Below are 144,179 nucleotides of genomic sequence, written 5' to 3'. Positions count from 1 at the left end.
AACGAGATGCAGAGGTGGGGTAGATCATGCTGCTGGAGTGGTGTCAGATCAAGGACCTATGCACCCTTCTGCACAGTTTCGACATGGCGACAAATATGTTTAGCGCTGACAATGCCATTATCAGCATGAGAATTCCAGTCACTTACATACTGGAGCACACTCTAAACACTATTCGGAGTCAGGTGGTGGCACAAGAGGAAGGGGAGGAAGTACAGGAGGATTCATATGCGAAACGGATACCAAGATCTACAAGGTCCAGACGTTCAGCATCACCAAGGAGGCAGACATGGGGCGGTGGGGGAGAGGGATTAGCAAGGGTGCATGGTAGCAGCCAAACTGTTGAGGAAGGTGCAGGAGCCTAGGAAGAAATGGAGGATGAACTGTCGATGGGAATGGAAGACTCAGCAGATGAGGGATACCTTGGTCAAATTTCGGTTGTTCGAGGTTGGGGGAGATGTCAGAGGAAGGAAGCACAGTTTTCACCTAGCTGCCATAAACACAGCAAGGACTTAGTCTGCATGGATGCGCAAGACACATGAGCGCCTTCTTGCTGCACTACCTCCAACATGACCCTCGTATTGTCCGAATTAGAAGTAATGCTGACTACTGGGTTGCCAAACTCTTAGATCCCCGGTACAAGTCCAAATTTGGCGAAATAATTCCAGCCATAGAAAGGGACGCACACTTGCAGGAGTATCAGCAGAAGCTGTTATGCAATTTTAGCTCGGCTTTTCCACCAAACACCAGTGGTGCACAGAGTGAATCTCCCACTTGTAACTTGCCAAGCATGGGACTGTTGAGTCATCATCAGTCAAATTGTACCAGCAACACCGTATCTGGTGGTAACAGCAATTTTATGGAATTGTTTCATAATTTTTTTTAGACCATCCAATACAAGGCCACAGGAGACAAGAAGTCTGACACATAGTCAACGGCTGGAGAGGATGATACAGGAGTATCTCCAAATGAACATCGATGCCATGACTGTGCAACAGGAGCTTGGCTCATTTTGGGCTTCCAATCTTGAAAAATGGCCTGAGCTTGCCACTTACGCCTTGGAGATCTTGTCGTGTCCCGCAGCCAGCGTTGTCTCGGAACGTGTCTTCAGTGCTGCTGGGTGTGTGCTGACATATAAGTGTACGCGTCTGTTCAGTGACAATGTGGACAGACTAAAGTTCATCAAGATGAACAAGTCATGGATCTGCAAGGACTTTGCTACCCCTTTGTCATCCTGGGGAAAGTTAAGGCTGGGGTATTTTTAAATGTGCTTGATGCAAATCAACATGTGAAGTTTGCAACTGGGGCACAAGTGATGCCACTGAAGTGGTATGTGTGGCCCAATTTTTGGAAAAAAGGTAGACTCTGCTTGGAGTCCCCTTGTTGTGTTATTAAAAATGATCCAAGATGAACAAGTCATGGTTCAGCAAGGCCTTTGCTACCCTGTTGTCATCCTGGGGACAGTTAAGGCTGGCGTATTTTTGTATGTGCTTGATGCAAATCAACATGTGAAGTTTGCAACTGGGGCACATGGGATGCCACTGAAGTGGTGTGTGTGGCCCAATATTTGGAAAAAAGGGAGACTCTGCTTGGAGTCCCCTTGCTGTGTTTTTAAAAATGATCCAAGATTAACAAGTCATGGTCCAGCAAGGACTTTGCTACCCCGGTGTCATCCTGGGGACGGTTAAGGCTGGCATATTTTTGAATGTGCTTGATGCAAATCAACATGTGAAGTTTGCAACTGGGGCACAAGTGATGCCACTTAAGTGCTCAATTTTTGGAAAAAAGGGAGACTCTGCTTGGTGTCCTCTTGCTGTGTCTTACATGATTTTAGAAGGGCATGACCTATTACTGCGTCTCCTCCTCTTTTTAGTCGTCCAGATCTTTTGTTTTCGCATGAATATATGTCCTTGTCACTTTTCCATGTGTTTGTGGTGTCTTGTGTAGAGTTGAGCGCGGTTCGCGGTTCGAGGTTCTCCAGTTCGAGGCTCGAGTGATTTTGGCGGCTGTTCTAGATCGAACTAGAACTCGAGCGATAGTTCTAGATACGTTCGAGAATGGTTCTAGCAGCAAAAAGCAGGGCTTTTTACAGCTACAGTGTGCAGGAGCCATTGCTGGCAGCCTGCCACAAGCTAGTAACCAAGATAAACATCGGGTATCCAACCAAAGCGCTTTGGTTAGTAACCCGATGTTTATCCTAGTTACGTGCAGGAAGCACACACTTCCCCGCTCAGCTCGCTCCGCCCCCTCCTGCCCGCGGCATGTACACACGTGCACACACACACACACACACACACACACAAACACACACACACACGGTCCCGCTCGGCTTACCTGCGGTGATGAAGTCCCGCCATCCCAACCTCAGCGCTGTCACTGTCCTTCATGGCCGCCGCTTGTCACATCACCTCTCGCTTCCGACCCGAGACTGACTAGCGGTGACGTCACGGGCCTCTCGCGAAGGCGGCGGTCATTGAACTCAGTGACAGGTGCTGTCAGTGTGCTGGAGATCAGCGCAGGTAATGTACCTCGCTGACAGCAGCACTTGTCATCCCCTGCAGTGACCTGGGCTGACCCATTGATGTTAGCTCAGGTCACTGCATTGCTCTCCCAGCCAATGGGGAACATTCTGCTCTTCATTGACTGGGACAGTGTGGATCGTCATGGCAACCCCTTGGATTACACCAGACCTGGATTTGTTTTTCTTTCTAATAAATTGGTTAAAGAGGGAATGTTTTGGGGAGTGTTTTTTCAAAAAAAAATGTGTTTGTCGTCTATTTTTTTTTATTACTGACTGGGTTGGTGATGTCGGGTATCTGATAGACGCCTGACCTCACCAACCCCAGGGCTTGATGCCAGGTGACATTACACATCTGGTATTAACCCCACATATTACCCCGTTTGCCACCGCACCAGATGCGCCACTTCTGGGGCGGCTGCGGCCTGCTATTTTTAGGCTGGGGAGAGTCCAATAACCATGGACCTCCCTAGTCTGAGAATATCAGACCCCAGCTGTCTGCTTTACCTTGGCTGGTGATCCAATTTTGGGGGGACCCCTACGTGGTTTTTTTTTTAATTATTTATTTAATTTAAAATAACAGCGTGGGGTGCCCTCAGTTTTGGATTACCAGCCAAGGTGAGGTTGCCAGCTGTGGTCTGCAGGCTGCAGCCGTCTGCTTTACCCTAGCTGGCTACAAAACTAGGGGGAACCCTACGTCATTTTTTTTTTTTCATTTTTTTGGCTAAATACAAAGCTAAGCACCCCTTAGTGCCACATGAAAGGCACCAAAGGGTGCAAAATTACAAAATGCAGGAGAGTGGGACATTATGTGTCTTTCTGCCATTATAATGACAGAAAAGACTGATATGAAGTGCACAAGCACAAGAAAATCACCAGAGCGCTCTACGCTGTGAAAAGCAATAGAAAATGGCACTGGAGTGAACATGTGACCGCCTCATGTAGGATGAAGCTATGGATCCTGGGTAAATTTATGCATTTACCCTCCTTCAGTTTTTTTGCAGTACACAAAAAAAACGGAAGGCACACGGATGACAAATAGATGACATACGGACCGTCTACGGAACGGAAACGGATGCCACACGGATGCACCCGTGAAAAAAAACTGACTGTTTTTTGCAGACCGCAAAAATGGATCGGTCGTGTTAATGTAGCCTTATTCTGATCTGCCGTTTATAAACAGCATGAGTGAAAACAGCAGGCAGAAATAAGTGAATAACGCCCACCGGCGTCAGAAAATCTCCGGGGTTTCAGGGCTAGCTGAGACCCTGGAGATCATGATTCAGGATGGTTTTTCCGGTCCCCGCTCACGTGATCACAGGTATACACCGTACACCGATGATCACGTTACAGTAAATGACAGCGCCGGTAAAAAATTATTTATCTCCCATCTGGCATGAAAAAACGCTTCTTCTCCACTTCTTCTCCACTTCTCCACTTCTTCTCCACTTTTTCTCCACTTTTTCTTCTCTTTTTCTCCACTTCTCCACTTTTTCTACATTTTTTCTCCACTTTTTCTACATTTTTTCTCCACTTTTTCTCCACTTTTTCTCCACTTTTTCTCCACTTTTTCTCCACTTTTTCTCCACTTCTTCTCCACTTTTTCTCCACTTTTTCTCCATTTTTTTCTCCACTTTTTCTACACTTTTTCTCCATTCTTTTTCTATGGTCGGTCTACCCATTAGCTCTGCCATGCATAGTGTAGCTCTACACCTACTGCACATGTTACTTTATGATTGACATCTCTTTCGTACCAGAGCTGTCTAAGCCTACTCTGACCCCATATTTGTCATTACTATATTGTCCTTGTACTGTATTATGACATTTGTATCATGTGTTTCATTTCTTGCTGTGTTGCAATTTTTTTTGCTGCATCCCAATTGTACCTCTACATTGTTCAATTTTATGTTATTGTTCTCTCACTCTTATGTGGTACTGATTATTGTCATTTTTCAGGATTACATGCAGATAAGTCCAATCTGACGAAGGCTCAGGCCGAAACGTCATTTGTAACTTGTTTTGGACAAAAACATATATGCTTATGAAAAAAATTGTTTTCTTAATACGGACCAATAAAGAGTGATTTTGCATTACTATCCATTGTGACTTACTGACTTAGTCTGGGAGATTTAGAGTGCCAAGGTTACTCACTAATTTTATCTATTATTACCTCTGAGCACCTATATACCAGTGAGCAGAGCTTCCTCTACAGTAGTTCTCCTGATTAGGCATGCCCTTACCTCATGAGCAGGGCATTGCAGCTTTGGTAGCAACCCGGGGAGAGTGAGTGCAGATTCATTGCACCCACACTCTTCACATGAAGGGTCCGCACTCCTAGAAAATGGGGGATACGTTCCCTGAGTGTCCCCCCCCATATTCTAGACGGTCCAGAGTCGTCGTGGGACCCCTTTATTTTTTTTCTTACAATAAATTGGTGAAAGAGGAAATGTTTTGGGGACTGTTTTTTCAAATAAATTTCTTTGTCGATTTTTTTTTTTGTTAATACTGACAGTTTATGATGTTGGGTATCTAATAGACGCCATGACATCACAAACTGCTGGGCTTGATCTCAGGTGACTTTACAGCTAATATCAACCCGATTTATTACCCCGTTTGCCACTGCACCAGGGCACGGGATGAGCTGGGGTGAAGCGCCAGGATTGGCGCATCTAGTGGATGCGCCTTGTCTGGGGTGCCTGCGGCCTGCTATTTTTAGCCTGTGAAGGCCCAATAACTATGGACCTTCCCACCCTGAGAATACCAGACCACAGCTGTCCGCTTTACCTTGGCTGGTGATCCAATTTGGGGGGGACCCTACTTTTTTGTGTAATTATTAATATTTAAAAAATAATTATAAAAAAAGAGCCGGGGGGGACCTCCACATTGGATCCCCAACCACGGTAAAGCTGCCAGCTGTGGTTTTCAGGCTACAGCTGTCTGCTTTACCCTAGCTGGCTATCAAAAATGGGGGAACCCAACGTCATTTTTTTTTTAACTATTTTTTAAATAGAAAAAGTTAATGGGCTTGGGGGCAGCCGTACCTGCCTGCTGTACCTGGCTAGCATACAAAAATATGGTGAAGCCCACATAATTTTTTCAGGGGGCAAAAAACGTCTGCATACTGTCCTGGATGGAGTATGCTGAGCATTGTAGTTCTGCAGCTGCTGTCTGTCTGTATGGAGAAGAGCAGACAGCAGCTGCAGAACTACAAGGCTCAGCATACTCCATCCAGGACTGCATGCAGAAGTTTTTTGCCCACCAAAAAAATGACGTGGGCTTCGCCATATTTTTGTATGCTAGCCAGGTAGAGCAGGCAGCCATGGGCTGCCTCCAACCCCCAGTTGCCTATTTGTACCCGGCTGTGAACCAAAAATATAGGGAAGCCCGTTTTTTTTAATTATTTCACTTATTTCATGAAATAATTAAAAAACAAATGACGTGGGCTTCGCCCCATTTTTGTGTCCAGCCAGGTACAACTAGGCAGCTGGGGATTGGAATCCGCAGCACAGGTTAGCCCGAGGTTTCTGAGCGCTTCTGCTGCGAATTTCAGTCCGCAGCCGTCCCAGAAAATGGCGCTCTCATAGAAGCGCCATCATCTGGCGCTGTATCCAACTCTTCCAACAGCCCTGGAGCCGGGTGGCTTGTTGGGTAATCATGAGTTAATACTGGCTTTGTTTTACTAGCCAGTATTAAGCCAGAGATTCTTAATGTCAGGCACGTTTGACCCGGCCATTAAGAATCTCCAATAAAGGGTTAAAAAAAGACACCACACAGAGAAAAAATACTTTAATAGAAATAAATAAACAGACACATTAGAGACTCCATCTTTATTACCCCCTGTCAGCCCAATAAATCCCCAATAAACCAGCGCTGATAAGAGGTTTTTAATAGAGGCTTAAATTATAAGCAGCAATTTCAGCGTTCCAAGTGCCTTTAAATGAATTTGAAGAAACTGCACTTCAGGATTGTAGTGAGGATTGTAGTGAGGATGAGGTGCCCCAGCCCATCACTTGATGAGCTGGGGCACCTCATCCTCACTACAATCCTCACTAGTGTAGTAGTAGTGACGATTGTAGTGAGGATGAGGTGCCCCAGCCCATCACTTGATGAGCTGGGGCACCTCATCCTCACTACAATCCTCACTAGTGTAGTAGTAGTGACGATTGTAGTGAGGATGAGGTGCCCCAGCACATCACTTGATGAGCTGGGGCACCTCATCCTCACTACAATCCTCACTAGTGTGGTAGTAGTGACGATTGTAGTGAGGATGAGGTGCCCCAGCCCATCACTTGATGTGCTGGGGCACCTCATCCTCACTACAATCCTCACTACAATCGGGAAGCAGCGTGCAGCCTTCACTCCGTGAGTGATCAGTGCTGCTAGCGGTAACAGCGGTAACGCTGACAGACGCGTTACCATAGCAACGGTTCTCCTGGAGCCGCGGTTAGCGGTTAAAAAATACTTTAATAGAAATAAATACACAGACACATTAAAGACTCCATCTTTATTACCCCCTGTCAGCCCTCCACGATCCATGGTCTTCTGTCTTTCTCGTTCAACAAATGCAGCTCTGATCCATCACTGCTGCATGGGGAAAGACGCTGCTTTCCGTGCAGAAAACACTCCGTGAAGGCTGAACGGAAAGCAGCGTGCAGCCTTCATGGAGGGAGAGATCAGTGCTGCTGGCTGCTGGCGGTGACAGACGCGTTACCATAGCAACAGGGCTCCGATCATGTGATTCCCGGAGCCGCGGTTAGCGGTGACCTCACCGCTAACTGCGTTGCTATGGCAACGGTGATCTCCGTTAATGACCGGCTGTGTCAGCCGGTCCCTAACGGAATGGGGAGTCGACCGTGTGCTAGAGCATATCGCCGGTACACGGCGATACACAAATGTGCACTGTGTACCGGAGAGATGCACTCGCAGGTCCTACATGACGCGTCATAGTCATGTGATTAGTCTGTAGACAATGAGATAATAGCCACGTGACTGGTCACATGGCTATTTTGACGTCACGATAGGTCCTGCTTCTCTGCTGGCAGTGCCGGTCACCGGGAGGATTCAGCGATCATCGGATGGAATAGCGGCAGGAGACAGAGTGCAGGAGGGATCGCGGGGACCGGTAAGTGTTATGGCAATGTTTATTTACTGTATGTGTACATTTATAATGCATTTTTATGTGTTTGTGATTGTCTCCCATTATAGCCTATTGGTTCGAGTTCGGTTCGTCGAACGTTCGACGAACCGAACTCGAACGGGAGCTCCGTTCGGCGAACCGCCCTCGAGCCGAACCGCGACCGGTTCGCTCATCTCTAGTCTTGTGAGTTGTTTGTCACCTTTTGGACACATTAGAAGGTGTTTTCTATGTTTGTATGTGTTTGTGTTTGCCTGCGATTGTTTTCAATGGGGTTCGAATTGGTTCGTCGAACGTTCGTCAAACGTTCGACGAACTTGCCCGCCGTTTGACGAACCGAACTCAAACGCTAGGAGGGTGGCTCATCTCTAATTAATATCTAAAAAGAAACAATACCCTTCAGAAATCCTAACATTTTTGCAACAAATTTTATGCTCGATTAATCAAAATATTCTGTACAAATCCACCTTAAATTGTAATATAGATCAAAAAATACCTTTAAAACCAATGAAGGTTTAAAAAAAGGAATTGCTGTCTTTTCTTTAAAATTATCAATTTTTATTTACAAATCTTAGTTAAAAATTCATAAAGATTAGTATAAAAGGACAGGATCAAATACCCATGTTATAGCAGCAGCAGTAAAACCAAAAAGTACAACTCAACAGTGTTCAGACCAAATCGTATAAACTACCATAAATAAATAGCTTGTGAAATAGAACACCACAGGGCGGTACAATTATATCAATAAAAGGCAAGGAAATTAATATTAAACATCGTATGAGCAAAAAGCAGAGAAATAAAATGAGTTCTCTACGATTTTGTACATTCACACAACTATAAAAAACCCTCTTTTTTATGCAGATGTCTTTTGGGGCTCGTATATAATGCCATTTCATCTAAATGGTCAACGATTACAATGTATTTTAGCCCTATTTTGGGGTGTCTGTAATTTTTGTGGCAGTTACTGATATGAATATTCGAATATATTTTGCATTTTCGTGTTTGCTAAGAAAAAAGAAAATATATTTCTGTTATAAAAAAAAATCCACTTTGACAGGTTTACACTTAATGTGGAAAAGCTTTCAGAGGTGAAAGCCTTTGAAATGTAAGAAGATGCTACAAAATATTCAGGACAGGAATGAAGCGAAAAGATGTTGGGATGTTACAGTACAGCAGACGCTGCTAGCATTTGCTGCTGACAAACAGAGTTTAATGAATATCTTTTGTTTGTCAGAGACCTGCACAGTAAGGTGATGGATTTTGCTGCAGGAAATCCATAAGTAATGACCCAAAAGGTTCTATCCACCAGTGACTAGATACAGATATACTGTAGATTATGACAGCAGTCACAGCAGTCAGGAAAGAAAGTGTATGTTCTGTTCTGATTCATAAGGCAAAGCGAGTTCAAGGTCTTTAGCATCCCGGTATAGTCACTAATAACATTTTCTAGTTCTAAAACAATCATTTCTTAAACCCAAAAGTAAAATTTTATTTTTTTTTACACTACTTATCAAGATATTACAATATACTTTTGAATAAGAATTTAGACAAGTTTGATGTACATTAACTGCTCCAAAAAATAAGAAAGGGTTACATTGTAAGTTAAGAACTTCTACATCTTTATATTAGATATATAGTCATATGTTTTGGTGCCATGTTACCAGCATACTTTCATATTGAACATCAACTCATAGATCTGAAAAAGGGGAAGGCAATCTTGACATTCTACAACTTCTGTTTTAACAGAAATCTGTTATGTTGTACATGCAGTTAAATCTGCAATAGTATGGTATAGAGAAGGAGAAGGTGAGTAGGATGCTTTATAGGATTATTAGAAAAGGCTCAGTATTTTATTCTTTGAAATCTCTAATGTTTGTTTGGATATGAGTAGGTGGCTGTACTCTGTGATTGACAGCTATCTCTAAATGCACAAAATTACAGGAAAGAATGTTAGTCACTGAATTGGACTGCCCACTGGATTCCTATGCGTGCAAACACCAAGGTTTACATAAATAAAATACTAATTTTTGTGAAACTTTTCCCCAAGAAATCCTGGTCTATAATACCCATCCTGCAGATCAGATACCATTTATGGGTCATCTCACTGCTATTGTTAAGTGCTTTTACACTGAGTCCTCATCTTTCCCTGTGCATGACAGTTGACAGCAAACACATGTCTCTATCAGCCATGGATGAATTGGAGATCCACTTGCGACTGTAAAACAGTTAAATCCCATCATCAATGTCTGGCAGTAGGACTTAACAAGCAGTTTTTTGGACGCTGCAACAATAAAAATACACCAATGGCCAAAATTAAGGCAACACCTGCAGATTTTCAGCATCACCAATATATAATGAAAGTTTTCACTGACATACTTACTCGAACACACGCCCTCTTCTGCGATATGTATTCTATGTTTGTTTATAGTGAGTTGGGTGTTATTTAAGACCGATATTGTTTTTATATTTGAAAGCCAGTTTGTCATCTAAAGGTAATAAATTACATGTTTTTATTCTGTTATACTGTCTCTGAATTTTATGATATAAAATTGACACCCATTTGATTAACTTTTATTTTACGTGCAGCATTAATGACTGCATCTTTGTACGGCAACCAGCTAATAAAGATTAAGCTTTGATTTAATTTAACAATTAATTAATAACATTTTTGATTTAACAGTGTGATATAATGACATATTAAGGGATTTTCATTTTTTTTATTTAAATTTGAGATTTTTGAAATGGCCAGCAGTATTAGACACTAGTGTTCATCTAAGAAGAGAGCCAAAGCTGTTACTTTAAGAGATGAAGGGTACAGTTACCAGGAAATTGCAGCACGAATTTGAAAAGGGATCTCCCCTGCCAGCGTTTTCAAAGTGTGTAAGCGGTTTCAAGAGACTGGTTCAATAAAGAATAAACCAGGTAGCGCAAGAAAGAAGGGTATAACTCCACAGACTGGTAGAAGAATTGTAAGAATTGCCCTAAATAACAGGAAATCAACTGCTGTTGATATCAACAAGGAGCTTGTCAACACTGGAGTGACAATGTCCGATCGAACGGTTCAACGACGATTGGTAAATGCGGGGTTAAAGCCTGTTTCACACGTCAGTGATTCTGGTACGTTTGTGCTTTTTTTTAAACGTACCAGAATCACTGACATATGCAGACCCATTATAATGAATGGGTCTGCTCACACATCAGTGATTTTTCACTGCACGTGTCTCCGTGCGGCGTACCCGCGTGTCCGTGATTGCCGCACGGAGACATGTCCATTTTTTTCTGGCATCACTGATGTTCCACGGACCACGCAGTGGTGTGGTCCGTGAAACACGTGCCATAAAAAAAAAACGTGCTTTTAAAATAAAAATCATTTTTACTCACCCAGCTCCAGCGATGTCCTCTGCAGCCCGTGCAGCTTGCTGCTTCTGAGCCGGCTCATTACTGTCGCGCATATTCATGATGCACGACACAGCCAACCCAGAAGCAGCTGCTGCGGGGGTCAGCGCCGGCCAGATGCTGCACCGCGGGAGCGATCAGCACCATGGAGAGCGGGAGCGCGCACAGGTGAGTTAATCTCTAAGTGCAATCACGGGCCACGGAGAACGGAGCCCGGATTGCACTTAGACAACCTACGTGTGGCGTGATTCACGGCACACGGAGGGACATGTGCGTGTTTTACACGCCAGTGAAAAACGTCAGTGTTTTTCACTGACGTGTGAAACGGGCCTAAAGGCTGCTTTACACCAGACAATCTATCGTGCGATAGATCGTCGGGGTCACGGTTTTTGTGATGCACATCCGGCATCGCTGGCGATGCCGGCCTGTGTGACACCTCCTAGCGACGCAGTATCGCTCACAAATCGTGAGTCGGGTACTGCTCGCTAGGTTCCATAATTTCGTTTAATTTAGTTGACCATCGTTTCCGTGGTAGCACACGCCGCTCCGTGTGACACCACGGGAACGATGAGCAGCTCACCTGCCTCCCGCGGCCGCCGCCGGCTCTATGTGGAAGGAAGGAGGTGGGCGGGATGTTTACGTCCCGCTCATCTCCGCCCCTCCGCTTCTATTGGCCGGCGGCCGTGTGACGTCGCTGTGACGCCGAACGTCCCTCCCACTCCAGGAAGTGGACGTTCGCCGCCCACAGCGAGGTCGCACGAGAGGTAAGTATGTGTGACGGGGGTTACTAACTTTGTGCGACACGGGCAGCGATTTGCCCGTGACGCAAAAAGGACGGGGGCGGGTACGATCGATTGTGAAATCGCACAATCGGTCGTACCGTGTAAAGCAGCCTTAAGAACCAGAATACCACGTAAAAAGCCATTTTTGAATGCCTCACAGCATCAAAACATCTGTATTGGGCCAAAAAACATTCTAAATAGACCATTGAACAATGAAGAAATGTTTTATGGAGCGGTGAGACACGCATATCCATTTTTGGCAGTGTTGGTCTCTGCTTCGTTCCATGATGACCTGGAGAGGATTACTGGCCAGAGTGTACAGTTCCAACCATGAAGCATCCTTTGAGTGTTATGGTATGGGGCTGCATGTCAATTGCTATCCAACTAAGTATTAATATTTTACTGTTAGATATGAAAATAGGACAAATAAATGGCTTTTCTCCCACAGTCATCTGAGTGAAAAGTGTCCAAATTATTGACAACTGAACAAATTTCCTGCCAATATTGTGTTTCTATGTGAGATTTTGTTATTTCTACTTAAAATCTTTACTGTGAAATAAAAAACATTCATGAAATTTGGATTTGTATTGGCAAAATGCTAAAAAATTCATACATTTTGAGGGTGTTGCCTCAATTTTGGCCATTAGTGTATAATAACATTTGATCAAAACATACACCAAAATATTATCAGTAAAAACATCAGCTCGGGGCAAAGAAAACAAGCCTTCACATAGCTATATGTCAAAAAATGTAAAATGTTATGGCTCTTGGAATGGAAGGACACTACCAAATTTGTTTTTCAAATTTTTGAATTTTTTTTACCTTTTAGGTAAAATAATAATTATGCATTTTGGTATCAACATATTTATACAGCCCTAGAGAATCATTCTGCCAGGTGAGTTTTGCACAATTTCACTTTTTTTCTATTTTGCCACACTAGGATTTTTTTCTCATTCACGATTACATCATATGGTGTGATTTAAAACTACAACTTGTCCTGCAGAAAAGTCCCCACATGGCTGTAAGAATGGAAAAATAAAAAAGTTATGGCTCTTGGAATAAGGGGAGGAAAAAACTAAAGCGCAAAAGCAAAAAAATTATCTCGCCCTTAAGGAGTTAAAGGTCTCTATTTTTCCAAAAGGCAACATATAACTGGTCAATCAATAAGTAAAACAATGAAGCTATATAAATGAGACTATGCTTTTTGTCTTATTTTACATAATGTGAAACATGCTTATAATGCGCAAAAGTTTTAGGCATATGTGGAAAAAATACTAAAAATTAAGTTTCGTATCTTTTAAAAATTAAAATGTTTAGATTTTGTTTTTAGCAGGTAACAAAATATGAAGTGAGCCAACAAAAGAGAAATCATTATTAATTGAAATCTCACCAAAAAAAAATTATATTTAGATTTATCTAGATTTATCTTGTTAATTGATATAACAACTAATTTAGACTTTTGAAAACTTTGTTACTTGGCAGCATTTTCTTCCACAGTTGCCTAAAAGTTTTTTACTCTGATGTAGATCAAGTATTTTTAAAAAGCTTGAACCCCTTATGGATTCAAACAGTTTTGGCCTTGGCATGCTGGAATTATGTTTAGATTTCATTTTTTCATTCCTATCTTCCAAAACCCTAACTTTTTTTTAAAGCTAATGGCCTACATTTATTTAGCATTTAATCCAGTTGTTTTGCATAAACTAAGCTCCAAATGATAGTAATTTGCACAAAGGCTTGCAAAAAGTCCAATTCATGCACATTTTAACATTTTGAATTTTGCTTTTAATAAATGTGCATGCTGCTCCAAGAGAAAATATGGTAAACAACTTTTAATCTGCATTCACATGTTGCAGCCAAACTGCATTGTTGTGTTGCATTACAGCATTTCTTAAAGCAACACTTTAGGGTTTTTTCTTTATTTCAGCTCTGGTGTGGTATCACTAATGCATATTTTCTGCCCCTTGTAATATACTTACTAGCTATTGTCTTCTTCTGTTCTCGGCACAACTACTATTTTCTTCTGCTGGTTGTGACCTGCTAGATCACTCCATGTTTGCTTAATGATCTTTTGTGCCTTACCCTCCTTGTGGAGTGTGTCAGTGACTGCCTTCTAGACATCTGTCAAGTCAGCAGTCTCCCACATGATTGTGTATTCTACTGAACCAGACTAAAGGTCCAGTCACACTAAGCAACTTACCAGCGATCCCAACAACGATAGGGATCGCTGGTAAGTTGCTAGGAGGTTGCTGGTGAGATGTCACACTGCGACGCTCCAGCGATCCCACCAGCAACCTGACCTGGCAGGGATCGCTGGAGCATCGCTACACGAGTTGCTGGTGAGCTCACCAGCAACCAGTGACCAGCCCCCAGCGCCGCGTGGAAGATGCTGCGCTTGGTAACTAAGGTAAGTATCGGGTAACCAACCCGATACTTACCTTGGTTACCAGTGCACGGAGCTACACGTGCAGAGAACAGGGAGCAGCGCACACTGAGCGCTGGCTCCCTGCTCTCCTAGTTACAGCACACATCGGGTTAATTACCCGATGTGTGCTGCAGCTAAATGTGCACAGAGCAGGCAGCAGCGCACAATGCTTAGCGCTGGTTCCCTGCTCTCCTAGTTACAGCACACATCGGGTTAATTACCCGATGTGTGCTGCAGCTAAATGTGCACAGAGCAGGGAGCAGTGCACAATGCTTAGCGCTGGCTCCCTGCACTCCTAGCTACAGCACACATCGGGTTAATTACCCGATGTGTGCTGCAGCTAAATGTGCACAGAGCAGGGAGCAGCGCACAATGCTTAGCGCTGGCTCCCTGCTCTCCTAGCTACAGCACACATCAGGTTAATTAACCCGATGTGTCCTGCAGCTACATGTGCACAGAGCAGGAGCCGGCACTGACAGTGAGAGCGGCGGAGGCTGGTAACAAAGGTAAATATCGGGTAACCAAGGACAGGGCTTCTTGGTTACCCGATGTTTACATTGGTTACCAGCCTCCGCAGAAGCCGGCTCCTGCTGCCTGCACATTTAGTTGTTGCTGTCTCGCTGTCACACACAGCGATCTGTGCTTCACAGCAGGACAGCAACAACTAAAAAATGGCCCAGGACATTCAGCAACAACCAACGACCTCACAGCAGGGGCCAGGTTGTTGCTGGATGTCACACACAGCAACATCGCTAGCAACGTCACAAAAGTTGTTCGTTAGCAACGATGTTGCTAGCGATGTTGCTTAGTGTGACGGGGCCTTAAGGAACCCTTTTAAATGCTTTGGAAGCCTTTGCAGGTGTTTTGTTGTAATTATGCTAATTTCCTGAGATAAGGACTTTTGGGTGTTCATTGGCTGTAAGTCATAATCATCAACATTAACATAAATAAACACTTGAAATAGATCACTCTGTTTGTAATGACCCTACAGTATATAATATATGTGCTTTACTTTTTGTATTGAATTAGGCCCCTTTCACACTGCGTTTTGCCTTACGTTCAGTGGTCCCATCAGGGAATCCCTCCGAACCGCCCCTCTTCCACCCTGCAAAACGTGTTTCGGACGCATGCGCTGACAGGGCCATTGACTGTAATGGAGCACACTACATTAGCGTGTGCTCTGTTTTGTACCATTTTCGTAAATTTACGCTTTCTGCAGGCGGACACCCGAATGTAGTCAATTACAATTACATTCGGGTGTCCACCTGCAGAAAACGTATATGTGCAAAAATGGTACAAAACAGAGCACACACTAACGTAGTGTGGTCCATTACAGTCAATGGCCTTGTCGGCGCATACGTCGAAACACATTTTGCAGGGTGGTGGAGGAGCAGTTCAGACAGATGCCCCGACGGGACCACTGAACATAAGGCAAAAAGCAGTATGAAAGTAGCCTTACCAAAATAAATTAACTTTTTGATGATATTCTAATTTACTGAGATGCAACTCTACCTGGTGGCAAGTAACCTGCATTAGTGATATTACTCCAACAGTGAAATAAAACAAAATACTAGAGTGGTGGCTAAAAGGGGTTTTCCCAAGAAAAAAGTTCATTGTAAAGTTGATTTTAATCAATAGATCTTGGAATCATATTAAGTTCCTCAAATGGATGTTTTAAAAAAACTGTTCCTGTGCTGAGATAATCTTATATATGTGTCCCTGCTATGTACTGTGTAATGGTTGTTTCCGACTGTACTGGGACATGGTCTGATCATACCACAGCGCCTGGGCAGTGGAGAATAGAGTTGAGCGCGGTTCGCGGTTCGAGGTTCTCCAGTTCTAGGCTCGAGTGATTTTGGGGCCTGTTCTAGATCGAACTAGAACTCGAGCTTTTTGCAAAAGCTCGATAGTTCTAGAAACGTTCGAGAATGGATCTAGCAGCCAAAAAACAGCTAATTCCTAGCTGGCTTTCCGCTGTAATAGTGTAAGTCCCTCTGTGACTCACACTATTATGACATTTCAGTGTATAGTGTGCGTGAACAGTGCCTTCAGATCACTCCTGTTTGTATAATGGCGATCGCCATTTTTTTTTTTTTTCCTTGTATTCCTTCCCTAAGCGCGCGCGTCTTGTCGGGCGGGCCAGCATGTCAGCCAATCCCAGACACACACACAGCTAAGTGGACTTTTAGCCAGAGAAGCAACGGCATGTGTGATAGGATGTCCATGTCACATGTCCCTGCATTATAAAACCGGACATTTTCCTCCAGGACGCCATTATCTCTTCTGCGTCCTTGGTGTCAGACATCACTGGCGCAGCTCCGTCCTTTGTCCTATCGCTGATACAGCTGTATGCGCTCTATACACAGCGCTAGACAGCTTAGGGAGAGCACTTTCTATCAGTCCTTTTAAGGGCTCAAACCGGCAGGGTCAGAGCCATAGGTGACAGGTCCTGAAAACAGAGACAGCGTCTGAGTAGCCAAGGTCAGGGATTTCGTCGCTGCATTTCACCATTAGGAGGGAATAGAAAGGCAGGCTTCCATTCCTCTACCCAGAGCCCCACAATCCTGGCACTGTACCCTCCTGTCCTCTGCACACTCCCAACTCTTTTTAACTAAGCCATTATACTAGCAAACAGTCAGTGTACCTAGTGGCATCCTAAACGTGGCTATTGGACTTTTGTGTAGTCACAGTAGTGCAAAGATATTTGCAGCACGTCTGCCTGCATTGCACACTCAAACTTTTTTTAACTAAGCCATTATACTAGCAAACAGTCAGTGTACCTAGTGGCATCCTAAACGTGGCTATTGTACTTTTGTCTAGTCACACTATTGCAAAGATATTTGCAGCACGTCTGCCTGCATTGCACACTCAAACTTTTTTTAACTAAGCCATTATACTAGCAAACAGTCAGTGTACCTAGTGGCATCCTAAACGTGGCTATTGTACTTTTGTGTAGTCAAACTAGTGGAAAGATATTTGCAGCATGTCTGCCTGCATTGCACACTCCAACTCTTTTTAACTAAGCCATTATACTAGCAAACAGTCAGTGTACCTAGTGGCATCCTAAACGTGGCTATTGGACTTTTGTGTAGTCACAGTAGTGCAAAGATATTTGCAGCATGTCTGCCTGCATTGCACACTCAAACTTTTTTTAACTAAGCCATTATACTAGCAAACACTCAGTGTACCTAGTGGCATCCTAAACGTGGCTATTGGACTTCTGTATAGTCCCACTAGTGCAAAGATATTTGCAGCACGTCTGCCTGCATTGCACACTCAAACTCTTTTTAACTAAGCGATTATACTAGCAAACAGTCAGTGTACCTAGTGGCATCCTAAACGTGGCTATTGGACTTTTGTCTAGTCACACTATTGCAAAGATATTTGCAGCACGTCTGCCTGCATTGCACACTCAAACTCTTTTTAACTAAGCCATTATACTAGCAAACAGTCAGTGTACCTAGTGGCATCCTAAACGTGGCTATTGTACTTTTGTGTAGTCAAACTAGTGGAAAGATATTTGCAGCATGTCTGCCTGCATTGCACACTCCAACTCTTTTTAACTAAGCCATTATACTAGCAAACAGTCAGTGTACCCAGTGGCATCCTAAACGTGGCTATTGGACTTTTGTCTAGTCACACTATTGCAAAGATATTTGCAGCACGTCCGCCTGCATTGCACACTCAAACTCTTTTTAACTAAGACATTATACTAGCAAACAGTCAGTGTACCTAGTGGCATCCTAAACGTGGCTATTGGACTTTTGTCTAGTCACACTATTGCAAAGATATTTGCAGCACGTCTGCCTGCATTGCACACTCAAACTCTTTTTAACTAAGCCATTATACTAGCAAACAGTCAGTGTACCTAGTGGCATCCTAAACGTGGCTATTGGACTTTTGTGTAGTCACAGTAGTGCAAAGATATTTGCAGCACGTCTGCCTGCATTGCACACTCAAACTTTTTTTAACTAAGCCATTATACTAGCAAACAGTCATTGTACCTAGTGGCATCCTAAACGTGGCTATTGTACTTTTGTCTAGTCACACTATTGCAAAGATATTTGCAGCAGGTCTGCCTGCATTGCACATTCAAACTTTTTTTAACTAAGCCATTATACTAGTAAACAGTCAGTGTACCTAGTGGCATCCTAAACGTGGCTATTGTACTTTTGTGTAGTCAAACTAGTGGAAAGATATTTGCAGCATGTCTGCCTGCATTGCACACTCCAACTCTTTTTAACTAAGCCATTATACTAGCAAACAGTCAGTGTACCTAGTGGCATCCTAAACGTGGCTATTCGACTTTTGTGTAGTCAAACTAGTGGAAAGATATTTGCAGCATGTCTGCCTGCATTGCACACTCCAACTCTTTTTAACTAAGCCATTATACTAGCAAACAGTCAGTGTACCTAGTGGCATCCTAAACGTGGCTATTGGACTTTTGTCTAGTCACACTATTGCAAAGATATTTGCAGCACGTCTGCCTGCATTGCACACTCAAACTCTTTTTAACTAAGCCATTATACTAGCAAACAGTCAGTGTACCTAGTGGCATCCTAAACGTGGCTATTGGAGTTTTGTGTAGTCAAACTAGTGGAAAGATATTTGCAGCACCGCTGCCTGCATTGCACACTCAAACTCATTGTTACTAAGCCATTATACTAGCAAACACTGAGTGAACTTAGTGTCATCCTAAACGTGGCTATTGGACTTCTGTATAGTCCCACTAGTGCAAAGATATTTGCAGCACCTCTGCCTGCATTGCACACTCAAACTTTTTTTAACTAAGCCATTATACTAGCAAACAGTCAGTGTACCTAGTGGCATCCTAAACGTGGCTATTGGACTTCTGTATAGTCCCACTAGTGCAAAGATATTTGCAGCACGTCTGCCTGCATTGCACACTCAAACTCTTTTTAACTAAGCCATTATACTAGCAAACAGTCAGTGTACCTAGTGGCATCCTAAACGTGACTATTGGACTTTTGTGTAGTCACAGTAGTGCAAAGATATTTGCAGCACGTCTGCCTGCATTGCACACTCAATTTTTTTTTAACTAAGCCATTATACTAGCAAACAGTCATTGTACCTAGTGGCATCCTAAACGTGGCTATTGTACTTTTGTCTAGTCACACTATTGCAAAGATATTTGTAGCAGGTCTGCCTGCATTGCACATTCAAACTTTTTTTAACTAAGCCATTATACTAGCAAACAGTCAGTGTACCTAGTGGCATCCTAAACGTGGCTATTGTACTTTTGTGTAGTCAAACTAGTGGAAAGATATTTGCAGCATGTCTGCCTGCATTGCACACTCCAACTCTTTTTAACTAAGCCATTATACTAGCAAACAGTCAGTGTACCTAGTGGCATCCTAAACGTGGCTATTGTACTTTTGTGTAGTCAAACTAGTGGAAAGATATTTGCAGCATGTCTGCCTGCATTGCACACTCCAACTCTTTTTAACTAAGCCATTATACTAGCAAACAGTCAGTGTACCTAGTGGCATCCTAAACGTGGCTATTCGACTTTTGTGTAGTCAAACTAGTGGAAAGATATTTGCAGCATGTCTGCCTGCATTGCACACTCCAACTCTTTTTAACTAAGCCATTATACTAGCAAACAGTCAGTGTACCTAGTGGCATCCTAAACGTGGCTATTCGACTTTTGTCTAGTTACACTAGTGCAAATCTATGTGCAGCACCTGTGCATGACACCCTCCTGCTCTGTTTTTAATAAGCTATAATGATAGCAAAAAATACTGCCATTTAGTGGCATCATAGAACTGGCTGTTGTATTCCATTAGTGCCCCACTGGTGCCACGCTATTTCTAGCACTTCTGCATGACACCCTCCTGCTCTGTTTTTAATAAGCTATAATGATAGCAAAAAATACTGCCATTTAGTGGCATCATAGAACTGGCTGTTGTATTCCATTAGTGCCCCACTGGTGCCACGCTATTTCTAGCACTTCTGCATGACACCCTCCTGCTCTGTTTTTAATAAGCTATAATGATAGCAAAAAATACTGCCATTTAGTGGCATCATAGAACTGGCTGTTGTATTCCATTAGTGCCCCACTGGTGCCAAGCTATTTCTAGCACCTCTACATGACACCCTCATGCACATTTTGCTACGCTAATGTTATAGCAAACTCAGGGAATTCATTGCTGCATTTGATAATTCGGAGGGATAGAAAGTGAGGCTTCCTTTAGCTTTTCCTTCTGTTCATAGACAGCATCTCCAAGTTCATACCCGAAGAGCAATTTCTCCTCCACGTCTAAGTGTGGAGAGGCAGCTAGTGTGCATGCGTGTGCCGATTTACCCCAGCTGCAGCCTAACTACAGTGTTTCGCCTAGTGAGTATGCTCAGCCTGACTGTGGCATTCCTGATGCTAAGTCTTCATTTCGGGATACAGCGCATGCTCCCACACTAAGTGTCAAAAGCCTCTTTGCACAGGTACTTGCATTCCATGCCGGGTCTAAGTCCTGTTTTGTGCCTAGACACCATGCTAAAGCTAATAGTCTTTTTTCAGAGACTGTATTTCATGCTACTGAGCATGCTCAGGCACTTACTGCATCAGAGACTAGGTCCGGTAATGTACTCTTTGGCCCTGCCCCTGATGTGGGGGTCCCATATAGACCACAGGGCATCAGGTGTCCTCCCAAATGGCTTGCAGAGGCCCACCCCTATGACTTGTCACTGCATTATTGATGGTCAGACGATGACTGGTGAGGTGTTTGGGTCATGGCAGCCATGAGGTCATCATTGAAGTTGCGGTTCCAAATAGGACGCTAGTTATGCCACTCATGACGTGTCACTCTACTTTTGTCTCCAGGAGGTTCATTGTGGTTCACCCTGGTATGGGGCGGACCCAGGTTATAAAAGGGGCTGGAGCCAACAAGGAGGTGCGCATTCTTCTATTATGCTCCGAAAGAGCACACCTCCATGTGTTGAACCCATTGCGGCTTTAGGCCAGAGGTAGGCAGGGATAGGGTGTCGATGCAGGCCACCACCACAGTTGGTAACGCAGAATGGTTAAGAACAGCTCCTGTCCTACCAGTCTTGCTTGTGCAGCCCAGTGGCATTAACAGGCCTGCTGCTGCTGATGCGCCTGCTGTCCACAGGTGTGGCCCCTACGCACACGGTCAGCGTACTCAATGGCTCCTGTGTTGTTAACAGGGAGTTCCTGTGCTGGGTGGGCATGTGGACCCTGTGACGCTAACAGGGCTCCCAGTCTCCAGATCCGAATGGCGAATAACTCGATTCAGGCTACTATTAGTTTCATAGCCACACAGCTCTGTATCCTCCACCAAACCTTCCAGTTGCCAACCTCTCCTTTTCCAACTGGGAGCACGGTGGACACTGACTGCTGATGGGGATATATACCTTTCTCTTTCTTTTCTTATTAATTTTCGTTATATAGCGGTAACATAGTATATACCACCTTATCCAAATCTGCCAGTCCCACTGTAACAGATGGTGTTTCTTCATCAAATGTTACTTTTGCTTAACAACCAAATCAACGGACCAAAATTTTTCCCCTTTCCAACACACCTGTTCCCCTTTCCACCAGCATCTGTCCTTTTTCAACTCATTTTGGTATATGACCAAAAGTGCAACTCTGCAGGGACACCGTACTCAACGCCATCTCAGCACAGCAGCCATCCCTCGGTCCCTCCGATGTGGACAAGGAAAAGACCATTTCCTCCTATCCATGACAAAGCGTTGACATTCACTCTGTGCAGCTCTGGTGTTTAGTGGAAAAGCAGATCTAAGATTGCGTACCACATTCTGCAGATACTTCTGTAAACGTGCGTCCATTTCTATGGCAGGAATTATTTCGCTAAATTTTGTCTTGTACCGGGGATCTAACAGTGTGGCAACCCAGTATTCAGGATTACTTCGAATTCGTACAATCCGAGGGTCATGTAGGTAGTGCAGCAAGAAGGCGCTCATGTGTCTTGTGCATCCAGGAGGACCAAGTCCTTGGTGTGTTGGTGGCAGAGAGGTGAGAATCGTGCCTCCTTCCTCTGCCCTCTCCCCACAACCTCGCACAACCGAAATGTGAGCAAGCTCTCACTCATCTGCTGAGTCTTCCATGCCCATCGCCAGTTCGTCCTCCATTTCTTCATGGGCTCCTGCACTTTCCTCAACACTTTTTGCTGATACTATGCGCCCTTGTTAATCCCTCTCCCTCACCATGACTGCCGCATAGGTGCCGCTGACCATCTGGACCTCGTAGATCTTGTTATCCCTTCCGCATATGACTCCTCCTGTACTTCCTCCCCTTCCTCTTGTCCCAACACCTGACTCCGAATAATAATTACAGTGTGCTCCATCATGTAGATGACCAGAATTGTCACGCTGAGAATGACATTGCCAGTGCTAAACATCTTCGTCGACATTTGTAAACTGTGTAGCAGGGTGCATAGGTCCTTGATCTGACACCACTCCAGCAGCGTGATCTGCACCACCTCTGGATCAAGTTATCCCAGGCTATATGTCATACCGTATTTCAGCAGGGCTCTGCGGTGCTGCCACACACGCTGCAACATGTGCAGATTCCAATTCCTGCGTGTCGGAACATCGCATTTCCGGCATTTAACTGCCAGACCCTAAGACTTCCGGAGTGATGAAAGTTGTTGAGCTGCTGTGTGCGCACGATGGAAGTGAGCACATAGCGAGCGTGCCCGCTGCACAAGGCCATGTAGGCCGGGATGGTGTTTTAAAAATTGCTGGAGAATTAGGTTCAACACGTGAGCCATACAAGGCACGTGTGTCACATTGCCCTGACGATGGCCCGCAGCCAGGTTTGCTTCATTGCCGCACACGGCTGTTAAGTCACCAACGGAGTACGCTCCGTCAATTTGTACTCCGGTCGCCGGGTGACAACGTGTTCCTTTCATGCATAGTGCTGATGATGGGAGAGGAGTCGATGCCAGCGGCGCAGGTGGACGCAGGTTATGCTCACCCACTGGGCTGCATTACCTTGACAGATGCAGAATCTCTGGCTGAATGTAGCTGGTGGGTATCTCACAGATGAAATACCATCATTCAGCTACAACCAATGGGAAGACACCACACCCTTTTTATGCCCATCCTGTCTGCAGACCACTGCCAGACATAGCTATGAACCTCTGGTTAATTTTACCCCCAGTTCAGTTTTATGATTTTGTGTGCTTGTTACCTGACTACTTTTCCTGCTTGCTGTTTATGTACCTTGTTGGCCGATCCGCATTTCACCTCTGCTTGTTTTCTGATTAAGTCCTGGCCGTCCCATTCTGTTCCTGTTCCTCAATTAATGTTTTGACCCTGCCTGACTACTATTCTCTGGAACTGCAGCCTTCCACAGGTATTAATCACCTTGGGCCCTGTGTAATTCCTAATCCCTGTATAGGAGTTAAAGGGTTTCAGGGTTCTAGGGGTCCTGCTTGGTGAGTGGCTTCCCTCTAGCCTATCATTTACAGCCCATCTGAGTGTGTGGATCAAGGAAGGCGTTACACCGTGCTCTCTGCAGAAGGCCATGTGGGCCAGGATAGTGCTTTAAAAATTGCTGGACAACCAGGTTCAACACGTGAACCACACAAGGCACGTGTCACATTGTCACAGCGAAGGGCCGCACCCATGTTTGCATCATTGTCGCACCCGGCCTTCCCTGGCTGCTGGTTGAGTGGAGACAACCATTGATGAAACTCGGTCTCCAGAGCTAACCGTCCACAACTTCTCAGCGGTGTGACTCACATTTCCCATACATTTCAAAGTAAACCTTTGACCGCCTGATGGCATTGAGCTCTGCTGCCAGCATAATAAGGAGGTGTGTGGTAGTCCTTGTGCGCAGTTACAAGGAAGGGTGGCCTGACCACACAGGGTTTGCGCCAAGGTGGAGGACCCACACGAGGTTGAAGAGGCAGAAGCAGTGTATTAACTTCTACATACAGAAGAAGGATTGACACAACTCGTGGGGACGGCAAGACTTGTACAGCAGACCCTTCTCCATCTCTCCCCACAGTAACCCACTGCCCAGTCAGCGACATGTAACGCCTCTGTCCATGCTTACTGGGCCAATTATCTGTGGTGAAATGCACCCTGTCACACAGAGTTTCTCAAGGAATCAGTGATGTTTAGTGCGACATGCTGGTGTAGCGCGTGCACGCCTTTGTTGGAGAAGGAGTGGCGCCTGGGCATCGACTCTTGGGGCACTGCGATGGGCATAAGGTCTCGAAAATCCTCGGTTAAAAAGGTTGGAAAGGCAGCATTTTGGTAGCCAACAGTTTACAGATGCTGAAAGTCAACCTCTAAGCCATGTCATGCCCTTCTAAAAGCATATAAAACACAGTAAGGGGACTCCAACCACAGTCTCCCTCGTTGCCACTAACTGTGCCACACACACCCCACTTGACTGGAATCAGTTGACCCCCCTTTTGAAAAAGAAAAAGATGCTTTGCATGAAGCACTCTCAAAAATACGCGTGCCTTTCCCGTCCCCTGGCTGACCCAGGGGAAGAAAAGTCCTCTGAGAGCCATGACTTGTTCATCTTGGTTCTTTTAGAAACACAGCGAGGGGACTCCAAACACAGTCTCCCTCGTTTCCACTAACTGGGCCACACACACCCCACTTGACTGGCATCAGTTGACCTTCCCTTTTGAAAAAGAAAAAGATGCTTGGCATGAAGCACTCTCAAAAATACGCGTGCCTTTCCCGTCCCCTGGCTGACCCAGGGGAAGAAAAGTCCTCTGAGAGCCATGACTTGTTCATCTTGGTTCTTTTAGAAACACAGCGAGGGACTCCAACCACAGTCTCCCTCGTTGCCACTAATTGTGCCACACACACCCCACTTGACTGGCATCAGTTGACCCCCCTTTTGAAAAAGAAAAAGATGCTTTTCATGAAGCACTCTCAAAAATACGCGTGCCTTTCCCGTCCCCTGGCTGACCCAGGGGAAGAAAAGTCCTCTGAGAGCCATGACTTGTTCATCTTGGTTCTTTTAGAAACACAGCGAGGGGACTCCAACCACAGTCTCCCTCGTTGCCACTAATTGTGCCACACACACCCCACTTGACTGGCATCAGTTGACCTTCCCTTTTGAAAAAGAAAAAGATGCTTGGCATGAAGCACTCTCAAAAATACGCGTGCCTTTCCCGTCCCCTGGATGACCCAGGGGAAGAAAAGTCCTCTGAGAGCCATGACTTGTTCATCTTGGTTCTTTTAGAAACACAGCGAGGGGACTCCAACCACAGTCTCCCTCGTTGCCACTAATTGGGCCACACACACCCCACTTGACTGGCATCAGTTGACCCCCCCTTTTGAAAAAGAAAAAGATGCTTGGCAAGAAGCACTCTTAAAAATACGCGTGCCTTTCCCGTCCCCTGGCTGACCCAGGGGAAGAAAAGTCCTCTGAGAGCCATGACTTGTTCATCTTGGTTCTTTTAGAAACACAGCGAGGGGACTCCAAACAAACTCTCCCTCGTTTCCACTAACTGGGCCACACACACCCCACTTGACTGGCATCAGTTGACCTTCCCTTTTGAAAAAGAAAAAGATGCTTGGCATGAAGCACTCTCAAAAATACGCGTGCCTTTCCCGTCCCCTGGCTGACCCAGGAGAAGAAAAGTCCTCTGAGAGCCATGACTTGTTCATCTTGGTTCTTTTAGAAACACAGCGAGGGGACTCCAAACACAGTCTCCCTCATTTCCACTAACTGGGCCACACACACCCCACTTGACTGGCATCAGTTGACCTTCCCTTTTGAAAAAGAAAAAGATGCTTGGCATGAAGCACTCTCAAAAATACGCATGCCTTTCCCGTCCCCTGGCTGACCCAGGGGAAGAAAAGTCCTCTGAGAGCCATGTCCACATTGTCAGTGGACAGACACATGTGCTTATCTGCCAGCAGACCCCCAGCAGCACTGAAGACAGGTTCTGAGAGAACGCTGGCTGCAGGACACGACAAGATCCCCAAGGCGTACGTGGCGAGCTCAGGCAATTTATCAAGATTGGAAGCCTAAAATGAGCAGGGCTCAAGTTGCACAATAATGGAATCGATGTTTCCTTGCATATACTCATATATCTGTGTGTCCTCCTCTTTTTCCTTGTCCAGCTGTTTTGTTTTCGCATGAGTATATGTCCTTGTCACTTTCCCATGTGTTTGTGTTGTGTTGTGAGTTGTTTGTCACCTTTTGGACACCTTTGAGGGTGTTTTCTAGGTGTTTTTATGTGTTTGTGATTGCCTGCCATTGTTTCCTATGCAGTTCGAGTTCGGTTCGTCGAACGTTCGACGAGCCGAACTCGAACGGGACCTCCGTTCGGCGAACCGACCTCGAGCCGAACCGGGACGTGTTCGCTCATCTCTAGTGGAGAATGCAAAAGAGAGTATACAGACATTACAGCATGGGATCACAGATGATTCTTTTTTGTGAAGTACAACATTTACCTGCCTGTTTTTAAAAAAGTCTTTTACCACAATGAAAGAATCATTTGCAACCCCATGCTGTGATAAGTATACCTTTTAACTTCCTCCCCTGCCCAGGAGATGTAATATGATCAGATCATGTCCCTGTATGGTCAGACACGGCCATTACACAGTACAAAGCAGAGGCACGTTTATAAGATTATCTCAACACAGAAACATTTTTTTAACAAAAAAAAAAAATATAATTATTATTCCACGTTTTATTGATTAAAATTAACATTCTTAATGAGACAACCCCGTTAATTCTTTTTCCGTAATTTTCCAAAATAATGTGCCAAAAAAATACAAAATGACCAGAAAGTGTGAACACAGCCTTGCACAGGTTTATTAAACATTCCTCCATAAAAAGTTTGATCAATGGTTCTTGATTTTTGAATAATATAAAACTGCATGAGCTTTTATAATTTTGGTAGAATTTACTTCAATGTTCTTCTGGAGTATAAAAATGCTAGTCTTAATGTTTTTATTTTATTTATAAATTAGTTACATATATACATTATAAGAAGTAATATAAAAAAAAACATGTTTTAGTCTAAAAGGCAATGCTTTTGTGATGATTTTTACATTTACAATATTTTTTGGATTATAAGACGCACTTTTCCTCCCAAAATTTGTGTCTTATAATCTGAATATTGCTTACCGGGGATGGTGGAGAGGGGTTGTAGGAGCAATGCCACGGGTACTCTGCTGGAGCTGCGCTGTGCTGTGACTGTGGGCAGATGGCGCTATGCTATGCTGGGGCAGTCGGCGCTGTGCTGGAGATGCAGGCTGTAGGTGCTGTGCTGCGCTGCAGGTGCCATCCTGACAATGTTGGCAGTGCGGACTTCAAAATACTGGTGCCCGGAGTCGGCGTGTGCAGATGGAGCTCTCAGCTCAAGATCACATCTGCGCATGCGCCACCCCAGGTGCCATTTTCTTTAAGTCAGCTTCTGGGAAATCAATGGGCCAGAGACGGTGTGTGCATAGAAAAGATCTTGAGCCAAGAGCTCCATCTGCACACAAGCTGATTCTGAGCACCATTATTTGAAGTTCACACCACCGACACAGCAACCTCGGCCTGCAGTCCCAGCACAGCGCATCTCCAGCATAGCACTAACAGCCCCAGCACAGTCCCTGCAGCATCGCCCTATTCCACTACTGCCCCTGCCTCCTGTAACTCCGCTCCACCACCGTTATCGCACGCTCCTGGTAAGACACAACTGGATTGTAAGACAGACCCTGTGACGGGGTCCTTCTCCCATATCATACAATCAACAGAGCGAGAGATGGCTGTACAATCCAAAGAGCATTTATTCCAAGCAAATCAAAATGGTCCATAACATAATCCACAAAACAGAGGGTAAAATTGTCCAGTAGTGGCATAAATGTCCCCGCCTTTCTGAGAAGTCCCAGCTTCTCTCAGAGGATCAAACCTTCTCTCCTGAAGTTCTCAAACAGATTGACACTTCCCCCCAGGTAAGCAGAGAGTTTACAGTAGGTGGATTCCATGCCAACCTCCCCCCACACCTAAGGATAGAAGCGCTTCAAGAAGCTATAACCTTGCACTATAGGGGGTGATTAACTTCAGGCAATACAATGTACACAGAAGCAGAAAATAAGGAGCTGCAAATTTGGTGCTGAATTTCAAGACCAAATTTGCACCTCCTGCCATAAAACTGCACTAAAATGGTATCAAAACCTTTTTTGTGCATTTTTTTTGCCAAGAGATGCAGATTTGATGCTGAAATTTTTTACAACATTCCTGCATCCAATCTACACCTCTTGGCAAAAAAAAAATGCATGGAAACCACATCATAACGCATGTAATAGTGATACCATTTTTTTCCAGGAGGTATAGATTGGGTGCAGGAATATGGTGTAAAAAGGTCTGCCCCAAATCTGCATCTCTTAGTAAAAAAAATGCAGTTTTCTGCCAGGAAATGTAGGTATGTGAGTTCAATGAGGTCACCTGAGGTCAGGCTACCTGCTATCACAGGTGAAGGTTCTGTGGGAACCTTCAGCTGTGGCCGAGACTAACCTGAGTGACATCAGCACTGATCGATGAGGTTCAGTCTCTGCCTGAAATTACAGTGGGTTGTAGTGAATGTCATCCGAGGGGGTGATTGTTTGGAGCTTCCTCTGGTGGTCAGGACTGGGGGTGAAGCTGACTGTGACTCAACAGGTGTGGGAGTTATTTGGGAGTTTGGGAAGTTCAATTGCAGATCAGCCTGGGCTATATAGAAGTATGGGGAGATAAGGTATGCACACCAGTGACTATGTAAGGGGAATACATGGAATAGCAGAAACTGCTGTGTGAATACTGACTTGAAAAATCCAATAGCTATATGTAAGAGTGAAAATGTGAAAAATGGAATCTGCATTACTGCCATGAACATATGAATCAAGAGAAATTTAGCTACTGATTTGATCAATGCAATAGAGCCCCAACACTACGCCAAAGTATTTCTCTACGTTGGGGTCCCTAGCTTGTGTGTGTCCTCTCATGCAGTTAAAAAACTTACCGTGTATGGGAAGCTGAGACCCAGGCTATTTATGCGTATGATATGGATTGGCAATAGGTGTGGTTGGGGAGGGTTCACAAACGAAAAACAACTAACAAATAAGGAATAACGTTTGGAACACCATTCTAAGTCTGAACTGGGTGCAAAAACCTAAAAAAACATCACTATGGGGAGATAAGGTATGCACACCAGTGACTATGTAAGGGGAATACATGGAATAGCAGAAAATGCTGTGTGAATACTGACTTGAAAAATCCAATAGCTATATGTAAGAGTGAAAATGTGAAAAATGGAATCTGCATTACTGCCATGAACATATGAATCAAGAAAAATTTAGCTACTGACTTGATCAATGCAATAGAGCCCCAACACTACGCCAAAGTATTTCTCTACGTTGGGGTCCCTAGCTTGTGTGTGTCCTCTCATGCAGTTAAAAAACTTACCGTGTATGGGAAGCTGAGACCCAGGCTATTTATGCGTATGATATGGATTGGCAATAGGTGTGGTTGGGGAGGGTTCACAAACGAAAAACAACTAACAAATAAGGAATAACGTTTGGAACACCATTCTAAGTCTGAACTGGGTGCAAAAACCTAAAAAAACATCACTATGGGGAGATAAGGTATGCACACCAGTGACTATGTAAGGGGAATACATGGAATAGCAGAAACTGCTGTGTGAATACTGACTTGAAAAATCCAATAGCTATATGTAAGAGTGAAAATGTGAAAAATGGAATCTGCATTACTGCCATGAACATATGAATCAAGAGAAATTTAGCTACTGAATTGATCAATGCAATAGAGCCCCAACACTACGCCAAAGTATTTCTCTACGTTGGGGTCCCTAGCTTGTGTGTCCTCTCATGCAGTTAAAAAACTTACCGTGTATGGGAAGCTGAGACCCAGGCTATTTATGCGTACGATATGGATTGGCAATAGGTGTGGTTGGGGAGGGTTCACAAACGAAAAACAACTAACAAATAAGGAATAACGTTTGGAACACCATTCTAAGTCTGAACTGGGTGCAAAACCCTAAAAAAACATCACTATGGGGAGATAAGGTATGCACACAAGTGACTATGTAAGGGGAATACATGGAATAGCAGAAACTGCTGTGTGAATACTGACTTGAAAAATCCAATAGCTATATGTAAGAGTGAAAATGTGAAAAATGAAATCTGCATTACTGCCATGAACATATGAATCAAGAGAAATTTAGCTACTGACTTGATCAATGCAATAGAGCCCCAACACTACGCCAAAGTATTTCTCTACGTTGGGGTCCCTAGCTTGTGTGTGTCCTCTCATGCAGTTAAAAAACTTACCGTGTATGGGAAGCTGAGACCCAGGCTATTTATGCGTATGATATGGATTGGCAATAGGTGTGGTTGGGGAGGGTTCACAAACGAAAAACAACTAACAAATAAGGAATAACGTTTGGAACACCATTCTAAGTCTGAACTGGGTGCAAAAATCTAAAAAAACATCACTATGGGGAGATAAGGTATGCACACCAGTGACTATGTAAGGGGAATACATGGAATAGCAGAAACTGCTGTGTGAATACTGACTTGAAAATTTCAATAGCTATATGTAAGAGTGAGAATGTGAAAAATGGAATCTGCATTACTGCCAATAACATATGAATCAAGAGAAATTTAGCTACTTAATTGATCAATGCAATAGAGCCCCAACACTACGCCAAAGTATTTCTCTACGTTGGGGTCCCTAGCTTGTGTGTGTCCTCTCATGCAGTTAAAAAACTTACCGTGTATGGGAAGCTGAGACCCAGGCTATTTATGCGTATGATATGGATTGGCAATAGGTGTGGTTGGGGAGGGTTCACAAACGAAAAACAACTAACAAATAAGGAATAACGTTTGGAACACCATTCTAAGTCTGAACTGGGTGCAAAAACCTAAAAAAACATCACTATGGGGAGATAAGGTATGCACACCAGTGACTATGTAAGGGGAATACATGGAATAGCAGAAACTGCTGTGTGAATACTGACTTGAAAAATCCAATAGCTATATGTAAGAGTGAAAATGTGAAAATTGGAATCTGCATTACTGCCATGAACATATGAATCAAAAGAAATTTAGCTACTTAATTGATCAATGCAATAGAGCCCCAACACTACGCCAAAGTATTTCTCTACGTTGGGGTCCCTAGCTTGTGTGTGTCCTCTCATGCAGTTAAAAAACTTACCGTGTATGGGAAGCTGAGACCCAGGCTATTTATGCGTATGATATGGATTGGCAATAGGTGTGGTTGGGGAGGGTTCACAAACGAAAAACAACTAACAAATAAGGAATAACGTTTGGAACACCATTCTAAGTCTGAACTGGGTGCAAAAACCTAAAAAAACATCACTATGGGGAGATAAGGTATGCACACCAGTGACTATGTAAGGGGAATACATGGAATAGCAGAAACTGCTGTGTGAATACTGACTTGAAAAATCCAATAGCTATATGTAAGAGTGAAAATGTGAAAATTGGAATCTGCATTACTGCCATGAACATATGAATCAAAAGAAATTTAGCTACTTAATTGATCAATGCAATAGAGCCCCAACACTACGCCAAAGTATTTATCTACGTTGGGGTCCCTAGCTTGTGTGTGTCATCTCATGCAGTTAAAAAACTTACCGTGTATGGGAAGCTGAGACCCAGGCTATTTATGCGTATGATATGGATTGGCAATAGGTGTGGTTGGGGAGGGTTCACAAACGAAAAACAACTAACAAATAAGGAATAACGTTTGGAACACCATTCTAAGTCTGAACTGGGTGCAAAAACCTAAAAAAACATCACTATGGGGAGATAAGGTATGCACACCAGTGACTATGTAAGGGGAATACATGGAATAGCAGAAACTGCTGTGTGAATACTGACTTGAAAAATCCAATAGCTATATGTAAGAGTGAAAATGTGAAAAATGGAATCTGCATTACTGCCATGAACATATGAATCAAGAGAAATTTAGCTACTGAATTGAACCCTCCCCAACCACACCTATTGCCAATCCATATCATACGCATAAATAGCCTGGATCTCAGCTTCCCATACACGGTAAGTTTTTTAACTGCATGAGAGGACACACACAAGCTAGGGACCCCAACGTAGAGAAATACTTTGGCGTAGTGTTGGGGCTCTATTGCATTGATCAATTCAGTAGCTATATAGAAGAGCAGTGTCTGCTGGCTGGGGCCAGTGATAGATGTTTTTCCTCAGTCTCTGAATTGGCTTGGAGTTTGTCCTTCCATTTATCCTGTGCCTGTACCATTCCATATAAGTTGCACGTTCTTTGCTTTATTGCCTGATCCACACCTATGGGTGTTAGTGTTTCTTTTCATTTTGCTTAAGGTCTGTTTTCTTGCAGGAGAGGAATTGTCTTTCTGTTTTGATGAGCATTGGGATTCCCCCTCTGCAAGCCCCACTGCAAGAAAAGGGAGATTCTCCCTGATCTACTTGACTATTTGTAGTTTGTATTTCTTGTGGTTATTTTGGTATTTTGTTTCTCACATTATTTACCAGAGTACCTGATATAGTGGGGGAGAAACCGTGTGGTCTCAGATTTTTGAATATCAGGAGATTGTTATTTTTTTGCAGGGTTTTGCACTGGCCTCAATCAGTTTTCTTTCCTTTCCTCTTGTATCTAGGAAGTGGGGCCTCGCCTTTGCTAATGTATATTTACTATCTGTGTATTGTGTTTTCTTACATCACCGTTGGCTCTATATGTTAGGGGCTTGCTATTCCTTTGGGGACTGCTCTGAGGCCAAATAGGTTTCCACATTTCTATCTGTGAGGTGTAGTAAGTTTCTCCGGTTGTGACAAGGTGTCTAGGTGTGTTTAGGAACGCTCCATGGCTACTTCTAGTGTGGTCTAACAGATAGGGGATTGCAGTCAGCTCAGGTTCCAACTACTCTTGTTTTTTTTTGTGTTTTTCTGCTGATGGGATTTTTGTGATTGTCCATGGATACCAGATCATAACAGTGGGTGGTCATGTTCTATGGGCTCATTCTGTCAGCAATGATGTGGAAGAGCTGAAATTGTTGTGGGACCTCCTGTAGATCACATTGGAACTGGGTGTTTAGGGGTTCAAAAAGTGGTGGAAGACGGTGTTTTTTGTATTTAAATAAAAGATTTTTGCTTGTGTTTATTTACTATCACTTACAGATTAGTAATGGGGGGTCTCGTAGAACCTCCCCATTACTAATATAGGGCTTAGTGACAGATGTGACCTGCAATTAACCACTTATTAAACTGAATGCCACCGCACCAGGGAAATCTGGAGAAATGGGCAAAGTGCCGGCATTGTCGCATCTAATGGATGTGGCAATCTTGGGTGGCTGCAGGCTGCTATTATCATGGCTGGGTATCAAAATTGGTGAGGACCACATGCCGTTTTTTATATTTATTATTTAAATAAAAAAAAAGCCACAGGCAGTTTCTTTTATTTTGATACACAGCCAAAATAAGTGCTTTAGCTGTGCTGGTATCAATAGATGGGGGACCCTATGCCGAATATTTTATTTATGTATTTATTTATTTTGTACCATGATAGAGACCTGTGATTCCAGCCAATCACAGACGCTGTGTGGAGTCTGACAGCAGCCAATCAGAAATGCTAGTGGTCCGCTTTCAGTACTCTGGGATGTAACTCATTTGGACCAGGAAATTTAAATTAATTTACATTACCTACATGAATTTAAATCTCCTGAGGACTTTGTAAGTTTGCACACCTCCGACCAAACCAGTATACAATTTTGATAGCTATAAAATAATGAATTGAAAAGTTGTAAATAAAATAAAACATAAACCAGGCAAACACTCAAAAAGTACTACAATATACTAATGACACATGAAGTATGCAGGTGTCTATAGTTTTGAAATGACCTTTTTCACAAAAACACCTATGGCAAAACAAGTGAAATGTAAAATGTTGATGTACAATATATAGTTGATGTAATGCAATAGCGTATTAAACTCAAAGAAGTCACAAATAAAAATAAAGAATGGGATTTTTTCAGATCACATTAAATAGTTGACAAATGTATAAACATCTGTAAGTAGGAATATTTGGAATTTAAATATAATGTTGCTTATGATTATGACAATTGTGTATTATATAATAATAATAATAATAATCATCATCATCATTATTATCACTAAATAACTTTTTAGTTTTACTATTTTAAATTATATGGACACTTTTAGTGATTTTTTTTTTTTTACTTAAAAGTGTTTTCAAAATTAGTTTCACACTTTAGTTTCTCCTAGATGTGATACAATATCAGAGGGAAGCCCATGCAGTTTTATGACCTTATTGATAAACACTTGTGCCAAGGTTATAACACTCAGATGTGCAGCTAAAGCAGTAAAATCAGCCATTTTGCTAAACCTATCAACCACTACCAGTGTTACAGTCTTACCAAAGGACATGAGCAGATCAGTGATATTATCCACTGACAGGTGTGTCCATGGTCTACGAGAAATGACCAATGGTTGCAGGAATCCAGACGGACGTGTATGAGGGGTCTTAGAACGTACACAAACATTCCAAGCTGCAACATAATCCTGAACATCTTGGTGTATTTTAGACCACCAAAAATGATGAAATATCAGTTCAGTAGTAGTTGTAATCCCTGGATGTGCTGCCAGAATGCAATCATGATGTTAAAATTCTAAGACATAGGTTCAAAGGCACAAACAGTTTGCCTGGAGCACAAGTGGCAGGGGTTTCCCCCTGAGCTTCTGCAACCTCTTTCTCAAAGTCCAGATATATTGCTGAAATGACTACTCCTTTCTGCAAAATTGGGACTGGCTCACCACCATTACCTCACTCTGGTTAACAATAAGATAAAGTATCAGTCTTGACGTTTTATCCTCAGGAAAATAAATAGCAAAGAAATTAAAACTTGTGAAAAACAAAAAACAACTTGCCTGAGATGGAGTAATGTGGGCTTTACATGAGACGACCGATCGTGCGATGCATCGTCGGGGTCACGGTTTTCGTGACGCACATCCGGCATCGTACACGATGTCGTCTCGTGTGACACCTCCTAGCGACGCAGTATCGCTTACAAATCGTGAGTCGTGTACTCATCGCTAGGTTTCATAAAATTGTTTAATTAAAATGGAGTCGGTTGTTCATCGTTTCCGTGGCATCACACGTTGCTCCGTGTGACACTACGGGAACGATGAACACAGCTTACCTGCGTCCCGCAGCACCCGCCGGCTATGTGGAAGGAAGGAGGTGGGCGGGATGTTTACATCCCGCTCATCTTTGCCCCTCCGCTTCTATTAGCTGGCTGCCGTGTGACGTCGCTGTGACGCTGAACGTCCCTACCACTTCAGGAAGTGGACGTCCGTCGCCCACAGCGAGGTCTGTTAATCTAGAACGCAAATTCACAAACTCCTTGAGAATTACTGGTTTATCCTTAACCCCTTCACGACCTTGGACGGATCTATCCGTCATAGATCGTGTCCCGTTAAGCCCCGCCCCCTGCCGCGGGCAGGCGGCGTGGATCGGCACACATATCAGCTGTTTTCAACAGCTGACATGTGTGCCTGCTAGCCGCGGGTGGAATCGCTTCCACCCGCGGCTATTAACCCCTTAAATCTTGCTGCCAAAGTCTGGCAGCAAGATTTAAATGCGCGCGGCCATGTTTGTTACTTACCGCCGCCCCCACCGGAAGTCACGTGTATTATCACGTGACTATCGGTGGTTGCCATCGTAGCACAGGGTCATGTGATGACGCCTGCTGCTATGATCTTTCACTTTCATTTTCCCTCGGCCGAGAGCAGAGGGAAAACCAAAGTGAGTGAATCTGCTGATTACAGCGGTATTGCTGTGATCAGCAGATAGCGATCAGCGATCGGATTGCTGATTGCTATAGCCCCCTAGGGGGACTAGTAAAATAAAAAAAAAAAGTAAAAAAAAAAGTTTTAAAAAATAAAAAAAAAAACAAAAAACCTAAAAGTTCAAATCACCCCCCTTTCCCCCCATTGAAAATTAAAGGGTTAAAAAATAAATAAATATACACATATTTGGTATCGCCGCGTTCAGAAATGCCCGATCTATCAAAATATAAAATCAATTATTCTGATTGGTAAACGGCGTAGTGGCAAAAAAATTCCAAACGCCAAAATTACGTTTTTTGGTCGCCGCAAGTTTTGCGCAAAATGCAATAACAGGCGATCAAAACGTAGCATCTGCGCAAAAATGGTACCATTATAAACGTCAGCTCGAGACGCAAAAAATAAGCCATCACTGAGCCATTGATCCCAAAAAATAAGAAATCTACGTGTTTCGGAAAATGGCGCAAAACGTGCGCCACTTTTATTGGACAAACTTGTGAATTTTTTTTAACCCCTTAGATACAAGTAAACCTATACATGTTTGGTGTCTACAAACTCGCACCGACCTGAGGCATCACACCCAGACATCAGTTTTACCATATAGTGAACACCGTGAATAAAATATCCCAAAAACTATTGTACGATCCCACTTTTTTTGCAATTTTTCCGCACTTGGAATTTTTTTGCCGTTTTCCAGTACACTATATGGTAAAACTTATGATTTCATTTAAAAGTACAACTCGTCCCGCAAAAAACAAGCCCTCATATGGCAAGATTGACGGAATAATAAAAAAAAAAAATTTTTATAATGCAGTTTGGAGTATTTGATGCCTTAGTGCACATTGGTGCTGGCTCTTTGTTGTTTCTTTGTTGAATTGGTCGGTGGTTGACCTCCACCTTGCTATGCACCCCAATTTGGGATATATTCCATCTGTATAGATTTTGGCGTTTGGTGACTGTTCACATTGGGTCATCAGGCTTTGTCCACAGGCTATATATATACTTCATGCAGCATTTGCTTGGACCTGTCCCGCCCACAGCCATGACTCAGTCATGGGTACGGGACTGCAATAGACCAGGTGAGTGCTGCTGAGAGCAGTTCTGCTATTTATATGTGAGGCCGCATGGCACATTTTATAAAAATATTTTAGTGTAGGACTGCTTCAAATGAGATTTGCCGTGACGTGGCGAAGCAGCTCAAGAAATTGCAATTTTTTGCCAAAAATCCCAAAAAATTTTTATAATGCAGTTTGGAGTATTTGATGCCTTAGTGCACATTGGTGCTGGCTCTTTGTTGTTTCTTTGTTGAATTGGTCGGTGGTTGACCTCCACCTTGCTATGCACCCCAATTTGGGATATATTCCATCTGTATAGATTTTGGCGTTTGGTGACTGTTCACATTGGGTCATCAGGCTTTGTCCACAGGCTATATATATACTTCATGCAGCATTTGCTTGGACCTGTCCCGCCCACAGCCATGACTCAGTCATGGGTACGGGACTGCAATAGACCAGGTGAGTGCTGCTGAGAGCAGTTCTGCTATTTATATGTGAGGCCGCATGGCACATTTTATAAAAATATTTTAGTGTAGGACTGCTTCAAATGAGATTTGCCGTGACGTGGCGAAGCAGCTCAAGAAATTGCAATTTTTTGCCAAAAATCTCAAAAAAATTTTTATAATGCAGTTTGGAGTATTTGATGCCTTAGTGCACATTGGTGCTGGCTCTTTGTTGTTTCTTTGTTGAATTGGTCGGTGGTTGACCTCCACCTTGCTATGCACCCCAATTTGGGATATATTCCATCTGTATAGATTTTGGCGTTTGGTGACTGTTCACATTGGGTCATCAGGCTTTGTCCACAGGCTATATATATACTTCATGCAGCATTTGCTTGGACCTGTCCCGCCCACAGCCATGACTCAGTCATGGGTACGGGACTGCAATAGACCAGGTGAGTGCTGCTGAGAGCAGTTCTGCTATTTATATGTGAGGCCGCATGGCACATTTTATAAAAATATTTTAGTGTAGGACTGCTTCAAATGAGATTTGCCGTGACGTGGCGAAGCAGCTCAAGAAATTGCAATTTTTTGCCAAAAATCTCAAAAAAATTTTTATAATGCAGTTTGGAGTATTTGATGCCTTAGTGCACATTGGTGCTGGCTCTTTGTTGTTTCTTTGTTGAATTGGTCGGTGGTTGACCTCCACCTTGCTATGCACCCCAATTTGGGATATATTCCATCTGTATAGATTTTGGCGTTTGGTGACTGTTCACATTGGGTCATCAGGCTTTGTCCACAGGCTATATATATACTTCATGCAGCATTTGCTTGGACCTGTCCCGCCCACAGCCATGACTCAGTCATGGGTACGGGACTGCAATAGACCAGGTGAGTGCTGCTGAGAGCAGTTCTGCTATTTATATGTGAGGCCGCATGGCACATTTTATAAAAATATTTTAGTGTAGGACTGCTTCAAATGAGATTTGCCGTGACGTGGCGAAGCAGCTCAAGAAATTGCAATTTTTTGCCAAAAATCCCAAAAAATTTTTATAATGCAGTTTGGAGTATTTGATGCCTTAGTGCACATTGGTGCTGGCTCTTTGTTGTTTCTTTGTTGAATTGGTCGGTGGTTGACCTCCACCTTGCTATGCACCCCAATTTGGGATATATTCCATCTGTATAGATTTTGGCGTTTGGTGACTGTTCACATTGGGTCATCAGGCTTTGTCCACAGGCTATATATATACTTCATGCAGCATTTGCTTGGACCTGTCCCGCCCACAGCCATGACTCAGTCATGGGTACGGGACTGCAATAGACCAGGTGAGTGCTGCTGAGAGCAGTTCTGCTATTTATATGTGAGGCCGCATGGCACATTTTATAAAAATATTTTAGTGTAGGACTGCTTCAAATGAGATTTGCCGTGACGTGGCGAAGCAGCTCAAGAAATTGCAATTTTTTGCCAAAAATCTCAAAAAAATTTTTATAATGCAGTTTGGAGTATTTGATGCCTTAGTGCACATTGGTGCTGGCTCTTTGTTGTTTCTTTGTTGAATTGGTCGGTGGTTGACCTCCACCTTGCTATGCACCCCAATTTGGGATATATTCCATCTGTATAGATTTTGGCGTTTGGTGACTGTTCACATTGGGTCATCAGGCTTTGTCCACAGGCTATATATATACTTCATGCAGCATTTGCTTGGACCTGTCCCGCCCACAGCCATGACTCAGTCATGGGTACGGGACTGCAATAGACCAGGTGAGTGCTGCTGAGAGCAGTTCTGCTATTTATATGTGAGGCCGCATGGCACATTTTATAAAAATATTTTAGTGTAGGACTGCTTCAAATGAGATTTGCCGTGACGTGGCGAAGCAGCTCAAGAAATTGCAATTTTTTGCCAAAAATCTCAAAAAAATTTTTATAATGCAGTTTGGAGTATTTGATGCCTTAGTGCACATTGGTGCTGGCTCTTTGTTGTTTCTTTGTTGAATTGGTCGGTGGTTGACCTCCACCTTGCTATGCACCCCAATTTGGGATATATTCCATCTGTATAGATTTTGGCGTTTGGTGACTGTTCACATTGGGTCATCAGGCTTTGTCCACAGGCTATATATATACTTCATGCAGCATTTGCTTGGACCTGTCCCGCCCACAGCCATGACTCAGTCATGGGTACGGGACTGCAATAGACCAGGTGAGTGCTGCTGAGAGCAGTTCTGCTATTTATATGTGAGGCCGCATGGCACATTTTATAAAAATATTTTAGTGTAGGACTGCTTCAAATGAGATTTGCCGTGACGTGGCGAAGCAGCTCAAGAAATTGCAATTTTTTGCCAAAAATCTCAAAAAAATTTTTATAATGCAGTTTGGAGTATTTGATGCCTTAGTGCACATTGGTGCTGGCTCTTTGTTGTTTCTTTGTTGAATTGGTCGGTGGTTGACCTCCACCTTGCTATGCACCCCAATTTGGGATATATTCCATCTGTATAGATTTTGGCGTTTGGTGACTGTTCACATTGGGTCATCAGGCTTTGTCCACAGGCTATATATATACTTCATGCAGCATTTGCTTGGACCTGTCCCGCCCACAGCCATGACTCAGTCATGGGTACGGGACTGCAATAGACCAGGTGAGTGCTGCTGAGAGCAGTTCTGCTATTTATATGTGAGGCCGCATGGCACATTTTATAAAAATATTTTAGTGTAGGACTGCTTCAAATGAGATTTGCCGTGACGTGGCGAAGCAGCTCAAGAAATTGCAATTTTTTGCCAAAAATCTCAAAAAAATTTTTATAATGCAGTTTGGAGTATTTGATGCCTTAGTGCACATTGGTGCTGGCTCTTTGTTGTTTCTTTGTTGAATTGGTCGGTGGTTGACCTCCACCTTGCTATGCACCCCAATTTGGGATATATTCCATCTGTATAGATTTTGGCGTTTGGTGACTGTTCACATTGGGTCATCAGGCTTTGTCCACAGGCTATATATATACTTCATGCAGCATTTGCTTGGACCTGTCCCGCCCACAGCCATGACTCAGTCATGGGTACGGGACTGCAATAGACCAGGTGAGTGCTGCTGAGAGCAGTTCTGCTATTTATATGTGAGGCCGCATGGCACATTTTATAAAAATATTTTAGTGTAGGACTGCTTCAAATGAGATTTGCCGTGACGTGGCGAAGCAGCTCAAGAAATTGCAATTTTTTGCCAAAAATCTCAAAAAAATTTTTATAATGCAGTTTGGAGTATTTGATGCCTTAGTGCACATTGGTGCTGGCTCTTTGTTGTTTCTTTGTTGAATTGGTCGGTGGTTGACCTCCACCTTGCTATGCACCCCAATTTGGGATATATTCCATCTGTATAGATTTTGGCGTTTGGTGACTGTTCACATTGGGTCATCAGGCTTTGTCCACAGGCTATATATATACTTCATGCAGCATTTGCTTGGACCTGTCCCGCCCACAGCCATGACTCAGTCATGGGTACGGGACTGCAATAGACCAGGTGAGTGCTGCTGAGAGCAGTTCTGCTATTTATATGTGAGGCCGCATGGCACATTTTATAAAAATATTTTAGTGTAGGACTGCTTCAAATGAGATTTGCCGTGACGTGGCGAAGCAGCTCAAGAAATTTCAATTTTTTGCCAAAAATCTCAAAAAAATTTTTATAATGCAGTTTGGAGTATTTGATGCCTTAGTGCACATTGGTGCTGGCTCTTTGTTGTTTCTTTGTTGAATTGGTCGGTGGTTGACCTCCACCTTGCTATGCACCCCAATTTGGGATATATTCCATCTGTATAGATTTTGGCGTTTGGTGACTGTTCACATTGGGTCATCAGGCTTTGTCCACAGGCTATATATATACTTCATGCAGCATTTGCTTGGACCTGTCCCGCCCACAGCCATGACTCAGTCATGGGTACGGGACTGCAATAGACCAGGTGAGTGCTGCTGAGAGCAGTTCTGCTATTTATATGTGAGGCCGCATGGCACATTTTATAAAAATATTTTAGTGTAGGACTGCTTCAAATGAGATTTGCCGTGACGTGGCGAAGCAGCTCAAGAAATTGCAATTTTTTGCCAAAAATCTCAAAAAAATTTTTATAATGCAGTTTGGAGTATTTGATGCCTTAGTGCACATTGGTGCTGGCTCTTTGTTGTTTCTTTGTTGAATTGGTCGGTGGTTGACCTCCACCTTGCTATGCACCCCAATTTGGGATATATTCCATCTGTATAGATTTTGGCGTTTGGTGACTGTTCACATTGGGTCATCAGGCTTTGTCCACAGGCTATATATATACTTCATGCAGCATTTGCTTGGACCTGTCCCGCCCACAGCCATGACTCAGTCATGGGTACGGGACTGCAATAGACCAGGTGAGTGCTGCTGAGAGCAGTTCTGCTATTTATATGTGAGGCCGCATGGCACATTTTATAAAAATATTTTAGTGTAGGACTGCTTCAAATGAGATTTGCCGTGACGTGGCGAAGCAGCTCAAGAAATTGCAATTTTTTGCCAAAAATCTCAAAAAAATTTTTATAATGCAGTTTGGAGTATTTGATGCCTTAGTGCACATTGGTGCTGGCTCTTTGTTGTTTCTTTGTTGAATTGGTCGGTGGTTGACCTCCACCTTGCTATGCACCCCAATTTGGGATATATTCCATCTGTATAGATTTTGGCGTTTGGTGACTGTTCACATTGGGTCATCAGGCTTTGTCCACAGGCTATATATATACTTCATGCAGCATTTGCTTGGACCTGTCCCGCCCACAGCCATGACTCAGTCATGGGTACGGGACTGCAATAGACCAGGTGAGTGCTGCTGAGAGCAGTTCTGCTATTTATATGTGAGGCCGCATGGCACATTTTATAAAAATATTTTAGTGTAGGACTGCTTCAAATGAGATTTGCCGTGACGTGGCGAAGCAGCTCAAGAAATTGCAATTTTTTGCCAAAAATCTCAAAAAAATTTTTATAATGCAGTTTGGAGTATTTGATGCCTTAGTGCACATTGGTGCTGGCTCTTTGTTGTTTCTTTGTTGAATTGGTCGGTGGTTGACCTCCACCTTGCTATGCACCCCAATTTGGGATATATTCCATCTGTATAGATTTTGGCGTTTGGTGACTGTTCACATTGGGTCATCAGGCTTTGTCCACAGGCTATATATATACTTCATGCAGCATTTGCTTGGACCTGTCCCGCCCACAGCCATGACTCAGTCATGGGTACGGGACTGCAATAGACCAGGTGAGTGCTGCTGAGAGCAGTTCTGCTATTTATATGTGAGGCCGCATGGCACATTTTATAAAAATATTTTAGTGTAGGACTGCTTCAAATGAGATTTGCCGTGACGTGGCGAAGCAGCTCAAGAAATTGCAATTTTTTGCCAAAAATCTCAAAAAATTTTTTATAATGCAGTTTGGAGTATTTGATGCCTTAGTGCACATTGGTGCTGGCTCTTTGTTGTTTCTTTGTTGAATTGGTCGGTGGTTGACCTCCACCTTGCTATGCACCCCAATTTGGGATATATTCCATCTGTATAGATTTTGGCGTTTGGTGACTGTTCACATTGGGTCATCAGGCTTTGTCCACAGGCTATATATATACTTCATGCAGCATTTGCTTGGACCTGTCCCGCCCACAGCCATGACTCAGTCATGGGTACGGGACTGCAATAGACCAGGTGAGTGCTGCTGAGAGCAGTTCTGCTATTTATATGTGAGGCCGCATGGCACATTTTATAAAAATATTTTAGTGTAGGACTGCTTCAAATGAGATTTGCCGTGACGTGGCGAAGCAGCTCAAGAAATTGCAATTTTTTGCCAAAAATCTCAAAAAAATTTTTATAATGCAGTTTGGAGTATTTGATGCCTTAGTGCACATTGGTGCTGGCTCTTTGTTGTTTCTTTGTTGAATTGGTCGGTGGTTGACCTCCACCTTGCTATGCACCCCAATTTGGGATATATTCCATCTGTATAGATTTTGGCGTTTGGTGACTGTTCACATTGGGTCATCAGGCTTTGTCCACAGGCTATATATATACTTCATGCAGCATTTGCTTGGACCTGTCCCGCCCACAGCCATGACTCAGTCATGGGTACGGGACTGCAATAGACCAGGTGAGTGCTGCTGAGAGCAGTTCTGCTATTTATATGTGAGGCCGCATGGCACATTTTATAAAAATATTTTAGTGTAGGACTGCTTCAAATGAGATTTGCCGTGACGTGGCGAAGCAGCTCAAGAAATTGCAATTTTTTGCCAAAAATCTCAAAAAAATTTTTATAATGCAGTTTGGAGTATTTGATGCCTTAGTGCACATTGGTGCTGGCTCTTTGTTGTTTCTTTGTTGAATTGGTCGGTGGTTGACCTCCACCTTGCTATGCACCCCAATTTGGGATATATTCCATCTGTATAGATTTTGGCGTTTGGTGACTGTTCACATTGGGTCATCAGGCTTTGTCCACAGGCTATATATATACTTCATGCAGCATTTGCTTGGACCTGTCCCGCCCACAGCCATGACTCAGTCATGGGTACGGGACTGCAATAGACCAGGTGAGTGCTGCTGAGAGCAGTTCTGCTATTTATATGTGAGGCCGCATGGCACATTTTATAAAAATATTTTAGTGTAGGACTGCTTCAAATGAGATTTGCCGTGACGTGGCGAAGCAGCTCAAGAAATTGCAATTTTTTGCCAAAAATCTCAAAAAAATTTTTATAATGCAGTTTGGAGTATTTGATGCCTTAGTGCACATTGGTGCTGGCTCTTTGTTGTTTCTTTGTTGAATTGGTCGGTGGTTGACCTCCACCTTGCTATGCACCCCAATTTGGGATATATTCCATCTGTATAGATTTTGGCGTTTGGTGACTGTTCACATTGGGTCATCAGGCTTTGTCCACAGGCTATATATATACTTCATGCAGCATTTGCTTGGACCTGTCCCGCCCACAGCCATGACTCAGTCATGGGTACGGGACTGCAATAGACCAGGTGAGTGCTGCTGAGAGCAGTTCTGCTATTTATATGTGAGGCCGCATGGCACATTTTATAAAAATATTTTAGTGTAGGACTGCTTCAAATGAGATTTGCCGTGACGTGGCGAAGCAGCTCAAGAAATTGCAATTTTTTGCCAAAAATCTCAAAAAAATTTTTATAATGCAGTTTGGAGTATTTGATGCCTTAGTGCACATTGGTGCTGGCTCTTTGTTGTTTCTTTGTTGAATTGGTCGGTGGTTGACCTCCACCTTGCTATGCACCCCAATTTGGGATATATTCCATCTGTATAGATTTTGGCGTTTGGTGACTGTTCACATTGGGTCATCAGGCTTTGTCCACAGGCTATATATATACTTCATGCAGCATTTGCTTGGACCTGTCCCGCCCACAGCCATGACTCAGTCATGGGTACGGGACTGCAATAGACCAGGTGAGTGCTGCTGAGAGCAGTTCTGCTATTTATATGTGAGGCCGCATGGCACATTTTATAAAAATATTTTAGTGTAGGACTGCTTCAAATGAGATTTGCCGTGACGTGGCGAAGCAGCTCAAGAAATTGCAATTTTTTGCCAAAAATCTCAAAAAAATTTTTATAATGCAGTTTGGAGTATTTGATGCCTTAGTGCACATTGGTGCTGGCTCTTTGTTGTTTCTTTGGAATAATAAAAAAGTTACGGCTCTTGGAAGAAAAGGAGCAAAAAACAAAAACGCAAAAACGGAAAGTGCCCGGGGGCTGAAGGGGTTAAAGAGAACCCGGTATTCCAAGATCAGATCCCTAAGCTCTCCATCATCTACCGGAGGAACATAAATTTGAAAAACCTGGTAGCACCCAGTAATCCCATCCTTACAGTTCTACCGTACAAAACTACCACTAATTTTAACCCCTTCACGACCGTCCGATTTTTCGCTTTCCGTTTTTTTTTCGCCATTCTTTTTCTGAGAGACGTAACTTTTTTATTTTTCAGTCAATATGGACATGTGAGGGCTCATTTTATGCAGATGGAGCTGTACTTTTCAATGAAACCATAGGTTTTACCATATAGTGTACTGGAAAATGGCCGAAAAATTCCAAATGCAGAAAAATTGCAAAAAAAAGTGCGATAGCACTATTGTTTTTGAGATATTTTATTCACTGTGTTCACTGTATGGTAAAACTGATGTGTGGATGTGATGCCTCAGGTCAGTTCGAGTTCGTAGACACCAAACATATATAGGTTTACTTTTATTTAAGGGGTTAAAAAAAATTCGGACTTTTGCCTGAAAAAAGTGGCGCACGTTTTACGCCATATTCCGTGACCCGTAGCGTTCTCATTTTTCGGGATCTATGGCTCAGTGATGGCTTATTTTTTGCGACTCGAGCTGACATTTTTAACGGTACCATTTTTGCGCAGATGCTACATTTTGATTGCCTGTTATTGCATTTTGCGCAAAAGTTGTGGCAACAAAAAAACATCATTTTAATGTTTGGAATTTTTTTGCTGCTACGCCATTTACTGATCAGATTAATTGATTTTATATTTTGATAGATCTCGCGTTTCTGAACGCGGCGATACCAAATGTGTGTATATTTTTTATTTTTTTAACCCTTTAATTTTCAATGGGGCAAAAGGGGGGTGATTTGAACTTTTCTGTTTTTTTTGTTTTTTTTAATTTTTTAAAACTTTTTTTAACTTTTTTTTTTTATTTTACTAGTTCCCCTAGGGGACTATTGCGATCAGCAATCCGATCGCTCTGCACTGTCTGCTGATCACAGCTACACAGCTGTAAACAGCAGATACGTGCACTTCCTGCTTCCCTGGCCTCCGTAGAAAGCGAAAGTGAAAGTAGTTCATGTCTAGCACAGGAGTCACATGACCCTGTGCTGCCATGACAACCACGTGATCATGTCACGTGACTTCCAGTATCGGGTGGTAAGTAAAACTTTACCGCGATCGCGTTTATAATGGCGCTGTCACATATTGACAGCGCCATTTCAGGGGTTAAACGGCACGAGCAGATAACGATTCTGCTCGTGCCTTGCAGGCACACATCTCAGCTGTGAAAATCACGGCATGCTGCTGCCAGCAGACCGCGGGCAGTAATGTTATGACCGCTAGGACGTAATTGCAACACGCCTAGATGCATGTGCGGTGGAGTTATTGGAGACAAAATCACTTGTTTTACATCTCGGACCACTAATGCTCTCTTCCCCATTCAATTCCACTTAGATTTTCAAAGCACCTATGTAATCTATTTACTTGAGTGCACATGCGGTCTGCAATATGTGGGCCGTACAGTGCAAACAATGCATGCCAATCTCAATAAACATAGAGCAAATATCAAAAATGGTTTCCAACAGCACAGCTTATCTCGACATTTTCTCTATACACACAATAAGGACCCCAAACAATTGAGACTGGTAATCATTGACCACAACTCTGGGTCCGATCGGTTTGAGAAACTTATCAAACGTGAAAGCTACTGGATTTTCAAACTGGGAACCTTACACCCTGAGGGCCTCAATTTGACAATTGAAAATGTAGCTAAACATTGATTGAGTTATTGTGCCAAGGGAGTAACGCACCTATTGTGCTGACCAGTCCATCTGGCTGTTGTTAACCGCTGGTGATCATCCGAATCCCATTATTAGGTAATTTTAAAAACAAATGAATTTTATTTATTTTTTGTTTTAAATACCCCCACTCTATATATACTAGTTTAAATTTCATCTTTTTTTTTTTATATCCCTTTTAACTGTGAATTTTACTTTTCTGTATGCTCAAAATTTTAAGATGAAAAGGTATATAGATATATTTTTAATGTAATATGAGTATAACTTTTATGATCATATTATTACCAATATTGATGGTTTGCTTTTCTTTTTAATTTTGTTCTTAATATAAATATATAATTTTTTAAATTGTTTCTATAACACAAATGTTAGAGTTTCCAGTGTGTTATACCAAGGGTTAACGGTTTGGAATGCCGCTGGCCAATGGTGTTACACCTGCCCCTTTAAATAATACTCCCCACACTTCGTTTTATATCCACCTGACGAAGATATTGTGTAAATTGAAATGCGTTGTGGCTTTAATAAAACAATTAAAATTTATTTAATCAAAACATTATTGTGGCCTCCTTAGCACTCTATCAGACCATAGTTCACCTTTTTTGTTTTTTAGAGAAGAAGGCACACGGACGCCATTTCCAGGAAGACAATCCCTGTGACACTACTGTCCCTACACCCACCTCCAATGCATCTAACTCTACAATTAATGGTTATTTTAATTAGAGATGAGTGAACCTGTTTGATAAAGGCTCGCCAATTTCAGGTTCGGTAAAAGCCTGGGATTGTTCGTTCAGACTTGGCAAACATGATCCCGTCCCCAAAACTCGGTAATGTTTGTTTGCCGCCCTGGAACACTGACCGTGTTTCCAAAAATGCTTTTTAATAGCATTTTCAGGTTTTGGATAGGATTGCAGTGCTGTTTGATGTGGGAATGTGTAAAATCCCTGGAGGAAGCAGGTAAACTGCATCGGGACAAGGCTTTTGGCACGCAGCGGCTTTATTTTTTTCTCTAACTTTATTTGTGGATGTTCGTGCAGCCAATCATGGCAGAGGAAACATTCTCAAGGTGGAGACAGAAGAGATTCTGTGATTGGCTTGCTAAGTCACATGTCAATGTGGATATAAGTAGCAGCAATTTGGCCTCGGCGTCATTTCGTGAAAGTTGTTCAATAGGGAAGGTGCTGCTGCTGCTAAATAGTGAGATTTGGAGTTTAATGCTAGGCAGTTTAGCTACATAAGCGAGCAATAGTTTAGAATAGGGACATGCAATGTAGGAAGAGGTGTTGTGCCACAAATCAGCACATGAAATCCTAAAAATAGAGATTGCAGGTACTTGTAGTGCGTTAGAAACAGTTTAGGCCAACAATAGTTTAGAATAGGGACGTTCACTGTATGGAGAGGTGTTGTGCCACAAATCAGCACATGAAATCATATAAATATGGATTTCAGGCACTTGTATTGCATTAAAAACAGTTGCCAGGCAGTGAGGCATCCAAACAGGTCTTGCTGCCTGCTCCAACTTACACAGGCTGAGGCAAGCACAGTAATAGGTATTCTTAGTGCAGTGTAGATGCTGCATGTTGGCAATGGTAATTGCCTTTAGGACAATTTAAAAACACCGCTCTGGTTGTAGCCAGTGTAGCCACGTATTATTGGTGGTCTATAAAAAAAATTGTTAGGGTAGTGTACACACTGTATGTTGGCAATTGTATTTGCCTTTAGAAAAATTTAAAAATACCACTCTGGTTGTAGCCACTGTAGCCACATATTGTTGTTGGTCTATAAAAAATAATTAGTGCAGTATCTACACACTGCATCTTGCAAATTTAAATTGCTTTTAGAAAATGAAAAACAGAGTGTTCTGGTTATAACATTGGCGGTCCTAATACAGTTTTTAGTGCAGTATCCAAAAAAAGTTTATTGCCACTTCTCTTCGTCTGCTGTAAATTATGCACTGAAATAAATGTATAGGTATTGGTAATGGTGCTTGCTGATAAATTGCTATTGAATAATGTAAAACAGTGTTCTTCTAACTTTTAGTAACTAAATAATTTACTTTTTGTGTTAGGTGTCTGACCGGTGTGGTCGTAGGGTTGCAAAACATCTGTTTAAAAGGGGAAGGGTACATTAACCATGAGGAGTAAATCAGGATGAGGTTGTTGTAGAAAAGGCAATAAGCGGTGTGTTGGGGGTGTACTTGTGGGAAGTTCTGTTAGTCTAGTGAGCCAACATAAGCTCAGCCTATCTCAAGAGAAATGAGAACAACTTATGTTACTGGGCAGCCTACTATACTAACTTTGTTTGCAAGCCGTACATTCATGCAATTAGGAAATGAGGATCATCAACATCAGGTGGCAAAGTGGGTTTCAAGCGCTGTATCACATAGTCTATCCTCCTCTTCCTTTACCCTCTACCTCCACATCACACACAGCTCATTCCACAGCGGTGCCACCCCAATTACACTTGTTTGCGCTCATGTCACAAATCTCCAACCGGCAAACTGACTGTGGGGAACCAGACATGGTCGAGTCTGCAGTGCTCATCACACATTCTATCCCATAGGCATCACAAGTCCGCTCTAAAGATTTCCAGACTGTTGAGGAGGAAAGCATCTGCACCGATGCCCAAAATCTTTGTCAGTTGGATCCTGCCTCGGATGAAGTAGGGTCCAAGCAAGATCCCGACCCTCATCAAGTGACGTTAAGGAGGGGATGGAGATGAGACTCAGATAACTGAGTTGTACACGTACTGTGCTGTGATATCAGGTCAAGAAGAAGAGGACGGACAACATAGAGCATGATGACAAAGTTGGAGATCCCACTTGGTGTGAACCCAGAGGCATGCAGCTGAGTAGCTTAACTGATGACGAGGAGAAGAAGCTTAGGATGTTATAGTGTTGATTCCCGCACAAACATGTAGTGGTGCAACCATGAGAAGCACTACATCCTCAGCCACAAGTCTGGCTGTGGCCAGCAGCGGTTGCGGGTCTGCTTTTTGCAAGATGTTTTGCCTAGCCAGGTCCTGTTTTGAGATTGCAAAAGATGACACAACTTCCGTTATCTATCAGAAGATATTGGTCCCATCTCTTTTGACCATGGCTGATGTGAGGAAAAAGAGGAGGAGGAGGAAGAGGAAAGCTTCAGCGTTAACCCGCCAACAACTCAACATGGACTTGGACAGCATGGAAGCGTCCAACACACCTTCTTGCTGCACTATTTGCAACATGTGGTCCTAATTGTTAAGATTAGAAATAGTGCTGACTACTGAGTCACTCTGTTAGATCCACATTACAAGAGTCAATTTAGAAAGATGCTTTCACCCCTGTAAAGGGACACGCGGATGCTGGAGTATCAAAACAAGTTTGTAGAACATCTTAACAATACTTTTCCACAAGCCATCAGGGAGGTACAGAGCGTGCATGGCAGTTCTATAATTCCAACCAAGGCTAATGTTGCATCCTCAATACAGAAACAATAGCAGCAGCAGTTCATTTGCAAGTACTAATTTATATGCTTGTTGTAACACATTATTTACACCATGGTATGCACCAGCAGAACATGCTAGAAGTCTGACACAGTCAACGACTATAGAGAGGATGTTGCTTGATTATTTAGAGCTCAATATGGATGCAATACGGGGGATTGGACCCTTTTCCATTTTGGTATTCAAAAATGGAAGAGTGGCTTGAGCTTGCCACTCACGCCTTGGAAGCTTTGGCTTGCCCACCAGCCAGTGTTCTTTTAGAATGTTCAGAATGTGTCTTCAGTGCTGCTGGCAGTGTATTGACAGATAAGCTCAGCCGTATGTCCCCTAAAAAGGTAGCCGGCCTAACGTTCATACAGATGAACAAGTTGTGGATGTCCAGTGACTTTGCCAATCCAGTCCCAGACTGTGTAGATGAGGCGATGGTGTAGTGCCAGGCTTCTGTGAGCAAGAGGCTTGCTCTAGTGACAAAAAATGCTTTTTCAGGCCTTGTTCTGTTGCCAGTCTCAAACAGCCATGTTGCTTTTTTGGGCTATCGGTATTGTGTGCCAATTGTGGCCACTTTTCCTTAATTTTTAGAAATGTGGAGACTCCAAGTAGGGTCTTCCAGTTTGCTTTTGTCTGTAGTGCCAGTCTTCTGGGGGCAAGAGGACTATACCTGGCACTCAGGCATGTCTTGATTTTTAAAATTTAAATGCCGAGCCACAGCCTATGTGTTGCCTGGACCGTAACTTCCTGGTGACAAAACCATTTGGCTATGACTTGTGTGTTCACATTAAAAGTTTTTAAGTAACATTAGATAATTTCCCACCCAAGCTGGCCATACTTCATAGTTCATTTTATTAAGTGACTATAGTCAAAACATTTTCAGCATGTCATAATATTTCCTCCATTATTGTCAGATACTTCTTATAATGTAGGGGGAAGTCCACATCTCCAACACGTATGATTACCTTGTAAAACAGATACATTACTGTACAGTATAGCATGTGCTACAGTTATTAGAGCCTCTACATGTTTTGTAATATGCTTTATCTACACGAAGATGAGCTGCTTTTTTGACACCAAGTGAGGGTAGGCTACATTTTGTTGCTGGTGTACTGTGTTTTAGTATATACAACCCTGAATAACGGTCTTTTCTAAACACATAAAGTCATTTTCAGATTTTAACATATTTTTCTGATTATCTAAAGTAAGGACTTGCTATAACTGTAAAAATTATCTCATTATCCGTAACCTTATTTTTTTGGGGGAAGGACCTTTTTAAAACCTTGAAACCAATTACTACTTTTCCATAAAGTTATGGTCTCAATAAATCATTTTCACATACAGTTTCCATCCTGTAACTTGTTAATATTGTAATTATAGTTAGTGCTCTATAAGGTTAGGGTAGGTAGAAGTGGAAATAGTGAAGCCCTTTACTTTTTATGAATACATCTTCAGAGAGAAAGATAAGTAATAAAAAATGGCAATTTTAAGCTTTATGTTTTTGTAGAAGGAACTTGCTAGCCTATAAAGTCCCATGATTATAGTAGCCTCAGCACTGATTCTAGCAGAGTAGAGGGAGTATACTAACAGAAAAGAGGTTAGGAGTGAGAAATGTAATTGTACGAACAGTGACCATGGCTGAACTGCAGCTCCATAGTGTCATCAACATAATCAGGTTAGCCTATGACAAAGTCTTCCAAAAGGTACGGCACTTAAGAATCTCAAAGCATTATAAAGTGATATAGGAAATATTCACTGTAACATTTTAATCATATTTATTAAAGGGGTAATACAGCATCAAAAATGTATTTTCTAGTTATCCTTACAACCTAATCACTTTTGTAGTTATGTTTATTGCACAATACCCTACACGTCTCCCTATCTACATTTTTTTACTGCATTTATTGTTATGTTTTGTTTGAGAGGAGTCTCAAACTTGAAATCACGGGTGGAATAATTAGTACAGGTAGAAATCCAGTAATTAGGTACATAATGATGCTGACACCATTAATCCATTTAAAACAACAGAAATGATTGGAGTCTTTTTTTGCACATGAAAAAGGGGTATTTTACTAGAAAACCGATTAACCACAGATAAGAAAAATGCCAAACAGATCACGATGGCATCAGCAGAGCTTATTGTTTAAGTCCAATCAAAAAAGATACATACAGTTAGGTCCAGAAATATTTGGACAGTGACACAAGTTTTGTTATTTTAGCTGTTTACAAAAACATGTTCAGAAATACAATTATTTATATAATATGGACTGAAAGTGCACACTCCCAGCTGCAATATGAGAGTTTTCACATCCAAATCGGAGAAAGGGTTTAGGAATCATAGCTCTGTAATGCATAGCCTCCTCTTTCTCAAGGGACCAAAAGTAATTGGACAAGGGACTCTAAGGGCTGCAATTAACTCTGAAGGCGTCTCCCTCGTTAACCTGTAATCAATGAAGTAGTTAAAAGGTCTGGGGTTGATAACAGGTGTGTGGTTTTGCATTTGGAAGCTGTTGCTGTGACCAGACAACATGCGGTCTAAGGAACTCTCAATTGAGGTGAAGCAGAACATCCTGAGGCTGAAAAAAAAGAAAAAATCCATCAGAGAGATAGCAGACATGCTTAGAGTAGCAAAATCAACAGTCGGGTACATTCTGAGAAAAAAGGAATTGACTGGTGAGCTTGGGAACTCAAAAAGGCCTGGGCGTCCACGGATGACAACAGTGGTGGATGATCGCCGCATACTTTCTTTGGTGAAGAAGAATCCGTTCACAACATCAACTGAAGTCCAGAACACTCTCAGTGAAGTAGGTGTATCTGTCTCTAAGTCAACAGTAAAGAGAAGACTCCATGAAAGTAAATACAAAGGGTTCACATCTAGAGGCAAACCATTCATCAATTCCAAAAATAGACAGGCCAGAGTTAAATTTGCTGAAAAACACCTCATGAAGCCAGCTCAGTTCTGGAAAAGTATTCTATGGACAGATGAGACCAAGATCAACCTGTACCAGAATGATGGGAAGAAAAAAGTTTGGAGAAGAAAGGGAACGGCACATGATCCAAGGCACACCACATCCTCTGTAAAACATGGTGGAGGCAATGTGATGACATGGGCATGCATGGCTTTCAATGCCACTGGGTCACTTGTGTTTATTGATGACATAACAGCAGACAAGAGTAGCCGGATGAATTCTGAAGTGTACCGGGATATACTTTCAGCCCAGATTCAGCCAAATGCCGCAAAGTTGATCGGACGGCGCTTCATAGTACTGATGGACAATGACCCCAAGCATACAGCCAAAGCTACCCAGGAGTTCATGAGTGCAAAAAAGTGGAACATTCTGCAATGGCCAAGTCAATCACCAGATCTTAACCGAATTGAGCATGCATTTCACTTGCTCAAATCCAGACTTAAGACGGAAAGACCCACAAACAAGCAAGGCTTGAAGGCTGCGGCTGTAAAGGCCTGGCAAAGCATTAAGAAGGAGGAAACCCAGCATTTGGTGATGTCCATGGGTTCCAGACTTAAGGCAGTGATTGCCTCCAAAGGATTCGCAACAAAATATTGAAAATAAAAATATTTTGTTTCGGTTTGGTTTATTTGTCCAATTACTTTTGACCTCCTAAAATGTGGAGTGTTTGTAAAGAAATGTGTACAATTCCTACAATTTCTATCAGATATTTTTGTTCAAACCTTCAAATTAAATGTTACAATCTGCACTTGAATTCTGTTTTAGAGGTTTCATTTCAAATCCAATGTGGTGGCATGCAGAGCCCAACTCGCGAAAATTGGGTCACTGTCCAAATATTTCTGGACCTAACTGTATATACATCATGTAAAAATTATTTGGAGAATCAAATATAATATAACAGCTAGAACTTATAGTAGGTTTACAGGTTAAATTCAAAAAAGCATACATATAAAGGTCATTTAGACAGTCAAATATGATATAGTTGCTATTATAAATAACAAGCTGACAGTGGCATCTAGGGGTTATACCAAATATATATATAAACAACAATTAGTAGCCAACTGCTATCTATAAAAGTTAGTTAAAACTAGAAAGCACAGAAACCAGAATATATTAGTTTGAATGGGTGAAAAAAATGAGGTTCATGCCAACGGCTCTCTGACATCCCCATATGGGTAATATGCACTAATGGTTATTGGTTATCTGTGTTTCTGTCTCATTTCATGCTTATTAATAACCACAGTAGAACTTCTGTGAGCATGTAATTGGGGCAGGTGCATTTCCATATAGATATAGTTGCAGCAATCTTTTCTGTTATTTTGATGTCACAGGAGGCTGGGTCTACACTCACTCCCTACAGAGTCTTACTTCCCTCCTTGAACAGCACATCACCAGTGGGCGGAGCAGCAGTTACTGAGTACTAGTTAGGTACATCATGGATTGTGTCACTGTAATCCCCGCAGCCTGCCATGAGCAGCCCGCGGCGATCCATGCACATGTCAGCTGATTTGAACAGCCGACATGTGTGCCTACCAGCCATGAGTGGATCCGCTCTCCACTTGCGCCTATTAACCCCTTACACTTACATCTCAATTAGTGATGAGCAAGTATGCTTGTTACTACTCGGTACTCGCACGAGTATCACTGTAGTCGGGCTACTCGGCGGGGACCGAGTAATCTCGCAATACTCGTGCTGTACTCGTGGTCTTCATCCCTGCATGTTGGCGCTCTTTTGAGAGCCAGCCCTCATGCAGGGATTGGCTGGCAGACCACTGCAATGCCACAGCCCTGTTAGTTGTGGAATTGCAGTGATTGGCCGGCCCACACAGCGTGACCAAGCCTTTATACCGGCGGGCGCACTGTGCTCTGCTCACAGCCATCCAGACAGTCAGTGCAGGGAGAGGGTTGCTGCTTCAGGGAAAGGTTTGCGGCCCTTTATAGTTAGTTCCGGAGCAGGGCTGCAAAAAGTGTGACCAGAAGTCCTTCTCAGGACATACAATAAGTTGTATACAGGCAGGCAGGGAATAGCCAGGTCGAAGTACAGTAGCAGAGTCCTTCTCAGGACTATTGTTGCTATATACAGGCAGGGTATAGCCAGGTCGGAATACAGGCTAGTGACCAGAAGAGTCCTTGTCAGGACTATTGTAGCAGTATACAGGCAGGCAGGCAGGCAGGGTATATAGCCATTCCTAGTGGTGACCGTATACCAGCCTTCATCATATCTGGGGCTGGTGTACACAGTCTAAAACAGTCCAGATAGTGTCAGACTTCTCAGTAATTGTCGCTCCTAAAAACCTGTTAGGTTCTTAGTGCGTCCGTGCTTGCATTTAAAAACCGCACGTGTGTGCCTGTCGGTGGCAGCGTACAGGTGCACTTGTGTGCGTTTTTCACAAACTATTATATAACGCACAAGTGTAGTGTATAATACACGTCAGTCAGCAGTGGCTGATAGTGTCAGACTTCTCAGTAATTGTCGCTCCTAAAAACCTTTTAGGTTCTTAGTGCGTCCGTGCTTGCATTTAAAAACCACACGTGTGTGCCTGTCGGTGGCAGCGTACAGGTGCACTTGTGTGCGTTTTTCACAAACTATTATATAACGCACAAGTGTAGTGTATAATACACGTCAGTCAGCAGTGGCTGATAGTGTCAGACTTCTCAGTAATTGTCGGTCCTAAAAACCTGTTAGGTTCTTAGTGCGTCCGTGCTTGCATTTAAAAACCGCACGTGTGTGCCTGTCGGTGGCAGCGTACAGGTGCACTTGTGTGCGTTTTTCACAAACTATTATATAACGCACAAGTGTAGTGTATAATACACGTCAGTCAGCAGTGGCTGATAGTGTCAGACTTCTCAGTAATTGTCGGTCCTAAAAACCTGTTAGGTTCTTATTGCGTCCGTGCTTGCATTTAAAAAACGCACGTGTGTGCCTGTCGGTGGCAGCGTACAGGTGCACGTTTTGCACAAACTATTATATAACGCACAAGTCTAGTGAATAATACACATCAGTCAGCAGTGTCTGATAGTGTCAGACTTCTCAGTAATTGTCGCTCCTAAAAACCTGTTAGGTTCTTATTGCGTCCATGCTTGCATTTAAAAACCGCACGTGTGTGCCTGTCGGTGGCAGCGTACAGGTGCACGTTTTGCACAAACTATTATATAACGCACAAGTCTAGTGAATAATACACGTCAGTCAGCAGTGTCTGATAGTGTCAGACTTCTCAGTAATTGTCGCTCCTAAAAACCTGTTAGGTTCTTATTGCGTCTGTGCTTGCATTTAAAAACCGCACGTGTGTGCCTGTCGGTGGCAGCGTACAGGTGCACGTTTTGCACAAACTATTATATAACGCACAAGTCTAGTGAATAATACACGTCAGTCAGCAGTGTCTGATAGTGTCAGACTTCTCAGTAATTGTCGCTCCTAAAAACCTGTTAGGTTCTTATTGCGTCCGTGCTTGCATTTAAAAACCGCACGTGTGTGCCTGTCGGTGGCAGCGTACAGGTGCACGTTTTGCACAAACTATTATATAATGCACAAGTCTAGTGAATAATACACGTCAGTCAGCAGTGTCTGATAGTGTCAGACTTCTCAGTAATTGTCGCTCCTAAAAACCTGTTAGGTTCTTATTGCGTCCGTGCTTGCATTTAAAAACCGCACGTGTGTGCCTGTCGGTGGCAGCGTCAGGCTCCATATTGTCCCTGGATAGAGATGTGCATGAGGGCCTCAAAACATTGTTCCCATTGCAAAGGAGCGGGTCTCCTGTCCTTGTAATGCCCATTCTGAAAGAATGGGCGAAAAAATTTACCACTGGGGGTATACCTGAAACAACGGCCTAACTATTGTAACGGTCATCATGATGGCGAATGAGGAGAAGGAGGAGCAGTCCAGCGATTAGCCAAAGTCCAGAAGTGTGCTACCATGGGTGAGTGGAGGTACATGGCAAATTCCCGTTACAAACTTTAAATTCCGCTGTCATTTGCTGGTGGTGTGGTGAAGTCTGGCCCAATCCAACCCTTGTTCATCTTGATCAGAGTCAGCCTGTCAGCATTTACAGTTGACAGGCGGGTGCGTTTATCTGTAATGATTCCACCTGCGGCACTAAAAACACGCTCTGACAAAACGCTAGCGGCAGGGCAGGCCAGGACTTCCAAGGCGTAGAGAGCCAATTCATGCCACGTGTCCAGCTTGGATACCCATTAATTGTAAGGCACAGAGGAATGTCGGAGTACAGTTGTTTGATCTGCAAGGTACTCCTTGAGCATCTGGGCAAACTTAGTATTTCTTGTGGCACTACCCCGCACCTCAGGGGCTGTGGTATGTGAGGGGCTGAGAAAACTGTCCCACATCTTAAAGACTGTTCCCCTACCTCTGGCAGATTGGACTTGTGCCCCTCTTGGCTGTACGCCTTGGTTGTCCACTGATTCCTGACCTATGCCGCTAGCGTTTTGTGAGGGGAATGCTTTGCCTACTTCCGTGACTATGGCCTTCTGGAACTGCTGCATTTTGCCTGACCTCTCCGCCTCGGGAATAAGAGACATAAAGTTCTCCTTTTAGCGTGGGTCTAACAGTGTTACCAACCAGTAATGATTGTCGGCCAAGATGTTCTTAACGCGAGGGTCACGAGACAGGCAGCTTACCATAAAGTCAGCCATGTGTGCCAGACTCTTAACAGCCATCACTTCAGTATCCTGACCAACACGATGACTGAACATGCTGTCCTCCTCCTCCTCCTCCTCATCATCTACCCTGTCCTCTGGCCAGCCACGCTGAACCGAGGATATGACTGCATGTCATATCCTCAATTTGGCCAGAGAGTTGCTCCATGTCTTCATCCTCCTCCTCGTCATAGTCCTCCACTGCACGTTGTGATGAGACGAGGCTGGGCTGTGTGTTATCACCCACACCCACTACTGTTTCTTGCTCAAACTCATCGCGCTCCGCCTGCAATGCATCATGGTTGTTTTTTCAGCAGAGACCATTTTAGAAGGCAGAGAAGCGGTATGGTGACGCTAATAATGTCGTCATCGCCGCTCACCATCTTGGTGGAGTCCTCAAAGTTTTGGCGGATGGTACATAGGTCGGACATCCATCTCCACTCCTCAGGTGTTATGTGTGGAGTTTGACCCATTTCCCAACGGCTTAGGTGATGCAGGTACTCAACAACTGCCCTCTTCTGCTCACATATCCTGACCAACATGTGCAGAGTTGAATTCCAACGCGTGGGGACATCACACACCAGTCTGTGAGCCGGTAGATGCATATGGCGCTGAAAGCCGGCAAGGCCGGCTGAAGCAGTAGGTGACTTTCGAAAATGTGCAGACAGGAGGCGAACATTTACCAGCAGATCAGAAAGCTCTGGGTATGACTTTAGAAACCGCTGAACCACGAGGTTGAGCACATGGGCCATGCATGGAACATGTGTCAGCTGGCCTCGTCTCAAAGCTGCCACCAGGTTCCGGCCATTGTCACACACAACCTTTCCTGGGTTTAGGTTCAGAGGTGTGAGCCAGTGATCTGCCTGCTGCTTCAGAGCTGTCCATACCTCTTCTGCATTGTGGGGTTTGTCACCTATGCAGATTAGCTTCAGCACAGCCTGCTGCCGCTTCGCCGAGGCAGTGCTGCAGTGCTTCTGTGTCGCCCTGGACAAGCCAGGGGCCACAGAGCACAACACTTACACACCCCACACTCCCTGCAGGCATATCATAGTCAAAACACAAAATCCTTGTTGCCTTGCCCAGGGGCTGTTGTCCACACCAGGGGGTGGAGCCAGGCGTTTGGTCTCCACCCACCAAGGAGGAGGGAAAACTCAGGCAGTGAGAGTTAAGCTAAGGAAGTCTAAGGAGGAAAGTAGTAGAGAGGAGAAAAGTGACAGCAAAGAGCCTGAAGTTGGTCCGGGTGTGTGGCCCGGACAGGACAGCAAGGTTGGCAGGATGTGGTGACCGTCTGCAGTGGAGGCCGATTGGAGTCTGCCGTAAGGACCGTGGACGGGTGGTGACCCGGCCGTACCGGACCGGTATACAAAGAGAAGCCAGCACCATTGGCAGGGGCCTTTCGGATCCCGGCAAGGCTTGGTGTCGCCGTGAATTTGCCAAATCCGTTAGTGAAGGGGACCTCAGGGTTTCCAAACAGCCAAGTCCCGATAGAAGGCAACCGTCCAACCGTGAAGGGGAGACACCGCCACCGCCAAGGGCAACCGTCTCCCAGGGCCAGCGCCTGTGGGCAAAAGGGGCTCCTCCGGCCCATATCCAGGTTGGGGGTTGGTTGTCCCGGTGGGAAACCATCACTAACAACACTGAACTTAGGTGCAGGGAGAGACAGTCATCACTAACCTGCAGGGAGGAACAACCGCAGCCGTCCAAGGGACCCGTCCATCCAGCCACTTGTTTTACCGTGAACTGTGTCATCATCATTGGGCTGAATGAGTACCTCCGTGCCGTGCGGCACAGCGCTGCCCCTGCGACCCTGCACCTCATCAGGCCCCGCAACCCGCCTGTCATCCATCTCTACCCCATCACCGGGCCCCGGGACAACCAACCCCCCTACCCACGGAGGGGAGAAATAACAACAAAGCTGCTCCCTGTCACAGGCTCCCGGGATCCCCGTCCAGAGCAGCGGTGGTGTCCACACAATCACCACAACCGTGGGTGGCGTCACGGACAATATCCCCAAAACCCAAACGACCCCTTTTCACTCATGGGCGATGAGCGCCGCTCGAGTCCCCAGGATCCGGCCATCGCTTGAGCCACCGAGCAGCAGCAGCCGTAGAGCAGCGGCAGCCGGACCCGAGCAGTGGGAGAGCGCAGCGTCCCCTCCTCCGCCCGCGACACTTCCAGCTTGGGACTGGTGTGGAGGGTAAAGTGGATGAGGATGCGCAGGAGGAGGAGGAGGCTGAGGAGCATGACATTCCGGAGCTGTAGAGTGTGGGTGAAACCTTGACTGAGGTAGGGCCTGCAAAACTTGGTGTGTGAAGGACGTGTTCCGTCCCTCGCTCAGGTCCCAGCTTCCACAATATTAACCCAGTGTGACGTCAACGAGATGTAGCGGCCTTGCCCACATGCACTTGTCCACGTGTCTGTGGTTAGGTGGACTTTGGCTGAAACAGCGTTGTTCAGGGCACGTGTGATGTTTTGTGACACGTGGTTATGCAATGCGGGGACGGCACACCGGGAGAAATAGTAGCGGCTGGGGACCGAGTAACGTGGGACAGCTGCCACCATCAGGTCGCGGAATGCTTCTGTCTCAACCAGCCTAAAATGCAACATTTCCAGTGCAAGCAGTCGCGAAATGTTAGCATTTAGAAGTGTGGCATGTGGGGCGTTGGCAGTGTATTTGCGCCTGCGTTCAAAGGTTTGCTGAATGGATAACTGAACGCTGCGCTGGGACAAGGACGTGCTTGATGATGGTGTTATTTCTGCGTGGGCAACTGCAGGTGCAGGGCCGGAGGAGGCTTGTTCGCGGGCAGCATGGACAGGGGATTGGCTCGCATGCACAACAAGCGAAGACGTAGCAGTGACATCAGCAAGCACTGCTCCTCGACTCTGTTGTACATCCCACAAAGTCGGGTGCTTGGCTGACATGTGCCTGATCATGCTGGTGGTGGTCAGGCTGCTAGTTTTGGTACCCCTGCTGATGCTGGCATGGCAGGTGTTGCAAATGGCCTTTTTAGAATCATCTGGAGCCAACTTAAAAAACTGCCAGACTCGGGAAGACCTAATATTTGTACAGGCACCTTGTGTCGTGTTGTTCCGGGGAACAGTTGCCTGACGTCTGCCTGGGGCCACCACCCTGCTTCTTACTGCCTGTTGGTATGCTACGCCTCCCTCCTCCTGTGCACTGCTGTCCTCGCTCTGCATATCCTCCTGCCAGGTTGGGTCAGTTACTGGATCATCCACCACGTCATCTTCCTCTTCCGCACCCTGCTCCTCCTGACTTCCTGACAATTGTGTCTCATCATCGTCCACCCCTTGTTGAGACACGTTGCCAACTTCGTGAGAACATGGCTGCTCAAATATTTGGGCATCTGTACATACAATCTCGTCATGGCCCACTTCAACAGGAGCTGGCGAGAGGCCAGAATGTGTGAATGGAAACGTGGACGAACAGCTCTTCCGAGTGTCCAAATGTGGGATCAGTAAAGTCCGTGGACGTGTACTCGGCCTGGTGGTAGGAAGGAGGATCAAGTTCTGAAATGTGCAGTGCAGTATCACGGCTACTGACACTTGACCGTGTGGAAGACAGAGTGTTTGTGGTGGTGACAATCTGACTGGAAGCATTATCCGCTATCCAACTAACAACCTGTTGACACTGGTCTTGGTTCAAGAGCGGTGTACTGCTGCGGTCCCCAAGAATTTGGGACAGGACGTGCGAGCGAGTGGATGTGGCCCTTTGTTGTGGCGAAATTAGAGCTTGCACACGACCTCGGTCTCTGCCTACACCACCATCACGTCCACTTCCTTGTTCGTTGACAACGCCCTTGCGCATTTTGCAATGCTGTGCTGATGTGTATTCACTAGACTTGTGCGTTATATCCAGGTTTTTGCAAAACGCAAACAAGTGCAGCAGAAAGCTGCCACCAACAGGCACACACGTGCGGTTTTTAAATGCAAGCACGGAGGCACTAAGAACCTAACAGGTCTCTATCCAGGGACAACGTGGAGCCTCCCAATTTTTGGCTGCCCTGCCAAAGGGCTATACTACAATAGACCCACTTCCTTACAATAGGCACTTCAGGTTTACAGGCCCTCATGCACGTCTCTATCCAGGGACAACGTGGAGCCTCCCAATTTTTGGCTGCCCTGCCAAAGGGCTATACTACAATAGACCCACTTCCTTAGAATAGGCACTTCAGGTTTACAGGCCCTCATGCACGTCTTTATCCAGGGACAATGTGGAGCCTCCCAATTTTTGGCTGCCCTGCCAAAGGGCTATACTACAATAGACCCACTTCCTTACAATAGGCACTTCAGGTTTACAGGCCCTCATGCACGTCTCTATCCAGGGACAACGTGGAGCCTCCCAATTTTTGTCTGCCCTGCCAAAGGGCTATACTACAATAGACCCACTTCCTTACAATAGGCACTTCAGGTTTACAGGCCCTCATGCACGTCTCTATCCAGGGACAACGTGGAGCCTCCCAATTTTTGGCTGCCCTGCCAAAGGGCTATACTACAATAGACCCACTTCCTTACAATAGGCACTTCAGGTTTACAGGCCCTCATGCACGTCTCTATCCAGGGACAACGTGGAGCCTCCCAATTTTTGTCTGCCCTGCCAAAGGGCTATACTACAATAGACCCACTTCCTTACAATAGGCACTTCAGGTTTACAGGCCCTCATGCACGTCTCTATCCAGGGACAACGTGGAGCCTCCCAATTTTTGGCTGCCCTGCCAAAAGGCTATACTACAATAGACCCACTTCCTTACAATAGGCACTTCAGGTTTACAGGCCCTCATGCACGTCTCTATCCAGGGACAACGTGGAGCCTCCCAATTTTTGGCTGCCCTGCCAAAGGGCTATACTGCATTAGACCCACTTCCTTACAATAGGCACTTCAGGTTTACAGGCCCTCATGCACGTCTCTATCCAGGGACAACGTGGAGCCTCCCAATTTTTGGCTGCCCTGCCAAAGGGCTATACTACAATAGACCCACTTCCTTACAATAGGCACTTCAGGTTTACAGGCCCTCATGCACGTCTCTATCCAGGGACAACGTGGAGCCTCCCAATTTTTGGCTGCCCTGCCTAAGGGCTATACTACAATAGACCCACTTCCTTACAATGGGCACTTCAGGTTTACAGGCCCTCATGCACATCTATATGCAGGGGCATTGGTGAACCTCACAATTTTGGACTGCCCTGGCAAAGGAAAATACTACAAAGACTCACTTCCTCAAAATGGGCACATTAGACTCAGAGGCCTTTATGTACGTCTCTTCTCAGAGACATCGGAGTGCCACACAATGTTTTACGTAAAATCTTTCATGTATTAATCTCAAAAAGTAACATACATTAGCTCTATCTCACTATTGGGTATGTGCCCTTAACATTTCCGCCATGAAAATTCATTTTGGTGTCATTTTTGAAGGTTTTCTGGTGAGTCCGTAAAAATGGCGTAAAACACGGACAAAATTGTTCACAGCTGTGACTTTTGAGTGATAAATGCTTCAAGGGGTCTTCCCCATGCTGTTGCCATGTCATTTGAGCACTCTTCTGAGACTTTTGTGCCATTTTTAGGGTTTCTACATGCTGCCGGGGGTCATTTCACAAAAATACTCGGGTCTCCCATAGGATAACATTGGGCTCGGTGCTCGGGCCGAGTACACGAGTATCTTGGGATGCTCGGCCTGAGCCTCGAGCACCCGAGCTTTTTAGTACTCGCTCATCACTAATCTCAATGTCAAAATCTGAGAGCTGTAACAGTGCACTGCGATAAGCATTCACTTACCCGGTGCCATCGGAAGTCAATTGATGTGATCACGTGATTTCCAATGGTTGCCATGGTAGCACACAGTCCTGTAGCTATCATGAGTCACTTTCTCTCACTACCGGCAGACTGCTGTGTGTGAAAGGAGAGCTGCTTTTGTGCGGATTAGAGCAATGCTTCTCTGATCTACAGCAATGCACAAGTGATCAGACTGCTGATCATTTTAGTAGGGGGCCTAGTAAAATAAAAAAAAGTTAAAAAAGTTTAAAAAAATTATATTGCTATTTGGGGACTCTATGTTATTATATTTTGTGGTTTGGGCATTTGTCCATTTTATGTATATTTCAATAAATTAATATGTTTTAGCCATTTACTCTATTCTTTTTTGTTTCTCATAAAGTGCAAACAATATTGTAAAATCGATTGCAGAAATTACCATTCATTCCATCCAAACAACTATATACACATTTATCTGTATTCCTCTTTATTTGCTTAAAAGTTATGCTCGTGTTGTTTACTGGGCTAAATCTTTTTAAAACTAATATCATAGTTCAAATGAGCTTTATACTCAGAGCTAAGCTAATGGTTATACTAATACTATTAAAATTAACATATCAGCATGGATTAAAATGATTTGTCAATTTAAAAAGAAGATAACATATTTAAAACCTCTACTGAAAGCTTTGCCTTAAAGGAAATGTCCAACTTTAAACACCATGCTATTCAACCCAATGATAAAACGCCATACAAATATGCTATAAATTCACAAGGTAATTGTATTCTTTAAGTCTTTGTGTATGCTGAGTAGTTGGAGATTTGTAAAAAACAATAAAATGGTATTTTCCCGCCCTAGGGCTATGGGGTACTCGGTCCCGGGCCGTATATATACGGGGAACAGTTCACTGGGTGGCCGTTACCCGATTCTGTGACACTGGGGTTGCTTTAAAAAGGGGTTGCGGTTATGGTGATGGAACTGCTGCTGCACAGTTTTTCACCACTGGGGCTGGTGTTAGTGGCAGCCTGGATGTTAGGCCCTCCGCACGCAAGTAGGGCCGGGAGTAAGTGATGTTGTTAGGCGCGGAAAGAAGGTAGGCCACACACGGGATTGCAGTGTAACTAAGTTCTTTACTCACAGGGGTTTGGAGGCTGGTACCCGGAGGAAGGGGGTCTTTACCACTGGTACCCTTAGTCCCAGTGCCGGTTTGGTGACCTGGTGGCTTCTTTCCCCTGCACCCTTCTCTAGTTGGTGGGTCCACGTGGCTTGGAGTGTCTTGGGGTCCCCTAGTTGTAGTCTCTCAGTCTTTAGCCCATACGGTGGACAGTTTGAACCCTGTAGGGTTGGTGTTCTGTTCACTTCCCTGGTTCTCCCATTACTGCTGATGCCCCTGGACTTACGGTCAGGTCCTGGATTGTGCCCTCACTGTGCGGATTTTATCAGGTCTGCCTGGAGCGTTTTTCTGACCTAGGATTCTGTACCCCGTCAGTGCTATTGTTCCGGGAGTACTCCACCGTACTCCACCGGCAACCACGCGCCTGGGCCCTCAGGTCATTGTCACACACAGTGCGGTTACATCTGTCTCCTCTCACTTCCACTTACAGACTCTAACTCTCTGTCTGACTGTCTGACCCCTCCCACCTGGTAGTCATCTAGTGGACTGAATCGGCTCCACCCCTGGGTGGCTATCTACTGGGTCCAAGTCTAGTCTGTCACCAGTCCTTGGGGATGGGGAAAACTGGGATTATAATTTGTTTTGCTGTTACTGACACTGGTCTTCCAGGTTCCTGGGGGTAGGCCCTGAATCTTTGACAGGATGCAGTACCTTGTAGCTAATGATGGTTTCAAGGGTGCTACATTATCATAAAGAAATATTAAAAAATTAATTAGCACAAAATTTTGGCCCTAAAAATTACATCTTAAGGGAATTTTAGGGCATTTTATAGCCCCCACCAAAGAAAATTAGATGGAAAGCAAAATGATGTAACTTTTAAATCAAGAAGAATTATAGTTAAGTTACCCAAATAGGTATTTGGAAATTGATGGCAACAGAAAATTCCATTAAAATGAGCAGTAAGCAAGTGTCTATACGCACAAAGTCATGGTCAAATGCCGAAACAGAAAAATCTGCCCTGCGTAAAGCATGGGATAGGAAGTGGAGCTGCTGACCATATTCAGATGTAGTATTATCATACTGTAGTGGTTTTGCTCTCACACAAAGTCAGAATATTGGATCACAAGTGAGGTCCAAAATTAATTAGGCCTTCTAGATAAGGAGCGCTGGGAGAAAGGAAATGCACAATTCTGAGCAAAATCAATTCTGTTTATTTTCCTGTGCATAGATTTGTTAGACCATTTACAGCCAAATGTAACACTGCATGCAACGTTTCCATTGCAAGTCCCACCAGCCACCCCCTTCTCAGAAATAGGTTATCATAACTTTTTGTTCATCATGGATTTCGCAGCATAATACTCATAACAGTCTTCTCAGAATCTCAGAACATTGCATATGAGATCAGAAAATATTAACCCTTGAATGTAAGACTATAAGACTGATTAATGCCAAACAAAAGGTACTAATACAGTATTAACACTAAAGAGAGTATAAAATATAGAAAAATATTAACCTTTCTATATCAATCTTGATTCAGAGAACTATTGCTGGGTGCCAATCAAAACAAAGCCATTTAACTTCTCAATGTAAGCTTTGAGTTACAGTTTTCGACAACGTGATATTTTGCATCAATGTAAATGTGAACCATACATAAATATTTTGTATATCTGTACCATACATTTTGTATATTTTTTTTCTTGGTTGGAATACCTTTTTAAAAAGGCCCTGTCAACAGATCAAAAGTGGCCAGTTTTAAACTGGTCCCTTAACCCCTTAAGGACGAAGCCAGTTTTGTACTTAATGCCCAGGCCATTTTTTGTAATTTTGACCAGTGTCCCTTTATAAGGCTATAACTCTGGAACGCTTCAATGGATCCCGGTGATTCTGAGATTGTTTTTTCATGACATATTGGGCTTCATGTTAGAGGTAAATTTAGGATGATATTTTTTTTTTTATTTGTGAAAAATCTGAAATTTGACAAAAAAATTTAAAATTTTGCAATTTTCAAACTTTTAATTTTTATGCCCATAAACCAGAGAGTTATGTCACACAAAATAGTTAATAAATAACATTTCCCATTTGTCTACTTTACATCAGCGCAATTTTTGAAACAAAATTTTTTGGGGTTAGGAAGTTAGAAGGGTTCTAAGTTCATCAGCAATTTCCCATTTTTTCAACAAAATTTACAAAACCATTTTTTTAGGAACCACATCACATTTGAAATGACTTTGAGAGGCCTAGGTGACAGAAAATACCCAAAAGTGACCCCATTCTAAAATCTGCACCTCTCAAGGTACTCAAAGCCACATCAAAGAAGTTTATTAACCCTTCAGGTGCCTCACAGGAACTAAAGTAATGTGGAATGAAAAAAAAAACAATTAACATTTTACCTAAAAATGTTGCTTTAGCACTAATTTTCTTACTTTTTCAAGAGGTAACACCAAAAATTGGACCTAACACTTTGTTACCCACTTTCTTATGACCGCGCCGATACCTCACATGTGGTCATAAACCTTTGTTTGGGCAAATGGGAGAGCTTGGAACGAAAGGAGCAATATTTGAATTTTTGAAAGCAAATTTGGCAGAAACAGATTGCAGGCACCATGTTGCATTTACAGGTCCCCTAAGGTACCTAAACAGCAGAAATCCCCCTCAAGTGACCCCATTTTGGAAACTAGACCCCTTAAGGGTCTAGAAGCCTTAAGGCTTCTATCTAGGCATATAGTGAGCATTTTGGACTAACAGGTACTTCACAGAATTTGATAACATTAGGTTGTCATATTGAAAATTTTCATTTTTTTTAGCAAAAATGTTGCTTTAGCATCAATTTTCTCACTTTTTCAAGAGGTAGCTCCAAAAATTGGACCTCATACTTTGTTACCCACTTTCTTATGAGCACGGTGATACCCCACATGTGGTCAGAAACCTCTGTACAGGCAAATGGGAGAGCTTGGAATGAAAGGAGCAATATTCGAATTTTGGAAAGCAAATTTGGCTCTATCTGGAATAGATAGGCTCTGAAAATATTCAATATGGTACAAGAACAACAGAAACCCCACATAAATTTCTTTTTTGAAAATTATACCCTGTAATGTATTTATCTAGGGAGGTAATGAGAAGTTTGCCACCACCATTTTGTACGCAGTTGATGCAGCACACGCATGTGCCTATAAGAGTTGGTGCACCATTTGGTCTTCACTCTTCAGGGTAAAATTCCAGGAGCTGGTTAGAAGCTACAGAGACATGGAGATAACAAACACGAAAATCTTTCCAGGAATTATTACTCACAAAGGGCAGCATGCCCCAAAAATCACATTTGTTGATTATAAAACTTGGTCGAGCTAACAAAACCGTTATCTTGCAATTGGGTATTTTGTAGCAAAAAGAATAGACTTTACTGGAGTGAAGGGCAAAATGTGGAGGAATTAAGTAGCCACTGTGTGGCAAATCTGAGTCTGTTTCAAAGATGAAAGATCACCAGCAGGGCGATAAGCTTTATTTTTCAAACAAACTGGTCGTACAACGTCTTCCTAGCTCCATCAATCCCTATATGAGGGACGAATGTGCCAAGTGACGTGGTACACCATAACAGGCTCCTACCTGCTAAGGTAGGAACCGCTAAGTGCACAAAACAACCAATATCCTGCAGGTTTCTCAAAATTATGTCCTGTACAGGAGGTTCGGCAAGAACCATGCAGTAAAGCTCGTAGGGTATGAATATGGAACAGCCACATTGTTAGAGATCCTCCAATAAAATTATCGTGCCCGTATCACCAAGATAAATAAGTAATAAAAATTCAAAGAAAAGTTTTGTGTAGCAAGACATAGTCGTAAAAACCATCAAACTAAGATAAATGGTAAAATAATATGCTTGTGAGTGATCAAGTCCTGGAAAGTTGTCAAATGGTCAGACTTTTCAAGAACGTTAGTGGGGTCCACATTATGGAGTATGCAGACGTGGGCAAGTAGACAAGGATTTGTCTGAATAATAGTTTGATATGGGATGATTGTGGCCTGGAATTATTTATGAAATGGGGTAAAATGTGTTTTATTGATGAAAATAGTAATAGTAATTTTTATTTGACACAAAATAAAAAGAATCTTTACATAATTTATTACACAATTATGGGGAAAGTGATGCCAATTCAATAATGGGTGGCAGTATGGAAGATTTCAAAGCGGGGGGGACACAGAGGCCTGGTTGAGAGGGGCACGTGGGGCAGTAGTAGCGAGAATCACTCCTCCTACCTTGCTTTCCACAAACTCTGCATCTTTTTTGAGGACGATTGTTGGTGATAGTGGGAGGGATTAGGCTAATAAAATGGCGCTCAGACAGTCTGCGCACATCCTCCGACTCGAAGGCTTCCTCCGGTGCCTCCGAGTCAAAAAGGAGACACGAGACAATTGTCTCCTGATATTGGAGGAAGGCAAGTGGTCCTTGCGCTTTTTTGTATAGCACAAAACTGTTATATGTGGCAATTTGGATTAGGTAGATTGCTACCTTCTTAAACCAGGCCCTTGTCTTCCGCTTGACCAGATAAGGTTGAAGCACCTGGTCGGACAGATCTACGCCTCCCATATACTTGTTATAATCTGTCACACAGAGCGGCTTCTGTTTGTCCCTGGTGGTGCCCCTGTCTCTAACCGTCACAGTGGTGTCCGCATGCAGGGTGGTGAGCATGAATACATCCTTTCGGTCTTTCTATTTCACGTCAAGAAGATGGTCACTTGCCAGTGAGCAGGACGCACCCTTCTCCAGACGTCTGGACACCAACTGTGACGGTAGACCAACTCTATTTTTACGGATTGTGCCACAGGCCCCTGTGTTTGCAGCATGGAGGGCTTTATAAAGGGGGACACTGGTGTAATAATTATCTGTGTACACATGGTATCCTTGCTGTAAAAATGGGGTCATTAGCTCCCAGACAATTTTGCCTGGGATGCCAATTGTCTGGGGGCAGTTTGGGGGATTTATTTGGCGGTCCCTACCTTCACATAAAAGAAAGGTACAGGTGTAACCAGTTGTGCTTTCACACATTTTATAAAGTTTAATACCATATCTGGCACACTTGGAGGGAAGGAATTGGCGGAATGTCAGACGGCCCTTGTAACTCATAAGGGACTCGTCTACAGAGACATTTTTGTCAGGGGTATACGAATTTAGGAAGGAATCTTTTAGAAGGTTTATTAGGGGTCTCAATTTATAAAGGCGGTCGTAGTTTGGGTCTGTTCTTGGGGGGGCTTGGTCATTATTACTAAAGTGGAGGAAACGTAAAAGGGTCTCATATCGGGATCGGGACATTATGGCTGCAAACACAGGGGTGACGTGAACACATTTAGTCGACCAGTACGAGCGCAGAGTGGGTTTTTTAACTAAACCCATGTTGAGGGTAAGGCCTAAGAATTTTTTTATTTCTGGGACGGTTGTGGGGATCCAGGAGCGGGAATGGAAGGATGTGGGGTTTTGGGAACTATATTGTTGGGCATACAAATTAGTTTGTTGGACAATAAGAAATAGAACGTTTTCGCTTATAAAGATTAGGAAAAAATCAAAGGGGGCAAAATTGTTTACGTCTACTTTAATTCCAGGGGTTACTATGAAAGGGGGAATTTGGGGGGAAAATATCACGTTGGGATTCCACAGTGCAGGTGGGACTGCAGTACTTGGGCCTGCCGCTGAACCTTCAGGAGTGATGACGCCTGCTACTGAACCTTCAGTAGTGACGACGCCTGCCGCTGAAGCTCCAGCAGTGACGACCGACTCCGCTACCATCGGGTTGTGGGATCCCGTGGAGGAAGCCGAGTCATCACTTTCTGAAAATCCCTCGAAGTCCGAGGCTGACTCCGTATCTGTGCCTGAACTGCTGGCGGCAAGCAGCGTGTATACCTGCTCGGCAGTGAATGTTCTGCGAGCCATTACTTTATTTTTTTTACGTTTTTTTTTTTTACTCTGAACCTAACCCTGATCCTAACCCTAACCCTGATCCTAACCCTAACCCTGATCCTAACCCTAACCCTGATCCTAACCCTAACCCTGATCCTAACCCTAACCCTGATCCTAACCCTAACTTTGATTCTAACCTTGATCCTAAACCTAACTCTGATACTAACCCTAACCCTGATTCTAACCCTGATCAAAGAAAAAAAAGAAAAAAAAATCTAACCTAAGGGGGTGATGAGGATATTAGGGGTGAGGATATTAGGGGTGAGGATATTTGAATGATTTTATAATAAAATGCTTTTTTTTTGTTTCACAAGAAGCAGCAGCAGTTGTAGTCTCTCTCTCTTCTCTCCCAGATCAACTACAAGGGAGAGAAGAGAGAGGCAGACCCAAATGCTGCCATTTCTGTAAATATTTTGGGTATTTGATCACTGTGATAGGATCTACCACAGTGATCAAATGCCAGGAACCAATGAAATTTCGTTGCTATGTAGAGGAGGCAGATTAGGATGTGGGCACACTGCACATGCGCGCGCCATTTTGGAGACAGAGAGAAGAAGAGGGCGGGCCGCGGGGGACCTGTAATTTTATTGAGGTATCGGGGGAAAACCGGAGGGGACCGTGGGAGCACACTTCTGTCCCATCTGACATGTTTGATCACGTCGGATGGGACAGAAGAAGATGATTTCAGCGGGCGCATGTATTGTATGCGCCCACTATTTGACAACCTGGAGGGGACCGGGGGAAGGCATTGATGGGACTGCTGGACCGGGGAAGGAACGGGGAGGACTGGGGAGGACTTTATCTTACATCTGAAGTGTTTTGATCACGTCAGATGTGAGTGAGATTTCTCGGCGGCCGCATACAGCTTGCGCGCGCCATTTTGGAAACAGAGAGAAGAAGAGGGGGGGGCCGCGGGGGACCTGTAATTTTATTGAGGTACCGGGGGAAAACCGGAGGGGACCGTGGGAGCACACTTCTGTCCCATCTGACATGTTTGATCACGTCGGATGGGACAGAAGAAGATGATTTCAGCGGGCGCATGTATTGTATGCGCCCACTATTTGACAACCTGGAGGGGACCGGTGGGGACATTGATGGGACTGCTGGACCGGGGAAGGAACGGGGAGGACCGGGGAGGACTGGGGAGGACTTTATCTTACATCTGACGTGTTTTGATCACGTTAGATGTGAGTGAGATTTCTCGTGAGTGACATTTCTCGGCGGCCGCATACAGCTTGCGGTTGCCATTTTGGAGGCCGAACACATAGAGGTGGGCGGGGAGGGGGACCAGGGGTTACTGTGGGGGACTGTGCCAGCACCGGGGGACCGGAGGGGATCTGGGGAAAACATTTTTATCCCATCTGACATGTTTGATCATGTCAGATGTGAGAAAAAACATTTTTCACCAACGATTTAATTTTCTTATAGGTGATCGTTGTTACACTGTGTATAACGGCGATCACATGTTCGGGGAACGGAAAAACCGGCCCGAATCATAATCTCCAGGGTCTCAGTTACCCCCGGTAGCTGAAGCCCCGGAGATTTTGCACCTCTGGGGGCGCTATTTACATTTTTCTGACCGCCGTTTTAAAACGGCAGAAAGGATTAAGTACCCTTTTTTGCTGCCGTTTTAAAACGTAATGCAGTCGTAATGGGGTTAAATATACTTTTTGTATTTTTAAAGTCTTACGATACCAGAGATATGAACCTTTATATTTAGTGCTATTTTTATGGTCTTTAACAAGATTCCATAGTGGCAGGTCTTTAGACTGCTCTTGAAAATTACTTTGTGAGAAACGTTCTTTGGTAAAGATCAGAAAAATTGGCTCTAAATAAATAGCCCTATATCTCTGGAACCACATGGCAGCTTTAAAAAAAAATAATAAAAAGCTGGTATACTGTACTCAGAAAAACAGCAGATAGAAAATAAGAGCACAAACTGCCCACTTTTGATTTGGTAATAGGTCCTTTTTAAAGCTCCCTTCACACGTCTGTGAAAATCATGCACGTGTTTCACGCACGTGTCAAAGGTGCGATTTCCCCTCTTTGAGCCGTGTTTATGGCACTACGTGTGTTCTCCGTGTGTTATCCGTGATAATACACGGAGAACGGAACTTTCTGCCCACCTGTCCCTGGCGTCGCTGTCTGTGGTACTGATCTTCGGTCTCCAGCTCTGCCGACTCCCCGCTGCTGCCGGCCGCAGTGAAGTGAATATTAAATGAGCATAATGAGCAGCGGTCGGCAGCAAGTGACAGCAGCGGCAGAGACAGGAGGGCTGGAGAAGGTGAGTAAAGATTTTTTTTTTCTCTGACACGTGTGTTTTCTCCGGGGCGTGTCACACGGGACCGCATCCACACTACATCCGTGTGGTCCGTATGCGGGCCGTGTGACACATGTGCTGCCGGAGAAAAACGGACATGCATCTGTGTGGAGCACACGGGTAAACGTCTGTTCCACACGGAAGCATGGGCAAATGGCTGCACACATGCGTGCACATAAACCCATTGATTTTAATGGGTTTACGTGTGCCCGTGTCTCCGGTACATGCGGGCACGGACCTAGCACGTACTGGAGACACGTGCATATGAAGGGGGCCTAAAGGAGGACATTCACTTTAAAGAAAACATTGTAACTAAAGGAGTTTTCCGCTGATTGACTGCATTGTTATCATGATGCCCATACTGAATGTTAATCCCAGGACACTTAAAGAATGCACAGTTTAAACCTGTCTGGCATGTGAATATCAATTTTTATTTTTTGTTCACCTCCATGTGCCCATTTATGATAATTTGTCCAATTGTGTGTTTATAAAAAACCTGTCCTTTTTTATACTTTAAATATTTTATTTTTTGGCCCTTTATGCTCAAAAACTATTACTTCTAATATACTACAAATGGGAAGTTTATTTTAAGCATGATCAGGAGTTTTTGGTCTCATAGACCCCTACTTACAGGGCAGAATACATACACCTACATACAACTCTACTTGCTTTCTCCTAACTTCCACCAGTCTTTTTCCTGCATTTCTATCATATATCACTTGCACTTCTGTAGCTATATAACAATAATAAAGTTTATTTATACAGCGCCAACATATTCCGCAGCACTTTACAATCAAGTGGGGGGTTGTATAGACAAAAACAGGACAAAATAGTACATAATTCAACAGCTACACTAGGAATGAGGGCTCTGCTCAAAAGCTTACAATCTATGAAGAAGAAAGGGGGACAAAAAAGGTGAAGCACACTTGTAGATCTAGCCGGACATCGTTATGCTAGTTTATTGGTTACATATAAAGATGAATGATCTGGTGTTTATACAGTAACCTTTTTGGTGCCCTTACGTGCTATTGGTTGTAAGTAGGATGTGAGGACAGAAATAGGAGAAAGAAGGTTAAGAGTAGCATTTAGAAGGTGGGACGGGGGAGAGTTAGGTTTGTAAGTTATTATGATAAGCTTGTCTATTTATACAGTGCCTACAAGTAGTATTCAACCCCCTGCAGATTTAGCAGGTTTACACATTCGGAATTAACTTGGCATTGGGACATTTGGACTGTAGATCAGCCTGGAAGTGTGAAATGCACTGCAGCAAAAAAGAATGTTATTTCTTTTTTTTTTTTTTTTAAATTGTGAAAAGTTTTTTTAGAGGGTCATTTATTATTCAACCCCTCAAACCACCAGAATTCTGTTTGGTTCCCCTAAAGTATTAAAAAGTATTTCAGGCACAAAGAAGAATGAGCTTCACATGTTTGGATTATTATCTCTTTTTCCAGCCTTTTCTGACTAATTAAGACCCTCCCCAAACTTGTGAACAGCACTCATACTTGGTCAACATGGGAAAGACAAAGGAGCATTCCAAGGCCATCAGAGACAAGATCGTGGAGGGTCACAAGGTTGGCAAGGGGCACAAAACCCTTTCCAAGGATTTGGGCCTACCTGTCTCCACTGTTGGGAGCATCATCCAGAAGTGGAAGGCTTATGGAACTACTGTTAGCCTTCCACGGCCTGGACAGCCTTTGAAACCTTCCACCCGTGCCGAGGCCAGGCTTGTCCGAAGAGTCAAGGCTAACCCAAGGACAACAAGGAAGGAGTTCCGGGAAGATCTCATGGCAGTGGGGACATTGGTTTCAGTCAATACCATAAGTAACGTACTCCACCACAATGGTCTCCGATCCAGACGAACCCGTAAGGTACCTTTACTTTCAAAGCGTCATGTCAAGGCTCGTCTACAGTTTGCTCATGATCACTTGGAGGACTCTGAGACAGACTGGTTCAAGATTCTCTGGTCTGATGAGACCAAGATCGAGATCTTTGGTGCCAACCACACACGTGACATTTGGAGACTGGATGGCACTGCATACGACCCCAAGAATACCATCCCTACAGTCAAGCATGGTGGTGGCAGCATCATGCTGTGGGGCTGTTTCTCAGCCAAGGGGCCTGGCCATCTGGTCCGCATCCATGGGAAGATGGATAGCACGGCCTACCTGGAGATTTTGGCCAAGAACCTCCGCTCCTCCATCAAGGATCTTAAGATGGGTCATCATTTCATCTTCCAACAAGACAACGACCCAAAGCACACAGCCAAGAAAACCAAGGCCTGGTTCAAGAGGGAAAAAATCAAGGTGTTGCAGTGGCCTAGTCAGTCTCCTGACCTTAACCCTGAAAACTTGTGGAAGGAGCTCAAGATTAAAGTCCACATGAGACACCCAAAGAACCTAGATAACTTGGAGAAGATCTGCATGGAGGAGTTGGCCAAGATAACTCCAGAGACCTGTGCCGGCCTGATCAGGTCTTATAAAAGACGATTATTAGCTGTAATTGCAAACAAGGGTTATTCCACAAAATATTAAACCTAGGGGTTGAATAATAATTGACCCACACTTTTATGTTGAAAATTTATTAAAATTTAACTGAGCAACATAACTTTTTGGTTTGTAAGATTTATTCATCTGTTAATGAATCCTGCGCTTGTTTGAAGTTTGCAGGCTTTAACTTATTTGCATCTTATCAAACCTGCTAAATCTGCAGGGGGTTGAATACTACTTGTAGGCACTGTGTATATATATATATATATATATATATATAAATATATATATAAAAATAAATATATATATATATATATATATATATATATATATATATATATATAAAATAATGCAGATATTATGGGGTCACTAATGAGACAAGGAGACAGATTTCTTCCCAAAGTTGCGGCCCCCCCTTATTTTACTGGATGATATAAACATATGTGGCAAAAGCCACAATGCCATAGGTAGGGTCTAATGGACCTAAGTGGATAATTTTGACCTACCACCCCACCCCCCTCATGTCGGTCAGATATATGGGCCCTTGTTGCATTCTAAATTCTAAAAAGACATGTATTGTCCCCTTAGCCCTTCATTATGTAGTAATGTCCCCCATCCTGGTAAATATGTCGTCCATCCTGGTACATATGTCCCCTATCCTGGGCCCTTTACTGCTGAATATGTCCCCCATGCTGGTATGTATGCCTTCATCCTTGTCTATATGTCTCCTCTCCTGAGCTCCTTCCTGGTAAATATGTCCCCAATCCTAGACCCTATTCTAGTATATATGTCCCCCATCTTTATTCATATGTCTCCCATCCTGAGCCCTTTTCTGGTAAATATGTCCCCATCCTGGGCCCCATCCTGGTAAATATCCAACATCTTGGTATATATGTCTCTGGGCCCCTTCTTGGTATATATATATATATATATATGTCCCCATCTTGGTCACCTTCCTGGTAAAAATGTAACTCTTCCTGATATATATGCCCTTATCCTTTGTCCTTCTTGGTATATGTAGTCCCCGTTTTGCCTTTAACGCATAAACCCCCCAAAATTCTACACACCTTCTCCTGACCCAACATGATACAGAGTCATCCTCTGTAGCTGGTGCAGTGTCCGGCAGCTGACATCGTCATGCCTGCTATTGCTACGCATCACATCACTGCTATGCGCCCCCAGTCATAGTACCACCAACTTCAGTTGCCTTCCATTGTATGGTTGATGGTGTGTTTTGCAGTGCAGGTACTCAATGGGTCTCTGTGCAGCGATACATTTCACCTATGTGCATCTGTCACCCACAGGCTCATTCACAGATGTGACCTATGTGATCTAGATTGTTATGCTCCTGATAAGAGGCTATGTTTAGATACTAAGAACTGGCAAAATAAGATCTATATCTTCTGTTTTACCTCGTTGGTCTTTCAAATATTTTTGCAATGTTTGTATTCAGGCAAAAATAGTATCATTATTATACTGTAAAATGGGTATAAAAAATATCCAATATTTCTTAAAGATTTTGGACATAGTTACATCATCTGTACAATGGCACAGACAGTATGGTTCTTCAATTGTAAGAAGATTTTAGCTAAACAAAAAAGCCTCATTTTTAGTACAACATGTTTCAGTAGGTTTAATAGCTGGCATAATTATTTTATGAATTTTAATGTTGTTTTACAAAAAAAGTATCTTATCCAGCAAAAAAATATGATCTTATTTAGCTAATTTTCATCATTTGCCTTTTATTTTCTCATTTTATGGGAAACAATATTGCAGCTTCCTGTCGAAGGATACTGTCATTATGGTCTTTCAACATTTTTTTCTATGCTGGAAGCCAGCATTACTTTGCAATGTTATAATGTGTAAACTGTACATCAGATTTGTACTTTGAGCTCCAGGTAAGTCCATTAAATAAGTGAAAGAACACAATGTTGTCAGTAAATGGTTGTAGGCTTTATGTCAAAAATATAAAAAGAACATGATGTTATCAGAAAGTGTTCTTTTTATCATAAGTTGCAATAATATTAATTGTGTAGTTAGTTTACCCATGTGAGGTCATATTCTAGACATTAAAAGACGCCGGCGAGGAAGGGTATGCTGCTCCTCTACCCGGTGCTCTGTTCTTTGGGGTCATTATACCCGGAGCACTAGCGGGTTATGTTTGCTTGACGTCGCTGCCCACCACTTTAGGCTATGGATGTCAGCCCGATATCATGAGGGAAGCCAAACTAACCAAGAAAGAAAATTTATGATACTGATGATGTGGATATGATGAGATCCTCTTTCTTTCCCCTGATGAACCCCTAAAGATATAAATAGGGGGGAAACGCGTCGGGATTAGGATTGAAATCAGTGATTCTAACAGATAAGTTCCCTGTTGGGACCACATGCTATTATCTTGTTATCACTTATATCATCGGTATATTATTACCAACTTGTTATAGCTGTGCAAGAATACTTATATGTACAGCTGTAGTTTGGCTATCATATTTATGGTGACCAAGCCCTAATATATAACTTATGTGGATTTTCCAAGTATGTTGCTAAGAGTTAATATCCTATATGGATTTTCCATGGTCTTTGCGCTTACATCAAGAAGCATTACTTATCTCCTTTATTTATAAAGGATAAGCTGTATTAGGGTTGCCAATCCAGGTAACCATATTTATAGTGACCTCTGACTATGTGCACCTTTATTCTTGGTGGTGGTTGTTTCCTGCGACTTGCGGGTTAAAGGGACAGAATAGGGAAAGCCGACGAGGAGCGGGGGGTACCCAATAACTTATGGTGCACCTCCGTTGGTAGGTAGGAAAAAGGGAGGGTCAACTTATCCCCCTTTCCATATTCCCTAGAATAACAGGGTATTTCATCTTTACAAAATTATATCATTGAAGATAAGCTATCCATAACTCTACTTTGAGTATTGAGTGAATTAGAGCTCCTCCTATCACTTTGGCTCATACCTCTTTTTGCCCTTTCTTCCACCACACTTGACTAGTTACTGGAGTATACTAGAGTTATTATGCTCTTGTATGAGCTGTTTTAATACTGATATAATAAAAATTGATTTTAGGAGTTTTTTGTTTTGGTTTTCTGCACTATTACTCCTAGTTTTTCACTTGTTTTGGTTTCAAAAATGTGCTTAGACAGCTCTTTGGTCTTGGCCATGGTGGAGAGATTGGAGTGTGATTGATTAAGTGTGTGGACAGGTGTCTTTTATACAGGTAACAAGTAGAAACAGGTACAATTAATACAGGTAATGAGTGCAGAGTAGTAGGTCTTCTTAAAGAAAAAAAACAGGTCTGTGAGAGCCAGAATTCTTGCTAGTTGGTAGGCGATCAAATACATACAATAAAATGCAATTTAATTATTGAAAAATCATACAATGTAATTTTCTGGATTTTTTGGGGGGATTCTGTCTTTCACAGTTGAAGTGTACCTATGATAAAAATTACAGACCTCTCTTTAATTTGCAGATTGGAAAACTTGCAAAATCGGCAATGTGTCAAATATGTATTTTCTCCACTGTATATAATATAATAAAATTTAATGACGGAAATGTATTATGAGGATGGAAACTTTGATAAGTGTGCTTGTTTAAAATGATAAGAAGAGTAAGTTTTCCATGTTGAGGTTAAATCGAAAACCTTTCTGTCAGTCCTCATGTGGGAACTCTGTCACTGGTTCTGATAGCTTCACCAGGAAACTGCAGAGCTTTATTATAGTGAAGTGGGTTGATTAGCGTTGATGTTTTTATCATATTTTTTTTCTTAAAGAAAATTGCAAAAAAAGGAATTTACAACTCAGACGTTAACCTAGTAACTCTCCTTATGAAGTCACAGTGTTAATTGTTAAGTGTGAAATTCTCTAATATCATGAAGACTCAAAACATAAGTTTGACAGTTTTTCCAACAATCATTGATACAAGGAAGGGGTTCCTTGACACAAAATGGCAGGTGAATGCAGGTGACTTTTCAACTCAGGGAAAAGTTTGACATTACATTCATTGTTTCACCATTTTTAAGGTTGAATGTAGATGTAAGGGGTACTTTGCACACTACGACATCGCAGGTGCGATGTCGGTGGGGTCATGTCGAAAGTGACGCACTTCCTGCGTCACTCTCGACATCGTAGTGTGTAAAGCCTAGATGATACGATTAACGAGCGCAAAAGCGTCATAATCGTATCATCGGTGCAGCGTCGGCGAAAACCATAATTACGCAGACGCGATGGTCCGATGTTGTTCCTCGCTCCTGCGGCAGCATACATTGCTGTGTTTGAAGTCGCAGGAGCGAGGAACATCTCCTACCGCCGTCACCGCGGCTCCCGTTGGATATGTGGAGAGAAGAAGGTGGGCAGGATGTTTACATCCCGCTCATCTCCGCCCCTCCGCTCCTATTGGCCGCCTGCCATGTGACGTCGCTGTGACGCTGCATGGTCCACCCCCTTAATAAGGAGGCGGGTCGCCGGCCAGAGCGACGTCGCAGGACAAGGTGAATGCATGTCAAGCTGGCATAGCGATAATTTTCACTACGCCAGCTATCACCACATATCGCTGCTGCGACAGGGGCGGGGACTATCGCACTCGGCATCGCAGCATCGGCTTGCTATGTCGTAGTGTGCAAAGTACCCCTTAGTCCATCAAGTTCAACCTATAGTCTAACATATTGGTCCAGAAGACAAAAATTCCATGGAGCAGACACTAAGCTCCATATTATAATAAAAAATTCCTTCCCTCTTCCCCATATGGCAATCAGACTAGTTCCTTGGATCAATGTCTAATAACAGAATCTAGTGCACATAACCAGTAATAATTTTGTTTTCAAGAAAAGCATCCATGCCTCACTTGAATTTTAGTATTGGATCAACCATTACAACATCATGTTGCAGAGAGTTCCATAGTCTCACTGCTCTTACAGTAAAGAATCTGCATCTGTCATTATGATGAAATCCGCTTTGTCTAGACGTAGAGGTTGTACCCCTTGTCCCTGTCACAGGCCTAGGTGTAAAGAGATCATTAGAATAATGACCCCAAGTTTAATGACCTATCTTGATTTTGCAGTCCACCCATTCCTTTAATAACCTTGGTTGCTTTTCTCTGTGCCTGATCCCGTACACCTCTGTGTTTTTACAAAAGAAAAAAAATCCAGTTGAACCCATATAGTTCAGAGTGAATTAGACAAACAAAGTTTGTTTGACAGGTGCATAGCTCTGACACTCGCAGTGCCTCAGAACAGCGATGACATCAGTAGCTTTACCACTCATCAAATGCACTGGGTCTCATGCAATGTAGCGTCACCTGAAGTGACCTGGTAACTAGGCGACACTGAACAGTTACTGATGGCGCTTTGCCAGGCTTTTCCCAATTGCCCTGGTGCGGTGGTAATCGGGGTAATAGTTTTGGGGTTGATGGCAGCTAATTGTTGGAACACCACATGTTTTTTTTAATTATTTATTTAAATAATTAGAAAAAAAAATAGAGTGGGATCCCATTTATTTTTGTTAACCAGCCAAGTTAAAGCTGATAGCTAATGGCTGGTATTATCATACTTGGAGGGCCCATGGTAATTTGGCCCCTCAGCCTAATAATAGCAGCCTTCGGCTGCCCTAGAAGCACATTTCCTGTGATGGTTATCAAAAATAGGAGGCAGCCCACATCTTTTTTTTCACAGGAGCATACAGGCAACTTTTGCATGCAATAAAGCTTGTTGATTGCCTGTGCTGCAGCCTTTCAACAAACTTTATTAGCACATGAACAGTATCTGAACTTCAAAATCAGACATGGTCTTTTTTCCAAGACTTGGACACTCGATGTCCTGTACCAACCCCCAACTTTACCATTCGGGTTTGCTCATGCCTAGTTACTATATTTAATGTGTATAAAGGGATAACTTGTTTGACATAACAGTCGTATGTCAGCAGAAGTGAAAGATTACCTTGATCTTGTTCTCTTTTAAATTAAGGATTTATTAAAAAAAAAAGTGGTCGAATTCATTTAAAAATTTGTCAGTGTAGCCAAAATGTGTTGTTTCAGATCATTGTAGAAATAATTGACCAATTCTGCAATGTGAATTCATCACAGCCTTTGATAAGGGTACACTTACCTATACAGATTTTGTAGTGAAATTTCTGCACTGTTTTAAACATGTTAATGAGATTTGGAAGAATCCATGCACACACCACAGAAAAAATCTCATATAGATAAATGGGATAATTTTTCAGTCCCAAAATGTCTGCAACTAATTTACCCTAAGCAATCATACCTTAATGGCTTTCCTTTATGCTATCACCTACTTTCCCTATGCGTTAATCCACCTTTACTTGATGCTGAGACAGTAAGAAACATTATCCTTCTCCCTAGTGGCAAAACAGAATAGAAAACAAGATAGATGAGCAGATAATGTGAGTAGATCCATTTCACCATGAGGCAAACTGCCTGAGGATTGTTGCTCTGTATACAGGAAAAAACATAGTGATCTGATTCAGTGACATTTAATATCTGTTCATTTGTCAGTATTTGTTGTCTGAATTGCAGTTGCTGTCAGGTTGTGTTATTCAGGTGTCAGCATAACAGGGAGTAAATACATAACGCATCTGCATAAATGGAGCAGCCTAAACCTAGTTCTGTAAGAAGTGAGAATGCCGGCTTAGGTAAGAATGATGATATTATTGTTGCAGAGATTGCATTTGAAGGGCATGCAGCATCTAGTGTGACTGAGCCGACTATCTATTTCAGCTTTAATACTGTAAGCTGATCTACTGTGACTCTAAAACTTTATTGCCGTATTACCTTAAGATCACCATTTTTATACCTTTGTTTTCATTCACGCTTTAGAAAATGAACATGCAAAAGCTTCCAAAGTTTCAAAAATATCCAAGGACTTTTGATTTTTTATTCCTATGTGTCCACTAGGGATGATTGAATATCACAAATATTAAGCAATATTCGGCTTCGCGAATATCTGACGAATAGTTTGCCGCTATGCAAATATTCAATGCGCAATGTAAGTCTATGGGAAGCCCGAATAGTTGCTATTCGGCAACTATTCGGGATTCCCATAAACTTACATTGAGCATCGAATATTCGTATATCGTCGAATAGTGGCGACCTATTTGACGAATATGGGCGTTGCCGAATATTTGCGGTATTCAATCATCCCTAGTGTCCACCCTTAACCTTCCTAGAACTGTGTTAACTTTCACAATTTACCATGATGCCAATCAAATACAATTAAAGATTTGCTAATTTGCGTGAGATAAATCAAATTTACCTTAGATTTTAGTAAAGAATTCAACCAAATCTGATTTTTTGTGATTTGCTTCAGGCGAATCCAGCAAGATGGTTGCCAGCTTGGAAAGGTTAAAAATGTATACTCACCCACCTTTCTCCTGTCCCAATAAGCATCCCCACTCCAAAACAGTCATCTTTTTTGGTTCATTGCTGTCTCTTCAGTAATGTGAAATCTGTTCTTCTCAAGTCTGACATCTTTGAAGTCGAGCCTCTGGGTTGGACGAAGCCTTGTGTCATGGTGACTAAGCAGAAATCATGTGACATCAGGACTTGTGTTGTGACACTGTTTACCTAGTCTAAGACACTGAAAGGAAGAAAAGAGGTGTGCGACAAATGGGATCACCGATAGAATATTATCCAAAAAGAGTATATAATTTTATTAATAGACAATAGCAAAAAACACCAAAGACATGTTAAAAATATTTAAAAAAAACACTAAAAAACTCAAAAAAGTGAACAAAGTGACTGGGGTTGCATGTAATATGGCAAAATATCCCCAATATTTCCTCCACCAAATGATATGCAATACATGTAAAAAATACAATGTGGACCAAGAAAATGCAGACTAAAGGGGGCTTTACACGCTACGACATCACTAATGCGAACTCGTTGGGGTCACGGAATTGGTGACGCACATCCGGCCGCATTAGCGATGCCGTTGCGTGTGACACCGATAAGCGATTTTGCATCGATGCAAAAACGTGCAAAATCGCTCATCGGTGACATTGGGGGTCCATTCTCAAAAATCGTTACTGCAGCAGTAACGAGGTTGTTCCTCGTTCCTGCGGCAGCACACATCGCTCCGTGTGACACCGCAGGAACGAGGAAGCTCTCCTTACCTGCCTCCCGGCCGCTATGCGGAAGGAAGGAGGTGGGCGGGATGTTACGTCCCGCTCAGCTCCGCCCCTCCACTGCTATTGGGCGGCCGCTCAGTGACGTCGCTGTGACGCCGCACAGACCGTCCCCTTAGAAAGGAGGCGGTTCGCCGGTCACAGCGACGTCGCCGGGCAGGTAAGTATGTGTGACGGGTCTGGGCGATGTTGTGCGGCACGGGCAGCGATTTTCCCGTGTCGCACAACAGATGGGGGCGGGTACCCACACTAGCGATATCGGGACCGATATCGCAGTGTGTAAAGCCCACTTTATCAAAGAATCTAGATGAACTCTGGGAGGCATGTAAGACTTCTTTGCTATTCCTGATGACTTCATCAATAAATTGTATGAATCATTGTTGAACCGCATGGATGCAGTCCTTCAAGCTCATGGAAGTCACACAAAATATTAAATATGGCTTTAATAGCACCACAACGTCATTCACCAATGTTATTCAACATATCTTTATATTAGAAGTTAATTATTTGTTTGAATTTCACATTACTTTCTGTGGGCGACAAAACATTTGTCTTGCCAAAATCTGACCTTTCTGTGTTCAGTAATTGATCAATATTTCAGCTTTGCAGCAACTTTATTTTCATAACCTAAACCAAATTTGTTATCGTTTCAGCTTTCAAAAGAGTAATCTATGAAACCAATGGATGAATTTAAAGTCAGGTTATAAGCTTTTATTTACATAACATGGATAAGCGACAGAACTTCTGTCAGGGACTGTGTGTTTGTTATTATATCCACTTATGGCCATCTTCTCCGGTATCCACCAAAAATCCGCTCATCTTCTGAGTCACATGACTGTTTTCACACTTTCTAATCCCACTGCGCTCTGGGTTACCCAGGAGTCTGAAACCTATGGAGTGTAAGAATGAGACTCCATAGTCGTACACTATGAAGTGACTTCCAGCACACATACTGTATATGACCATAAAGTGAGCCGTAGAGGCTCAAGAACAGTGAGAAGAGGATCAGAATGGCGTTGGATCCCAGAGAAGGTTACAGAAGGGGAATATACTAACACACACACTACACAAATACAAAGATTTATTAAAAACAATCTTTATTGGAGGACTTTTTTAAGCAAGGCACATATTAAAAAAATCCATGAACATGTTTGCAAATTATTTTCTAAACAGAGCAGTAAATGCTGAGCTGATTACCGTTGTGCATATACATCTATGTAAGTTTTACCATCTGTGAAAAAAGGATTTTTGTTTCATTTTTATTGCCTTTGTTTGGCATTTATTTTAAATCCCTTTTTTCCATCATTTATTTTTCTATTTTTTTTCCTGAAGGACTACCTTTGTTACCAATTTTAGAAAAGACCGCAGGAAGGACACATGTTTTTATTAAATTTTAGCACTAATCAACAGATCCATGAGATATGGATGTAAATTGATACCAAATCAGAAGCCCTCTAATATGCATCCATATTTCACAGTAAAAAGAACGTAGCAGCAGTATTTTTAATGTAAAGTAAAGACATTGCTGTAATGAGCTGTAGTACTAATTAAATTGATACCTTTGGTGAAAAAATTCTCTTTGTTGTTCTTCTTTAAACTACATTTAAATTCTCTGCTATTTAGACTTTGGTGCAAAGAGGCCGGATAGAGCACTGGACATTCTCCTCCCTGTCTGGGATTCCCAAACTCCTCCACCTACCTCTGGTCTATGATGACAGGTCAATGTTTTTTCAGTGAACTGAATTCATTATTTAAAATCTTCTGTTAAAACAGAGGAAACAGGTCACTGAAAAAACAATGGTCTGCCATTTAAAGACCAGAGGCCGGAGATGGTTAAGACCCAGAATATAGTACAGCCCCTGTGCACCGAAATCAAATTAGCATAATTTTTCAACTGATACAGAGTTATATAGTTACATAGGTTGAAAAAAGACCCAGGTCCATTTAGTTCAACCTTCCTTCACCAGTTATACATTTTGTCCTTAAGTCATTTATAACCAACAATGTTGTGTTGTGTCTACTAAGGAAATCATCCAATAAATAAGAGTAAAGAAGAACAACAAAGGGGATAGTACAGTAGTACTGCCTGATAAAGTAATAGATTCGAAAAGACTTCTATCAGCAGACAGGGTCCACCGTGCAGTGGTGTTACAGCTGCAGCTGGAGGCACAAGGCCAGCCTGAGAGTCAGTGTGGCGCCCTGGACAAGCCAGGACGTCACAGGTACTGCAACAACACACCCCACACCCCGGTTAGGCACATCAGTCACACACAAATCCTTGTTGCCTCCCTCCAGGGGCTGATGTCCACACCAGGTGGGGTGGAGCCAGGCGGTTGGCCCCACCCACTGAGGAGTTCACAGTCCTGGAGGCGGGAAAGTTAGAGAAGAGTTAGGGAGAGTGAAAGGGAAGGAGTAAGAAGTAGAAGTAGAGGAGCAGTCTGACCGTGTCCGGGTATGTGGCCCGGGCACCGAGAGCAAGGTTGGCAGACGGTGGTGACTGTCTGCAGGAGGGGCCAATCGACGCGGAACCGTAGGACCGGGGACGGGCGGTGGACCGCCGGTACCGAACCGGGGAGCGAAGAGAAGCCAGCCCCATCTGGCAGGGCCTACGGACCCCAACCAGGCTTGGAGTCGCCGTAAAACCGGTCAAATCCATTAGCGACGGGAACCTCCGGGGTTTCCCAGCAGCAAAGACCCGATTGAAGGCAACTGCTCAACCGTGAAGGGAAATACAGTCACCGCCAAGGCTACAATTCCCAGGGCCAGAGCCTGCGGGCAAAAGGGGCTCCCTCGGCATCTATCCATGCTGGGGAGCAGGTTACTGGTGGGAAGCCATCGGGGCCGAAAACACACTACAGGTGCAGGGAAAGGCAGTCACTGCCAACCTACCGGGAGAGACCACCGCAGCCGGCTGCGGGACCCGTCCATCCAGCCGTTTGTTTTACCAGAGACTCCGTATATGTTATTGGCTGAGTGAGTACCACCGTGCCGTCTGGCACCGTGCTGCCCCCGCGACCCTGCACCTCACCAAACCCTGCCATCCACTCTCCAGTTACCCCCACCGGGCCCTGGGACCACCAAAACCCCCTACCCACGGAGGGGAGAGAAACATCTCGGCTGCTCCCTGTCATCGCTCCCAGGATCCCCGTCCAGAGCAGCGGTGGTGTCCCAACCTCCCCACAAACCGTGGGTGGCGTCACGGACCGACTTCCCAAACCCCAAAAACTATCCCCTTTTCACTCACGGGCGAGGAGCGCCGCTCGAGTCCCCGGATCCGGCCCACTGCTTGAGCCACTGAGCAGCAGCGCCGGACCCGAGCGTTAGCGAGAGTGCAGCGGCGGCGGCCTCCTCCCTGCCCGCAACATCAGCAGATCACTAAACTAAAGTGTGTAGCTCACGCATTAATGGTCACGCGGATGCTGTCTAGCAGTAGTACCTGAAGCTTTGTTACAGCACAAAGTTAAACTAAAGTGTGCAGCACACGTGTTAATGGTCACATGGATGCTGTTATTAGTAGTGCCTAAAGCTCTGTTACAGCATAGAGTCAGGTAAAGTACACAACTAACCTGTGTTACCTTACAGAGGATGATGTATGACATACACAGTATGTATAAGGATATACAGTGTGTCCACTCATATCCTGTCCACCGCTGTTAACTTGAGAACAGCGGCAGCTATAGGCATAGAATTGGTGTCTAGGTATAGTAAAGTAGCCATGCTCTATGCAATGAAACTACCTATAGTGCTACCTGGTGGAGAACAACAGAGTTTGCATTTTTATATCGAAAACAGAACGAGATAGAGGAAAAAAGTGAATTACAAAGTTGTAGGGCATCATCAATTCAATACGAATCGACACGACACCTTGCATACAAAAATGCTATGATTAGAACGTGTAAAACTCACAAGGCTGCGGACGTGAAGTGACACCTCATGGAGACCTTCCTACAAGTCATTGGGTATGGTGGCTGTGTGGAGTGGCCTCCACGCTCACGTGACCTGACCCCATTGGACTTCTTTTTGTGAGTTCACATCAAACAGCAGGTGTATGCGACTTCTCCACCAATATTGCAGGACCTACGATGACGTATTACAGATGCTTGTGCAAATGTGTAACCTACCATTTTGCACAACGTGCAGCAAGATACAGTGTGCTGTCCAGAGTCCAGATGTGCATTGTAGCTGACGGTGGCCACTTTGAAGTCCAAAGTTAAATGAGCGCCATATGCGTGACTAGCATTCAATGTTTTTGGGGGGTCATGGGTTTCATATCATAGCATTTCTGTATGCAAGGAGTCGATTCGTATTGAATTGATGATGCCCTACAGTTTTTTAATTCACTTTTTTTCTCTATATCGTTCTGTTTTCGAGATAAAAATGCTAACTCCATTGTTTTCCACCAGGTGGTTCTATAGGTGGTTTCATTGCGTAGCGCATGGATACTTTACTATACCTAGACACCACTTCTATGCATATAGCTGCCGCCGTTCTCAAGTTAATAACGGTGGACAGGATATGGGTGGACACACTGTATTAGGAGAGCACTAACCGTACTCCACTAACTGAGGAATAAGGATATGCTCAGGAAGAGTTCAGGGTGTGAACACATAGGGTCCTTAACTACCAGGTGGACTCGCCTTGAGGTATGCACAGCTAAGCGCTGGTACCTCCATGGCTGGTGCCGTCAGACCACAGAGCACAAGCGTTGACCAGAAGACTGACCCTGAAATGGTCCAGTAAGACCACAACGCCTGACCCTGAACCTGAGTCCTGACCCTATATCAATCCGTTTGGACCTCTGCACCTATCCCTACGCCTAATAGTGTGTGTTGAGAGAAACATTCAGCTCCACACACAATAACGACTGTGCACCTACATGCGGTCTTCAGGGATTCTTAATACCTTCGCTCCACCCCAAACAAGGAGGAGCCCATCCAGCCAGACCCTTGACCAATGAGTGGCGGCGACGTGGCAGCGCATCAGCAGTGATGTCTGTGGCAACCAATCAGAAGGCAGCGCATCAGCGGTAATGTCACCTGCGACCAATAGCATAGCAGCGCAACAGCGGTGACATCACCTGTTACCAATCAGATCCCACCACATGGTACACATGCGCAGATAGAAGTAAACACGGCGCTGGAGTCTTGCGCATGCGCAGTAGCATTATTTTCATACTTAGGCTCAGAACGCCAAAACGTCCGAGTCACAGCATGAGTAGTAGACGACCGACTAGAACGCCTTCGGGCACAAGTAGGAGCACTCCTAGAAGATGGCTGAGGTACCACCGCACCCCCGGTTTATGACAGTGGATTTTTTTCTCCAACGATATCAATTTAAGTTGTATTACAGCAACATTACATAAATGTCTTTATTTATATTACAAAATTGTGCTGACAGGTTCTCTGGTTCTCTAGAAAATAGCTGTTTCTGGTCCTCAGTGATCAGAATAGGTCCTTCTTTTAGGCTCACAGATCTCATACATTAATCCATATTTCGTGACCATAGATCCATGAAATTCTATGAGTCCCTGTGGAGTTCAAGAAAAAATTGGACAGCATATGGACGTGTCATACAGATGTATGAATGTAGCCTAAATCTGTATTTAACAATCTACCCCAAGTGCAGGCTAGAAATAAAAGTAATAGCATAGAATGAAGAGCAGATAGTTGGTGCATTATCAGAGAATCACCACTTCTGGGAAGAAAACATGTCCACTTCATGCTAATTTGAATTCTAAAGTGCTGCAGAATCTGTAAGAACTGTATAAATAATTTTCAGAAAAAAAAGTCATCATTTATAGTATTCGCTGTACTATGTATGACCTTAGTTCTGCAGTCATCTACCTTGCAGATAGAAAAGTTATGTTTGAATGGTATATGAACTAAAAATGCCAGTCTCCACTGCAAGCCTGCAGATGTTCCAGTTCATAAATGCCAATTAATGTATAAAGTGGTTTTAAAGGTGACCTACCGGAAATAATATATAAAAGGCCCTTTGGTTTACATTTATAATGTGACAACCATTTTTAATATTTTACACCTATGCAGTTCTTTTAACTTTAGTGCAGAAAAAAACTGTTGGGCCTATTTATCATCTAAAATGTTGAAAGTTGACATAAAGTGTATTTAAAATGGCAAAAATTGCATATTTATGATAGACTTAAGTTACCTTAAAGGGTACTTATCATTTATTTTATTCTTACTTGTTCTGTCTTTGTTACACTTCTTGCAGATCAGCAGGAATTTTGGATCCTGAGACACATACCAATAGCTCAAAAACCTATGCGAAAGCAAGCTGTTCAACAGGCAGAAACGCTAAGCTCAGGAGGCAGAAACGTGTGCATAGAGCAGTGTGCAGAATCATAGACTTTCTTATTTTCATTTCATTAGTTTCATGAACTTTCTATTAAGCCAGTGCACTGCTCTGCGAGCACATTTCTGGAGAAGCTGAACACTTCTGCCTCCTGAGCTCAGCGCTTCTGTCTGCTGAGCAGTATGCTTCAATGCAAGTTCATGAGCAATCGGCAAGTGTCTCAGGACATAGACTACTAGATAGCATATTTAAAATAATATGATGCTCTTCAATCTTGGTTAGCGAAACATTTTCAAAGCAAGACTTTGGTGGAGGAAGGTTGACCTAGGTGGACCTAGGTCTTTTTTTAACCTATGTAACCATGTAACCAGTGTCGGACTGGCTACCAGAGGAACCGCCAGTAATACCAGTCCTGGCTTTGGTTACCTGGATTAAACAAGAAGTTACCAGGTGTGCAGCCTGGACTGAACTCAGGGTTTGAAGGACTGAACCGTGAGCGCCGACTGATTCCACGGTGACTGCGGTTCAGTTCATGACAGCTGTGGACAGGTCGGGGCTGAACTCCAAAGCTGTCACCTGAGCTCCGGAGTTCCGCCCGGCCTGTCTGCAGCTGTCACATGAACTGAACCAAAATTGCCGTGGAATCAGTCGGCGCTCGTGGTTCAGTCCTGCAAACCCTGAGTTCAGTCCAGGCTGCACTCCAGAGCTCAGGTGAGAGCTCCAGAGTTCAATGCAGGTAACCGCAGCCAGGACTGATATTACTGGCGGTTCCTGTGGTAGCCAGTCCGACTCTGTATGTAACTATGTAACACTCCAGCAGTTTTTTTTCAGCACAGGAGTAGTACTTTAAATGTGAGTTCTACTCATTAGTTTAATTAGTGTAGTGTCTCATCCTACCTGCCCATGTATTTCAGGACAATTAGTCCAGGTGAGGCAAAAAATAAGGATAGGGATCCATCAAAGAACAGTCACCTTGACACGATTGATGGGCTCACATGAATTGCTCAATTTCTGCTCTAAGTACCTTTATTTTTTTAAGCATATTTCGTATAGCATTATTGCATTTTCAATTTTATGTTTGCATATATCTTAGCACTTACAGAGTGCTGCTGTATTATTTTGTTTGTGTTCTGTGTAGTTATAACAGCTGGCACCTGTTCACACTTGCTATTGTGATGACTGTCACTAGGTGGCGCTAGACACTACTTAATGCAGTAAATGGAGAGGTAGTCAGACAGGCCTAGATAATAAACCAGGAGGAGACAACAGTACATGGGGGACAGACAGAGATGAGGTCAGGATACAAGCCGAAGGTCAGGGTTCCAGGAGAGTACATACAAAATACAGGGAGCAGGTTGGGACATAGTCAGGAGGAAGTCTGAGGTCAGAAGCCGGGGAGTCACAACAGAAACAGGGGGGGAAAGGCAGAGACGGGTCAACAACAGTCCGAGTCGAGAGACCAAGATCTGAACACTGAGTACCACGGGAGCAAACAGCATAATTGTAAATAGGAAGTATGATTGGCGGCATCCTGAGCTAACACGCTCCCTAATGAAGAGAGCATAACAGAACAATACAGAATGTTCTGCACATCGTAATTTGTGGCAGCTATGTTCTACTTGAAGTTGCAGTTTTTCAGCGGGTTTTGCGGTATATATTGGAGGTATAAAGAGTCTCCTATTCTGACTGTGCTCTCCTTCCATCAGCCCCAGGGTGGTTTTAATTAGTGTCAGATCCTACCTGCCCATATATTTGTAGACTTTTAGCCCAGGATAGGTATGAAATTAGGATAGGGTCCAATCAAAGAAAGGTCACCTTACCGCAGTTGATGTGCTCTCATGAATTGGTCAATTTGTATGCTAAATACCCTCAAGTTTCTAAGTATATTTCATATAATCTTTTTGCATTTTAAATTTCATATATTCTATGTTTGAATATATCTTAGCACTTATAGAATGCTGCTGTATTTTTTGTTTGTGTGTTTGTGTTGGTTGTGCTGGCACTTGTTCACACTTGTTATGCTGTGTTCTCTTTAGAGATGCAGGGTTTTGTTTTTTTTTTGCAGTATATATTGGCGGTATAAACAGCCTCCTATTCTGACTGTGCTCTCCTCCCATCAGCCCCAGAGTCATTTTAATTAGTGACAGATCCAACCTGCCCATATATTTGTAGACTTTTAGTTCTGTAAAGGCATGAAATTAGGGTAGGGGCCCATCAAAGAAAGGTTACCTTGCCACTGTTAATGTGCTCACATGAATTAGCCAAATTATGCACTATGTACCTTCATTTTTCTAAGTGTATTTCATATTGCATAATGCATTTTAGATTTCATATATTCTATGTTTTCATATAGCTTAGCGCTTACAGAGTGCTGCTGTATTATTTTGTTTGAATCTTCTGATAGTGTAAGCCATCTTTATGTAGAGCAACAATTATTTTTTTCAGATCCTCAGAAATTTCTTTGTGCAACACCCATGCCAGCGTCCTTGTACTCTCCTGCGTCCCTTCCCCAGCAAGGATGTCAGTTCCCGCACCTGTCCAGGCTCCCTGTGGCTGTGGTTCTGACCCTGTCCCATGCTGCAGCCTCAGGAAGTGTCTGTACACCTGACAGGTTGCAGGCCCCTGCCCATAGGGTGCGCCCATGGCCGTGCCCTCTTCCTTAAAGTGCCAGCATTCTCCTAACCCAGAAGTGTCTCCCAGGTCAGCTGGGAGGCTGCTGGTATTTAAGGAACCTATGCTCTAAGGGAGTTGCCTTGGCAATAAGTTAGAGTTAGACTCATTGCTGTAGTCAGATTCCCTAGTACTGTGCTGCAGCCGCTGTCTCATTGTACTAGATTTGTTACTTACACCTGTTTGCATTACAGAGTGCTCCTGCCATCACCTAAACCTACTGCTGCTTCGAGCCACTTCTCCAGCCACCATTATCTATCCTGCCACTGCTGCCATGCCAAGCACATGCCCTGCTGCCACAAACATCTTCTCCAGCTGCTTCCACATTCATCTTTCCATCCATCCACCCCGGATGGAGTCTTTACATCTGCTGCTGCCACAATTTTTTGTCAGAAACTGTCACTCCCATACCCCTGGTGCTAGCTTACGCAACACTAGTCTTTCTAATCGGCACCCGGACCAATGCCTGCAGCGTAACACGTAGCACCTCTACCATCAGGTGCTCTGGAGAAGACCAGGCTCCGTAGTCAAGCCCCTGTGGGTTTTTTGTGTGTTGCGGTCCAGTGAGTTCACTAATATCTCTGGTTGCCCTGGGGGCATAACAGTTTGCCATGAGGTGCCATGTTGAACTTCCAATGACCAGTATGAGAAAGCATGTGAGCAATAACACAAAATGTAACACTAACACTAATGAGTAACATGACAATGGGGAAACCTGGTAACTTCTTCTGTAATCAGTTTGACGACAGAAAATGAGCTAGATTAAATTAAATTTTTTTCTCTCAGATAAGGTCAATTGTTTCTTTGAAATAAATGGCCAGATTGTCAGTGCTAAGGTTGCTGGTTGGGCCCTGCACTTTTTGACCTAGGAGATAATGAAAAGAGTAATTTAGTATTGTTGAATAGTGAGTTGATGAGGGTGTTGACGTAGGCTTTTTTGGAGAGGTGAGGTGCTGTTGTTTGTTTTAAACATAAACGTATAATGGATGAATTCTTTGGCAAGGTTGGATTTTCGCTAAAGACGTTCAGCACACATGGAGCACTGCTGGAGAAAATGTGTTTTCAACATGTGTTAGTGATGCCACCATTTGTGCTGAGTTGTTCTATGTGTAGGAAGTGCAGCTTCCTCCAGAGCTCTTTGTGGCATTTCATTATAATATTTCAAAGGATCATCAGGAAATGAGAGGGAGGAGATTGAGGCCAATGATGACTACAATTTTTTTATGTTTTTGGGTAATAATGGTACTTTTATACCTCTATGCGGAGTAATTTGGCGTGTCCTGAGCCAAGTGACAGTTCTTGACAGAGAATGAAAAAAGGTTTTGGTCAAAGAGTGTAAGTTTGGAGTTAGTAAAATCATGCACTGAGCAGAGCCAAGAGAAGATCAGATTCAGCATATTCCCATCTTAATGTTTATCAAAGTTAGTAAGTCATGAAAGGCCTAGTGATGAGGTTAAAGGTTAAAGATGAGTTGCAGCTGGGGAGAAGGGATCATCGATAGGGATGTTAAATTCCCTATGATAAGAGTGGGAATGTCACAGGATGAAAACTGAAAGCTAGGTGGAAAAGAAAATGAGGAACTGATGGCCGGGGTCCAGAGGGCAATGCACAACTACTACTCGCAGGGGGAAGGGCATGTAAAGTCTGACAATATATACCTCAAAAGAAGAGAAGATAAGCGAGACTACAGAGGGGCTAATCTGAAAAACACGTTTTGTTGAAAGGAGCAGACCGACAACTCCAATTGATCTGTTCTCAGGTCTCATGTGAAAATTGTAGGCCACCATATGAAAGAGCAGCAGTGTCAGTGTCCCCCTGCTGGATCCAGCACTATCTATCAACACTTTCAGTCATTATCATTATTTTCAAAAATTAGTCACTTTCCACCATCAATTTCAGACATTATTAGATTTTGATGATGTAATGTAACTGTTCAGTTTTAACAGAATTTTTATGGAGAATTCCTTCATGTTTAATTTATAGTTTTGCAAAAATCAATTCATATTTCACCTTAAGGGAACCTGTCATGTCAAAAACCACTACTAACCTGCAGATATGAGACTAATAGCATTTCAAAGCTGTACAGCTACTGCACTAAAAGCTTGGCTACTGGAAAGAAATTACATTTATTTTCTTGGCATCTTCAGGCTTTCATTTATAGAGGCACAGCAATACCAGATTCACTATCTACTGACTGGTGGCTGTAAACATAACCAGGCACTGACTGCTGGATGGTTCTGCATTATTGCTCTGCTGAGTAGGCTGTTGGCCAGTGCCAGTGTATGCTTACAGCTGCTGCCACCTATATACTAAGTGGTGACTAAGGCTACTGCAACCACATCTCTATGACTGAAAGCCAGAAGCTGCCAGACAGAATAATGTTCATTTCCTTCCATTAGGCTATGTTTTTAGCTCAGCAGCTGCATAGCTTAACGATCTATAATGTATATAGGTCATTAATGGGTTAAAGCATGCGTAGGACATGTATATACATCCTAGGTTGCCTCCTTTCCTTTGATGTTGGCTCTCACAGTGACCACACATCTTTCCCACACATCAGTTGATCTGATCCGCTGACATGTGCTGCTCAATGGCGCATGTGTGTCAAAGATCCACCCACGCCTGATAACCCCTTAGATTGCGCTGTCAAACTCTGATAATGCAATCTAAAGCATTCCAGAAAAGATTGCACTGTTCCCTGCTCCCATCTGTAGCCCCGTGATGTGATCACAGGGTGCCAATGGGTTGTAATAACAAAGCGGAGTCAGCTAATGACCGCTGTCACTGTCATGACTCGTTCCTGTGAATGCCCGCAGAGATGCGGCATTCACAGGAGATCAGTATTTATGCTTCTAAAGCATTACTCTGATCAGCAAAAGCAATTGGACAGTGCAGTCATAAAGTTCCCTGAAGGTACTAGTAAAATCAATAAAAAAAAAGCTAAAAACGTTTTTAAAAAAAATGACTTTTTTAAGAAAAACCCCAACAACTAAAAGTTCAAATCACCCCCTTTTGCCCCATTTCAAATAAAACAAAAAAAGTAAGAAGGAAGGCATTACTAATAAATGAGGAATCAAACCTTAGCATACCAAAAAATATGTGAACCAGAGAAAAGTGGTATACCATAATCAGATGATCACCAAGAATAAATAAAAAGTTAATTATTTTATCGAATTAATGTCAAAAAACATACACACATAGTGAATAAAAACTATTAAAACAGTTCAAGGCTTACAAATATCAACTGTACAGGACAGCTGGAACACCCCAGACCAACAATGCCAAATAATTTGTTTTTTTATTTATTCTTGGTAATCATCTGATTAAGGGAATTAAAATAAAACAATAATACTAAAAAAATAAAACACATATTTAGTATCGCTGAGTTCATAAACACCCGATCTATCAAATATAACATCAACTAATCTGATTGGCAAAGGGCGTAGCAAGAAAAAAAAATCCAAATTCCAGAATTACGTATGTTTGGTTGCACCAACATTGCATTAAAATATAATAACAGGCAATCAAAACTTCCCATTTGTTCAAACCTGATTTGACTAAAAATGTCACCTCAAGACACAAAAAATAAGTTGTCATACAGCCCAAGATCATGAAAAATGAGAACACTACATGCCTCGAAAAACAAAAGCTCAATTTTTTTTTTGTATAACCACTTGAATTTTTTTTCTTTACTTAGCTAAAAGTGAAACAATACATGTTTTGTATCTATGAGCTCATACTGATCTGGTGAATCATATTGCCAGGTCATTTTTACCCTATAGTGAACATGGTAAGGAAAAAAAAAACAATTGTGCAATTGCCCTTTTTTTTGCAGTTTCACTGCACTTAGAATTTTTTTCCTGTTTTCCAGTACATTATAGGGCAAAATGAATGGTGTCACTCAAAAGTACAACTTGTCCTGCAAACAACAAGCCCCCATATGGCTATATTGACAGAAAAATAAAAAAGTAATGGCTCTTAAAAGAAGGCAAGGAAAAAACAAAAACGGAAAATCATCAGGGGCTGAATGGATATAAATGTCATTAACCTGTGGATTGATCCCATATCGGCAGATTAGTCACTTTTTTTACATTACAGTTTTCCCTTACTAAAATGATCTCCATGATGTAAAAAAAAATTATCAGATTAGGTTTTAGTAGGATGTATTAAAAATATGATTATAATCTTAACTTTCCTTTTCTCCAGTTTTAATAAATCCTAAAAATTATCTTAACTTTTAAATACAAATTTACTAGTTCACACGGAATGTTTTATGAAATTAATGTATCTTAGAATCATCTTAGGTCTCTCCAGATCCCATAGTATATCAAGCATATGATAAAAAAATAAAAAATATATTTATACTTATGACTTACCTCTCAGGGCCCTTACGCACCTTGCCGTTACTCATCTGGTCCTTTTTGCATCTTCTTCTTAGCAGTGTCCACTAAGCTTGAGATTCCAGCTCTGTTATGGTCCCTTCCTAGATGGTTCTGCTTAAGTGTGTGTTGGCAACACAACAGACACTGTGACTTTTCACATGCTTGCACTTAAGCATTCTCAGCCTCATGAGAGCTGGAAGTCCCAGCCTGTCATTAAAGGAATTTCAGTGCTGACAGTAGTTATAAGAAGATGTGATGATGCACTGATGGATAACAATGAGGAGGTATTAGTGAACATAAGGATGAGGAGTAAGGTGAGTATATGTTGTGAAGAAACAGACTTGTTCAATGTCTGTCAGTTGTTATGTCTTTAATTTGGCCAGACATGGGTCCTTTTTGTGTGGTAACTCGTGTTTGTTGAGTCATTATTTTCTGCTGGACTCATTGGAGTGTTCCATTGTCTTAGGTTTTGTATTGCTAATTTAATGTAACTCCCCTGAGCCTCTCTGTCTACCTCACTCAGAGGAGAATTATACAGGAGAATTAACTATGCGGATTGGAATGCTACCAAATAAGAGCATAACCTTAATCCACCAATCCGGTAAGACCACAATACCCTTGGATGAGTGCCTGGGAGATGATCTAAAAAGGGACTGCTTGAGTCACCAGGGTGTTCTTTCTTACATGGCTTCTATCTAAGGGTTTCGATCCCAGCTGGAAGTCCATTACCCAGCCTAGGAACTTTGGCGCTGGTTAGGAGATCAGAAAAAAGAATATACTGTGCAGGAGTACCAACAAGGATTTTAAGATCCGGGTGGAAGAAACCAAGGTTGGGATGATTCGGTTACCTTGCTAAGGACTTTTCTGTGCTCATGAAACTTCTGCCTCTTGTCACTAGCCTGTTCCTGGGGAGAGCTTGCCAAACGCAAGATGCTGCTGGTTTGGGGTATGTGGACCTGGAAGCTCCAAAGGCATGAATATTCTAAATCTTAGTGAGCCAGCAGAAAGGTGAGACTCTTCAGTCCTCGTGTTCCTTTCCCTCCACTCCCTCATGTCTGTTACACCTGTCAGCATCGAAAAATAAAGCTGTCTGAAGCTACCTGCAGAGTGCTGCCCGCTCCTTTATTTTCTATGAAAGGTGAGACTCTGTTACCTGTTGCATCGTGCAATTTGCATGGTTTTATGTTATGTTGTTGACTGTTGGGGTCCAATAAAGTCTAATTGTTGTGGTTCCTGTACCCTAAGTTGGCTGAGTAGTGTTGTGTCCACATGTAAGGAATTGAGGCTTTCATTTGAGATGAGCCCTAGTCTATACCGTCTTTCTAAAGGTGGCCAGGCCAGCAGTTGAGCACACACTATCACCAGTCTCTCCACATATGTATATCTTATTATTTTTTAACCTTTCCAAAGCCAATTACAGTTCACAAAGATGGAGCCAGCAACTGCTAGTTTGCTCAATGCATGTGTGACGCCCTGGACCCCAGGGGTCACAGGTAACAACACCATACACACACCCCCATCCCTTGTTAGGACATATCAGTCACCCGAAAGGGAGCCCTGATGCCTCCCTCAGGGCCAGTGGGGCACACCAGGTGGGCAGAGTCAGGCGAAAAGGCACACCCAGCGAGGAGACTACTGTCCTGAGGCAGGAAACAAGAAAGGAGTAGAGAGTTGAGAGGGAGAGTGTGAGAGGAGGAGGAAAGCTGTCAGGGACCCGGGTTGGAGCCTGGGACGGACCCCCAAATCATCAGGCAGGCAGACGGTGGTGGCCGCCTGCGGGAGTACCAGTATAGCAACCGGCGGAACCGTAGGGACCGGGCCAGGGTTGGAACCCGACGGACCTGAACCGGGGAGTCAACAGCTATTCGGAGCACCAGTAACCGGGTACTCAGATCCCGTCCTAGCTTAGAAGCCACTGAGTTTAGGCAAATTCACTGAATGCAGTCTGGACCTCATGGGTTCATTCTCACCCAAAGTCCCGAAAGAAGGCAAAAGCCCACCGATACCGGGTGAGAGCCACCGCCAAGGGCCAAACATCCGACGGGCCAGCGCCTGCGGGCAACCGAGGGCTCTTCCGGCAGCTAAACGCCGGGTAGCGGGCTACCACTGCCCAGGCAGGGGAGCCAAAAGTAAAGAAATAGCAGGTGCAGGGGGAAAGGGACCACCATCAGCCTCACAAGGGACACAAGCAGCCGGCTGCGAGACCCGACCATATCCGAACTTTGGTTTACCGGTGACTCTGAGTGTGAATTAATAGTGAGTACACCAGTGCCATCTGGGCACGGCACCACACCGCAGCACGGCACCTTGCACCACGACATCATTGCCCGACCCACCTGGCCCTGGGACACACCGCCCCTACCCACGGAGTAGCTAACATCCAGGCTGCGCCCCCAACACCGATCCCAGGAGCCCCCTTCACTCTTGCCACAGTGGTGGTGCATCCCGTCACCACGACCCGTGGGTGGCGTCACGACTCATCCAACGACAACGCTGCCCCTGGCAACGAACCTCATCCTACACCACCACCCCACTGCCTCCCCTTTACAAAGCAACGTGGCCCCCGGTCTGAAGGCGCTTGAGCCACCAAAAACCCGAGCCTGGACCTCGAGCGGCTCGGCCCGGCAGGGAGCAGCCGAGCCCTCCCAGGGCGGTACACATGCAGAAGCGACTGCATGCAGAAGCGAATTACAAAATAATACACATTTTCTGCGAATGTGGATTTTTGTAATATTCAAGTAGAATTCAATTCCACTTAAATATATTTTCTCTTTTCTAGTATTGAGTGATATAGATTAGTTCCTCATCAATGATTTGTCTGAATTCTTTCTCAGATATAAATTCCCCCAACATTGATGCATTCTAAGTATATATAATATGAATTTGATGGGCACCAAAGTCGAGTTCCTTACATTATTCAAGATAGAAACTGTAATTTTGCCATTGATTTGCTCAGGCTTTTCTTTTAGTGATCAGGTACCACTAGAGATACCACTACTGCTACAAAATCCAATTTAAATTCCTTTGTACTGTATTGTCTATGTACATTTATTGATTGTGACCTGACTTGACTGTACCCTCATGCAATTAAATGTTAACATCTTTGTGTGGTGTTCATATAGTACCCTTTAAAAATAATATTTGGCTGGTCATCAGAAATGCCAAATTTAAAAGCCAGAGAGCAAACATTTTGAAAATATAGACACAGTCTCAGTAGGATGTGCTGGTTGTGAATATTGTGAAGACCTTTTGTACTGATCGTTCTGCGTTATTCAAGGATAAAAGTCAGCTTTGTTAAGTCTTGTGGAGACAACATACTATATTAGTTTGTTTGATATCAGTGTCCGAAAATGTAAGTCCCAGAAGATAAATGTAAAAGTCACTTAACTGCATTTTATTCCTAAGTGGCTAACAGCTAGTATCTGTTCAATCAAGGTTTATCTTTTTTTTGAATTATCACTTGAAAACTGCACTTGAAAAGATTGTCTTACAGAGGTACTAAATAATAGAGTGTTCTCTTGCATTAAAAGGTCTTGAACTCCCTGTGGTTTTAATGACATTTGTACAGGAAGTTAGAAAGCTCTAATAAAAGAGCTGAAATCAAGGCAATAAATATTGCAACGTTCTGAGTGACGTTTAACCCTGCAATTTCATATGTAAGTCCATTGTATTACCATATCATTGTATATCAATGCATATAAATAAAATAATAGCCAAAAATATGTAAAGTCTTTTTTAGACCCCAACCAAGACAGTTGCGCGGAGTATGTCAGATGGATGATATGACTCATAAATTGTATTTGCAATTAATAATGAAGCCTTGATTCCACTGTCAAGGGAAATTTTATCATGCTGTACAGGACAGTGCCTGAAGTGGCTATATATTGCAAAAGTCTAGAATTCTCTTGTAACCTCTTAATTATAGAAAGTTTTTTATGTCTTCAGACAGACAAGATTTCACATTTCATGTTTCGGGTATTAAAACAAAACTGTCAGTTTTTTCTTATATTCATATACTGTATCTTTTGTTTAGAGCCCTAAAAAATTCCTAGCTTTGGTATACAAACACTGCACACCAGCGTACAGTACAGTTACTGAGCACACACCATGATCAGCGGAAGTAATCTGTAATATATTTCACAACTCTAACTGCTATGACAGAGATCAAATACAACTTTCTGGGTGCTTAACCCTAGAACACGCAAGCATAACAATCTACCATAGAAAACAAATGACCTAGCAGGCCTGCGAGGCCCCAGGTATGCGTTCTAGGGTTAAGGGCTGAAAAATTCAAATAATTTGACTACTACATGCATTAACCGGCACATGCGCAAACAACATTAATAACTGTATGAAAATGTGGACTAAAGGGCCTGCCAACCACTGGCCGCCAAATCAATCACGTCTGCTGCTTCTTCCTCCTCCTGCGTCACCATCAAAACTATTCGCACACTGATCTTCGACCATATAACCTGCACTTGTTTACCTGCTACAGTAGGTGTGAGTGAGTGTCCATCAGGTGTTACGGAAGTGACCATGCTTGGTGTTTTTTACCCATGTGACACACCGAGGCCACATCCAGTGTGTTGCATGGACCATACTTCCCTGGTGTGCAAACAGACTATGGGGAATTAAGAGTGGGGTGGAATTGATGCCACAGTCTTGCTGTCTCGCTATCTGCCTAATAGGTTTAAAATATGAAGACTACAATATGAGTGTCCAAGTTGTGTCTTGTGTGTAGTGGCAGGGTTCTGTCAGCAAGAGGCCTACATCTGTCACTCATTCGTCTCTTGATTTTTTAAATAAAAATGTCAACCCACATCCTGTGTGTTCTATGCACAATACTTCCCTGGTGTGCAAACAGACTATAGGGAAATAGGGAGAGGTGACTTGATGCTGCTTTCCTGCTGTCTGCCTGAAAGGTTTTTAAATATCAAGACTCCAATATGGGTCTCCAAGTTGTCTTGTCGGTAGTGCCAGGGTTCTGGGAGCAAGAGGCCTACGCCCATCACTCATCCATCTCTTGATTTTTTTTATATTAAAATACCAACCCACATCATGGAATTGGCTGACACATGAATGCCTTCTTGCTGTAATATCTGCAACATGATGACCATATTTTAAGTATTAGGAATGGTGATGACTATTGGGTTGCCACTCTGTTAGATCCACGGTACAAGACTAAATTTAACAAGATAATTCTTCCCCTGGAAAGGGATGTGTGGATACTGGAATATTGAACCAACGTTGTAGACCATCTTAACAGTAGTTTTCCACAAGACAGCAGATAGGCACACAGCGTGCATTCTTGAATTCCAACCACGGGAACGTCATGTCGTCAACGCATAAACATTAGCAGCAGTTCAAGTGGCAGAAGCAATTTCTGTGTGGTTTGGCACACATTTTTTAGACCATCACATGCACCAGCAGAGCAGAGTAAAAGTCTGACACATAGTGATTGACTGGAGAGGATGGTGTAGGAGTATGTAAAGCTGTGAAGCTCAATATCAATGCCATAAGGTAGGTATTGGACCCTTTTGCTTTTTGGTAAAATGGAAGAGTGGCATAAACTTGCCATTCACATCTTGGACGTTTTGGTCTGACCGTCAGCCAGCATTCTCTCAGAATGTGTCTTCAGCACTGCTGGCAGTGTATTGATGGATAAGTGCATCTGGCTGTCCCCTGAAACCATAGACCGCCTAACTTTCATAAAGATGAATAAGCCATGGATGTTGGATGTCTTTGCCACCCAAGGCACAGATTGAGCAGACTAGTGGCTTGTGTACTGCCAGGGCTATGGGAGCACCAGCCTTGTCTTTTATTTTGCTGTTTCTGGTGAAGGTAGAAATGTTGGTTCAGGCCTCGTTATAGGGCCGGTCCCAAGAATCCAAGTTGCTTTGTTGGACTTGTTGTAGTCTGTGTCGATTGTTGCCACTTTTCCTATTGCCTGACCTTAATTTTTGGAATGAGATTTATGCACCAAATTTTCACCTCCTGGAAGAAAACTGCACCCAAACTATGTCAAAACTGTATTTGTGCATTTTTTTTGCCAACAGATTTAGATTTAATGCTGCAATTTTTACACCATATTCCTTCATCCAACACCACGAAGCTCACAACGGGCAGTCATGCTCTATGGAACTTGCTGTGAATTCAGATATAGCAGAGCTGTAATCGTTGTGAGACCTCGTAGTGGGGATTATGTCAGACCTGGGTGTTTTGGAAGTTAATAAATTGTAAAAGAGGGTTTTTTTAAATAAAGGATTTTTTTGTGTGTTTGTGTTTATTTCTTTTTACTTATAAGATTTGTGATGGGGGGTTCATAGACCCTCCTCATCACTAATCCAGGGCATAGTGTCAGCTGTGGGCTCCAATTAACCCCATTGCCACTGCACAAGGGCAATCGAGAAGAGCCAGGTAAAGGGTTGGGATTGTCACATCTAATTGATGCAGCAATCTTGGGTGGCTGCAGGCTGCTATTTTTAGGCTGGGAGCTCCAAATAAGCTTGAGATTACCAGCCCCCAGCTTTATCATGGCTGGGTATCAAAATTGGGGGGACCCAGACATCTTTTTTTTAATTTTTTTTTTTTTTAAAAAGCTGCATACAGTTCTTCTTGTTTTGATACAGAGCCATGATAAGCGCATGGCTGGGGGCTTCAGCCTGTAGCCGTGTCTTTAACTATGCTGAGTATCATATTATGGGGGGATCCTATGAAAAATGTTTTATTTAATTACTTACCACCAGTAAAAGGACACAGACAGTGTGTGTGATTCCAAACAATCACATATGCTGTCTCAGAGGGTGGGGGTGCAGTCCAACAGCAGCCAATCAGAGATGCCAGTGTAAGGGGAAAGCAGGGAATATGCAATAGTGATAAATGTCAGACTCGGACTTAGCGCTGGGGATGCAGTAAGTATGTACTACTTTAACTGTTCTGCATTCTTTTTTTACAGTGGCCAATCACAGCCATTACTATACATAACATGGTCAGGTCAAGCAGGAGGGACAGAGGTTAGGTCAGGCAAGAGGAATGGAGGTCAGGATGAACAATACTATGTAGCAGGACAAGAAGCAAAGAACTTCTCTCAGGAACAGTGCATGCAGCGAAGCCAGAAATATTACTGGCGGTGTCTCAGAGGTAGCAGCACTAAGAAATGGTGGCGTAACCCATGGAACGAGGAAAGAACGAACAGGCTCCTTCCAAGGGACCTAAACACAGAGGCAGGATACATGCACTGACTCAGGGACGTCAGAGCCATGCATGAATCATGACAAATTCTTGTTGCTATTACTAATAACTCAAAGGCATTATCAGATATCTTATAGGGCTTTATCTAGTAGACTACTTAATAAACATATAAGAAGGCAGATAGATAGCACAATATGGAACTTTTAAAAGTTTCACCTACGGCTCTTTCGCAGTAATTGAAAAGTATATCTTCCAGAGTTTTACACTGTCAGGGGAATGATCCATCACACTCCAGATGGCAAATTATTTTTAGTATAATATGTGTATTTTATATTTCAATGTAACCTGCCAAAGGAAGCTATTTCCTGCCAAGCAGAAGTAATTTTCAAAATGTTTCTTTGTAATTGTTTCACAAAATGTCCTGTAAGCTAGTTTGCAGAAACATATTCAAGCTATTTTCTTAGTATGTTTTTGTATTGAATTACAGTACATGATCATGTTGTTACAGGCTGAAAAGATCTATTGTTAAATACAATTACAATTGTTCTTGAAAGTTTGTGAATCCTTTAGAAGTTTCAATATTTTTGCATAATTGTGACCTAAACATAGATCAGATTTGCACACGGGTCCTAAAAGTAGATAGAGAAGCAAATAAAGCAAGAGTTAAACATGTTAAACTTTGTTACTTTTCAATGAAGAAAATTATCCAATATCATATGTCTGTGAGTGGCTTAAGTATGTGAGCCATTAGCATTAGAACATAATTTAAAGGTGAAAGTGGAGTCTAGTATTTTTAAGCAATGAGGTGACAATCAGGTGTGAGAGGGTGACCTGTTTTATTTTTAGCATATTGATCTATCAAAGTCTGCTCTTCACAACACACTTGTGGAAATGTATCATGGCATTAATAAAGGAAAATTATTTGGACCTCATAAGAAAAGTTGTAGAGTTCGTACTCTACCAATGCACAGTCAGACAGATTGTGTAGAGATGTACAAAATTCAACACTTTTATTAGCTTATCCAGAAGTGGTTAATCAATAAATATCCCTGCAAGTCCACAACTTATAATAGTCCACAGGGTCACAAAGGTAGCCGCTAAGAAACTAAAGGCTTCTCTCTAATTAGCTAATGTTTATGTTTGTGAGCCCACCATCAGGAGGACACTAAACAACAATGGTGTACATAGCAGAAATGCAAGGACAAAGCTGCCTGCTCTCCAAAATGAAGATCAATGCCCATCCAGTAGTTTGTTAAAGATCACTTGGATAAAGCCAGATTGCTATTGAAACGTTTCTGGATAAATGAGACCAAAATATAGCTTTTCTGTTACATTTATAAACACAATGTTTAGTGAAAAAAAATCCACTGCATTTTAGCATAAAAAAGTCATACCCTATGTGAAACATGGTGGTGGTAGTATCATGATTTGGGATATTTAATTGTATCTGGACCATGGAGGCTTGCCATTATTATTATTGAAACAATAAATTATGAATTTTACCAGAAAATTCCAAAGGAAAATGTTAGGACATCTGTACGTAAGCTGAATCACAAGAGGTCATACAGTGGGTCATACAGCTACACAACACCCCAAAACATTTAAGTTATTCTCTAAAACAATAGTCACAAAAGAATTAAGTGACATTTTTGGAATGGCCAAGTCAAAGTCCTAACCTTAGCCTCATAGAAATGTTGAAGTGTTAAAGATGGAACATGTTTTGTAGGGAAGCATGGGCTAAATTTCCTCCAAAGTGATGTGCAGTTACTGCTGCACAGGAGGATTCTAAAAGCAAAAGTTCACATACTTTCACCACTAATACTGATTATTATATCGAATTATTTAACAATATAAAAATGACATTATAGTTGATTTTCTTATATATTTGGTTCTTTTTTTCTACTACTTTTCTACTGAAGCACCACTGTATATGTTTATATTACGTCATCTTGTACTATAATATATGACGTGTTTTAAACAAAAAGAAACAGATATATTCCATTGAATATCTTTCGTATTTCAGGAACTGCACATTAAAATATGTCAATATCTAAACTTGTGAAACATCATGCATTATGTAAAAGACAATACTTCCTAAGTGTTATAATCAAAGTAACAGCTGTTTTAAAATAGATTTGGCCTTACTTCAACCCAATGTCCAGTTCATATTAAAATTAATGTCCCCCATTATAGTTTATGTCTTAAATTATGTCCAGATATCTGTAAATAGGATTTCTGACTTGATCAGATTAGGCATCAGGGATGTTGGCCCTAGAAGGAAGTTAGCAGGGTGCTGTCTGGCGGCCATGATGAAGCCATTGGACCATTGTAATGAAAATCTTTTTGCTCAATTTTAATAACATTTATTAAATTCTCCTTCATGAGATCCCTCTGATGATAGTAACAGTAATTGTATTTATAGTATAATGGCAAATAGCTGAAACATTGTAATGCCGAATCACCATGCAACAAAGGCCCTACAATGCATACTGCTTTTGTAATACATAATAATATGGATGAAAATGCAGGACATAGTCACTGCTGGTCAGGGATAGGATGGGTAGGTAGGGTTGTAACCTATATAGGGTGCAACTTTTACCTCCTCTAGTGGGAGTGCTTTGAAGAAAAAAAACAACATTACTGAATTTTGTCAGTTTCTTGTGACTGCAGGCATTCATCCCATCAACGTCAAGGGTCCAGGCATTGCTAGTTATAGACACCACTCACGCCTCTCACTGCCGGCGCTCTGGCGAAGCACACTCTCTGCACTCAATTGTATATACATCTGTCAGACAGGACTGAATTAGAGGAGAAGTAATCTACTTTCTTCCCACGAGGAACTCCAGCCAAATGCAGACTATTTCCGGCCTGTGCCCTGCTGGAGACAGCAAACACAGGAAACATGTATGTCGCAATGCAGTGACATCATTGTAAGGTCCAGCACCCACCGCTATTGAGGATAAAATAGTAGCCAGAGGCTGTGCTGGTTGGGGAGCCTGGATTAAGTAAGCATAGTTTTTTTTTCTGATATTATTTTGCCTTTGAATGAAGCCTAATATGCCGAGACTATGTGGAGCACATTATACTGGGACATGGGGGGACATCATAACTGGGGCATATTGGAGCAAATACCTGAGGCATGTGGAGGATATTACACTGCGGTGTGTAGGGAACATTAAACTGGTTCAAGTGGGGGACACTATACCAGGGCCATGTGAGCACATTATACTGGGTCATGTGACAGATATCATTCCTTGGGCATGTAGGAGACATTATACCTGCAGCATGTGAGGGACATCACACCTGGGGCATATGGGAGAGATTATACATGGAGCATATGCAAAAGTGTCAAATGACTGTTTGACTCTCTTTTCCTGAAGAAGGAATAATTGTAAGTGTCCATGAGGACACAATCATAACTAGTCCTCTATACTAGTAAGTGCTTTATATAGTTGTTTGACTCTTGTTGTTTTATGTGCTGGATATATTTGGTACTAACATATAGATAGACTATTCCAGTTAGATGTATCCTATAACATGATCCCACAATACCTATTCACAGCACTTTAGTGATATATACATATATACACTGTGTATATATATATATATATATATATATATATATATATATATATATATATATATATGCATGTACTTTACTAATTAGCAACTTTTGCACACTAATTTGGCCCATGTGCATGGTAGGTGTCCTTGCTTTGTCAGCAATCTTGATGAATTTGAATTATACTAGAGTCTGTGCGTCTTGTTTTAAATAGAAAATTGTTTTATTTTTGGCACAAAATACTCCTTCAGATCTATTTATTTATGTATTCTTTTCAATTCTATGCTTAAAACATATCTTTGTAATGTGGGTAAAATTCTTTTGATCACTGAGGCAGATAGAATCCCCCCCAATAATCCAGAAAATCACATTCCATAATATTTAAATAATTAATTTGTATTTTCTTACATTAAAAAAGTATTTGATCACCTACGAATCAGCAAGAATTCTGGCTCTCACAGACCTGTTATTGTTTTCTTTAAGACGCCCTCCTACTCTGCACTCATTACCTGTATTACCTGTATTAATTGCACCTTTTTGGACTTGTTACCTGTATAAAAGACACCTGCCCACACACTCAATCAATCACACTCTAACCTTTCCACACTCTAACCTTTCCACACTCTAACCTTTCCACTATAGTTAAGACCAAAGAGTCCTGTGTCACATGATGTCTGGCTCAAAATTTGCAGCGTGTCAGGACTACATCTGACGTTGTTCACATGTTCAGATGTCAGACCTTCACACAAAGCTGCTTTTGACTTGCACAGACAGGGATCTATCAGAGTTGCTCTTGTTAGTAATCAAGCTTGTAGGAGTTAATTTCTGGATTACTGCTTGAGTCACATTTTGCAGGAGACCTATCACAGTCACCTCCGCCCTTTTTAAGATGGTGGAGCCTTTTCTCGCATGCCGATGATAGCTTTATGTGATCCGGATCCATGTGCTTTGATATGCTTGCTGTTGTGCTTTTTGGTCTGTTTTTAAAATTCTCATGTTGTCAAATTATTTTCTCCTTTCCTCTATTTAGTTTTCTCCTGATCTTGCATTGTTGACACTTCAATGAGCGAATGCTGTGAGTTTGAGTTTTGGTTTTCCCCCTGTCTGTTTATTTGTATTGGATTAACCACTGTTGTCACAGCACTCTCCTGGGTGGAGGGAAGGGGGCCATTAGACCATGGTTATTCAGGAGCTGGGGAAAGGAAGGTGGCCCAAACATTGTCACCTTCAGGCGTACCTTTGTGATCAGGGTCAACTAGGGTTACTCTAGCGTGAGGGCCAGTTTAGTCTCCCCTGTCCCTAGTTATCCCATCTGTCCCTGTGACAATCTCCACTAGGCTGGGATTGGCTACTGGACAATAGATAATCAGCTTGGTGAGAAAGCAACAACTGTTGGATCAATTATTAGAAAATAAAAGAAACATAAGATAAATGTCAATATTACTTAGTCTGGGGCTTCATGCAAGATATTGCCTTGTCAGGTAAGGATGAGTCTCAGAAAAGAGGGAATCATCCTAGAACTACATGGGAGGACCTGGTCAATGACCTGAAGAGAGCTGGATCACAGTCTTAAAGATTAGCAACACACATGTGACGCCCTGGCCAATCAGGTCATCACAGGGTATTGTGCAATCTGCCCTTCTGTGCAATATCCACCTCTGTTACGAGGGGGACCCGGGGAAGCGTGCCAAGATGGGAAATGGACAGCTTCTGCCGGTCAAGGTCCACTGTGCGGTGTAAGGGACCGCCGCTATGGTGGGTGAAGAGTGAGCGGGTTGCTGCTAGCGATCGTCTGGAATGTCACAGACGATCTATGTACACCGATCTGCCCTAACCCGTGAGGGTTGTATGGCAGGGATCTCACGGCTCGGTGTACCTGTTGCACAGGGAAGCACAGAGGTGCCCACGCACGTGTGCCAGTGGAAGTCACGAGAATATGGCACGAGGGTAGCACAGAGGTGCCCACGCACGTGTGCTTTCAATAGCCAGGTGAGTCCGGTGGAGGCTTGAGGAGCTCACCTGGGACAGGAACACGGCCTGTTGAAGGGGATACTGCCGGAGCAGCAAGGCAGGAACACGGCCTGCAAACGAGGTACTGCCTAAGCAGCAAGGGCCAAGCCCACAAGAGACAGTAATGCCTGAGCAGTGGCGTGGCAGCACGCTGCCAGACATCCAAACATAGAAGGACGGTCGCGTGCCGCCATGATGGCAGGGGGAGCTTTTAAGGAGGTGCAGCTCCACCCGAGGGCGGGCGCGAGGCGGAGATGACGGACTTGACCCAATCAGGGTCCACGACGTCCCAGCCTGGCCAGTCAGGATTCACCACGTCACCAGCCTTGTCATCAAGCCGTGTGATGTCAGTGAGCGAATCAGGACCCACCACGCATTGCACATGCTCACCCTCCTGCCTCTGGGAAATAGAGGCGGGATCCTCGGTCTCACAATGTGCAGAGATAACGGGAGTCTCACTGCTTCCCTGAGCAGTAAACCTCTGCACATTGCGCAGCCTCGCAGACCTTCAGGGCCGCTGAGCAGGAGGGTCTGCGGCAGGCCAGGAATGGGAGACCGCTTCACTCCTTGTAACAGGAGAACCACTAGGTGTCACCCTTCTGCTGCCTCTCTGAGAAGGTATCTCCTGCACACTGCGCAGTCTGGCAGACCTTCGGCGCTGCTGAGCAGGAGTGCTCGTGGCAGGCAAGGAATGGGAGACTGCCTCAGTCCTTGCCTCAGGAGAGCCACGAGATGTAACATTACCCCCCCCGTCTAGGCCCCCCCTGTCCGTGCTCGAAGGCCGCTATCAAACCCGGGGCGCGGATATGATCCTCCAACTCCCAGGATCTATGCTCCGGACCACGGCCAGCCCACTCCACGAGGTAGTACCTCTTGCCCTGTATGACTTTTGTCTCCACAAGTTTTGCCACCTCAGGGTCGTCAGACGGGGAGTCTGTTTGAGCCGGCAGGGACCCTGAGAATTTATTAAGTCGTACGAGTTTCAGGAGGGACACGTGAAAGGTGTTGGCTATAGCCCAGCGTGGAGGGAGCTGGAGTCGATATGCCACTGGGTTTACCTGCTGTAGTACTTTAAACGGACCCAGATACCTAGGGGCGAATTTGGCTGCCTGTACCCGTAGGTTAACATTCTTAGAGGACAGCCATACTAGGTCACCAGGGGCGAAGGATGGTGCAGGGCGGCGGCGAACATCAGCCGTTGTCACCATCCGTTCTTCAGCCCTTTTAAGAGCCTCTTGGGTGTCATCCCAGATCTCCCGGGCCTTGGTCGCTCAATCCTCCACTCTAGTATCGGGTGACGTAATGGGCATCGGAACCGGGATTCTGGGATGTTGTCCGTTATTGAGTAGGAACGGAGTCTGGCCAGAGGATTCATGGACCGAATTGTTAATGGCAAATTCGGCCCAAGGAAGGAGGTTAGCCCAGTTGTCGTGGTGCGCGGAGATAAAATGGCGGAGGTAAGTTACCAAGGTCTGATTTGTCCTCTCCACTAGTCCATTGGTCTCGGGATGGTATGCGGAGGAGATGTTCAGCTCTATCTGCAGGAGCTTACAGAGCTCTCTCCAGAAGCGAGACGCGAACTGGGGACCCCGGTCGCTCACCACCTTGTCAGGCATGCCATGCAACCTAAATACATGCCGAATAAACAAGGTGGCGAGAGCACGTGACGTCGGGAGTCGTGGGAGAGGCACCAAGTGGACCATTTTAGAGAAGTGGTCCGTGATGACCCATACGACCCTGTGCCCTGCTGACTTGGGCAGATCTCTCAGGAAGTCCATCCCTACCACTTCCCAGGGACGATCCGGCACTGGCAGTGGGTGAAGAAGACCTGCCGATCTCTGCCGGGACGGTTTATTCCGAGCACACGACATACAGGCTCCTACATACTCCTGTATGTCCTGGGGTAGTCTCGGCCACCAATAATGCCTGGTCACCAGGTCTCTGGTCCTTTTGACCCCGAAGTGACCCCCAACCTTGGAGGCATGGGCCCACGATAGCACCTTGTTCCGTAGTTCAGGGGGAACGAGGGTCTTGCCAGGTGGCACCTGGTCCAAAGAAGTGGGAGTGACCATCCTCAAGCTGTCCGGGGGTAGTATAAGACGAGGCTCCTCCTCGTCCTCCTCCAACACAACCATACAACGTGAAAAGGCATCGGCCCGTACGTTCTTCTCACCGGCCAGGTGGCAGATAATAAAGCGGAACCGGGAGAAGAATAAAGACCAACGGGCCTGCCTTGGGTTCAGGCGTTGTGCTGTCTGGAGGTATGTGAGGTTTTTGTGGTCAGAAAATACCTCAAATGGATGCTTCCCACCCTCCAGGAGATGCCGCCATTCCTGGAATGCTAGTTTCATCACCAGTAACTCCCTATCCCCTATGGAGTAGTTCCTTTCGGCCGGAGAAAAGGTCTTGGAGAAAAAGAAACAAGGATGCTTCCTTCCTCGTTCGTTTTTCTGGTACAGGACTGCACCTGCACCGACCGAAGAGGCGTCTACCTCCAGTAGGAAGGGTTTGGAGATGTCTGGACGATGAAGGATGGGAGCTCTAGAGAAGTGAGTTTTGAGAGTGTGAAATGCCTCTACCGTTTCTCGTGTCCATGCTTTGGGATTAGCACCCTTGCGGGTAAGGGCAATGATGGGTGCTGCCACCGTCGAGAAGTTGGGAATGAACTGGCGATAATAATTGATAAACCCCAAGAATCTCTGGATCGTCTTCAGCGAGCGGGGCTCAGGCCAGTTCATCACTGTCTCCAACTTCCCCGGATCCATTGCTAACCCCTGACTGGACACGATGTACCCCAGGAACGGCAAGGATTCCCGTTCAAAAACGCACTTTTCCAGCTTAGCATATAGCGAATGGGTGCGGAGCCTCTTAAGTACTCGGATGACATCCCTCCGATGGGTGGTAAGATCGGGGGAGAAGATAAGAATGTCATCCAGGTATGCAACCACGGAAAGATACAAATCCCGGAAAATGTCATTCACAAAGTCTTGAAATACGGCGGGGGCATTGCAGAGTCCGAAGGGCATTACTAGATACTCGTAGTGACCGTCCCTGGTGTTAAAGGCGGTCTTCCACTCATCACCCTTTCGGACTCGCACTAGATTATATGCCCCGCGTAGATCCAGCTTTGTGAAGACCTTTGCCCCGCGGAATCGATCAAATAGCTCAGTAATGAGGGGCAAAGGGTATTTGTTCTTGATCGTGATTGCATTTAATCCCCTGTAATCGATACAGGGGCGCAGATCCCCTTCCTTCTTCTGCACAAAAAAGAACCCTGCACCAGCCGGAGAAATAGACTTGCGAATGAACCCCTTCGCCAGGCTGTCCTGAATATATTTGGACATAGCCTCCGTCTCTGGAGCAGAGAGTGGATACACTCTGCCCCTAGGGGGCTCGGAGCCTGGCTTCAGGTCTATTCGGCAATCATATGGCCGGTGGGGAGGAAGAGTATCTGCGGCCCTTTTGGAAAAGATATCCCTGTAGGCCTCATAAGGTTTCGGTAAACCCGGCCCCCCTGTATTCTCTGAGGACCCAACCGACCTAATGGTATCAGGTGGTTCGGTAGTCACGAGGTGCTCTCTACAGGATCCTGCCCAGGATGAGATCTCCCCTGTTGCCCAGTTGAGTATAGGAGCATGCTGTCTCAACCAGGGAAGGCCCAGTAGGATCTCATCCGTCCCCCCAGGAAGCACCAGGAAGGACACCTGCTCACGGTGTCCCGGTGGTACATCCATCCTGAGAGGGATAGTGATCTGGGTGATAGGTTCGAGTAGTATGGACCCGTCGACTACCCGGACCCTGAGTGGCTTGGGCAACAGAAAAAGGGGAACTGAGTATCGGGTTGCCAGGGAGGTCGAGATGAAATTGCCTTCAGCGCCTGAGTCCAAGCAAGCCAGGGCAGAGAAGAGAGTAGTGTCGAACTGCAACTGGACGCTGATAGTCAACCTAGAGGGAGAGGTAGCGTCTAGAGTCCCCCCTCTGATAGAAACTAGACGCTGTCTTTTTCCCGACGGTTTGGGACATCGGGTAGCTATGTGTCCCCTCTGCCCACAGGAAAAGCAGATGACACAAGACCGAGAACCTGGGGCAGAGGAGACCACCTTGGACACCTCCATTGACTCCACGGAGTCGCCTACAGGGCTGGCTGGGAGACCTGTCTGATGGAAGACGGGAGCCAGACGCTTTTTAGGCCGAGAAGACGTGGGTGCTGAAGAGGCCTCGAGCCTTCGCTCCGCCTGGCGGATGTCTATGCGAGAGGCAACCTGAATCAAGGACTCTAAAGTGGCAGGAACCTCACGTGTGGCCAGTGCGTCTTTGACAAACCCTGCCAGGCCCTCCCAAAACACAGGGACAAGGACCTTATCCGGCCAGTCCAGCTCTGCGGCAAGTGTCCTAAAGTGTACAGAAAAGTCCCCGACTGAAGCGGACCCTTGCCGAAGTCGTAGGAGGCGCAGCGCGGAATCGTGGGTGACTTGAGGCCCGAGGAACACCATTCTCATGGCCCCAAGATAAGCTGGTAAGTTATTCACCACACGATCTCCGCGCTCCCACAATGGCGTGGACCACTTCAGCGCTCTCCCTGTGAGCAGGGACTGGACGAAGGCTACCCTCGCCTTTTCGGTAGCGTAAAGAGTCGCGGACAGCTCTAAGTAGGTGGTAACCTGGTTTATAAAACCACGACACTCAGAGCTGTTGCCGCTAAAGCGCTCTGGAAGCGCAAGGCGAGGAGACCTTCCGCCCAATAGTACAGCCTGGGTAGCCGCCTGGGTGGCGACTGTCAGAGTAGTCTTATCGGAGGAAGACTGCTCCACTGCTGCCAATCGTGACTCCCCTGAGTCCCCTGAGGAAGTCATCACAAAATACGTATTGGGACTGCTCCCCCTGTGCGTCTGCATGTGAGTTTTACATTTGGTGGATTCCTTGCCGGGCTATGTGTTTGGGTAAATGTGCCTATGATTCTTTACTTAGTACTGCTCTGTCTTTCACATTGAATCTGTTTGCTGTGAAGGCACTTACACTGTCCCTGCTGGGAATATACCCTTGTGTTTACCCTGCTAGATCCATGCAGCCTCACATGGGGATTTCTTGTTCGCTCTCATGTGTCTTTTTACCTCCTTACCTGTTATAATGTTTTATATCCCATGTAAAATTATATGCTTGACCCAATCAATTAAAGATTTTTCTATGTGCAATTTGCATTGTTGTTGGTGGTTTTTGGGCCATGGGATATAATGGTATATGAGGCAAATCCAAAGACTTCTCTTTTTTGTCGTTCTTATATGATCCTGAAGTTGTTGCCTTTCACTTCATTGAAGTCTGTTGTGACTGTCTTGGGTGTTGTCAATCGTGACTCCAACTGCTGCACATAACGCAGCAACTGCTGCTGCTCTTCAGCCATAGCCAGACCTTTGGCGCGACCGTAATGTTACGAGGGGGACCCGGGGAAGCGTGCCAAGATGGGAAATGGACAGCTTCCGCCGGTCAAGGTCCACTGTGCGGTGTAAGGGACCGCCGCTATGGTGGGTGAAGAGTGAGCGGGTTGCTGCTAGCGATCGTCTGGAATGTCACAGACGATCTATGTACACCGATCTGCCCTAACCCGTGAGGGTTGTATGGCAGGGATCTCACGGCTCGGTGCACCTGTTGCACGGGGAAGCACAGAGGTGCCCACGCACGTGTGCCAGTGGAAGTCACGAGAATATGGCACGAGGGTAGCACAGAGGTGCCCACGCACGTGTGCTTTCAATAGCCAGGTGAGCCCGGTGGAGGCTTGAGGAGCTCACCTGGGACAGGAACACGGCCTGTTGAAGGAGATACTGCACGAGCAGCAAGGCAGGAACACAGCCTGCAAACGAGGTACTGCCTAAGCAGCAAGGGCCAAGCCCACAAGAGACAGTAATGCCTGAGCAGTGGCGTGGCAGCACGCTGCCAGACATCCAAACATAGAAGGACGGTCACGCGCCGCCATGATGGCAGGGGGAGCTTTTAAGGAGGTGCAGCTCCACCCGAGGGCGGGCGCGAGGCGGAGATGACGGACTTGACCCAATCAGGGTCCACGACGTCCCAGCCTGGCCAGTCAGGATTCACCACGTCACCAGCCTTGTCATCAAGCCGTGTGATGTCAGTGAGCGAATCAGGACCCACCACGCATTGCACATGCTCACCCTCCTGCCTCTGGGAAATAGAGGTGGGATCCTCGGTCTCACAATGTGCAGAGATAACGGGAGTCTCACTGCTTCCCTGAGCAGTAAACCTCTGCACATTGCGCAGCCTCGCAGACCTTCGGGGCCGCTGAGCAGGAGGGTCTGCGGCAGGCCAGGAATGGGAGACCGCTTCACTCCTTGTAACAGGAGAACCACTAGGTGTCACCCTTCTGCTGCCTCTCTGAGAAGGTATCTCCTGCACACTGCGCAGTCTGGCAGACCTTCGGCGCTGCTGAGCAGGAGCGCTCGTGGCAGGCAAGGAATGGGAGACTGCCTCAGTCCTTGCCTCAGGAGAGCCATGAGATGTAACACACCTCCTCATTGGTTACGGGTCCCCAACTTATAATGTTGCCAGGCACACCAGTGGACGGCCTGAGTGGAATAGGGTCACCCACTTGGGAGGTTGGTAAAGGGAGGTCAGGAGTGTCAGGAATAAATCAGTGAAGCGTAGGAAGTGAGGGAGAGAGGAGGTCAGGAGCTGGGCTCCTTGGAAGTAACTAGGTGGCAGACGGTGGTCTAGGCCTAGTAGACGCTGGACCTTGGTCGCAGAAAGTCATGACAAGGGGCATGGAACTGTCGAGGATCCGCTCTCCACCTGCTCTAGAATCAGGGTACTAGCGCAATGAGGGGGATAGGACTTTCCACAAAAACGGTTAAAAAAAATCCCAAGCGTGAACCCTGAGAGCAAGCTCCCACAGTTAGTCATACTGGAGACTGGGACCCGACTAGTTTTATACTATAGGGGCCAACTAGCATGAGAACTCAGTGCCAAGGGAAAGGTCACAGATCATCAGGCAACACCAGTGGGAACAAGACCCAAACTAGCTCTCCTCAGCGGCAGCGGTGTCCAGAACTTTGGTTTACCAAGTTGTCGGTATCAGCTTTATGAACTGAGTGAGTACGTAATCGACCCTTTCACCCCCAATGGCACTTCCCAACTCCATCACCGAGTCCCGGGGCATTCCCCCTACCCATGGAGGGTCATAACACCTGGCTGCCTCATCATCACCCCGGGTACTCCCCAACGGCAGCGGTGGTACTCCACCTTACCACACACCACGGGTAGCATCACGAACTTTAATTATACAAGCCCCTATAAATATTCCCCCTTTATTTGAGTGGCCGCACGACCCCCGGGTCCGGATGCCCCTCGAGCCACCGTGGATCCGTATCCGAGCAGCCTGGCTGCTGATGTGAGGGCGGCACACTCATAGTTGTCATGGATTAAAATCCTACAGGGCACACAAGGTCCCTTTTGTCATGCCAGAACATGTCTAGGCCTATTTGAAGTTCACCAGTGATCATCTGGCTGACCAAAAGGAGGCATGGGAGAAAATCATGTGGTCAGATGAGACCAAGATAGCACTTTATGGTATCAATTCCACTTGTTGTGTTTGGAGGAAGAGAGGGATGATTACAATCCCAAGAACACCATCCCAACTGTAAGCATGGGGGTGGAAACATCCTACTTTGGGGGTGATTCCTTTTGCAAAGGAGACAGGACAACTGTACTGTAATGAAGGGAGGATGGATGGGGTCATTTATCACAAGATTTATAACAACAACCTTTTTCCCTCAGTAAGAGCATTGAAGATGGGTTGTAGCTAGGTCTTTCAGAATGACAATGGCCTGAAACACCCAAATTTTAGGATGGAACAAGAATATTTTATTTGAAATAAAATACAAAAAAACCCCTCTTTCACCCTTTTTTTAACCCCCAAAACACCCGGGTCCAAAGTAATCCACATGAGGTCCCATAACGATTCCAGCACTGCTACATCTGAAGTCACAGTGAGTGGCCATAGGACATGACCACCCGTTTGGGCTTGAGGCAAAGAATGTCTGAGCTGTGTGATCAGCGGTGATGTCACTCAGAGTATTTGTGGTCACAGGTGGCGGAAGCATGAAGCACTTGTTTTACCTTTATTTTTCCTTTTTTTTCCATTTCCTTAGATGCCGGATCCGGATCATTAGTCGGAGTTCTCTAAGAACTTCGGGCCGGGGTCCTGCATCTGCTTACTTTTGAAACTGCACAATCCATACCTTTACAGTCCGGGTCCACAGATCGTTAATTATTACACCTCACTAAATTTATGGACCTCTATCTATGTGAATGCAACTTGCATATGTGTTTTACGCTTTTCAATTTTTTCATAGTAATGTACCTTATTATTAACAGATCCCTCTATTTAGTTATAATCTTCTATATGCAAAATCTGTACAACATCCAATCCTAAAATAACTAGATTGCATAAGGATTATGAAACAATGATTTACAAGAGTGTAGACTTGCCTAATGATTATCATAAAAAGTAAATGAATTAGAACTAAGAAGCATAATAAATACCCTTTATGTAGAAAAGATTATTAAACATAATAATCTGACAAAGTCCAGCTGAGCTGTGATTTAACTCTGCATAGTTTCTTCTCTATTGCTCTTGGTTGCATGGTAGTTTATTTCATTGTAAAACTGATTTGCTAAAATTGTTCTGAATAAATAGTCATCAATCTTTAAAACATTGCATTGTAATTAAAAGCTATCATCAAGTTATATTACAATTCAAAAACCTATCATAGAAATCCTGTTGTAGAAACTGTTATGTAGCTTATTTCAAAACGTTTCAAAGAAAATCTAAAAAAAAATCAAAATAAAACATTGACATGTTTACTAAGGAAACTAGAGAAGGTGATCATAACAATTCATGAAATGCATTACTCAATTCAAGAGTTCTGTGCAGTTAAATTTATTGTATAATTTATTAAATGGCAACATATCCAAAAAACAATGAGCTGTAATAGTTCTTCAATAGGGTTGTATGCCTGTTATACATCTAACCCAAATTCATGTTTTGCTCTTCTCACCCCAGTCCACTTAGCTCTATTGTGATCCATGTCAGGCTTTGCAAGTGGCATGGTATTGCTAACATGTGATTGTATGCTTGTTTGGCCTTTTATAAGGCTCACCAAGACACATGCATGTGTATTGGTATTGAGATTTTTAGTTTTCAGGAGACCTGGCCTGTCGCTCGTGCCCGATACAGCCACATAACCGCTTAGAGGCACTGCCGTGACATCAGAGGCCTCTGGGGCGGTACATATGCCTGCAGCTTCTAGTGTCTCTACTACCAGTCTACCATCTGCCTGTGGCTTTCAGTACCTCTACTACCTGATTCTTAGCTTCCAGGACTTTTCTACGCATTTCTTGCATACCTCATCTGCCTGCTTTACCGATTCCCATGGCCCGTGTTCCTACCTGGACTTTGCGCACACCAGGTACACATAATCAAAATTAGGATCTTTTTGCTGTATTTCGATTGGCCAAAAATTTTAACTATGGCTAGCTCTTTAGGAGATCCATTCTTCACAACTAGAAACCATCATGTATTTATTATTTAACAATACCTGTGGTCTGCACTTGAATACGTGAAATTAAATAAATTATCCCTTATTGTAAATTTGTTCATTAGTAAAATGTATGAACTTTCTGATCTGATAAACCAATTAAACTATAACATTTTAAATAGCTAAAGTCAACTAAAATAACAAGACATTTCTCCAAATTCAAAACAAAATGATACTTTTAATGACTACAGCAGTCTCTGAATTATTCAAGCCTTTCTTGATAAGTGTCTTTAGTACCTATTATAGTCCCTTTATCTGATATTAGTTGCAGTAATTAGGTTGCGTAGCCAGAATCCAGCTTCTCACAATGTTCCTGAAATTTTGATTAAAGCTTTTCAGCATTAGTCTCAAAATATGGAATGAAGGACTTACTACAAAGTATAAAGATGGAAATCTTGAACATGGGACTCATACGCAATACAAAGAAGACAAAGATATTGACTACTGCAAAGTTTGACTGGGACACATTTGAGATGGACGGCGGCGAGGTGTAAGTTGTAAAGGACTTCAACCTACTTGGATCATTGATCACTCAAGAGAAAGTGATAACACTGGAAGTAAATAGAATAGCTATGGACAAATTAACATTGAAGTCACTGAACAAGATCTTCAAAACAAGGAGCATTTCACTGACTAAGAAGACATGGCTTGTACACAATCTGGTCTTTTCTGTATCAACAAATGGATGCGAAACCTGAACTCTAAAGAAATAATACAGAAAAAAGAATCAATGCCTTCAAAATGTGATGATTGAGAAGATGTTTTAAATACCATGGATAGAAAGAACAAGCAAATCAATTTTGGAACAAAGTCTCAAAGCAAGGATCACCAAGGTACGACTTGCAAACTTTGTACACATCATACGAAGAAAACAAACACTGGAAAAGGACATAATGGTTGGAAGAATTGAAGCAACAAGGCAAAAAGGAAGAAACGCAACCTGATTGCTGGATACAATCAAGATAATGGTGGAGAAGACCCTGGTGGACCTGTCTGGGCTTGCACCAGATCGATTAGACATGAAGTTGCCATGGATTGAGATCTAGCTAAAAGTCGGTAAATAAAATAATAAATAAATAGGTTCATTGACTCATGTACCTATGTGTTTGTGAAGTATGAATAGCATGTCAAAATAAACACAATAATTTCAATGATTATCTTATTTTGATTTTTATGGACCCTTAGCATCAACATCTTATCCTATTTTGCTCTCTAAATTATAAATGATCCTTGCTGCATATGGATGTGTCATGGTCTATGCATTCCTCTTCCTGAAGTATGCAGTGCTGTTTTCTATCCTTCACATTTAATGTCAGAGGACGAAACATATTAGTATACTAGTTACCATCCAGCACCAACAAAGGCTAGGGCCTGCTTACCTGAGCCAAGCAAAAGCAGAGTGTGGAGGCAGACCAGCAGAAAGGAGCCAGAAACTCAAAAGGCTCAGGTAACAACAAGCCAACCTCAGCTGATTGTCTCCCACAGGGAATCCTGTATTAAGCAGGATCTGACACAGTGAAGCATGGACTTTGTAATATTCCAGTGCTGCCCAAGCACTCTCCCACTGAGTATGTACAGTCACTTTAGTAATGTTGGTACATAGTATACATATTAAATATTAAAAGACTATATTGTGTTAACATACATCACTATTTAAGATTTAAAAAGGTAATACAGCAAATGATATTAACATGCATATATTATTTGTGTGTGTGTGTGTGGTGTGTGTCTGTGTATGTATGTATTTGTGATTGGACAATCAATTTTGGGGGGGAGAATATCTAAACTTTTATTTTCTTGGCACATGTCCACTATGTTTAACAACTATGCAGATTGTATCAAGTACAAGCAATCAATATTCTATCAGTTAAGGAAAACTGTATTTATAAAGCTTATATTTAAGTGAAGCTTGCCCAAATAGCACAGAGGCCAGCTATATTCTATAGAGTAGGCACTAATAGATATCTATTCTGGTTATGCTGGCTTCCTCCTGGCTATGATCACTTGACACTCTTTAGCTTATAGAATTTATTTTATAGCTCACAGACTGTAACTATTCTGTTCAATTTTTTTCGTTCAATAAAATTGCTTCAACTGATGCAGCATGGACGTGTAAATTGACTGTGTATTATCTATATTTATTATGAAAGTACAAAAGCACATGCTGATTATTAGAAGAGACCGTTCTTGTTTATGGCTAGGTACCAAGATGTGAGAATGCAAATAGTTTTCAGAACAAAAAACTTGTCACCTGAGAAATTATTATGCAGAAACGTAACGTGACTTTTCTGAAACATAATACAGTGCATAGATATACAGCAGCTCTGTGCAGCATAGAATAAAATAGGCTAATTACTAAGGATAGCTTTGTGCTCAAATGATGTAACATACAATTGTGTTCATTCCCCGATAATTTAAGTGACAGATTTTCTTTAATTGGGCCAGTAATCAGATGATATTTACTGTTTGTTAGACCGTGAACTTTAGTACAAAAAGAATCCTTAAAAAAACTTGATGCCATTAGGAAATAGCAAAAATTACTTACATCATAGTTGCTGAAGTAGTCACACAGAAAATTAATCTGTTTTCATAATTTCCTCTACATCTGGCTAACACACGCACTAAATATTATTTTGTCTTATCTCTCATATACAATGACTTAAATTTCTACTGTGATATTACAATATAGAAAAGTATAGTGTTTCCTTCAGGGCGATTTGATTACAAGACAAATCGAGCATGAAAAAGACTGTTCCACTCTGATAAAATTCTTGTTAAGCTGTTGGGCCATTTATATCACAACCCATTATCTGTCAGCTCTTGAACTTTTCCCATTTTCTTCTGCAGTACTGGTCCATAATAGATGACGTTTCAAGGCTATAAGTAGCATCTTTTGTTTTGGAAGCGAAACATAATCGTTGATCACTTGCAGATACATTTGAGCTTTTATTGAATAAATATTTTGTTTACTAAAATGCAATGTATCATATTCAATTTTTTGTAGTGTTTTAGGAATTCAATATTTAAATAGATCTTGTATTTTTTACACTATTGAAGGCCACCAGATTTGACTTGCTTTATAAATTTGATAATAATAATAATAATAATAATAATAAGAAGAAGAAGAAAATAAATATTCCCAAATGTTAGACAGGCTTTGAGAAAAAAAAAATAGAAAAAAAAACTGTCTAATTTTAGGCAGTGTAAGCTAAACTATATAAAAAAGTCTCAAAATTTGTCTGAAGCAGGATTAATTAAAAAGATTTCAAGACATTTTGTAATGTTACATTATAGCAAATTAGTTGCATAACTTTTGCCCACACACCTATTTATATACCCCCACAGTTTTAGTAATGTGTAGATTAGTGCAAAAAAGGGGAAAAAAGTTTGGCAAAAAACAGTTGCAACAAATCTTGCAACTTTTTTGCCATCATGGAAATATAAAATTGCTATTTTAGAGGGCAATGTATGAATAGGAGTATTCCATGGAGAAAGGATAATAGTAATTACAATTAGTGATGAGCGAATGTAATTGTTACTATTCCCTACTCGCACGGATAATACGATATTTGGGTTACTTGTTACATTGCGAGTTTTTGTGTACTCACTTCACTATATTTGTATGTCCCTCCCAGCAGGTTTGACGCCTGATTTGCTGCCACTAAAAATGATGGGCTTCTTAACCAATCACAGTAATGCCACAGCCATCTTGGTTGTGGCATTACTGTGATTGGCTGGCCGCACTTCATACTTACCGATCACAATCACGGGTGTGGGAGTGGGAGCAAGAAAGAGAGTCAGAAATGCATGCAGGCATATTCTCCAGGCTCTCCTCATTCAGTTTCATCACTTTCCCATCCCCCAGACCTCTTTTTTGGGTCCAGCAGAAAATTACTCGCATTTCCCATTAACTTTCATTGTACTCACTATTCGGAACAAATACGCTAGCATTTTAAAGTACTCGTTATGACTCTAGGGATGGGCGATCCCGATCTGTAAAGATCGGGGATCATACCGATCACATAGGGATCGTGCACATGATCCCGACCACGAGCTTTCCTGGGAAGCTCATGTTACAGATTGGGTCCAGATCGGGTCATGGGCTGTAAAAAAAAACCAACACATTTTTAATAAAACATTGCCTTTATACTTACAGGTCCTGCGACATGTCCTGCATACTCCAGGCAGCTCCTGCTTCTGAATCCGATCATTGCTGTGCCACCTGTAACCAGCAGTGACTTGCAGGACCTTCAATAACATCATAGCATGTGATCGTCTGGTGTGAATGTTGATTGGCTTACAGACTGATTACATGACTATGACGTCATCGAAGGTCCTGGTAACTGAACCTTCATTGTCACTGTGCGAGTGTGGCATCACACAGCACAATCTCCCCACAGGAGCCTTCGGCTGCATGTTTTTCCGTGTATTTCTATGCAAGTGATGCTCTCCTGTCCAGAGATCAGTCCGTGCGGGGTGATTTGAGTTGTAAGTGCAATCATCCCCTCACTGTCAGCCTGCATCTCGCTCTGAGAGAGCGATGTAGCAGAGCTGACTTGGCTCTCTGTGCTTCTCACTGTGTATAGACTGTGTCTGTACAGAGTGATGAAGCTGACATGGCTGTCCCTGTGGATTACGTCAGACTAAGGAGATTTTATAATAAAGATTAGAGATGAGCGATGTTCGAGGCTCGAGGTTCGCCAATTTCAAGTTCGAGTGATTTTGGTGGGTGTTCGAGACGTTCGACGAACTCGAGCCTTTTGCTAATAGTTCGGGAGTTCGAGTTATGTTTGAGAACGATTCGAGCACCAAAAGTGTGGCTTTTCACGGTAAGTATGTGCGCACCTTTCATATCTGCATGCGTCCTGCATCCCCAGCACAATCCCTCTCTCTTTCCTACTCACCGATCACGGGCGTCTCGCTGCACGGCTGTCACAAATCTCCAGCGGCATTTCCTCTTTTGAAAATGGCTGCCACTTCATTATTCAATTAGTTATTCCGTGCTTTCCCCGCCCACCAGCGCCCATGATTGGTTGCAGTCAGACACGTCTCAACGCTGAGTGACAGCTGTCTCACTGCAACCAATCACAGCCACCGGCGGGCGGCTCTGTATCGTGCAGTAAAATAAATAAATAAATTAAAAAAAATGCAGTTCCCCCATATTTGATACCAGCCAGGATAAAGCCACACTGCTGGAGGCTGGTATTGTCAGGATTGGGAGCGCCACGTCATGGGGAGCCCACCACCCTAACAGTATCACCCAGCAGCCACCCGGAATTGCCGCATCCATTAGATGCGACAGTCCTGTGACTCCACCCAGCTCATCCCATATTGCCCTGGTGCTGTGGCAATCGGGGTAAAAAGAGGTTAATCATGACAAGCGTCTCCCCGAGACACCTTCCATGATCAACCTGAAAGTGAAAGCAAAGAAACACACACAGCGAAAAATCCTTTATTCGGAATAAAAGACGAAAAACACCTCATTTACCTTTTTATTAAAATCCCCAAACAACAATCCAGGTCTGAAGTAATCCACACGACACTGTCAGCTCTGCTACATGAAGATGACAGGGAGCGATCTGTATTCTCTCCAGCAGCACCTGAAGTGAGCTGTGCTGTCGCCGGGACTTCAGTCTGCAATGCAGAAGTCAAGATTACCAAATCTGCCTATGTTTCTCATTAGAGGCAGTGGCTGAATGGATAGAGCTCCCGTCTAAGAAGCAGTACTTCACGAGTTTGCGTCCCGGTAAAAAATGTAATTTATTTTTAATTATTATTTATTTATAATTATAATTTTATTTAATTATGCACTGAGGGGAGGAAATGGACATCAGCTGTGAGCCACGGGACACACCTCTAAAATTGGAGCAGTTCACGGAATGAGGCTGCATTGCTCTCTCCCTCTCTCTCCTCTCTCTCTCTCTTTCTCTCTCTCTTTCTCTCTCTCTCTTTCTCTCTCTCTCTCTTTCTCTCTCTCTCTCTCTCTCTTTCTCTCTCTCTTTTTCTCTCTCTTTCTCTCTCTCTTTATCTCTCTCTTTCTCTTTCTCTCTCTCTCTTTCTCTCTCTCTTTTTCTCTTTCTCTCTCTCTCTTTCTCTCTCTCTCGCTTTCTCTCTTTCTCTATCTCTTTGTCCCTCTCTCTCTCTTTCTCTCTCTCTTTTTCTCTCTCTCTCTATCTCTCTCTTTCTCTCTCTTTTTCTCTCTCACTCTTTTTTTCTCTTTTTCTCAGTCTCTCTTTTTCTCTTTTTGTCTCTCTCCCTCTTTCTCTGTCTCTCTTTCTCTCTCTCTCTCTTTCTCTCTATCTTTCTCTCTCTTTCTCTCTCTCTCAAATTCAAATTCAAATATGCTTTATTGGCAGGACCAAAATACAATTTGTGTTGCCAAAGCAAGAGAAATACAGTAAGTGTGGTGGGAGGGGATCAGGGTTATGGGGAGTTGGGGGCACAATTTGGGCTCTGAAAGTCCATTTAGGGGCCTTATGTTCCCCTCAGCTTATAACACGTGGTGACATATTGGGCGGCGATTTCCACCATTGATTCCTCTTCCCCCAGTAAGAAGCGGAGTTTCATGTCCTCGTCCATGGATGGAAAGTCCGGGGTATGGGTGGTAAATTTCTGGAAGTGGGAGGCCCTCACTGCTGAGTATTTGCCACAGTGCAGCAGGAAGTGCGCCTCATCCTCCAGAGCCCCCTGCTGGCAGTGCTGGCACAGTCTGTTCTCTCGCGCCTTGTATGTCTGTTGGTGCCGCTCTGTTTCCACCTCTAGGCTGTGGGCACTCAGTCTGTACAGGCTCAGGGTCTGCCTGTCTTTGGGGTGGCATAACCTTTCCATATATGGGGCCAGAGTGTAGTCCCTCTTCAGTGACCGGTAGATGGTGAGTTTCTGGGAGTTCTCTAATTCACTTTTCCAGTCCTCTATGTATTGCATCTTGCAGCTCTCTGAGATCTCTTTTATTTGGGCTTTTGTCAGTGTGTGTTTCTGACTTTGGCTGTAGTGGCTGCCGGGGTTTGTGGCTTGCTCTGGACTCTGGCTCAGCAGGGCTTTATGATGGTAGGAGCTGAGGTTGCTGTTCTGTATGTGCGCCTGGTGTGATAGCGCCCTCTTGTGTATACTGAACCATAAGGGGGATCGGCCCAGCTCTGCCCGACAGGCTATGTTTGAGGTGCTGCGATGGACTTGGAGGAGATATTTACAGAACTCCCTGTGGAAGACTTCGGTTGGGCTGGAATCCCACTTTGTGTGGTCTGGGTATGTCAGTGGGCCCCATACCTAGTTGCCATATAGCAGTATAGGGGTGATGACGCCTTCAAATATCTTGAGCCAGACTCTCACAGGTGGTTTGAGGTGGTACAGTTGTCTTCTGATGGCGTAGAAGGTTCTGCACGCTTTTCCTTTCAGGGCTTCTGCTGCTTGCCTGAGGCTCCCGTTATTGCTTAGCTCCAGACCAAGGTAGGTATAGTTGCTGGTTTTCTCCAGCATGGAGCCATTTAATGTGAAGGAGGGAGTTCATTTTATTCTGGTTCCTCTTCTGAAACACCATGACTTTGGTCTTCTTCTGGTTGATGAGAAGCGCCCATGTGGTGCTGAATGTTTCCAGTACTGCCAGGCTATCTTGGAGGCCTTTCTCGGTTGGGGAGAGTAGCAGGAGGTCGTCTGCATACAGCAGGAACTTCACCTCTCTGTCATGCAGACTGAGGCCTGGAGTGGGGGAGGACTCTAGAGCTGTTGCTAGTCCATTTATATAGATGTTGAATAGAGTTGGGCTCAGGCTGCAGCCTTGTCTGACCCCACGGCCCTGTCAGAAGAAAGCCGTCCTCTTCCCGTTCACCTTCACGCTGCACCGGTTCTCAGTGTATGACCTCTTGATCATGTCGTAAGTTCTGCCACCTATTCCGCTCTCCAGAAGTTTCAGGAACAGGCCTGGATGCCAAAATGAGTCAAATGCCTTTTTGAAGTCCACAAAACATGCAAATATTTTCCCCTGTTTTTTGCCATGGACATGGGTCTTGATAAGGCTTTGCAGGGTGTAAATGTGGTCCGTGGTGCGGTGGTTTGGCATGAACCCAGCTTGGCTTCTGCTGAGGATGTCACCCTGGGTGAGGAAGGCGATAATCCTTTTATTAATGATGCTGTTAAACAGTTTTCCCAGAATGCTGTTAACACAGATCCCTCTGTAGTTTGATGGGTCACATCGGTCTCCATTCTTGTAGACCTTAATTCCAGCTTTGAGGGAAGTAGCCGGCACTTAGGACGTGGGTGAATAGTTTTGACAGTGCTGCATGTATATCTGGGGAACTGTATTTGATCATCTCAGGCAGGATGCCGTCACTGCCCGCGGCCTTCTTACATTTTGGCAGTTTGATTCTGTCTTTTATTTCCAGCACACTGATTGGTATTTCCAGAGGATTTTGAAAGTCCTTCATTGTCTCCTCCATGTCCCTCAGTTTGGTCATTATATGCTCTTGTTCTGGGGTTAGGTCGTCTTCTGGGATATTCTTGAAGAGGCCCTTGAAGTAGCTGTGCCAGATGTTGCCACTTTGAATGTGGAGGGTGCTTTGCTTGAGATTTGTACCGATATGGCTCCATGCCTCCCAGAATGAGTTGTCCTGGAGGGAGTCTTCAAGCTTATTCTCCTTGAGGGTTCGCTTGTATTGCCTCTGTAAGGTGTCATGGACCACTCTTAGCTCCTTGTTGTCCGGGTCTCTGTGTTTTTGATTTGAGGCTATCCTTAGGGAGTTGCGCAGTGCCTTGCATTCTTTGTCAAACCATTTTTGGCCTTGTTTATTTGTAGGTCTCTTGGAGTTGGTCCTTCTGAGTAGAGATGAGCGAACCGGTCGCGGTTCGGCTCGTGTTCGGTTCGCCGAACGGATGTCTCGTTCGAGTTCTGTTCGGCGAATGTTCGACGAACCGAACTCGAACCGCATAGGAAACAATGGCAGGCAATCACAAACACATAAAAACACCTAGAAAACACCCTCAAAGGTGTCCAAAAGGTGACAAACAACTCACAAAACAACACAAACACAAGGGAAAGTGACAAGGACATATACTCATGCGAAAACATAAGAGCGGGACAAGGAAAAAGTGAAGGAGACACAGAAATAGGCATGGCACTCCCTTCTAAAATCATGTAAAAAACCGCAACGTGACTCCAAGCGGAGTCTCTCTTTTTTCCAAAAATGGGGCCAAACACACACCCACCCCTTCAGTGGCAGCACTCGTGCCCCAGTTGTACACTTCACAGCTAGATTTGCATCAAGCACATTCAAAAATACGCCATTCTTAACCGTCCCCAGGATGACACCGGGGTAGGTAGCAAAGTCTTTCCTGATCCCAGCGCTGTGCATCTTGGATCATTTTTAAAAACAATGTAAGCAAGGGTTACTCCAAGCGGAGTCTCCCTTTTTTCCAAAAATTGGGCCCCACACACACCCACCCCTTCAATGGCAGCACTTGTGCCCCAGTTGTACACTTCACAGCTAGATTTGCATCAAGCACATTCAAAAATACGCCATACTTAACCGTCCCCAGGATGACACCGGGGTAGGTAGCAAAGTCTTTCCTGACCCCAGCGCTGTGCATCTTGGATCATTTTTAAAAACAATGTAAGCAAGGGTTACTCCAAGAAGAGTCTCCCTTTTTTCCAAAACTTGGGCCACACAGACACCCCATCAGTGGCAGCACTTGTGCCCTAGTTGTACCCTTCACAGCTAGATTTGAATCAAGCACATTCAAAATACACAAGCATTTACTCTCCCCAGGATGACACAGGGGTAGTAAATTCCTTGTGGATCCATGACTTGTTCATTTTGATGAACGTTAGTCTGTCCACATTGTCACTGGACAGACGCGTGCACTTATCTGTCAGCACACACCCAGCAGCACAGAAGACACGTTCAGAGACAACGCTGGCAGCTGGACACGACAAAATCTCCAAGGCGTAAGTGGAGAGCTCTGGCCATTTTTCAAGATTTGAAGCCCAAAATGAGCAAGGCTCCATTTGCAAAGTCATGGCATTGATGTTCATTTGGAGATACTCCTGTATCATTCTCTCCAGCCGTTGACTATGTGTCAGACTTGTTGTCTCTGGTGGCCTTGCAAAGGAGGGTCTAAAAAAATTATGAAAAGATTCAATAAAATTGCTGTTACCAGCACCAGATACGGTGCTACTGGTACGGGTAGACTGTTGAAGATGATGAGACCGTCCCATGTTTGTTAAGTTACAACTGGGAGATTCACTCCCTGCACCTGCATGGTTGTTTGGTGGAAAAACCGAGCTCAGATCGAGTAACAGCTTCTGCTAATACTCCTGCATACGTGCGTATCTTTCTATGGCTGGAATTATGTCACAAAATGCGGACTTGTACCGGGGATCTAATAGTGTGGCAAGCCAGTAGTCATCATCACTTCTAATTTTGACAATACGAGGGTCATGTTAGAGGTAGTGCAGCAAGAAGGCACTCATGTGTCTTGCGCAGCCATGCGGACCAAGTCCACGCTGTGTTTGTGGCATAGAGGTGCTAACCGTTCTTTCTTCCTCTGACATCTCCCCCCAACCTCTTTCAACTGAAATTTGACGAAGGTCTCCCTCATCCGCAGAGTCTTCCATGTCCATGGATAGTTCGTCCTCCATTTCTTCATGTTCTCCTGCACCTTCCTCAACATTTTGCCTGCTACCATGCGCCCTTGTTGATCCCTGTCCCCCATGGTCCCATGCCTGCCGCGTTGGTGATGATGAACGTCTGGACCTTGGTGATGTTGTTGTGTCTTGCGCATATGAATCCTCCTGTAGTTCCTCCCCTTCCTGTTGTCCCACCCCCTGACTCCGAATAGTGTTTAGCGTGTGCTCCAGCATGTAAATGACTGGAATTGTCATGCTGATAATGGCATTGTCAGTGCTAAACATATTCGTCGCCATGTCGAAACTCTGCAGAAGGGTGCATAGGTCCTTGATCTGAGACCACTCCATCAGGGTGATCTGCCCCACCTCTGCATCTCGTTGGCCCAGGCTATACGTCATGACGTATTGCACCAGGGCTTGGAGGTGCTGCCACAGTCGCTGTAACATGTGGAGAGTCGAATTCCAGCGTGTCGCCACATGGCATTTCAGGCGATGAACCAGCAGGCCGAAAGACTTCTGGGGCGATGCAAGTCGCTCAGCAGCGGTGGTTGAACGGCGGAAGTGAGCAGACAGTTTTCGTGCCCTGTTCAGAAGGCCATCTAGGCGGGGATAGTGTGTTAAAAATTGCTGGACAACAAGGTTCAACACGTGAGCCATACAAGGCACGTGTGTCACCTTGCCCAGGCGAAGGGCCGCACCCAGGTTTGCAGCATTGTCGCACACGGCCTTACCAGGCTGCAGGTTGAGTGGAGACAACCATTTATTAAACTCAGTCTCCAGAGCTGCCCACAACTCATCTGCTGTGTGACTCCTATTTCCAAGACATGTCAAGCTAAAGACCACCTGATGCTGTTGCGCTCTGCTGCCAGCATAGTAATGAGGGGTGCGTGATTCCTTCTGTGCAGTGAGAACACTGATGGCCTGACCAGGCAGGCTTGGGGCGGAGGTGGAGGACCCAGATGAGGTGGAGGAGGCAGAAGCAGTGGCGGAACTTGGACAGACAGAGGATTGACACACAAGTCGTGGGGACGGCAAGACTTGTGCAGCAGACCCTTTACCATCTATCACCATAGTTACTCAGTGCCCAGTCAGCGACATGTAACGTCCCTGTCCATGCTTACTGGTCCAAGTATCGGTGGTGAAATGCACCCGTTCACACACAGAGTTTCTCAAGGAAGCGGTGATGTTGTGTGCGACATGCTGGTGTAGCGCGGGCACACCTTTCTTAGAGAAAAAGTGGTGAATGGGCATCTGGTACTGGGGCACAGCGACAGACATAAGGTCTCCAAAATCCTGTGTGTCCACCAGGCGGAAAGGCAGCATTTCGGTAGCCAAGAGCTTACAGAGAGATAAAGTCAACCTCTTAGCTTTGTCATGGGTCACAGGAAATGGCCTTTTATTTGTCCACATCTGAGGGACAGAGATCTGGCTGCTGAGTGTAGACGGTGTTGAGTAGGGTGTCCCTGGAAAAATGCAGGTTTGTGAGGAAAGTGCAGGCGTACACATGATGTTGCCTTCATCCAACGTAGGTGCTATCGATGTCTGAGAGAGCTATACACACGCACTTTTTTTCCCTTCCAAACCAACTGACGACCTATCAAGCAAACTGCCTGTTGCGGTTACAGTGGTGGAAGTTGTGCGTGGAAAAACAGGTGTGACAGCTGTCCCCACAGTCCTAGAAGATGAAGAGCGCGCGGATGCACTGAAAAGGGCAGGCGGTGGATGGTTCGCTCCGCTAGGCCGCATTGCAGCACGGTGAGCATCCCACTGGGACATATGATATTTATTCATGTGACGATTCATGGAAGAAGTTGTCAAACTGCTTAGGTTTTGCCCTCTACTAACAGAATCACGACAAATTTTACAGATCACATAATTTGGGCGATCTTTTGCTATGTCAAAAAAGGACCAGGCTAGGCAAGGCTTAGAGGGCATGCGACCTGCTGATCCACCCCGACTAGTGCTCAGAGGCACAGTGGTGGCTGAGGATGCAGTTGTAGACGTTCTACCAGTACTCCGACTCTGTCCAGGAAGGCGCAAGGTAACTTCGTCGTCAGTTGCATCCTCCTCCACCGTCTCTGTTGACCTCCTCGAGGGCCTGATTGTGGGTTGACAGTAGGTGGGATCTAGAACTTCCTCATCAATTGTTGTGTTTGCACTGCCCTCACCCTCAGACCGAGCCTCTTCTTGCCCTGACCGAATATTTAAGTTGTCATCCCAATCTGGTATCTGCGTCTCATCGTCATCAGTATGTTCCTCATTGTCTATTACAACAGGTGTTTCTGTTTGTGAAAAAGGGTCAACATTATGCTCAGAAACTTGGTCCTCACGGCATGAATAAGAGTCACAAAGTTTCTGGGCATCACTGCAGACCATTTCCTGGTCTGTACTCACTGTAGCTTGGGAGCAGACCTCTAATTCCCAGGCTATAGTGTGACTGAACAGCTCTGCAGACTCAGCCATCTCAGTTCCACCATACTGTGCAGGGCGAATGGAGACTTCAGAGCTGGGAGAAAGCAAGTGTGATTGGGATGACAACTCAGAGGACTGGTGTTTTTTGGATGCGGTAGATGAGGTGGAGGAGGGGGCACTTGTTGGACCACTTAAGATCCATTCAAGCATTTTCTTTTTTGGCCATCATCTACCTTTGTTCCAGTTATTCGTGTCCGTAAAAAAGGGAGCACATCAGATTGTCCACGGTAAGTAGTAGACATCTTACTTTTGCTGGAAGATGGTCTATCTTCAGCAGATGTTAATGGAGCTTTGCCACCTTCCCCACAGACAAACCATTTTTTTCCATTTCCAACACGCCTCTTCCCCTTTCCACCAGCATCTGTCATTTTGCCACTCATTTTGATTGCGACAAGATTGTGCACTTAAAATGTGGTAGTAAAAATTGAGAGGTGGTGTAGATTTCAGCGGTGGTCTATCTTTATTAACAGCAGAATAAACAACAATAACTATCCCTGACAATGCAACTACGGCCCTTAAACTGGCAGCATAGTTTGCTAGTATAATGGCTTAGTAACAATGAGTTTGATTGTGCAATGCAGAGGTGCTTCACATAGGTTTGCACCAGTGGGACACTAATGGAAGTCCAACAGCCACTTTCAGGATGCCACTAAGTTTACTCAGTGTTTGGTATTATAATGGCTTAGTAACAATGAGTTTGAGTGTGCAATACAGAGGTGCTGCACATATGTTTGCACCAGTGGGACACTAATGGAAGTCCAACAGCCACTTTTAGGATGCCACTAAGTTTACTCAGTGTTTGGTATTATAATGGCTTAGTAACAATGAGTTTGAGTGTGCAATGCAGAGGTGCTGCACATAGGTTTGCACCAGTGGGACACTAATGGAAGTCCAACAGCCACTTTTAGGATGCCACTAAGTTTACTCAGTGTTTGGTATTATAATAGCTTAGTAAAAATGAGTTTGAGTGTGCAATACAGAGGTGCTGCACATAGGTTTGCACCAGTGGGACACTAATGGAAGTCCAACAGCCACTTTTAGGATGCCAAAAAGTTTATTCAGTGTTTGCTAGTATAATGGCTTAGTAACAATGAGTTTGAGTGTGCAATGCAGAGATGCTGCACATAGGTTTGCACCAGTGGGACACTAATGGAAGTCCAACAGCCACTTTTAGGATGCCACTAAGTTTACTCAGTGTTTGCTAGTATAATGGCTTAGTAACAATGAGTTTGAGTGTGCAATGCAGTGGTGCTGCAATTAGATTTGCACTAGTAGGACACTAATGGAAGTCCAACAGCCACTTTTAGGAGGCTACTAAGTTTCCTCAGTGTTTGCTAGTATAATGGCTTTGTAAAAATGAGTTTGAGTGTGCAATTCAGAGGTGCTGCACATAGGTTTGCACCAGTGGCACACTAATGGAAGTCCAACAGCCACTTTTAGGATGCTACTAAGTTTACTCAGTGTTTGCTAGTATAATGGCTTAGTAACAATGAGTTTGAATGTGCAATGCAGTGGTGCTGCAATTTGATTTGCACTAGTAGGACACTAATGGAAGTCCAACAGCCACTATTAGGATGCCACTAAGTTTCCTCAGTGTTTGCTAGTATAATGGCTTTGTAAAAATGAGTTTGAGTGTGCAATTCAGAGGTGCTGCACATAGGTTTGCACCAGTGGGACACTAATGGAAGTCCAACAGCCACTTTTAGGATGCCACTAAGTTTACTCAGTGTTTGCTAGTATAATGGCTTAGTAACAATGAGTTTGAGTGTGCAATGCAGAGGTGCTGCACATAGGTTTGCACCAGTGGGACACTAATGGAAGTCCAACAGCAACTTTTAGGATGCCACTAAGTTTACTCAGTGTTTGCTAGTATAATGGCTTAGTAACAATGAGTTTGAGTGTGCAATGCAGTGGTGCTGCAATTTGATTTGCACTAGTAGGACACTAATGGAAGTCCAACAGCCACTATTAGGATGCCACTAAGTTTCCTCAGTGTTTGCTAGTATAATGGCTTTGTAAAAATGAGTTTGAGTGTGCAATTCAGAGGTGCTGCACATAGGTTTGCACCAGTGGGACACTAATGGAAGTCCAACAGCCACTTTTAGGATGCCAAAAAGTTTATTCAGTGTTTGCTAGTATAATGGCTTAGTAACAAAGAGTATGAGTGTGCAATGCAGATATTCTGCACATAGGTTTGCACCAGTGGGACACTAATGGAAGTCCAACAGCCACTTTTAGGATGCCACTAAGTTTACTCAGTGTTTGCTAGTATAATGGCTTAGTAACAATGAGTTTGAGTGTGCAATGCAGTGGTGCTGCAATTTGATTTGCACTAGTAGGACACTAATGGAAGTCCAACAGCCACTATTAGGATGCCACTAAGTTTCCTCAGTGTTTGCTAGTATAATGGCTTTGTAAAAATGAGTTTGAGTGTGCAATTCAGAGGTGCTGCACATAGGTTTGCACCAGTGGGACACTAATGGAAGTCCAACAGCCACTTTTAGGATGCCACTAAGTTTACTCAGTGTTTGCTAGTATAATGGCTTAGTAACAATGAGTTTGAGTGTGCAATGCAGAGGTGCTGCACATAGGTTTGCACCAGTGGGACACTAATGGAAGTCCAACAGCCACTTTTAGGATGCCACTAAGTTTACTCAGTGTTTGGTATTATAATAGCTTAGTAACAATGAGTTTGAGTGTGCAATACAGAGGTGCTGCACATAGGTTTCCACCAGTGGGACACTAATGGAAGTCCAACAGCCACTTTTAGGATGCCAAAAAGTTTATTCAGTAGTTGCTAGTATAATGGCTTAGTAACAATGAGTTTGAGTGTGCAATGCAGTGGTGCTGCAATTAGATTTGCACTAGTAGGACACTAATGGAAGTCCAACAGCCACTTTTAGGAGGCTACTAAGTTTCCTCAGTGTTTGCTAGTATAATGGCTTTGTAAAAATGAGTTTGAGTGTGCAATTCAGAGGTGCTGCACATAGGTTTGCACCAGTGGGACACTAATGGAAGTCCAACAGCCACTTTTAGGATGCCACTAAGTTTACTCAGTGTTTGCTAGTATAATGGCTTAGTAACAATGAGTTTGAGTGTGCAATGCAGTGGTGCTGCAATTTGATTTGCACTAGTAGGACACTAATGGAAGTCCAACAGCCACTATTAGGATGCCACTGTTTCCTCAGTGTTTGCTAGTATAATGGCTTTGTAAAAATGAGTTTGAGTGTGCAATTCAGAGGTGCTGCACATAGGTTTGCACCAGTGGGACACTAATGGAAGTCCAACAGCCACTTTTAGGATGCCACTAAGTTTACTCAGTGTTTGCTAGTATAATGGCTTAGTAACAATGAGTTTGAGTGTGCAATGCAGAGGTGCTGCACATAGGTTTGCACCAGTGGGACACTAATGAAAGTCCAACAGCCACTTTTAGGATGCCACTAAGTTTACTCAGTGTTTGGTATTATAATAGCTTAGTAACAATGAGTTTGAGTGTGCAATACAGAGGTGCTGCACATAGGTTTGCACCAGTGGGACACTAATGGAAGTCCAACAGCCACTTTTAGGATGCCAAAAAGTTTCTTCAGTAGTTGCTAGTATAATGGCTTAGTAACAATGAGTTTGAGTGTGCAATGCAGTGGTGCTGCAATTAGATTTGCACTAGTAGGACACTAATGGAAGTCCAACAGCCACTTTTAGGAGGCTACTAAGTTTCCTCAGTATATAGCCTAAAATATTGTAGCCCCAATTTCCCAAAATAGAGGTGGGGATACAAAGAGAAGAGGACCACAGATGATCAAAGTGAAATACAAAATTTATTGATATACATGCAGGTGATACAAGACACAGTGAGGACAGGCTAGATGGAAACAGCCTGCCAGGAAACAACCCAGCAGTACCAGGACATACCACCAGATGGCAAAGCCTACTGACACGTGGCAATGTAAGGGAAAAATGATGCAAGGTGTAAAGAGTTGAAAAGATGGCCCGTAGAAGTAGAAAGGGACAATATACAGATAGAATAATAAGTAGAAGATCTGTAGAATCTCCTAAGAGGTCCCAATAGCAAGGGGCAAAAAATGGTCAGTCAATATTACCTTGCGACATGTCAGGGCAACAGTGGTGGAAGTGTCCGGGCGTGGGGGCGGGGCCTCGACGCGCGTTTCGCCGATAGCTTCGTCAGGAGGCGTGGCTATAGTTTAAAAAAAAAACGAGGGGTATAAGTAGTGAGGTGTGGGAGCCCATTGGCAAATCGGCGCGCACAACGTCATGTTGCCACGCCCCCCGAACGGCAGGGCACGCCGAGTCCCATGACCTGAGCGTGAGAAGGAAGAGACCTCATTCCCACGTTCAGCACAGGGACCCGCCCGAGCCCGGGCCGCAAGGGGGAGGGGACAGCGCATGACGGAAGCGCGTCTGTGCCAATCAAATAGGTAATGAATGGAGCCGGGAACAGGGACGTCATGGAGAGCTGAGGCACAATTGTGTAAACATAATAGTATTCACAGCGCCAGATAAAGGCGCATATGTGCCGGTCTAAATGGACAGTGAATGAAGGAGGGACCAAAAACGTCATAGAGCGCTGGTAGTGAAATACAATACCAGCAATGACTCGTGCAGCCAAATGCTGCAGGGAAGATAGTATACATCTATATAAAGGGACATTATATGCAATAGTGGGAATATATCAAGTATGCCGAAACCATATATGGATGATATTAGCAAAGATGTGTGTACATAAAAGACATGTTTACATGCAAAGATAGATGCAAAACTGTATAAATATACAGGAAATAGATTCACCATGTATAATACATGGAAGTTAATGTACAGTGAAAAGAACCGTAAAGAGTGTACATATCATAGTGTATATCCATGCGAAGGACAAAAAATGTCCTAATCAAAAGATATGTTTATATCAGTTACAGTAAGTACACATATATGTCACCCCTAAATAAAAAGCATGAACATGTCATGAGAACATCAATATATATGTATATATGTACACACACGTATTCATATACAAAAAGTAAGTGATATCAAAGACACCAAATACCAATAATAACATATACAGTATAAGAGACACAGGACAGATTATCATGCCGACTGTGTCCAATCCGGAATAGAGATGCGAAGGAAAATGGTCCATATAAAGATGTACTCCATAAGGCAGATGTCCCCGACGTCCTAATGGTGGCATGAGCTGCAACAAAGATGCAAATGGGCGCCTAGAAAAAAGAAAAGAAATTAAGACCCCGAAGGAAAGAACACACAAAGACCCACCATAAAATTCGCGCTATTTATAAAAATGATTTAAAGCTAACCGCCTCATTGAGGCCCAATGGAGCAACAGTCCCCAAAACCGTCATCCATCTAGTCTCCTTTTGCAAGAGTTTACGCTTGACGTCACCCCCCCTAGAGCCAATGTACACGCGGTCAATTCCACGCACACAGAGGCCCCGGGGACTGCATCCATGGCAAGCCCGAAAGTGTTTAGGAATGGTCTTTAATTTTTCGGGTTCCAAAGACTTAGCCGCACTCCTGATATCACGCACATGTTCTTGGGTACGGACACGCAAAGTGCGTGTTGTCATGCCAATATAAATAAGACCACATGGGCAGGTGAGATGGTAAATAACCGCCTCCATACCACAAGAAATGTAATGGACAATTCTGAATGTCTTACCACCACAGGAGCTCGAAAAATCAGATTTCTTGGGAATGAACGGGCAGGCGGAGCATGTACCACAAGGTGAAGAGCCCCAAGGGGGGCCACAACTATCAAAAATAAATTTACTGCGGGGAGAAATGTAATGACTCTTAGTCAGCATGTCCTTAAGACTACGGGACCTACGCCATGTGATAGCCGGATGTGGGGTAAGGGCCAAGCGCAAATCCCTGTCGGTGAGTAACACAGACCAATGTTTCTCCAGAACATTACGGATCTCCTGGGATTCTGCGTTAAAAGTAGTGATAAACCGGATGGTTTGATCAGCAGAACCCCCACGAGGTCGATTTCTGGAGAGCAGAGACTGTCTTGTAGTCTGACATGCACGTTCATATCCAGCAGTGATGTCTGTAGACCTGTAGCCCCGATCGCGAAACCGCCGCGACAGAACTGATGCCTGCCGGTGGAATGTGGTGTCGTCAGAACAGATTCTCCTAGCCCGGAGAAACTGCCCGACTGGAATGGAGCGCTTAAGCTGCAAAGGATGTGACGAGGAGAAGTGAAGGATGGAGTTGGTGGAGGTGCTCTTGCGAAAAATGTCAGTGTGTAATGAGCCATCAGGCATAACAGAAATAGATAAGTCCAAAAAGTCGATTGTGTCACGGCTGTACTTCCATGTCAGTCTAATGTTCCTGTTGTTATGATTGAGGAGGCCGAGGAAGGTGTCAAGTTGCGATGTGGAGCCCTGCCAAATGAACAGGATGTCATCTATGTAGCGCATCCAAGAGATGACTGCCCCATGTCCCTCCGTGTCCAGGACCGTATCCCTTTCCCACAGGCCCAGGAAAAGGTTGGCATATGAGGGTGCGCAAGCAGCCCCCATAGCCGTGCCCTGGAGCTGTAGGAAGGGGCGGTCCTTGAACACGAAAAAATTCCGACTGAGTATGAACCGGAGGAGAAGAATGATAAATTCCCTAAGTTCCGGCTCAAAATTAGTCATATTAAGAAAAAACTGGGATGCTGCTACACCCTGTTCATGGCGAATAGATGTATAAAGTGATTCCACATCGCAACTGACAAGCCACATGTCATCCTCAAGAACAACACCGTCGAGCCTCCTAAGAACATCATTGGTGTCCTGAACGAAGGATGGTAAAGTCAGGACACTTTGCTGTAAATAAAAATCAATAAACTGACAAGCAGGTTCACAAAGACCCCCAATCCCTGAGACTATGGGTCTCCCAGGTGGGGACCGGGGGGTCCTTGTGAACCTTAGGAAGAAGGTAGAAAGTAGGAATGGTAGGGCAAGTAGGGAACAGAGCATCCCGCATTTTAGATGTAATAGCCCCACCCTCCACCCCATCATCAAGAAGGGATTCCAGCTCCCGAGAAAAAGTGGCCAGGGGGGAGCAAGATAAACGCCTATAACACTGTCTGTCGTTGAGCAATCTAAAGGCCTCATCCTCATACATGCGCACCGGCCACAACACAACATTCCCGCCTTTATCCGCAGGTTTTATCACTAGATCGGTTAATCCTTTTAATGAACGGATGGCCGTCCTTTCAGTGTGGGATAAATTATCATGATGGATATGAGTCCGCAAGCGGGAAAATTCATCCCGGACTAACCGTACGAAGATCTCAATTTGTGGACAACCATGTCCTGACTTTACCATCCTTCGTTCAGGACACCAATGATGTTCTTAGGAGGCTCGACGGTGTTGTTCTTGAGGATGACATGTGGCTTGTCAGTTGCGATGTGGAATCACTTTATACATCTATTCGCCATGAACAGGGTGTAGCAGCATCCCAGTTTTTTCTTAATATGACTAATTTTGAGCCGGAACTTAGGGAATTTATCATTCTTCTCCTCCGGTTCATACTCAGTCGGAATTTTTTCGTGTTCAAGGACCGCCCCTTCCTACAGCTCCAGGGCACGGCTATGGGGGCTGCTTGCGCACCCTCATATGCCAACCTTTTCCTGGGCCTGTGGGAAAGGGATACGGTCCTGGACACGGAGGGACATGGGGCAGTCATCTCTTGGATGCGCTACATAGATGACATCCTGTTCATTTGGCAGGGCTCCACATCGCAACTTGACACCTTCCTCGGCCTCCTCAATCATAACAACAGGAACATTAGACTGACATGGAAGTACAGCCGTGACACAATCGACTTTTTGGACTTATCTATTTCTGTTATGCCTGATGGCTCATTACACACTGACATTTTTCGCAAGAGCACCTCCACCAACTCCATCCTTCACTTCTCCTCGTCACATCCTTTGCAGCTTAAGCGCTCCATTCCAGTCGGGCAGTTTCTCCGGGCTAGGAGAATCTGTTCTGACGACACCACATTCCACCGGCAGGCATCAGTTCTGTCGCGGCGGTTTCGCGATCGGGGCTACAGGTCTACAGACATCACTGCTGGATATGAACGTGCATGTCAGACTACAAGACAGTCTCTGCTCTCCAGAAATCGACCTCGTGGGGGTTCTGCTGATCAAACCATCCGGTTTATCACTACTTTTAACGCAGAATCCCAGGAGATCCGTAATGTTCTGGAGAAACATTGGTCTGTGTTACTCACCGACAGGGATTTGCGCTTGGCCCTTACCCCACATCCGGCTATCACATGGCGTAGGTCCCGTAGTCTTAAGGACATGCTGACTAAGAGTCATTACATTCCTCCCCGCAGTAAATTTATTTTTGATAGTTGTGGCCCCCCTTGGGGCTCTTCACCTTGTGGTACATGCTCCGCCTGCCCGTTCATTCCCAAGAAATCTGATTTTTCGAGCTCCTGTGGTGGTAAGACATTCAGAATTGTCCATTACATTTCTTGTGGTACGGAGGCGGTTATTTACCATCTCACCTGCCCATGTGGTCTTATTTATATTGGCATGACAACACGCACTTTGCGTGTCCGTACCCAAGAACATGTGCGTGATATCAGGAGTGCGGCTAAGTCTTTGGAACCCGAAAAATTAAAGACCATTCCTAAACACTTTCGGGCTTGCCATGGATGCAGTCCCCGGGGCCTCTGTGTGCGTGGAATTGACCGCGTGTACATTGGCTCTAGGGGGGGTGACGTCAAGCGTAAACTCTTGCAAAAGGAGACTAGATGGATGACGGTTTTGGGGACTGTTGCTCCATTGGGCCTCAATGAGGCGGTTAGCTTTAAATCAATTTTATAAATAGCGCGAATTTATGGTGGGTCTTTGTGTGTTCTTTCCTTCGGGGTCTTAATTTCTTTTCTTTTTTCTAGGCGCCCATTTGCATCTTTGTTGCAGCTCATGCCACCATTAGGACGTCGGGGACATCTGCCTTATGGAGTACATCTTTATATGGACCATTTTCCTTCGCATCTCTATTCCGGATTGGACACAGTCGGCATGATAATCTGTCCTGGGTCTCTTATACTGTATATGTTATTATTGGTATTTGGTGTCTTTGATATCACTTACTTTTTGTATATGAATACGTGTGTGTACATATATACATATATATTGATGTTCTCATGACATGTTCATGCTTTTTATTTAGGGGTGACATATATGTGTACTTACTGTAACTGATATAAACATATCTTTTGATTAGGACATTTTTTGTCCTTCGCATGGATATACACTATGATATGTACACTCTTTACGGTTCTTTTCACTGTACATTAACTTCCATGTATTATACATGGTGAATCTATTTCCTGTATATTTATACAGTTTTGCATCTATCTTTGCATGTAAACATGTCTTTTATGTACACACATCTTTGCTAATATCATCCATATATGGTTTCGGCATACTTGATATATTCCCACTATTGCATATAATGTCCCTTTATATAGATGTATACTATCTTCCCTGCAGCATTTGGCTGCACGAGTCATTGCTGGTATTGTATTTCACTACCAGCGCTCTATGACGTTTTTGGTCCCTCCTTCATTCACTGTCCATTTAGACCGGCACATATGCGCCTTTATCTGGCGCTGTGAATACTATTATGTTTACACAATTGTGCCTCAGCTCTCCATGACGTCCCTGTTCCCGGCTCCATTCATTACCTATTTGATTGGCACAGACGCGCTTCCGTCATGCGCTGTCCCCTCCCCCTTGCGGCCCGGGCTCGGGCGGGTCCCTGTGCTGAACGTGGGAATGAGGTCTCTTCCTTCTCACGCTCAGGTCATGGGACTCGGCGTGCCCTGCCGTTCGGGGGGGCGTGGCAACATGACGTTGTGCGCGCCGATTTGCCAATGGGCTCCCACACCTCACTACTTATACCCCTCGTTTTTTTTTTAAACTATAGCCACGCCTCCTGACGAAGCTATCGGCGAAACGCGCGTCGAGGCCCCGCCCCCACGCCCGGACACTTCCACCACTGTTGCCCTGACATGTCGCAAGGTAATATTGACTGACCATTTTTTGCCCCTTGCTATTGGGACCTCTTAGGAGATTCTACAGATCTTCTACTTATTATTCTATCTGTATATTGTCCCTTTCTACTTCTACGGGCCATCTTTTCAACTCTTTACACCTTGCATCATTTTTCCCTTACATTGCCACGTGTCAGTAGGCTTTGCCATCTGGTGGTATGTCCTGGTACTGCTGGGTTGTTTCCTGGCAGGCTGTTTCCATCTAGCCTGTCCTCACTGTGTCTTGTATCACCTGCATGTATATCAATAAATTTTGTATTTCACTTTGATCATCTGTGGTCCTCTTCTCTTTGTATCCCCACCTCTATTTTGGGAAATTGGGGCTACAATATTTTAGGCTATATATTTCTTGTGGACCTCTTCCGGTCAAAGGAAGGTTGTTTAGGTTATGTTGATTTTCTTGTTCCACAGAATCCCATACAGGGTTCATGGATTTTAAAAAACGTGATAGAGCCTGGGTATCACAACTCAGTGCTGTATTTGGTGAACAGGCCACGGTTGGTACGGAAACAGAATGTCACTGATTTAAAGCTAGAAATTAAGTCTCTTCTCAAGAAACGTGTCAAGGTGTGGTGGAATAAGGTTGCTCTTGAGAATTACTTGCAAAAAAATATTATCCCTAGGGGGCTGAGGGTACAACTTTTTCCCACCCTAGCCGTGCAGGATACCACCTTTTCTGATAAGTGGGAGGAGGCACTTTCTAAATGTTCCCTTACTCTCCTGGAACTCCTTATTGGTGCGGATAAAAGAAGCTTGGACACTCTTGAAAAGGACATTGAGAACATCAGGTCCAAGCTTCAGACTGCTCTTTCTGCTGAGGATTTGAAGACCTTTGAGTGCTCCTTGGAGGAAACACTGGATAAGTGGGAACGTGATATCCAGGCTTCTAAGGCTAAAAAATTCCAGCGTGACCTCAGTGATTACCAGTGTAATCAGGTCTATCGCTGGCACCAGGGATCCAGGGGCGCTCCTCGCCTACAGTCGGCCTCTAGCGCTTCTTCTCTTTCGGAGGAAGAATGTTCTACTCGTTTTTTAGGAAAACGGCCAGCACCTGGAGAGGCTCCTGGTCCCATGTCTCTACAAGTAAAAACACCTACGGGGCGGGGCCAAGCTCACGGTTACAACACCAGGAAAAGGACCAACAGGAGATTCTAAAGGTAATCAACTTGTCCCCACATGTACTGACATCATCACAGATCAGTGTTCTGTCTCGTGGTCTTTCTTTTGCACCGGTCAGTGGATTTGATTGTTTCGAGGCCATTAAG

This window comes from Anomaloglossus baeobatrachus, chromosome 2 (genome assembly GCF_048569485.1).
Source record: "Anomaloglossus baeobatrachus isolate aAnoBae1 chromosome 2, aAnoBae1.hap1, whole genome shotgun sequence".
NCBI classification, from domain to species: Eukaryota; Metazoa; Chordata; class Amphibia; order Anura; family Aromobatidae; genus Anomaloglossus; species Anomaloglossus baeobatrachus.
This window is presented reverse-complemented; position numbering follows the sequence as displayed.